This window comes from Lithobates pipiens, unplaced genomic scaffold (genome assembly GCF_037356315.1).
Source record: "Lithobates pipiens isolate NorthernLeopardFrog02 unplaced genomic scaffold, aLitPip1_a1.2 Scaffold_18, whole genome shotgun sequence".
Lineage (NCBI taxonomy): Eukaryota > Metazoa > Chordata > Amphibia > Anura > Ranidae > Lithobates > Lithobates pipiens.
In genome coordinates this window covers 323,858,025-324,002,203 of record NW_027507758.1, presented here as the reverse complement: position 1 = coordinate 324,002,203, position 144,179 = coordinate 323,858,025, and the positions used below count along the sequence as shown (strand labels likewise).

Sequence of the window (144,179 nt, the reverse complement as noted above, 5' to 3'; positions counted from 1 at the left end):
AGCCACCTTTGAGAGGATAAGTGAGTACCCTGTCTTAGGGTGGGACCTACTGCTTGCAGCACCTTGTGACCAAAGGGCTTGGTCTTTGGCTGAGAGAAGATCCAATCTATAGCGCTTCACGAACGTAGAAAACTTGAACCACGTTGCGGCTCTACAGATCTGTTCAGGAGACACACCAGCCCACATTGTCTGCGGAGTTGCCGCTGTCCTGGCTGAGTGTGCTTTAATTCTAACTGGAGGCTTTAATACCCCAACCGCGCAAGTCTGCCCAATGGCTGACCTTAATCATCTGGTTAGCGTACGTCTAAAGGCTTTGGAACCCTTCCTAGCCCCTGGAAGTAACACTAAAGGTAAATCAGACTTCCTGAACTGGCTTTGTGTAACCAAAATAATGAAGGACACGTCCAAGAAGATGTGTTCCTGTTCGCTTACTGGTTTTGAACGAAAAATAGGCAGCATAATCTCTCGGACTCTCTGAGGATTAGAGACTACCATTAGGTAAAAAGGCCAGAATGATCTTAAAAACTGAATGGTCTGGAAAGGGAGTGCCTTAACAGAAAGGGTTTCGAGTTTACTCACTTTCCTTGCCGCAGTGATCGCCACAAAAAACACAGTTTTGAGAGTGATCAACCATAACCAGCCAGATTCCAATTGCTGAAAAAGGTTCCTTTGTGGGAACCTGTAAAACTAATGAGTGACCCCGACTGGGAAGGGGGCGACCAAAGGCTTGGTCTTTGCCTACTTAAGGCTCTAAGAACCTTACTATACCAAGGTCTGATGTTAGATGCCCTTCCAGGAATACGCTAAAAGCGAAAACCTGACTCTTCAATGTTTATGGGGCTAAACCTTTATCTGCCCCTGACTGCAGGAACTCTAGAACGGCTACGAGGCTGTGCACATTGAAGGAGTTCTCTGAGCATCAGCTGTTGAACCGTCTCCATACCTTCAAGAAAATGGTCTGAGTTTCTATTTACCTGCAATTCAGACGAGTGGCTATTAAACAGTCTGAGACCTCTTTGCCCTTCAGCAATTCCTTCTCAGTAGCCAAGCTGCAAGAATCCACCTGGGGACCGCAGACTGGACCCTGGGAGAAGGGACACTCCTAGACCGGGAAAACCCGGGGGGGGGGGGTTCTACTGACAGGCCCTTCAGAATGGAGAACCACGGCCTCCTGGGCCCAAGAGGTGTGATTAGAAAATAGGTAGTAATCTCCACCTGAAAACTTCCCTGACCCTGCAGGAATCAGAACGGGAGGGAAGAAAGCATAGCACTTAGAGAAACCCTAACTCTGTGCTTTAGTGTGTCTGCTCCCGACCTCCCATCTCCCCTGTTCATGGAACAGGAGATGGCTTCCTTTGCGTTTTCCCTTGAGAAAAAGAGAGGTCTATCCAAGGAATCCCCCAACTCTGGGTGATCCATTCGAAGAACCTCCTGCTTGAGAACCTGGTTGCTCTGAGGAAATCTAATATCAGGATTTGCTCTCCTTCAAGACAGATCACTGAAAAGACAGGATTTTATTATTCGGCCCATCTGAGGATGGCCTTCGCTAGGACCCATAAGGATCCGCTCCAGGAGTCCCCGTCCTGTCGACGCAAGCCACTGCCAAGGGATTGTTTCCATGACTCTTACATGAAGTCTCCAGAGAACTCTGAGAGGTCCTGAGAACCAGATCTACTGTTCTCAACTCCCTCCAATTTGAGGATCTCTTAGATTCCTTCCTGTACCAAACAGGAGTCTAGGTGTGTACCCCAACCTAAGCCGTTCGTATCGGTTGTAATCACCCTGGATACTGGGAAACTCCATTCTAGGTCTTATAACAAACGTGCTCCCTTTCCCAAAGGGACCTCTTTACCTGAGTTGGAACCAAAGAGTCCCAAGACCCCTGACTGTGATCCCAAAGCTTCAAGATGAATAGTTTACAGCGGACGGTAACATGACCCCGTCCACTGAACTGCTAGGAGCGTGGCTGTCAGTAAACTCAACCTGCCTAACTGAGTTTTTGACGGTTGCCCTGGAGAAACAACAGTGCTCTGTCTATCTTCTGGATCTTCTCCAAGGAGGGAAGACCTTTTGTTCTGTTGAGCCCAGCACCTACCCCAGGAAGGTGACCCCCTGGTAAGGAATTTAAGTTGGGTTTCTCTAGGTTCAGAGGCCAACCCAGGCTCACTAACAGGTCTTTTGTTACCTGTTGATCCCAAATCGACTGCGTCAGAGAAGGTACAAACCGGAGAAGATCTTCAGGACACACGATCACCGAGACTCCCCTGAGACGCAGGAATGCCAGAACTTCTACCATCACTTTGGTGAAGATAGGAGGAGGAAAGGGATAGCCCAAAAGGGAAGTGCTTTGAACTGAATGTGTAGCACCCCTACAGAAGTTATCACTGCTAGCCTAAGGAAACGCTGGTGGTTCTCTGCAATGGGAATATGCAGGTATGCATCCATACTATCCATGCCCTGAAACAGTTTTGGTGGAAGAGGTGCCCTCACCCAGTGACCAAAACCAACGAAAGCCATCTGTAGGTGACTAAGACACACAGACGTTTCAGGTTCAGGATGAGCCTGAACTTTTTTCCCAAAGGCTTGTGAACCACAAAAATGTGAGAATAGGAGCCCTTTCTATATATCCTGCTGGGACCTGTATTACCACTTCCTGTTCCTCTAACTCCTGAAGAGGAAAGAAGGGCACATTTTGGCAGCTCAGTGACAAGGAGTCTCAAAAGAGGAGAGTTCTGAAAACTCCAAACGGTAACCTCTTACGATGATCCCCAACACAAACTGATTGGAGGTGATCATCTCCCACTGGGGGAGGAAGGCCTCTTTTTTACTGCTCCCCATATTTCTTCTTAAGGGGAAAGGCCTTTTTCTTATCAGCCGTGCGATCTAGCACTGCTTCAAGACCTGGCCCAAACCGCAGTAAACAGTAGCAGTAACAGCAGCCTCCTGTAAAGAGGTTTCCAGAGCTTTGCTTTGGACGCCTTGTCCCCCTGCCATGCCTTGACCCCCTGCCATGTCTTCAGCCTTGAGGCCCTCCAGGCTGAGTTGGTCAGAGCCGAAGATCTTGCATACATTCGCCTGGATTGAATCGAAGCAGCGTATGCCAACACCTTAAGCAGCATGGGAAAGGAGGATAGAAAGTCTCCTCTGCCGTCATTGCTTCATGCATTAATCTGGCTAAGCCGACACTTCATATTATGAGCCACCACTGTGGCCGCTATGGCAGGCTTAGATATTTTCTTAAGAGAAAAAGCCCATGCATCCTTCAAAAGTGAGTCCATCATTTCAAACATAGGGTCTGAAAGTATTCCCATGTCCCTGAGGACAGGTCAGTATGCCTGGACGTCTGAAGAAAGGTAGTCTCTAACCTGGGAGATTCTATTCCAGACAAGAGCTTCCTCTTCCGCCCAAGAAAAAACCTTTGCTTTAATGCACCAGAAAAGAAAGGTTTTCCTTCGGGACCCCGCCATTCCTGATGGCATCGATCAAGACATCATGAACCGGGAACACCCGCTTCCCCCAGGTCCTAGTACATCTGATCGTGGGGTGACAATGCCTTCTTCCTAAAGTGGTGGGAGTCTGAGACGGCACTGTCAACTTCTTCCTCAACTTCCTCTCTGGAACCCTCTAGACTCTCCCTTAACCTGCAGGAGGAACATCCATCGGGTTAGGTGGAACACTCTGCTGTGCTGGTGAAAGAGTGCTCTGGAGCTGAGGCCACTGGAACCTTCACAGAAGCCGCCAGATATGCACCGTGTTCTGCTGCCTGTTTCCTGATGGCGCTCAAACAGGGACCTGAACCCTCTGAGGCCACTGGAACCTTAGGTTAAAGGTCTGACTGAGCTATCCGGTGCTTCAATACACTCTTTACCAAGTGCCTTTGAACCAGGGATTCCCCAAAGAGGCTCTATATGAAGGACGCTCCCTCCTAGAACCAAGGGGAGACTTGCTCATGTCCTTCAGAGACCTAGAGATAAAAGAGCAGCATAAAATCCTAAAAAAAAAGAAACACCAGCACTACTTAAGAGGACCACCGGGAGTGCCCTCCCCTAGGATCAATCTCCATCTGGATCCCAGACGCACTGCCCTTCCCCCCGACCACCTAGGGGGAAAAAACACCAGTGGAGCTACTGGTTGTAAGGTAAGGGAACCCCTCGCCAGGGCTTTTACCTTTGAGTGGCTGGTGCCGTTACTCCTGGAGCTCCCGAAGCCACTGCTTTGGACATTCTCCTGTTGAGGAAGAGTGGTACGAACGTGCCTCCAACAGCTACCTGTGCAACTGTAGAAAGAGAGGCTGCACCAGCCGAACGCTAGGTTCCCCTCCACGTGCCGCGTCCGGAACCGGAAGACGCGGATCCAACGAAGAGGTCCGCCCCCACCGGAATTGACGTCGCCCGCCAACCGGTCCGGCCTCTGGCTCCCAGCCGACTGGATACACAGGGGGGCCTTGGACGTCCTCGTTGCAGCGCCCCACTGGACGAAACGCAGGGATGAACCTCCCCAAAAACTTCCTGCTTTCCCCAAGCGAAGATTGGAGTGCGTATATAGAAAAAGGTCAGTCAAAAGTTCAGCTTCCCCAGCCGACCGGACTGCCTGTTCCGTTAAAACACCCGCGGGTGAACGGACGGATGACCCTGTAAAACTTCCTGCTTTCCCCAAGCGAAGTTTAGGGTGTATAGACAGTACGAACGCTTCAGCTCCCCGCTGATCCGACTGTCAAGGGCCGACCGATAGACGGTCGGGTAACCGAGTGGGGCCGGGGCTCCGCTCGGATAGCTTCAGTCTCACCAACCGAATTCAGCTAAGGTTCCTTAGCGATGTCTCCCCACCGGAGGAAACACCATAACTGAGGAACGAAGGGAGGAGGAGGCTTAAATCATGAAAATGAAGGCGGTGTTTCCTAAGAGGGGAGGAGCCAGTGTCTCTCAAAGGTGGCTGTCCTGAAAGACGATTGGGGAAAAATAAATACATTTTTTTTTGTCATTATTCAATCGCTTGAGGCAAAAAAATAAAATATTCAATGGGCTCAACATGCCACTTATCAATTTCCTTAGGGGGTCTACTTTCCAAAATGGGGTCATTTGGGGGGGTTTTGTACTGCCCTGCCATTTTAGCACCTCAAGAAATGAGATAGGCAGTCGTAAACTAAAAGCTGCGTAAATTCCAGAAAACGTACCTTAGTTTGTAGATGTGACAACTTTTGCGCAAACCAATAAATATACAGTTATTGACTTTTTTTTTTACCAAAGACATGTGGCTGAATACATTTTGGCCTAAATGTATGACTAAAATTGAGTTTATTGGATTTTTCTAATAACAAAAAGTAGAAAATATCATTTTTTTTCAAAATTTGCGGTCTTTTTCCATTTATATCGCAAAAAATAAAAATCGCAGAGGCAATCAAATACCATCAAAAGAAAGCTCTATTTGTGGGAAGAAAAGGACGCAAATTTTGTTTGGGTACAACATTGCATGACCGCGCAATTACCAGTTAAAGCAGCGCAGTGCCAAATTGTAAAAAGACCTCTGGTCATTTACCAGCAAAATGGTCCGGTCTGAAAGTGGTTAAATGGTACTACACTACGGAGTATCCATTTCTTTTGCATATACTGCCACTGAACGTGGTAACGGGGCTAACAAGGATTAACACAGCAGAGGTCCACACATCCATACAGCAGTATAGCTGTAAAAGCGTGACAGCCCCTAGAGGGGACAACCCTCTGGTGAGTGCAATATATATAGGAGAGCAAAGAAAAAAGCACAAGTCACTTTATCCATCTGTTTTGCTAGTTTTTTTTTGGTCGCATATTTTTTGATATACTGGATTTTGGATCAAATAGCACTGTTTTTGGACTTGAATTATCTTTATTTCACAGGATTTATTTACTATTATCAGCATTGATTGTCAAGCTGCATCTATCGCTGCATTATACTATTGTTTCTATTGCACTATTTTAAAGTAGCAATAGTTTATACATTACACGTGCCATTCCTGCAGTTTTGACTACTGGATATACATTTGCATGTTATTGATTATTGTTTACAGATTGATAACTGTTTACACACTTGCAATTTACTACATTGTTGACACATTTTGCACTTTGTTGGTAAAATTGGTTTATGCACAGTTTAATACCAAAATAGGATTCCAGAGCAGCGATACACCCACCTTTAACCTCTCACTTTCAATTATCCAGACTCTACTTCGGTAGTTATCACTGTGGAGACAGCAGCTCTTCATATAACAAGTTGGACATCAGCGCAGAACAATAATATTAATATTTGAAAGGTAAATCTTAGTCTCATGTTGGGACTGGCTGATGCACTTCCACCCGCCATATCCACCAAAAATGCACATAGGTTTTCTGTACTTGCTGCTCCCTTCTACAGAGGCACAGCCACAGAAACATGGCCAGCACCTGGGTTATGACAGCTTCTGCATTCTGGGCACACACAACCTCATGGGACAGCAGGCCGGAATTTTTTTTTTTTTCAATAACTTTTGAAATAAGACAAGAAGACAAGTGTTTGGATAATAATGGCCGCGGTTGTTTATTATTGGTTTCAAAATGTTGTACATAACTCATCAAAACTCATCCAATAAACTTAAAGCTAGCCCAGTCACTACGGCTCAGGCAGCAACACAAAATCCCCAAAAGGGGCATGTAGTACATATCACAACAAAACTCATCCAATAAACTTAAAGCTAACCTAGTCACTACGGCTCAGGTAGCACATATTTGAACACTATGATTAAAATTCTTAATAACTTGTCCCCCTTTGCTGTTATAATTCAGTATTATTATTATTATATATTTTTTATTTTATTATAATTTTTTTTTTTTTTTTTTGCAAAGGTGACTTACCACATAACAACCGCGACAGAATAAATTAACATAACCATACAGAATTAAAAATACAATTAAATACAAATTTATTTTATAGGGAGGGAGGGAGGGGAGAGAACACCACAGCTTTTCTTCTGAGGCGAATGAGCCCCCTCAGCGGAACCTCCTTTTTATAACCCCAAGAAAACTGGTTTAAACCAGTTCTTCCTGGGCTTTTCACATGTCATGAAGAGAGGTCACCTGTACCCCTTCTCAAAACATGTGACTAACAGCTGTTTCCCCGCTGGCCACAGGCTCTGCGGGGGAACTTGAAACAGCTGATCCAGCCGCTCTCCCATGAGGAAAAGGGGGGGCAAGAAACTGCCCTCTTTTTTTTTTTTCAATAACTTTTGAAATAAGACAAGAAGACAAGTGTTTGGATAATAATGGCCGCGGTTGTTTATTATTGGTTTCAAAATGTTGTACATAACTCATCAAAACTCATCCAATAAACTTAAAGCTAGCCCAGTCACTATGGCTCAGGCAGCAACACAAAATCCCCAAAAGGGCAGGAGGACCTAAGGCCAACTGCCCACAGAACCCCAACCCGCGGCCATCTCAACACAGTAACTTAAATTTACATTGAAAATATCCAAGCCAATATCAGACAGATGGATGCCATCCTGTCTGAAAAGGCCAGGGATACCCCCCTCCAGCTAAGTGTGCCTAAAGGATAGCATTCCCAATTTTGATAGTAACTTGGATACTGCCCTATTCACTCTCTTCCTGATTTTCTCAAAAGGACGTACAGAAGGATGAGAAAGCCAACTTATCCTCTGCACAATTTCTGAAAAAAACACTACTGAATTGGGAAATGACAACTGTATCCTCTGTAAATCATCCCTAATCTGAAAAATAAGGTCTAAAGTTTTAAAGTAACCAATATCATTACCACCTAGATGAATAATTAAGATATCCGGAGAGGGAAAATGAAGAAGAAGCTGAGAAATAAAAGAATTTAGGTCCGACCATAACATTCCCCTCTTTCCACACCAAAAAATCTTAAATTTAGACGCATCCAATCCTAAATTACAAGTATAAACTCGCTGCTGAGCTCTCAAATTCGCCCAATAAATGAAGGAGTGTCCAATCATCCACACAATGCGAGTGTTACCTGAAATAAATCATAGCATTGCGTTAGGACGAATATAAAGCAAGTACCTATCTGACTTCCATCTACCAATTCGCTTAATAGATCTAACATCAAAACCCAGTCTAGCGGCCTCTGTTGCTGCTCCGATCCGAAAAGAATGCGACGTCAAATGTTCTTGATCTAAATTTAAGGCCTGTAAACAGCTCCTAAAAACGCATAAGAACTGATATTTAGTAAGGGGTAACCCTGATTCATGAATAAAAAACTTGGAAAACCCCAAAGGCCTAATTGAATAATATTGACGTATTAGAGCCACCGGGCAAATGCTAGTACTCATACACATATCTAAAGTTAACCAATTACCTTTACCTACCTGATCCGTTTTGGATCTGCTAATTAAAATTTTTAATGAACTTTCAAAAATAACAACTTCAGACATGTGTATGTGAACCAGCTCAGATACCCTAAGTGCCGCAAAAAACATGACCGAAAAGGCTGCCCGAAAAAGAACCGATTCAAACTGAGAAAAACAAATTTTATTCGTCACGGAGCAAAGCTGACCCAGCACTAGAGGAGTGATGGGCTTCCTTGAATCAGGCCTAAAATTATTCCTTTTGTAACCTTTTAAAGCTTGTTTTATAGAGAAATACTGCATGCAAGACGGCATGTTATTTAGTTTCAAGAAAAAAGAAATTCCTGACAAAGTTTTATGTATGTATGACCAAGAATAAGTTTGTTCAAACAAAGAACCAAGAAATTTTAATAACAGTATTTCAGACACCGAACCCAACGGTTCACCTAACTTGTTTAAAAATTCTTGATACATAAACCAAGCAGACTGATATCCTGCCCAAGTAGAAGGTGCCAAAGAATTGATAATAGAGACAGAAATGGGCCTTAGATCAGGTCCCATAAATTGATTGGACAGGAGTGTCCCACTTGATCCGCCTCCGGAAATAGCTTGAAAAAACGCTCCATCTGTGAACGAGACAACGCATCCGCCAAATCATTGTCCTTACCTGGTACATGTACAGCCTTCAACCATATATTCAAACTTAAGCATTTAAATATCAGGTATCTCAAAAGGACAATGACTGGCGGAGACTTAGATGTTAAACAATTAATAGCATACATCACTCCTTTATTATCTGTTCCTATCAAAATTCTTTTATTTTGGAAGAAAGCACCCCAAATTTCAAGCGCAACAATGATAGGAAATAGTTCCAAAACGACTATATTTTTAGTGTAACCCTTCATTACCCAAGAGACATGCCAGCGTTCAGCGCACCAATGCTTCTGCCAAATTGCGGCAAAGCCATGTGACCCTGCGGCATCAGTAAAGAGAAGGAAATCAGAATCAAGAATGAAATCTGCCACAAAGCCCTGCCATTGAAATGAGAAAGAAACTGCCACCAAACTAGCAAGTCCTCTTTCATATCACTGGATAAACGCACATGAGAAAAAGGAGACTTTAAACCAGAAATAGCGATGTAAAATCTCCTGGAAAATACCCTACCCACTGGCATGACCCTTGAAGCAAACGCCAGAAGGCCCAAAAGAGACTGTATCTCTTTCAAGCAGGCTTTTTTCTTCCTTACCAGTTTTAACAATAAAGAGCAAATTTTTTCAATTTTTTCTTCAGGTAACCTAAACTCCATTAATTCCGTATCAATAATAATACCTAGAAATTCCAGACAAGTGGAAGGCCATATAGTCTTCTCATGAGCCAATGGGATACCAAAATGGTTGCAAACATCAAAAAATGTCTGTAATAAGTTAGCACAAATAAAAGAATCCTGAGGACCTAAAAATAAAAAATCATCTAGATAATGAATTAAAAATTGAGACCCAGAAACGGCAGAAACTACCCACTCTAAAAATGAAGAGAAAGACTCAAAATAAAAACAAGACAAGGAACAACCCATAGGTAAACATTTGTCAAAATAAAAGTTACCATTAAAGAAAAAACCAAGGGAATTAAAAGATGAAGGATTAATGGGAAGTAACCGAAAAGCTGACTTGACATCCGCTTTAGCTAAAATAGCTCCCTTCCCCAATATTCTCAATTTAACTAAAGCATCTTCAAAAGAAGCATATGAAACTGATGACATGCTCTCATCAATTTGGTCATTAAGGGAATCTCCTTTAGGAAAAGATAAGTGATGAATTAGTCTAAAAGAATTCTTTTCCTTTTTGGGCACTACACCCAAAGGGGAAATCCTGAAATTTTTAAACGGAGGTAAAGAAAAGGGGCCCGCCACCCTTCCTTCTGAGATTTCAAAATTAACCTTATCTAAAACTACCTGGGGAAATTTAGATACCGATTTCAAATTCTTAACTAAAGTACAACCTTGACCCTGAAAGGAAGGCAATAAAAAACCATCCCTAAAACCTTCAATGAGAAGATGTGCTTTCAACTTGTCTGGATACACCTGAAGCCACGGGAGCATTTTTGCTATACTCACTGGTGTGTGTGCTTTTTGAAAAAATTCCCGCTTGCAAATTTGCTTATAGCGATACCCTCACTTAAGAGGGCCGCAAGTTTGGTTTGGGTCCTGAGCACAGCTCCGCCAACCCCCCGGCAATCTGCACTACCCACTTTGGCACAGTTAGTATCTAGCAATACACATTAAATCACTTATACTCTAAATATGTGTGTGTGCGTGGGTGGATAACTCAAGCTCATAGACAATCCTTGAAAGTATATAACTGACTTTACTTATTGTTTTTATAAAAGGAATAACATGAATCAAACATTTGTATTGCAACACATAATCAGGTCCCTGCAGTAACCAGCAATAAAGATAAACAGAGTAATCAGCATAATAAAGTATTGCTATGCAACTCTAGCGCTGCCCTTTTTCAGCTACTTCCCCACATGGGTAAACTAACACCCAGCACTGTCTACCTATGCAGTCAGGCCTGACTGATCTAAATGGAAGTCCAGTAAAACAATATTCGCTAGCAATCTTTCGGTGGTGCACTTGAAGAACAACTTTGTAATCCAAACGTATAATAAAGATAAAGCATCTGTCTTTAAACAGCTCTCACCACCCGGACAAGTCCAAATCCGGTTTCTCTGCCTTTTCGTCTAGGAACAGGAATCCACCGACCTCCCAGTCTTCAATCCTTCTGGTGTACTGCAGCAAGGAATGAGAAAATGTCTCTCAGGTGCAACTAGGCTGGCAGAGAGCTCTTTGGAAAAGAGCACAAGGCCCAGGCTTCAGGCCTTGTGCCTCAGCAGTTCAGCACAGATCTCCTCTTGCTAGGAGAGAGGGGGTGTCCAAGGAGGAAGAACTAGGCCTCTCCCCCTCCTTATATTTCCTCCCCCATAAGTCTCTGGGGCATAACTCAAAGCATCCTGGGAACAAGCGGGGTTCTGGGAACAGTAGTTTTATAGTTCTTAAAGAGACCCCGCTACATGCTGCTGACATTTTTTTGAAACATTTTGTAACTGAGTGCGCTCCAGCACAAAAGGCGCATTCATGCTTGTATTTACATGAATTGGGCCATTTACACTGGCTATCATTGAAGTTGAAACAAATTCCTCTTTTGTAACCGGACATGTGTTGAACTGTTGGTGCTGAAACCGGCCTTGCCACTGTTGGCCTCTGTGGCAGAAAAAGATTCAGCCAAAGGCCCACATCCTTAGCTCCCCAGTGCAATCTGGGATGAACTGATAATTTCTGACGAAATGCTTCATCATAATTAAACCACGCCACTCCACCAAAATTTTTGTATGCCTCAATTATAATATCTAAATGCTGAAATAAACCCGTACTTTTCTCAGGTGATTTTTCACAAAGCACACTTGCAAAAATACAAGATGCTTGCAACCAATTATTGAGGTTTTTTGCTATAGGTCTGCGTCTATCATCATCCTCTTTCTTCTCTGACTTATTAATGAAATCTTTAGCGGAAGGGAGAAGAGACAATATATCCAAAAATTCCCCTCGCCAAATTTTTTCCTTAACAACTGGAGATAAATGATAACCTAACGGAGAAATGTCACAGGGCATGGATTCCTTTAAACAAGTTTCTGGCAAGTTCTGTGACCTAGCATTGCTAAAAGAAATATTATTAAATTGTTCTAAATGAATTGGTAAATCCTGTGTGCCATTAGCATTAACGCCACTAGGTGGCGACCAAACTCCCATAGCTGAAACATCAGAAGTTAAAGCATTATTAATAGCTGGTTGACAAATAGACTTTTGACTGGCTAATTCCTTAGACACCTTTGTTAATAAATCCACAACACTATTCAATAAAACATTAACAGAAGGATCAGTCATACCTGTATTACCTTGTTGTAAAGCAGGCTCACTATCAGGCCCTGCTTCACTGATATTCAGCATTGACGGTTGCCTAGGAGATGCTGAACGCTGAGGAGAGGGAGACCACTCCCTCAGAGAGGTTGCTCCGCCTCCCGTACCGCCTTCGACCCTGCCCACCGCTTCAGTCAATGGAGCTCTTCCGCTCAGCTGGCCGCTCCGCCTACCCGCTCCAAGCCTTCCCCCGCCCACCTGCCCTCTGCTAGTGTCCTGAGAAGGACCAGCTCTTTTATGTACAGCAGGGCGCGTCGGGGTAGGAGAATAGCTCCGGCGGGGGTTGCGCTTTCGTTTCGCCGCCCCATTCGACCGACCTGGGGCGGCGCCTCCTTGTTGACGCGACGTCTCCTCCTCCACACCTTCGGCATCCTCTTCACCCCGCAGCGACATCTCCGTGGCTTCCACCGCTGGCCGCTCTCTTCCTCTCTCCTCCGGACCCGGATAGCTGACAGGCGGTGTAGCTCCCACCGGAGCTTCTTGACACGCTGCGCGGGGTAATTCTAAGCACTGGCGAATCCAGGCTTCTCCGCCGTCCTCTCCCGCCCGCTCTATCAGTCGCCGAAGAAGGCTCATCTTCTGGCCACAGAAGAGGCTGTTTGTTCAGGGAATAATCCCAGAGAGAACACCACAGCTTTTCTTCTGAGGCGAATGAGCCCCCTCAGCGGAACCTCCTTTTTATAACCCCAAGAAAACTGGTTTAAACCAGTTCTTCCCGGGCTTTTCACATGTCATGAAGAGAGGTCACCTGTACCCCTTCTCAAAACATGTGACTAACAGCTGTTTCCCCGCTGGCCACAGGCTCTGCGGGGGAACTTGAAACAGCTGATCCAGCCGCTCTCCCATGAGGAAAAGGGGGGGCAAGAAACTGCCCTCTCCCTTTTCCTGTCATTCCTTCCACATATCTTCAACCCCTTTGACATTTTAGCCCCATGCATATATACAGACACCTGCTTCTGCCAATAGCCAGTGGTGTAACTACGCCTATGCTCCCATTTGTCAGGTTTCCTACCACGGTTCAATATGCCTCATCCTAGAAGATACCCCACTTCATAAGGAAGGTGGGTATCTTCTACCCTATTTGGAGATCAATGTTCCTGTCCTTTGCATTCCCTGGACATAGGCTGGGCATCATTTTTGGGCCAGACTATAAGTTGGCCTCCCTTTGTTTGAGAGATAGTTCTCCATCTAAAGGTTATCCCATATTTATAGATATCCTTGATTTAATTTCAGAGAATTTTTACTCATGATGATTGGCATGAGCTATGAAACGTGCTTTCATTGATGCACAGACAAGTTTGGCTCACCATGAGCAATCGCTTATGAGTGTGTCTATGCATTTGCATTGTTAACCATGTTGTATTCTATTCTGTATAATACCTGTATATTTAAAGCGGAGGTCCACCCTAAAGTGGACCTTCCGCTCATTGGAACCCTCCCCCCCTCCGACGCCACAATTGGCACCTTTCAGGGGAGAGGAGGGTGCAGGTACCTGTATAGTACAGGTATCTGCACCCACTTCCGGCGTAGATTCTGCAGAAGGTACGCCCATTTCCGCAGAATCTACGCCCCTTTCCGAAGGACCCCCGCTGCCTGCTGGGAAACACACGGATCCCAGAGACAGCGGGGACCATCCTTATTGCGCAACGCGACTCGCGCATGCACAGTAGGGAACTGGGAAATGAAGCCGAAAGGCTCCACTTCCTGATTCCCATACCCAAGATGGCGGCGGCAGCACCCGAGAGACGATCGTGAGATCGGCTTCGGGTGCCAACATCGTGGACGCGCTGGGCGGATAAGTGTAATTATTTTATTTTTTTATTTTTAAGTCAGCAGCTGCAGTATTTGTAGCTGCTGCCTTTAAAAAAAAAAAAAAAAAAAAAGGCGGACTCCCACTTTAAAGAAGTGTATGTAAACAAGTGTATCATAGTGTACTGTGTCCTGTATCCCAGACTGACATATTTCATGATGTGATTTGTATTTTATAAATAAATGTAATTAAAGTATTCATTCAGTGACATGCCTCATTTAAAGTCCCATTTCCCTCTCTCTCCAAATGTTGTACAATCCTATAAAGTGCTCTCAGTGCCCTTACCTCATGGGCTTGGGAAAAGCGATCTTATAAAAATCTTATCCCCACGTCCGTGATTGTAGGTCAAACAATGCAGCAATACGATTAGGTATGGGAATCGAATAGTCACTTAAACTCCATAATGGTATCCACATGCAAAATAAATGGGCCTCCAATAGTGCATTACCCAAATGTTATACATTTATTAAATGAAAAATGGCTGCTTACATGTCAGTAGCTAAAAGTAGGCCAGACTGAGTCTGGCCTACTTTTAGCTACTGACATGTAAGCAGGCATTTTTCATTTAATAAAGTGGTGATTCGCATCTGTGTCTGGGCACCGAGGAGAGGGTGAGAACAACACTTACCAGCTCGCACACGTCGGGTCCGCTGTGGCCACAGTCCAAAGTTTGTGCTGTTCAGGAGTGAGGCTTTCTGTGACTTTGATATCTATTTGCTGGCTTTTGAACTGTGAAATGTGAGTGTAAAGGTGAAGTGTTTTTGTGTTTTAATAAATTGATTCATACGGTTTTACAATATTGGAGCACCTTTATTATTTTACATGTGGAATATTTGAATTTGCACAATGGATGATTCTAGCAACGGTTCACTGCTTGCTGTTTGGCTGAAAAGCACTTAAGCCTGATACGAAAGTGCAGGCATTGGGAGTCGGTGAGTGCATTTCTTAAAGAGGAAGTTAAGGGAAAAAATAAAAAACACACCCTGCAAGGCAAAGGCATAATGAGCTAGTATGCATAGCATACTAGCTCATTATGAATAACTTACCTGAGAACGAATCCCCCGAAGCGGTCCGTCTTCCTCTTCGCCGCTGGCATGGATCCCGGAGCGACTTCCGGGTCTCGCGGCTCCAGCGCTGTGATTCGCCGGAGCCGCGATGACGTCACTCCCGCGCATGCGCACGGGAGCCGACACTCGCGGCATATCGCCGTGATCTGCGGCCTGCCCAGTGTGCCTGCGCGCCGTAGACAGCGGTGGCTGTCTTTGGGTAAATATCTTTCTTGGACCTACAGGTAAGCCTTAATCTAGGCTTACCTGTAGGTCAAAGTGGTTTCCACTTTAAGGGAGTGGAATCACTGATCACTTTGGTGTGGTGGATGGAACAAGAAGAGACATTACTTCAAAGGATACTTTTGGACACTCTCATGAACTTTATCTTAATTTTATTTGTTCTGTGACACATTTATTTGGTTCGCTTATCACGGGGTGATACAATTGTTGTTCTCACACATGTTGTTCATACCATTTAATTAAAGAGGAAGTTAAGGCAAAAAAATAAAAAACACACCCTGCAAGGCAAAGGCATAATGAGCTAGTATGCATAGCATAAACGGACTGCACAAAAAAAGCCTGACTGGTGAATGAAAATCATTCTCCACTCTATCCAACACAAAAAAAAAGTTTTGCCTTCAGTTATACTTTAACTATTTTAATCTTTGTAATAAATATAATTGTCGTTTTTAAGGATTATTTTCTCACAATTTGAGTTTATTTAATTGTACTGGAGCAAAGGATGTCTAACAAAGGTAACGGACATATAAAGTGATAGCCTACTGTCATATTTGTTCCTATTTTTTTTTTATGTAAATCAGCAGCCATTTTTAACCACAATTACAGGACTATTCTAATATGTATGTTATTGTATCTAATACTGGCCCTTTAATGGCTTATGTTTACTGTGTGGATACTAATTTGGATTTCCACCATTTTGTGATTTGTTTAATAACAAGGCTTTATGTCCACCATTTTAATATTCTTAGTGTTATTCTTGGTGAACACAAGGTGGCAGTATACAATCAAACATCGTACACTCGCAGACCAGTGATGTTTACTAATGTGAATATGTTAGAGAAAAAGCAGCTGCTGATTTTTGGATATATAGATTATATATATAACTCTATATAGTTAAATATTTCAAAATGTTAATCTTTATGTTATACACCTTTAACAACAGTGCATCATTACTCTCAACTCTGGATGCAGTCTTTAAAGCAAACATGCAGTACAAAAAAAAAAAAGCAAAGTTTACTTACGCACATTATTGCACTGCAGTACCAAACTACGCATGCAGGATGCGATTCCCTTTAAATAGCATCCCAACAAAACGAAGGCAACACACCTTTGTAGCATTGCAATGCACTTCTATGTGTTGCATTCTTAAATATTGTACAGTTTTGGCCATGGCGGTGTGCAGTCCATGGGAAAAAGAATTTTCTGTCCTAATGCGACACATGTTAATGCAATTCAAAAGTTTGAGCCTGCCTTTTATAATTCAGGCCCGATCCCCATAATTAGTAGCAGCTTTAAAAGGTAACATACTAATACTTCAAACAGGATTCAGATGAATGCTGAATACCCAAAATCTGATGGCAAGACATTCTTGCAACTGCGCTTTTTTAATTTAACAAATTGTGCATTATGGATGTATACTTCAAAAATGAGTTAAAGTGGTTGTAAACCCTTACAAACCACTTTGACCTACAGGTAAGCCTAGATTAAGGCTTACCTGTAGGTCCAAGAAATATCTCCTAAACCTATACGGTTTAGGAGATATTTGCCCGAAGACAGGCACCGCTGTCTATGGCGCATGCGCCGTAGACAGCGGCGCGCAGGCACACTGAGCGCGGCATTTCCAACAACGGAGCTGCCGCGCATGTCGGCTCCCGTGCGCATGCGCGGGAGTGACGTCATCGCGGCTCCGCCGAATGACAGCGGCGGAGCTGCGAGATCCCACCGAAAAGATGGATGCGCCGGACTACAGGGGACAGCGGTGACATCGCTGGCTCCTGTGTCAGGTAAGTGACACATAATGGGCTACTATGCGATGCATAGTAGTCCATTATGCTTTGCCTTTGCAGGGAATGAAAGAGGAAGTAAACCCATCAGGGTTTACTTCCTCTTTAACATCTGCATTATCCACATTTCATATTAACCATGTGCTATCCTGCCTAGTTTGTTCTTCAGTTTTAGTGGGAGGACATAATCATTCCCTCACTGTTCTCTATAGGACCTTTTTCCACCTTCAACTGGGATCATCCAGTTATGACATATGCATAGTTACACTGGTCCAGGCTGGATCGATGTACCTATGCTAAAATAATCATACTTGGAATTCAGCTTTAAAGACAAAGAGATTTTGCCAACCAGTGTTTAGTACGCATTCCAAACGCACAAAACGTCTATCAACACGAACCCTACTGCTACCCTTTATTTTTCCAGCGTGAATGCTGTTATAGAGGAAGCTTTTACGTCAGATTCAGGTCCTTGTACAAGATGTAAACAAGTTTATTTTTCTTTATCGTCCATTGTGAGACACAGAAATATAGAAATTCATAGGAACTGAATTATACAATAAGCTAAAAGAAATGTTAAGCCAGCCTTTGTATAATCCCCTGACCTATTGTCACATCTCAATCTTTTTGATAATGTCCAAGGAGGTTGGATGTCTTTTCCTCAGCTCTACTGAGAAAAACGCTAACTATTCTGTAGCACTGACCCCCGAAGGAGCGGCTGATTTAATTGGGCTTACGTTACTTTCTTGGCTTTGTGTATGTCTAGGGGTTTCCCGAGGTAGATGGCCCAAGAACTGTAGAGACTGACGCCAGATCCGCTTAAGGGATTTTTATTTGCAAAGTAGGGTTAGAGGGTTTAGGTAAGAAAGTCCAGATACTCTTGGAACTAAGTCAAATAGAAAAAAAGAGTCTCTCACATTAGGAAATCCAGAGAATAGCCATTCACAGCTGGATCCTCACCCTTATCGAATAGTCCTTCTCTCACCAGGCCTAGCAGCCAACAGGGTGCATAAATCAAACAAAGTCTCTGCCACAGACCTGTTGTAGAACACTTGAATAAAGTCTCCGCCACAGACTTGTTGTAGAACACTTCAATAACTGAAAGATGTAGACAACTCAGAGAACCCTCATATGGTAACAGTATCTTGCAGCCAATCCGGCGATACCATACAAGATTAGATTCTCTTGGGGTCCTTCAACTTAGCCTCCAGACTCCTGCTGAGAATCCAACCTTTGCGTGGCCTTCTCCCAAAAAGTCCTCCCCTGGATGCTTCTATAGTTGCTTTGCCTCTCCACAAACCGAGATGGCACCAGACCACCCTCAAATCCTTCTTTCAGTTACTTTGCCTCGGGCCAGCCAGCCCTGAGACTTGGAGTCGGTGGATCTGCACCCCAGGCCCTGGGGGCTGGTCAGGAGGATCAGGACCAAACAGTCAGAAAGCACTTCTGGACCGGAACCCCAAAGCGCGTGATGTCAGCACCTTAAGTACCCCCTCCCAGAATGCACAGCAAGAGTGACACTCCCGCTGGGCTGGTTCCGAGAGAGAACTGGCACTCAATGCATTTTAGCACTTGCCAGAGATGACAGCGCCACCTATGGTCAAGCAGAACATCATGCAATACAGCCAGACTACTACTGAGACCAAAATTTAGAGTAATTAAACCCAAAACCAAAGTGCGGTTCCAGGAATATTAAATGCCAAAAACACATTTCTTTTCAAGGGAATGTTACGCCAGCCCATTATGTCCAAGTTTTTGCTAGGAGGTTGGATGTCTCTTCCCCATCTCTGCCCTCCCTGCCTACTGTAACCTTGTTATTTCTGGTATCCTGAATCTCTTGTCAGTACCAGCTACCTGGGTTTGTGAGTACCCAAGGCTCAATTCACTTTGAGTTTAGTTGTATTCCACTACAAGGTGCAACATGCCTTTTCAAGGATACCTACTGCATGGGGTAACCTCGGCACATACTCTGCCAATTTTGGATGACCCAAAAAGAACCAACACCTAAAACATAGTCTTACATAAAACAGTGCAGCGCAAAAAAAGCATGTAAACAGTCTGTATATAAAGTCCAAAACAGTAGACAGATCCACATAAGTGAGAATCCTGATAGAAATCCAACCATGCAGGAATCAATATATCAATATGTGAGTAATATCCACCACCAAAGTGAGGGTTGCTTCACTCACCTCAAAGGAATGACCCCTGTGCCTCAGAAGGTCATACTGCGCCTTTTTCCCACTAAACCGGGGAATTGTGTATGTATAGATAGCAACTCGTCTCTGCTGGTGGGTCATTTACCAACATCCAAATGGCATTAATGAAGCATAAAGAAAGGATCTAAGATCTCACTGTATGGTAAGATAGTTCACGCTTTATTTAAATAAGACTTACAAGATTCTCACCGTGTTTGCAGCAAGTAAAAACACAGCCTGAAAAGCTAAAGGAACACACATTCCACTTGGATAGCAGCAGGTGACATCAAAGGCGTCACTCCTCCTCCCATGTGTTCCTTTAGCTATCCCAGCTGTGTTTTTACTTGGTACCAACAGGACGAGGAATCTATTAATCTTGTAAGTATTATTTAAATAAATCGTGAACTATTTTACTATACAGTGAGCACTTAGATCCTTTCTTTGTTTCATTTATGCCATTTGGATGTCGGTAAATCACCCACCAGCAGAGACGAGTGGGTAGGAGGGAAGTTTAAGGAAAAAAAAAATTACATTTAAATGCTCGTCAATGCAGCCTTATCAGTGTGCATCTGCAGCCTTGTCCATCATTGCAGAATGATCAGTGTCATTTTCAGCTTGCCCAGCGCTGTTTGCAGCTTTGCAGTGTCATTTGCAGCTTGGCCAGCGCCGTTTGCAGCCTTGCCCATGTTTAAATTTCCCGCCGCCGAGATAGACCGAGCGCCGCCGAAAAAGACCGAGCCGACTTGCTCGGCTCCGCTCGTAGTCCCGCCTCCCTGCTGTTTCTCTAGCGAGCGCTGCCAAAAAAGACTGAGCCGTCTGTACTGTGTATTCGGCTGGGCTCCGCTCGCAGTCCCGCCCAGTACGGTACTTGCAAACAAACATGAATCTATCCATGGCTGCCGCTGCCACCCCCTATTCAGATGCCCAGCCCCCTTTCGGAGCCAGGTGCCTGAATTACAGAGGCTGGGTAGTTTTTGAAGCACCAGAGCACCCCACCCTCCCCTTACATCAGATGTCAAGAGTCTCCCACTCCCCCTTACATCACAACGCACCCCCTTACCTTGTGTCGCTGCCAGGAAGAAGCTGAGGACAGAGATGGGAAGTAGAAAGTGCAGAGTCTGAAGGAGGCCCAGAGGAGGGCTGGAGTGAGCTGCTGGAGTCTGTTGAATGCAGAGACCAGCAGAGGTGGAGACAAGGGGATGCTGCGGCTGCACAGAGAGGCTCAGGATCTGTAAGAGGAGTTCTGTCCTCCTGTCTGATGCCAACTGCTCAGACAAGGTGGGGGCAGAGACAAGAGAGGAGCCGCAGTTGTAGGCGAGGTGTAAGGGCCACATGAAATGGGCTGCAGTGCCGGATTTGGCCTGCGAACCTTGTGTTTGACACATGGCTTATAGTGAAGGTGCAGCCTGGAAGATGTAAACAAAGTCATTGCTTGGGGCATGCATAGCTATCCTTATGAGGTAAGCAGCTGGGGTAGTGGGGGGCCTTCAGCATAGAAAAAGTTAGGAGGGCTTAAACATGAACTTAAAACCATAACTATAACCCTAAGTTAGCGCTGACTTAAAATGGACCTTGGCTGACAATGAAAGCTCTACTGAAATTCCCACTCTCCACCCCCTTAAGATAAAAAGCAATAAATGTGGCAAAAACTTGTATAGCGATACCCTCACTTAAGAGGGCCGCAAGTTTGGTTTGGGCCCTGAACACAGCTCCGCCAACCCCCCCCCGGCAATCTGCTCTACCCACTCTGGCACAGTTAGTATCTAGCAATACACATTAAATCGCTTATACTTTAAATATGTGTGTGCGTGGGTGGATAACTCAAGCTCATAGACAATCCTTGAAAGTATATAACTGACTTTACTTGTTGTTTTTATAAAAGGAATAACATGAATCAAACATTTGGATTGCAACACATAAGCAGGTCCCTGCAGTAACCAGTAATAAAGATAAACAGAGTAATCAGCATATAAAGTATTTCTATGCAACTCTAGCGCTGCCCTTTTCAGCTACTTCCCCGCATGGGTAAACTAACACCCAGCACTATCTACCTATGCAGTCAGGCCTGACTGATCTAGATGGAAGTCCAGTGAGACAATATTCGCTAGCAATCTTTCGGTGGTGCACTTGAAGAACAACTTTGTAATCCAAACGAATAATAAAGATAAAGTATCTGTCTTTAAACAGCTCTCACCACCCGGACAAGTCCAAGTCTCCTCCACCGTTTCGTTTAGGAACAGGAATCCACCGACCTCCGAGTCTTCAATCCTTCTGGTGTACCGCAGCAAGGATGAGAAATGTCTCTCAGGTGCAGCTAGGCTGGCAGAGGGCTCTTTGGAAAAGAGCACAAGGCCCAGGCTTCAGGCCTTGTGCCTCCAGCAGTCCAGCACAGACTTCCTCTTGCTAGGAGAGGGGGGGGTGTCCAAAGAGAGCGAACTAGGCCTCTCCCCCTCCTTATATTCCCTCCCCCATGAGTCTGTGGGGCATAACTCCAAACATCCTGGGAACCAGCGGGGTTCTGGGAACAGTAGTTTTATAGTCCTTAAAGAGACCCCGCTACACACTCCCCCCACTTAAACTCTTTGGTCCCCAAAGATAAACTTTTAACACATATCCTGTACCAATTTTGAAAGTGCTGGGTATGATGTTGGTACAGGGAATTTCCACCAGAACTCAGAGGTGGGATTCCCTGTCCCACAGGTCACACTGACATGAGTGGCCTGCCTAACTGTGCCAGAAAGTGAGCTGGGGTTGCCCTCCACCAAATGGTCAGTGGAGGGATTAGAGCGTTCAGCACTTCTTCTAGCAGTCACAACAGAGTCCTCAGAGCTCTCCCCCATTTGAGAGTAGGTTAGCTTCTTGGGGGGTCTCATAACTCGATGAGCTCTCTGTTCTCTTGGGACTTCAGGCTCTGGTGCCACAGGCTCTACTTCAGGAACATATTCTGACAGCATCACTGGTTCTGGAACATCGGTTCCTTCCTCTTCTGAGTTAATGCTAGGGATATCTTCCCGGCCGTCAGGCACACCACTAGATGGAATGAACTCTGTAGCTTCTGGGTTCAGTGCCCCATCCTGTGTATCCTCAGTAGGTGGGAGATCTATGGCAGAATTTCCTGAAGTTGATGAAGGCCACAGCCACTCAAGCTCTCCTCTTCCACCTGCACCTCGTTGGGGATCTTGTCCATCTCTAACCCGGGAGGTCTGAGACCGAGTGCTAGGTCCCGGGGTATCCAGAATGGAAACAGATTCAGGTGGATTTCTCACTGGAGGTATTCTGACTGCTTCAGTAAGCGGGAGCAAATGATTCCTGTGCCAAGTCTTCAAGGGCCCCACTTTCCCCTCTGGTTTTAACTTATACACAGGCAATCCAGGTAGCTTTCTGCAAATGACATAGGGCTCCGATCTCCATCTATCAGCAAGCTTGTGCTTCCCAGGGATCCCCAGATTGCGTAGCAGTACACGGTCCCTAGGCTGCAGGTCTTGCACTCGAACCTTCAGATCGAAGTTCCTCTTGTTGCGGGCTCCCCTTTGGTCCGAGGCCGCCTGAGCTCGTTCATGGGCCACTTTCAAATTGTGCCTAAGTCGGTCCACATATCCCTTGTGGGAGGTAGCAGAGGTATGGTCTAGGGAAATGCCAAAGGCCAGATCCACCGGCAATCTTGCTTCTCTCCCAAACATGAGCCGGTAGGGGGAGTAACCCGTCACATCACTTGTGGTGCAGTTGTAAGCGTGCACCAAAGCTGATATGTGTTGGCTCCAGTGTTGCTTCTTCTCTGTCTCTAGAGTTCCAAGCATGTTTAGTAAGGTCCGATTAAACCTCTCAGGTTGGGCATCTCCTTGTGGATGATAAGGTGTAGTCCTGGTCTTCTCTACTCCCAATGAGTCCAGTAGGTTCCGGATCAGACGACTCTCAAAGTCCCTTCCTTGGTCTGAGTGGATTCTCTGTGGTAATCCATAGTGGACAAAGTATTTTTCCATGAGCACCTTGGCCACAGTGGAGGCCTTTTGGTCTTTGGTGGGGAAAGCCTGGGCATAACGGGTGAAATGATCGGTTACCACCAGAACATTTCCCAAACCACTCAAATCGGGTTCGAGGCAGAGAAAGTCAATGCACACCAGATCCATTGGACCCTGACTCTGTAGGTGGCCCATTGGGGCAGCTTGATGGGGTAGAGTCTTCCTCTGGATGCATCGTGCACAAGAACGGCAATATTCCTCCACTTCTGCCCTCATACAGGGCCAATAGAACCGGCTTCTGACAATCTGGAAAGTCCTCTCCGCCCCTAGATGGCCATGCTGGTCATGTAAGGCAATTAGTACCGTCTCTCGGTGCTTCTCTGGGAGAAACAACTGCCACTTATCTTCTGAGTTATCAGAGGGGCCCCTTCGGTAGACCACTCCCTGATGTACTTGTAGCTTATCCAACTCTTTCCTCAGCAGGCGAGCCTCCTTGGAAGGGTGATGTCGAAGTCCCTCTGGATTCTCGTTCTCCAAAGCTTCAAGGACCAATCTCCCCATGGGGTCTTCCAATTGGTCATAGCTCAGCTCCTTTCTAGACAGCTTTGGCAGGAGTTCCTCTGCTAGTTGAGTTACCCCACAGTAGGGTTGAGGGACTCCCACTGCGGTGACTCCTATCTCCTCGTCTCTGGAGCCCCCTCTTGCATGAAACTCAGCACCCTGACAGAGTGCTCGCACTCCTTCCGGTGCTACCTGGGTCCAGTCTTCCCAGTCATTGACCATGACATGAGATCTTCGGGACAGGGCATCTGCATCCCTATTTCCAGCCCCTGGTCTGTACTTTAGACTGAAGTTGAATCCGGATAATGCAGCCAACCATCTGTGTCCGGTTGCATCTAACTTTGCAGTAGTGAAGAGGTAGGTCAGAGGATTGTTATCTGTCTTTACGGTAAACTCCGCCCCATAGAGATAGTCCTTCAGTTTGTCTACTACTAATTTGAGGGCCAAGAACTCCAATTTATGAGTGGGGTAGTTCTTCTCCGAGGGAGTCAGGCTCCGGCTCACATAGGTCACTGGTCATAGCTGCCCTTCATACTCTTGATAGAGCACTCCGCCTAGGCCCTCATGACTGGCATCGACATGTAGCTCATATGGTCTGGTGGGGTCGGCATAGGCCAGGACTGGGGCCGTGGTAAGGCTCCTCTTCAAGGTTCGGAAAGCCTCTTCACACCTTGGGTTCCACTGATCTTGAACCGACTCACCGGCCCTCCTAGGTCCCAAGCCATCCTCTTCTCCTTCAGTCTTGAGCAATTCGTTTAGTGGCTTGGCAATCCGGGCAAACCCATCCACAAATCTTCTATAATAGGAGCAGAACCCCAGGAAAGATCTGAGCTCTGTGACTGTTGTCGGTCTTGGCCAAGAGGTAACTGCCTCCAACTTCTCAGGGTCCGTAGCCACTCCCTTTTCAGACACTATGTGTCCCAGATAGTTCACAGAGGATTGGTAAAACCGGCACTTTTCGGGAGAAAGCTTAAGTCCCTCTTCGCTGAGTCTTCTCAACACCTTCTCCAACCTGGCCTCATGTTCTTCCAAAGTCTTCCCGAAGACAATGACATCGTCCAAGTACACAAGGACTTCTATGAGGTTCATGTCTCCAACGGTCTTCTCCATGAGGCGTTGAAAGGTAGCAGGGGCTCCAGACAGGCCCTGAGGCATTCTGTTGAATTCAAAGAATCCCACTGGGGTTATGAAAGCTGTCTTCTCTCGGTCTTCCTGGTGCATGGGGATTTGGTAGTACCCACTCTTGAGGTCCATTACACTGAACCACTTGGCACCAGACAAACTCTGTAGGGCATCCTCTATTCTCGGTGTGGTATACTGGTCAGGGATGGTCCTCCTGTTGAGAGTCCTGTAGTCGATACAAAGCCTCAACGACCCATTCTTTTTCCTGACCACCACTATGGGGGAGGCATAGGGACTTCTAGACTCCCGAATCACACCAGTCTTCTTCAACTCCGCAAGCTGCTCCCTCAGATCCTCCAGATCAGCTAGAGGGACCCGCCTAACCCTTTCCCTGAAGGGTTTGTCTTCTTGGAGGCGGATTCGGTGGGTGGCACTCCTGGCACATCCCACATCAAACTCATCCTTTGAGAAAATCCTCTCCCATCTAGTCAGCTGGGCCTTGGCTCTCTCCTTCCAGGCTCCAGGTAGGTCCGGGTTCTCCATGGAAAGTTTTTCCCAAACATCCCCTCCTTCACCCGTTCCTTTTACTTCTGACCAGCTGACTGGGGCCGCAGGACTCACCTGCCCCAACAGCATCCTGGCAGGGATCTCTATGGGTCTCTCCGTAGGGTTTCTCACACTCACTGGGACTCTTCCTCGAGCCTTCTTCAGGGCCTTGATTGGAATCACTTCCGGTATCACTTCCAGGCCTGAGTGGTCCTCCCTTGGATCGGATTCCAGCATGACAAAAGGGCCAGGCTGCTCCCAGGTAAGCTTCACCGTGGCCCTGAGGCAGGCTACCTCTCCGGGCTGCAGCACCACTCCTTCTCTCCCAAGTCTCCACACCTATCCTATCCCCTCTCCTGGGGTCTTCTGCTCTAGGACCAACTGTTGGTAGGCTGTCTTCAGAATGGGATGGATATTGGGATCTTGATGGTTTCTCGTCTTCACTAGAGGGGTCAGAAGTCTTCGCACCAGATCCGTATTGGTCCCTATGATGAGGGACATCTTGCTGGCCCCGGGCGGTCTAGGACACACAACTGCCAGGGTGTCAAACACCTCTGTTTTCCCCGCCACAGATGGATCGAAGGTCAGCTTTATGGGCAGGTAACCATCGTAGGGGAAACTCTGAGCTCCCAGGCCCCATATCTCCAGCTCTTCTATCTTCTGTATAGGCAAATGGCTCAAGTGCCTATCATAGAAGTCTCTGTACAACAAAGTCACTTGAGCTCCAGTGTCCAGGAGGGCCTTCGTGTAGACTCCTTCCACCTGGATGGAGACAGTGGGGGACGGGCCGACCAATTCTTCTGGGTAGGGCCGGGTTGAGGCCACCCTCTTCTGGGGACCCGTCTTCATCCAGTTGGTTTTTGACTTTATTCTTTTTCGAGCCTGGTATGCATTGACCCTCCCCACAGTAATGGGAGTACAAACCCGCTGAGGGATGTTATCGTTTCTTATTTGTAGACATTCCTTCTGAGAGGTCTGGTTTTCTCTCTTTCTCTTCCTTCTACTCAGTTTGGAGTTCACTGAAAGGCATGGGCACCGGGTTGACTCCCTCACCGGGGCCCTCTGAAGTTTCCCGCCGGCTGGCGGTTATCTATCTTCTTCTTCTTGGGACTGGAACATCTACTGGCGAAGTGGCCACTGCCCCCGCAGTTGTAGCATAGCATCTCTTCTCGGTCTCGAGTGGGGCTTTGTGTTGGTGTATCTGGAAACAACTCCTTCCTAGGACTTGGTTTCTCGGCTCCCCCTTGACCTTTCGCCATCATATCAGTCAACATCTCCATCACCTGGGACATCTGTAACTTCAAAGTGTCCACCTCCTTATCTCTAGCGGGAGTCATGGCCGGTGTAACTATTGCTACCGGTTGTTTGACGGGCTCGGTGAGATGTTCTTCCCTTTTCTCTTCCAGTAGGGCCTCTTCCTCTCTGATTATTCGGATGAGGTCAGTGTACTCCAGATTCTTCCCATCCTGTCGGGCACGCAGTGTCCATGCAATAGGATCCATGGGTTGAGCTCCCCTCAGTACCTGTTGAGCACGGGCCTCATCTACTTTCCCTGGGCTGATCCCCTTCCTTAGGATCATCCTATGAAGGATTTTATCTAAACGTCCCATGTAGTCTGACAGTTTTTCACCTTTCTTCTGGTAGCAATGCTCTAACTGATAAGCAAGCTCAGAGATTTTCTCTGTCCCACCAAACACATTCTGTAATACATCTAGGTACTCCTGCGCACTACAGTCTGTCTTGCTCATCTTCAGGTTGCGTACGGCCTCTAGAGCAGGCCCCTTTAGACTTTCCACAATCCTCTGCTTCTTTCTGCGCTCTGGAACTTCCCATTCCTCTAGTGCCTGAGTTGCGCTATCTAACCACTCTTCAAATCCCTCTTCTTCCGAAGGTACAGGTTTCCTCCCTGAAAACATCCGGAGTTTTCTGTACCCTGACATCGGGTAATCTGTGGGATCCTTCTTGCACTGGGCCACAATCTCCCCCAGGACAGCACACAGTTCTGCGCTAAGGGTGGCCGGTGCTGATCTGAGACTCTCGGGTGAGGTACGGGCCGCAGCCTGCGGTGATCCCGTTGGCGATGGCTCCTCCTTTGTTGCGTGCGCCAACCTATAGGATCTGTTGTCTTGTGTCCGTACACAGTTGCGCTTGCAAGCCTCCGGCATCCCATCCCAGTATTCCACTAGCGCGTACTGATATGAGATGTCTGGGTCTGATTTTATCTCCATCACCCATGGTTCATGGTCTGGGGACACTGACTTCATTAACTCCTCTACGGTCTCAGTCGACCATTTCTCCCCTGGGAGGCTAATGACCACTGACTGACTTGGGTCGGCCTTAGCCGCTTCACACCACGCTCTGACTCCCTGTGGGTCCATGCCGGTACCTCTGGCGTGTTCACCGCTGTCTCAGAAATCCCGGATTTACGAGCCCCCACGTATAGCGATACCCTCACTTAAGAGGGCCGCAAGTTTGGTTTGGGCCCTGAACACAGCTCCGCCAACCCCCCCAGCAATCTGCTCTACCCACTCTGGCACAGTTAGTATCTAGCAATACACATTAAATCGCTTATACTTTAAATATGTGTGTGTGCATGGGTGGATAACTCAAGCTCATAGACAATCCTTGAAAGTATATAACTGACTTTACTTGTTGTTTTTATAAAAGGAATAACATGAATCAAACATTTGGATTGCAACACATAAGCAGGTCCCTGCAGTAACCAGTAATAAAGATAAACAGAGTAATCAGCATATAAAGTATTTCTATGCAACTCTAGCGCTGCCCTTTTTCAGCTACTTCCCCGCATGGGTAAACTAACACCCAGCACTATCTACCTATGCAGTCAGGCCTGACTGATCTAGATGGAAGTCCAGTGAGACAATATTCGCTAGCAATCTTTCGGTGGTGCACTTGAAGAACAACTTTGTAATCCAAACGAATAATAAAGATAAAGTATCTGTCTTTAAACAGCTCTCACCACCCGGACAAGTCCAAGTCTCCTCCACCGTTTCGTTTAGGAACAGGAATCCACCGACCTCCGAGTCTTCAATCCTTCTGGTGTACCGCAGCAAGGATGAGAAATGTCTCTCAGGTGCAGCTAGGCTGGCAGAGGGCTCTTTGGAAAAGAGCACAAGGCCCAGGCTTCAGGCCTTGTGCCTCCAGCAGTCCAGCACAGACTTCCTCTTCCTAGGAGAGGGGGGGGGGGTGTCCAAAGAGAGCGAACTAGGCCTCTCCCCCTCCTTATATTCCCTCCCCCATGAGTCTGTGGGGCATAACTCCAAACATCCTGGGAACCAGCGGGGTTCTGGGAACAGTAGTTTTATAGTCCTTAAAGAGACCCCGCTACACTTGCATTTTTAGAAAAATGTTTAAAGAACATGCCTCAAACTCCAGCTTCCTTTTATTTCTCTTGGTGTGCAGGTGAAGTCATTGTGCTTTACTGCTGTCCCCTGAGAAAGCTGGATGCTTGAAATCCCACAAGAATTCACCCCAACCCAGTGCAGAAGTACAATCTCGCAGGATTTCTATCAAGCACGTGGCTTTCCATTTAAATTTTTTCCTTTATTTTCAACTAATAATCCACGCTTCCTGTCTTTTCATGTCTTTTCTTTTTTTCTCCACTGTATCCATGGGGGTAGCTTTGTTTTTATGCAGGCTGGACTTTAAACATTGCTGCCTTTTGTTTATCTCCATTAAATGGTTACATGATTACATAGTTAAGGTTGAAAAAAAAGAGGTCTATCCAGTTCAACCTATTTGTGTATGTGTGTGTGATTTGTATTCTCTAACAATGCCATAGCCAAGTACAGTATATTCTGCTTTCTGAGCAAGATCTCTAAATATTTTTTTGATATTGTCAACACTCTCAGCTAGTACCACTTACTGGGAGGGAGTTTTACATTTTTACTGCTTTAACAGTGAAAAACTCTTTCCACTAAGGTTAAACCTCATTTCCTCTAACCTCAGATTGTGGCAGTGTGTCCTCTTCAGAGACCTTAGAGTAAACAGCATATTACAGTTACTGGAATCACCTTTGATATACTGTATGTATATGGTCCATTGTAATCATATCCCCTCTTAAGCGCCTCTTTTCCAGAGTGAATAACTGTAATTTATGTAATCGATCCTAATAGCTGAGCTGCTTCACCTGCCTTACTCATTTTGTTGCCCTTTGCTGAACTCTTTTCAGTTCAACAACCTCTATTTATGAAGATTGGTGGCCAAAACTAAGCTGCATATTCAATATAAGGGCAGAATCAGTGTTTTGTAAAGGGGTAGAATTATTGATTTATCTCTTAAATGTATGCTCTTATTAATGCATGGCAGTATTTTGCTAGTTTCGTTAACTGCTGCTTGACATATCATACTTTTGTGATCTACAGGAACCTCCATGTAGCACACCCCCAAAGATGCCACTGGCTTTGATGGTCCCTTTCCCCCTAGATTAAGTACACACACAACACTCTCGCCAGCTGTAAAAAAAACTGTATAGGGTTGTCTTTTGTATTAGTAGTAGTAAAAGAGAAATCCCAAACTTTAGGAAACAGCCCCCCCAGTCTAGGCTATAACTGGGATTTTGATTATCTCCAAGCAACGTCTCCAGTAAACTGCCCAAAGGGGCAGAGCCCCTCCGAATGGGATAATTTTCTGGCATGGCTAAGTCCAGGATCCAAGACCCCCCCCTCCCCCGCTCTAGGCTTCAGACCATTTATAGGCTCCCCAGCCACCTTCTAGACACACCTTTCCAGGAATTGGCTGGATCCCCATGAATATTTAAGCTGCTCTCCCCATTCTTCCCCTCTCTGTAACTCTAGAATCTTCTAAAATGTAGGAGAAAGCAATCACACCAGCAGCCTTTGAAACACTGAGCAAACTAGAATGGTCAACCCCTGCTAAACTGATTACAGAGCTAAACTAAATTTACTTAATGTAGCACGGCCCCCTTGGGGACTGCTGAGAATTACCTGCACAGCCATGACCAAGTAAACCTTCCAACCCACCTGACACTCTGGATTCAGACATCCTGTTAATACTATAAAGCAAGAATGAAGCAACTCTGTAGTTTAAGTTTCTAAAATGTTTTACTTGAACCAAATAGGAAAATTTATTTCACAAAAAAGAGGAGTAAATCCGCTGAGCTGCGATAACAGCACCAACTCAGCAAACAGACTCCTCCCGAATACACAACAATGTTTAAACAATGAATAATGCTATATACACAAGGATGCACTATATTCAGATCCGTAGTCCCCTCCTAGTGGATGTTTCAGTTAACTACAGAAGAGGCTACACTGAGATAGATGCAATCTAGACAGCCTATGCTATTTTAATGGAAGAGCTAATCTCCTCCGCTGGTGTATATATATTACCTTTTGTACCACCAACCCCTCCATTTAGAATGTAAGTTCTACGAGCAGGGCCCTCCTGTACCTTTTGTATTGTACTGTAATTGTGTTGTCCCCCCCTATACATTGTAAAGCGCTGTGTAAACTGTTGGCGCTATATAAATCGTGTATAATAATAATAATAATATACTTCCTATGAGTAATGGCAGTAGAGTTCCACGTGACAGATCTGTTGTTCTTCACCAGCTAGTTGGAGCTCGTTAACTGTAATACGTTTGGTTGCAGATGAAACAATAGATTCCAAGTGGTGCAGGCCTAAGGCATCTGAGTACAGTGTTCCAGCAATGCAGTAAAGTGTTCTTGGGTAGAGATGTGTGCGCACTGTTTTCTGCAATGGTTGTAGTGAATAGATAAAGATTGAGCAGCTTGCTCTCTCACTAACAACCCAAATCGATCTGCAGTCTTCTAGACAGGAACATGGACAGCAGCACTCCGGCAACAGATCCTCTGTCTTGGCCTTCTGTAGTGACTTTCTGCAGACGTCCACACCAATGCTAGTAACAGGATGTCTGACAGCGGGTAGCAGGACTAGACCTCTCAGGCCCCCTGGTGGAAGTAGCATTCCGTGTAGTAGGCTGCAACCTCTCTCTCTCTGTCACACAGAGAGGTCCATCTTGCATCAGGCCCAGGAGGAAGAGAGTGTGTGCAGGCTTCTAAGCTCCTTTTATCAACCCTCCCAGCAACCTTCAGCCCACTGCAAGGGTCCCTGGGATTTGTAGTATTAGGGTACATGGATGCATAGCAGCAGATTCAAAGAGGACTATACACTCCATAACTCTCTCCGTTGGCACACAGGTATGAGGTCACTGGCTACATGAATAATGATGTGGACAAACAATGTTTAGAACACTGGAAGGTACAAAGCTTTCTGATAACAGTCCATAGAGCTACATCAGTAACGTACATCAACTAATCAGGGCCATATGTGACCACAGGAGGCATACAAGGGTAAAAAATATGTACTACCAAAAGGAGGGGCTGGATCATGCTGCAGCCTGAATGGTTTTCAGCCTAGTGACATTATACCTTTCTATGAGGATCCTGTGCCCCCATGTGGCTGCTTTTGGTAGTAAATATTTTCAACCATTGTATGCCTCCTGTGGTCACATATGGTCCTGATTTGGCTGACGCCATTGGGAACACCTTTTGAATAGGTCAGATTAGATATTCTAGTCACATGGCAGCAAGTATGGGTGCCATGACCTTTTAGCTGGCGGCACATCCCCTGAAGAAGCCTAGTAGCGAAAGATGTTGGCATTCACCACCACACCACCATAATACTGCTATAAATTTAGGGACCATAAGAAATGGGTCATAATTGCACTTAGTTTTATATGGAAATATTGTTTTAATTGAATTACGATTGTATTTTTAATGATCTTTTGCTACTTGCTATGATGCACCTGAAAAGTCCTGTGAAATCCCCTTTCCATTTTTTACCAGGGATGTGGTCCTTTGGTTAAATGACGAGTCACCAAGCTACACATTTATTGCATTTGTGAAAAATACCTTTCAATCGTGTATTAGCATTTAATATTTTATCATAACTAATTTTTGAGCTATAATTTAATGCCAGCTACACTTAGGTTGATGCAATTTCTATGCTGTCTAGTTTGAGGCTCCGTTCCCTCACCATTTCACCCCCCCCCCTTTATTCCCTGGTCCCCCTGTAGATCCTTGCTTTCCATATGGCATATTATTTTCTTATTCCTCTCCCAGATCTTAGTTTAAAAGCTCCCCCAGCTTTCTAACCATTGGTGGATTGATGGAACTAATAGTTTCCACAAAAACGATAAGGTGCTACTTTTTCTATGCTCACATGAACTGGCAAGAACACTGCATTTCTGGCAAGGTCAAAGGGTAATTCCTCCACTTGCTAAAAATGTGCCTAGTCTGCAAATGGAAATTAAAGCCGACCTTTACCCAAAGGTCATGTTGTGCTGCCCTGCCTCCTCCCCCATCCCTCCCTTACAATCCGACATTATTTCATTTGTTTTTTTTTTACAAACTTCTGTATTTCTGCTGTAAAGCAACACTGCAGGGTTTCTCACCTAGGAGAGAATTCTGTGTTTTTTTTTCTGCCCACCCTCTGCACATATGCAGAACTTCAGGTCTCGAGAGAGCCCTGTAGCACATGTGCGCATGTGTTGGTTTCCCCGATCACCTGTGCACATTCAGGGTATGTTTATAGATGGTTATTAACGTAGTCCCAAACCAAAAAGTCTTTACATGTGCATAAAAAAATCACCCAAGTGTGCACAGATGTACCACTTAGCTTTACCAGGACCCGTAGGCCAAGCAGAGTCCATTGGCACATCTGCACACGCACCATAATGGCGGTGATGGAGGGGCTGGCAAAGCCACATGAAAGGCAAGCTTAAGTTCAGTTTTAATGCAGGATTCTTAAGCTGAACTTTATAAAAATATGTTTTTGGGTTTTGAGACATTTGAAGACATGTTGCTCTCCACAGTATATTTGGGTAAGTACAAAATGCAGACAGACTGAATGGAAACAAAGCATTGTTTGCAGTTGCCTGAACCTGAAACAAACATGGTACAGATGGTTACAGGTTACATTCGCAAGGCTACTTGTTGCCTTTCGACCTTGAAGTGAAACTAAAGGCTAATCTATTTTTGAAGTTTTGGATAGAGTAGAGATGGAGTAGAACAGCTGTCAGTTTTTATATTGATGTCTGTGCCCCCATTAGTGAGATTTACCCTCTCTATTTGTCCTATTTACCTTGATCATCAAACTTGAGAGTAAAAGAAAATCCCACATTTTAGGTTGATATCAGAACACTCATAGAAGGGAAATCTTCCAATGGGGACACACCAGGATTTCTTCACTTGGGAGAGATTTCCTCTCATGCTCTCTTTTAGCTATGGGTCAGGAAGTTGAAGGAAATCTCCACAATGGGTCAAAAAAACTGAGGGGGGTGTTATAACCCTCCCTTACTCTATCCAAAATGGAAAAAAAAGTTTTGCTTTTAGTTACACTTTAAAGCGGAGTTCCAGTCCCCCAAACACTTTTTTTTAAAGCCTGCTCTGTATTTGTCCAAACATGTACATGTCATACAACATGTCATATGTGTTGCACTTTTACTTTCTTTAAAATAGTTTTTACTTACAGATCTCAGGCACAGGCAGGTTCCATTTTAGCAGCTGGCTACCCAGCATGCACCTCACAATCTTGCGAATGCGCAGTATTGCCTCTGCGCAGCTCTCCTTCTTCCTGACGCCAACGTGAGATTTCGGCAGTAGACAATTCGCAAGAGCTCCTGGGATACATGATGCCATTATCCCAGGAACCCTTTGCAAATTGCCTAGTGATGTTATCTCCTAGATGGGGAATGCAGGAAGTGAAGGAGAAAAAATATTCTAAAAGGTATTTACATTTAGAAAAAAAAAGCACGCATTTGCATTGGTAAAAGAATGCGCCAGGGGGATTCCATAAAGTCCATAAAATTTGTGGAATTCTGCTTTAATAAAAGATCAAAAGCATTTCAAAAATACAGTTAACATTTAAAGATAAACCTTTGAAACAATGTAAACTTTAATTGACAAAATAGTACAAAAACAACACAAAAAAACATTCAAAAACATTTTTATCATTATAAAATGATACATTTAATGTAGCAACTAGAAGTACAGGTAGGCTTTCATTGCTTCCCATTCTTCATGGCTTTCCTTGTACTTTCTCCCAGCTATTCAAGGAGTTTTGGCCAGAATAGAAGGAGGGATAGTGTTTTAGGGATGACAAACTTAGTATTGGTCTGTCAGCAATGAAAGCAACATAACCATCTGGTAGATAATACGCAGATGTGAAAAGGGCTAACTTTTTTTAACTAAGTATAAATAATAGGCTTTAGATATTAGACAACATCAAATGAAACGTGTATGTATACATGCAACAGTCAGTAAAATATATATTTGCTATTTACTTGCATATTCTTTATGTATTTAAAATAACACAGTCAGTTCTGATCCGATCTTCTTTAAGGTGAAACGCCAGCCAAAAGTTTTTAAACAGACTATAGTAGGGTTAGAATCTTTATCATGTTTTTGTTATTGGCTGTGTTGCCATAGGAAGATTTTATTTCACTTCCTCCTGCAGGCACTGTGGCAGGAAGTGAACACAATTTCCCAAATGTGTCATGGTTTCTGACATGGTTTTTTATATCCGTCACTACTGTCAATGATGGAGAGATTTCTACTCGCTTGCTGATTTGTGGGGAACAGACAGCATTCAAAACCACAGAGAGGTTCTAATCATTCCCTTAAAGGTCTTGGCTGGAGTTCCAGTTTAATAAGATAACAACATTTACTAAATAAATATCTAATTTTAATAGTATATTTATATATTTTCAAGTAAAATAAATCCCATGCGGGGCCTAGGGTTTTTAATGGCCCTTGTGACTCCTACTACAACTCTCTGTATACTTCTTAAAGTGATTGTAAAGGCTTGTTTTTAAAAAAAATAACAAACATGCCATACTTATCTCCAATGTGCAGTTTCTTTTGCACAAAGTGGCCCCGATCCTCCTCTACTGGGGTCCCCTGGCGGCGCTATCAGCTCCTCCCTGCATCATATAACCCCCTAGGAGAAGTGGGCTCCCAGGGGGTTATTTAGCGGGCACGCTCCCGAGTCCAGCATTTGTGTACATAGACGCAGAATGCAGAACTCGGCCCCGGTGCCCGGGGGGCTGGGGGGCCAGTCATTGATAGAATTTTTTTCACCTTAATGCAGAAAAAACACGAGGGTTTACAACCCCTTTAACCAGCAGGGATCACTAAATGTATCTACAGTCGTGCATGCAATGCATACTAGCACATTATGCCATTGTCTTACAGGGTTAAATAAAAATTTAGTTTACTACCGCTTTAATGTCTTAGACACACCCCTTTGCAGACACTGCTGCTCACAGTGGGAGAATGTTAGCAACAGAGGCAGTGCTGTCAATCCAGAGAACAGCAGGCAAGAGTAGGACTGGTCAGGTTCTAATTAACAAACTGCTGGCTTGTCAAAAAGCAGTGACAATGCCTGATAGCCACGTCCCCTGCAACCTGTATCCATCCCACTGTAGTGCAAGCCAGAACTGCCTACATGAGTGGCAGCTCTGCCCTGAACGCAGGAGCAGTGCTGCATTGTTTTCATGTCATCACAGGAAGCTGCATTAGGTGGATTTCACTGGAAGGCTCAACAGGTATTTATGGGAATGACTAAGGCTGGGTTCACACTAGTCCAGTGCGAATTGCAGCTCTGGTTTCCCTGCGAAGATAAAAATGATTTATCCAGTTCCTTTCTGTCTGTTGTAGCTGTGGATCAGCTGACCAGGGAGATAGAGGAAGTGTAGGAGGAGGGGGAGAGAATTCTTGTTGACAACGGAACACACCTGCGAATCAGATACGTTCCCATGGAAGATTATGTGCCTGCAATTCACACTGCACTGCCTAGAAAACACACACTTTTTTGTGTAATGTGGAGTGCGGTTATGTTCACATAACCAGACCCATTGAAATGAACATGTTTTCAAATGTTCTGTGAATAAGATGTGGTGTAAGCCGCATTCAATTCACATATGTGTGAGCCCAGCCCAAAGCTGGGTACACACTGCAAAAATTTTTCGTTCAACCCAGCGGGTTAAACTAAAATAATGAGGCGAGGCCTTGCAGCTTTCACATGTGATTGCAAATGTGTGCTAACTAAACCCCTGTTTTTAGCAGGCGGTTAATTTGGTTAGTTAGCAGACTGGTTGGTGAGTTGAGCTATGGAATTGTTTATGTCTTACATATGTATGCCCTTCATGTGCTCCTTACTGTGAAGGCCAGTTATGGGTGTGGGTGGTGCCCAGTTTTTTGTTACTGTTCATATATATAGTCCGGGGACACACTGGGCACCTTCGCTGTCATTGTGCTCTTGCTGGGTGTCCAGTGTGCTCCTGTTCCTTTAAGTGGGCTTGGGCAGCCTCCAGCAGGCTCACCTGTCCCACATCTATCCATTCCATGCATGTGCTTCCGCTGTGGAGACACTTATAAATTTGTAGTGTTAGGACTGCAAGCAACACAGGGTTTGCAAATGTGTGCTAGCTAAACCCCTGCTTTTAACAGACGGTTAGACAGGTTAATTTGATGGGTCAGCAGACTGGTTGGTGAGTTGAGCTATGGAATTGTTTTTGTCTTACATAAACTAAAATAAAACCTGACAGATCACTGTACCAATACAAGCAATGTTGGTGTGGCACTCTCCCCTCTGTGTACTAATGTCTTCTGACAGGGGGATTTCCCCACCAGAATACACTGATCAGCTCTCGCAGCCATTAGCTACAAGCACTGATTGGATGCTGATTTTCCAGGATGTCCGTTTCACAAAAGCCGGTGGTTAGATAAACTGCTATACACACTGACCGAAAGTGTGTACCCAACTTTAGACAAAACTGTAATGCCCCGTACACACGATCAGATTTTCTGACAACAAATGTTGGATGTGAGCTTGTTGGCGGAAATTCCGACTGTGTGTATGCTCCATCGAAAATTTGTTGTCGGACTTTCCGCCAACAAATGTTGGCTAGCAGGTTCTCAAATTTTCTGCCAACAAATTTTGTTGTCAGACTTTCCTTGTGTGTACACAAGTCTGTCACACAAAAGTCCATGCATGCTCGAAATCAATGCTAACCAAACACAACATTAGCAGAAGGAGCCCAAATGGTGGCACATGACTATTGAACTTGCTTTTTATTAGCTCGCCATACGTCTTGTACGTCACTACGTTCGTAATTGTTGGCCAACATTTGTGTGACCATGTGTATGCAAGACAAGTTTGAGCCAACAACCTTTGAACAAAAATCCACAGTTTTGTTGTCGCAAAGACCGATAATGTGTACGGGGCATAAGTGTAGGTGCACATAAAGTTAGGTCTTCTACATTAAATGCCTTCATTGCGGAGTCTTCTTCCAGCCCATTCCACTTTATTGCAACCCCCCCCCCCCCCAAGATCTGCCAATCTATTTTCCATTGTTCTATTGAAATGTACATACAGTATACTGCAAATATTTTCAGCTCTGCTCTGGATGTATAAGTGCTGCACAAAAAATAAATTGCATACATTTTATTAAAACTGAAGTGTGGCAAAGAATGAATTAGGGCATTAGCTATAGCAGTGATGGTGAACCTTGGCACCCCAAATGTTTTGGAACTACATTTCCCATGATGCTCATGCACTCTGCAGTGTAGATGAGTATCCTGGGAATTGTAGTTCCAAAACATCTGGAGTGCCAAGGTTCGCCATCACTGAGCTATAGCTAGGTAGTAAGGTAGCTGTAATGATGTGTGCTCCAGTGGTGGTTTCCTGAAAAATTGTACTTTTGGTGGTGATGGTGATGTAACCGCCGAAGTTCTGATGGTGGAATTGATAGCTGGAGCACAGTGATCAAAGCAGGTCACTTGCCTTGTAATCTTTTAAAAGAATACAAAGCATTCTGTGATTATGGTTAGGTTATGTGAGATTGTTCATGCTCCCCTTGTCCGATCATAGAAAGCCTTGTATCCTTTGCAAAGAATACAAGATGTTATCAGTTTCAGTGCTTATTAAAGTTTTTGTCTACACTTCAGTTTTAAGCTTCTTCCTAATAAAAATAAGTTATGTTTGAAAAGCTTGTAGAAATTCTGAGTGACCTTGTTATAGTCTATATCGACTTACATACATTTCATGCGATTGTAGGCTATTGCTCAGAATCATTAGATGTTGGCTGTAAGTGAGATGTACTTTCCTGATCATTGATATGGTGATGGTTCTTACAGTCACACTGTGATGTAGTCAGTCTCTGCGCATATTTTTTCAAACAGCATTTTGAAAAATATTTAAAGATGAGGTATATCAGCTCGGTGATATTAAGTATAATACAGAGTCCTGAAGTAAGTACTACAAAATAGAGGAAAATCTTTTTCTCTGTAGGTTTGGAGATGTAACAGTCAACGAGATTGGGGCAAGGTTCCATATCACACTTCACCATCCGTGGAACACTAAATCCACCATATAACTTATAGAAAAGTATCAGGAAACCAAACTCAAACACTGTTTTAAATAGAAGACTGATGACATATGTACACCATAAGCCACCATCCATGCTTCCTGGGTTCTCGTAGAGCTTTTTGTTGTGCCTCTTCTCTCTGCTTTCCCGATATGCCACATGGAGAACCACAAGAAGTGAGGGTGTAGACACCATTATTAGCTGAAGAGCCCACAGTCTGACTTGTGAGATGGGGTAGAAGTAATCGAAGCAGACATTTTCACACCCCGGCTGTCGGATGTTGCATTCAAACTCCTTTTGCTCATCTTTCCAAACATTTTCTGCAGCAACCACATACACCAGAAGTCGAAATATGAAGACAACTGACAGCCAGACCCTTCCAATACTAGTTGAGTATTTGGTGACACCGCTTAAAATGTCTCTTAAAAAAGACCAGCTCATGTCTTTGCACGGACGATGTCTGTAAAATAAAAGAGAAATATGTTTAACAGAAATCCTCAAAATTGAGCTTTTAGCATAGTTGGTTGTACTTTTAGCTTTGTTATTTAAATTACCTTTCTTCCCATCAACCCCTCAGAATATATTAATTACCTCCAAGATCATTGATGGTCCAGTGGGTGCAGTCCAGTCACCACTGCACTTGTTTCTCTGCAGTCTTCCACTCAAAGAAGTCCTCAACTTGGAGAAGAATCTCCATTTATACCTATAAACAGGTCATCCACCATTGGAATGCATGGTACACATCTTCTCTATAGGAATGAATAAAGATTCTCCTGCATGTGCACAAAAAAACAGACTTCTGCAGTAGGATCCCAATGAGCCTCAAAGTGAAGATTTTGGAGTAGTGTGGAAAATAAGTATTGAACATGTCACCCTTTTTCTAGGTAAATATAATTTTCACCACATGTTGGTGACAACCCATGCAATTCATACATATAAAGAAACAAATAAGTTCAGCAATTAAGTTATGTGTAATAAAAATGGAATAGGGGGGGGGGGGGGGGTGTTGGGTATTGGCGCCAAAATACAAAAAACTATTTGTTGATTGTATACCAATACTGCACCTAAAATTAGTGAAAAATGAATAACAATGCAAAAATAAATATGTAAAGGACGCAAAGGAAACAACTCAAAAATTAATAATAGACAATTTGTATCTGATTAATAAAGTGCACAATAAAATAAACCATCAAACATGTCCATAAAAATCATATGTGAACAAATCTTCTTGTGAATTCTACTCTGTGGCCGAAGCGATCTGGTGAGCGCATTTTGTTTTCGCTTCGGGTGAAGCACTTTAAGCAAGTTTACTGAAGCACATGTGCACTTTATTTTTCATGGTGCTGGAGCATACACAAGAAGATTTGTTCACATATGATTATGGACATTTTTAAGGTTTATTTTATTGTACACTTTATTAATCAGATACACATTGTATATTATAATTGTTTTAATTGTTTCCTTTGCATCCTTTACATATTTATTTTTAATAAAATGGAATGACAAAGGGAAAAGGTATTGAACACATGAAGAAAATTAGGTGCAATAAGGCATGGCAAGCCAAAACACTAGCTGAAATCTATCAGTAATTAGAAAGCAATCCTGCCCCTTCTCAGTGCAAATTAATATCAGCTGGTTCAGTTCCAACTGATGGACTGTAAAATGGTGTCTTTTTACCAAAGATACACACAAGAAACATTTCATGATGGGTAAAAGCAAAGAGATCTCTCAGAACCGTTGCAATCTTATTGTTGCAAAACATACTGATGGCTTTGGTTACAGAAGGATTTCTAAACTCCTGATTGTTCCAGTGAGCACCGTTGGGGCCATAATCCGAAAGGGGAAAGAACATAATTTCACCATAAACCGGCCACGACCAGGTGCTCCTCACAAAATTTCTAGCATAGGAGTGAAAAGAATTATCAGAGTTGTCCAAGATTCAAGGACCACTTGTGGAGAGCTTCAGAAAGACCTGCAATTAGCAGGTACAATTGTTTCAAAGAAAACAACAAGTAATGCACTCAATTGCCATGGCCTGCATGCAAACTCACCACGCAAGACTCCATTGCTGAAGAAAAAGTGCTTTGAAGCTCGTTTAAAGTTTGCTATACATTTACACAAGCCTGTGAAATAGTGGGAGAATATATTCTGGTCAGATAAGACCAAAATTGAACTCTTTGAATGCCATAATGCACACCATGTTTGAAGGTCAAATGGCAGTGTACATTACCCCAAAAACAACATATCAACAGTGAAGTTTGGAGGTGGGAACATCATGGTGTGGGGCTGTTTTTCATCATACGGTACTGGCAAATTTCATGCCATTGAAGGAAGGCTGAGTGGAAAAATGTACGAAGGCATTCATGATAAATATCTGCTGCCATCTGCCAGGATGATAAAGATGAAATGAAGGTGGAAATTTCAATTTCAAGACAATGATCACCTGACTTTAAGCCAATAGAAAATCTATGGAAAGAACTGAAGATCAGAGTTCATAGAAGAGGCCCATGGAACTTTCAAGATTTGAAGACTGTTTGTGTGGAAGAATGGGCTAAAATTACACCTGAGCAATGCATGCTACTAGTTTTTCCATACAGGAGGCATCTTGAGGCTGTCTTTACCCACAAAGGATTTTGTACGAAGTATTAAATCAATTTCAGTTGGTATATTCAATACTTTTTTCCTGTGTCATTCCTGTGTCATTCCATTTTATTACAAACAACTTAAAGTAATTTCTGAACTTATTTGTTTTCTTTGTATGTGTGGATTGCATGGGTTGTTACCGACATGTGGTGAAAATGTCATGTCAATAGCACCTTCAGAAATATATTTACCTAGAAAAATGGCGACATGTTCAATACTTATTTTACCAAGTGTAGGTAACCTATAGCAGCCAATTAAAGTGGTTGTAAACCCTTACAACCAACTTTGACCTACAGGTAAGCCTAGATTAAGGCTTACCTGTAGGTCCAAGAGATATCTCCTAAACCTATACAGTTTAGGAGATATTTACCCAAAGACAGCCACCGCTGTCTACGGCGCATGCGCCATAGACAGCGGCGTGCAGGCGCACTGGGCAGGCCGCAGATCGCGGCAGTATGCCGCGAGTGTCGGCTATGGATACTAGCTCATTATGCCTTTGCCTTACAGGGTGTGCTTTAAAAAAATAAATAAAATTGCCTTTACTTCCTCTTTAAATGTCAGTTTGCTGGAGTATGATCAGCTAAAATGTCTTTGAGTTCCGGTTTCTATGAGTTACTACACTATGCACATCACTGCTTTGCTCTGCTGTATTTAAAAAACACCCAGTTGGTTCTTATATTTACTGGAGGCAGAAGTCTGGAAGGCTTAAAACACAAAGCAGCTCAAAAAGCGCTAACTGGGCTTGTGAGTCTGATATTTCTTTATTTAAAGCATTTGTTACCCCAACGCTTCATATTTCTGTGCCTGCTGTACCATGTAGTTATATGAGAAAGTATCCTGTTCTTTTTGTATTGCTTCCTTTATGTGAAATCCCTGGTGTTCCTGTCAGTCATCTTGCTTTCCTAATAAATACTGACCACCCCAAGCAGGATAGCACAGCGTGATCAGTTCTCTAGCTATGCTGGGAACTCAGCCTGCTCTCCTCCAATGACCAGACTTGTCCTGACACGCCTCCGCTGCACAGCTATTAATTGACAAGCTCAGTGTGCTGCTGCTTCTCCTCCCCCAGCTCTTATGCAGCTGAGAACAGAGGGAAGATGATCACTTATAAAAAAGGGAAAAAAAGGTATTTATAATCTTTTTTTATATCTATACAAAAATGTTTTGCCTTTCATTTCTATTTTAAATGGAATGTTTTTTTTTTTTACAAGGTGATTGTTTACATTCACTTTAAGGGACCTTCTGCTGTTAAGTTATGTATGGGAGTGCAGTGGTGCATGCAGGGGCACAACTGAGTTGGAATAGGCTTACTAGGGAAACTACTGCTGAGCTAAGAATGAGGGATATCTTCAGATTAAAGCTGCTGTTAAACATGCATTTGCAAGAGCATTAAATAAGGGATGGGGATCCGGACAGTCCCAGGTAAAAGGACATATTTTAAACACTGTGGTGCTGAAGATCACACGTATAGGGTGTATACTCTATATTATCTATTTCAGAACTTTGTTTCCATAATTAACTTTTTGCTAAAACAGCATAAAAATTTAGATTTTTAGTTTTGCCAGTTTGGAGAAATGCTTTGGAGTCAATAAAGGAAGGTGAAATTACAGTAAGTTTTAAAATTAAAGAAAAAACGCATATTTAAAAAAAAAAACTTTCCACACCTGCTGAATAAATATAAATAAAATAAAAAAAGAGTCAATTTTTTTTTTCACGCAAATCTCAGAGCTTCTTTAAAATTTTGCCGATGGTGAAATCAGTCGCTTTTCTGCAAAATCAATTTCTCCCATATCACTCTGCTAACAGCTGATAACAGTAAAATACAAAAGAATAAGGCTCAAATATTTATTCATTTACCTTCCTCTTCTGGAGTTTTTAAATCTTTCTTTTTTTCTGTGTTATCGGGTCAGGAAAATCAGCTATTTTGTACTATTTCAGAAGTTGCATTTAAAAATATCAGCTGCTAAAGAGAAACTGAAAATAGCTGGAAAGAATTAATTAAATAACTCCGAATTTTCTTTTGCAATATTTCTTTGGCAATAACGCATTCCTTAGCATATACGGTAACTATAACAAGAAATTGATCTGCAAGTTATGATAGTGTTTACTGACCTACTGCTGGTATTTTACATTCAGGATTCACATGGCTGATATCTTTACTGTTCCATGGTTACCCCTACCCAGTGTAGCGAGTCGTTCTTTTGTTTTTACACTGTCATGTATGTAAAGGTTAGGTTCACATTATTGAAACTTGTGTTGTGCCTATTCATTTTAATGGGCTTCCCTACCTGTAGAAAGGAAAGAAAAGAAATCCCTGACTTTTTTTAAAAAAAGTGCGACAGCGATGCGCATTGTGCTTGCGACGCAGTGCAATTTGATGCGAGCAAAAATGTGCTGCGCTTGTTGATGCAAGAGTAGCACATTTGCCTGTGGATCAGGAAAGCACGTGTGTTCCTGACTCGCAAAAATGTAATCCTAGCCTATCAGTATTTGCATTGATAAATTTCTCACTTACTATATATATTGTTTACCCTTGTTATTAGAAGAAAGCTGTTTCTTGGTTTTCTGTGTGTATATTATACAAAGTGTAGTAGGAGTTTTTGGACTGTAGCATAATACCATACAGCATACTTTTATTTAGAAGCTATATTGTATGCAATCTTATAGTGTAATATGTCTAAATATTCTTGTACACTTCCTTAAAATGGACAATATAGAAATAATTTTAAAAAATTTTACTTTACAAAAAGGAAATAACACAGCTGTTTTGCTTTATGCTGTCACTATTTCTTTGACTTGTGCTTCATTTGAGTGTAGGGTTTATTCAAAATAGCAATATAAAGAGCAATGATCACATGCATGGTAGGAGAACCAAGAACAGTCAGGCAGATTTCATATTACAGAATAAAAAACAAAACAAAAAAAACAAAACAATATATATATATATATATATATATATATATATATATATATATATATATATATATATATATATATATATATATACACACACTTGTATACTGTATACATGTTGTATATTTTAACTACTATGAGTCTCTGCATTTGCCTTTTGAAATAACCCCATAAGTAACCAGTGGATGCATAAACATGGATATATTCAATAATGGTCTGTACACACGATCTGAAAATCCGATGAAAAATACAGCTTTCGAAACAATCGTACAATCTGATCCTTAGTACACAGGTTTCGAGAGCCGATCACAACAGTTCACTCAATATTATCCAATCAGTCAAACGCAAAAAATTTTCTCGTACGATAACTGTTGGTACCATTTTCGTTTAATCAGTACAGTTGTTGTCCGAAAATACAATAGAAATACATTACAACACATGACATCACTTCCGATTTTTTTTATTCTGTCGTACGAGAATTTTTGGCACTTTAGTAACCTCTCTATTTCTGATATGCGACTAGCAAGAAACAGGCGATCTGCTGTCCGATTTTTTGGATCGTGTGTATGGGACATAAGGCAGGGGACAATGTAAAATGAGCAAATAAGTAATCTGATCAGAATTCATCTTTTACTGATCTGACTATAATAAAACTGAAGTTTATGCCCCATACACATGGTCGGATTTTCCGTGGGAAAATGTGCTATCGGATTATGTTGTCAGAAAATCCGACAGTGTGTGGGCTCCATCTGACTTTTTCCGTCGGATTTTCCGACGCACAAAGTATGAGAGCAGGGTCTAAAATTTTCCCACAACAAAATCCGATCGCGTAAATTCCGATCGTGGGTAGACAATTCCGATGGACAAAGTGCCACACATGCTCAGAATAAACTAAGAGACTAAAGCTATTGGCTACTGGCCCGTTTATAGTCCCAACCTACGTGTTTGAAGTCACCTCATTCAGAACCATTGGATTTTCCGACAACTTTGTGTGACCGTATGTATGCAACACAAGTTTCGGCCAAAATCCGTCGAAAAAAAGCGAATGTCTGACCTTGTGTATGGGGCATTAGTATCCATGATTTGCGACAGTTCACCCATCATCTTTGCTCCTTCCAATACATCTGTATAACCCCCATACAATACTTAAACACTGTCAGCCTTCATTTGGATATATACTGAGGAACCCAGAGGCAATAGAAATATATATATTTGATGCATATATTGCAAATAAAAAGACTCACTATACAAAAAACTGATCTGATGTTCTGGAAATTGTTATCCAGTTTTCAACTTTGATAAGGTATAGATAACAAATGCAGCGCTACTCATTCATCGATGTGAATAAGCCTGATAATGGCACACTATAATGACTCATCCGTAAAAAAAATTGCTCCTCATTTCTCATTCCCTAATCAGTAAAAGCTGAGTAATGCAAGTAATACACAACGGCATCACTTACAGAAGAAATGAACATGCCCATGGGTACGGCTCACTGCATGGAGACCTACCTATTTATGTACATTCTGTATCCTATCATATTCAGCTACATGAAAAATATCTACAAAAAGCCAACTAAGGTTCAGTAAATTGCACCTACCTGTAGTGCGACTGAAGACGTAAAGCCTAGAGCATCTAGATGCTGCATTAAATATTCATTCTGATGCCTGTTCCTCTGCGCAGTTTCCTTGTGTGTGTTACAGAGCAACCAGTATCTAAGGCGAGTCGAACAAGTGTAACCTGATCATTTGTTTTGTGTATTAGTCAGAGAGAGAAACACCTCTGTTTAGTATGAAAGCATAGAAGAAAGGATTCTGGATCATCATCAATATCCTAGCTTGCATGTGTATTGTATAAATAAGAGCTCTGCATACAGTGAACTTAGTTCATGTGTACAGCAATATACACATCCACTCACCGGCCACTTTATTAGGTACACCTGTTCAATTGCTTGTCAGCCAATCACATGGCAGCAACTCGATGCATTTAGGCATCTAAACGTGATGAAGACGACTTGCTGAAGTTCAAACTGAACATCAAAATGGGGAAGAAAGGGGATTTAAGTGACTTTGAATGTGGCATGCTTTTTGGTGCCAAACCGGCTGGTCTGAGTATTTCAAAAACTGCTGATTTACTGGGAGGTTTATGCACAACCATCTCTAGCCGCTTGCCACCCGCCCACTGTCAATTGATGGAGGGACGTTGCGGCTCTCATTTTGGGAGGACGTCATATGAAGGCGCCCCAGAACAGCCGCTATCATAGGGGCGAGCGGCGACCTTGGCCACACCGTGTTGCTAGGACATGGCGTGACCCGATCTCTGTAAAAAGACATGGCTCTTTAACCATTTGATTGGCTGTCATAGCTGGTCACATGTAAATATGGAAGTGCTGTGAATCGGCTCTCTTCGCCTCACACTGATAGTGTTTGGCGAGGAGTGCCGATCAGCAGCGTGTCCTCGCAGAGGAGACCTGGGCAGGTCATCAGTGCCATGATTACAGGAAGACCCCAGCAGTGCCCATCAGCGCCACCAATCAGTGCCACCAACCTGTGCCCATAAGTGCCACTAATCAGTGTTCATAAGTGATGCCAGTCAGTGCCTGCTCATCAGTGCTGCCCAGCAATGTCCATCAGTGCTGCCTATCCGTGCCGCCTATCGGTGCCCACCAGTGCTGCCCATCAGTGCCTACCACTGCCGCCTATCAGTGCCCACCAGTGCCACCTATCATTGCCCATCAGTGCGGCACATCAGTGCCACCTAATCAGTGCAGCCTATCAGTGCAGTCTCATCAGCACACATCAGTGAAGGAGAAAAATTACTTATTTACAAAATTTACTGACAGAAAATAAGAAAAACGTTTCTTTTCAAAATTTTTGGTCTTTTTTCGTAAAAAATAAAAATCCCATCAGTGATTAAATACCACTAAAATAAAGCTCTATTTGTGTGAAGATAAAAAAATGTATTTGGGTACAGTATTGCATGACCATGCAATTGTCATTCAAAGTGCGACAGCACTGAAAGCTAAAAAATGGCCTGGGCAGGAAGGGGGTGAAAGTGCCCAGTATTGAAGTGGCTAGGGCAGTGTTGGTGAACCTTGGCACCCCATATGTTTTATGACTACATTTCCCATGATGCTCATGCACTCTGCAGTGTAGTTGAGCATCATGGGAAATGTAGTTCCAAAACATCTGGGGTGCCAAGGTTCGCATCACTGGTCTAGGGTGTCTTCCCGACGTACTTTCGGCTGACTTCCGACGGACTTTCCGAACAAACGGACTTGGCCACACACAATCACACCAAAGTCCGATGGATTCGAACATGATGATGTACCACCGGACTAGAATAAGGAAGTTCATAGCCAGTAGCTAATAACTGCCCTAGCGTTGGACTAGCATACAGATGAATGGATTTTTCTACAGGACTCGAGTTCATCAGAAAGATTTGAAACATGTTCTAAATCTAAAGTCCATCTGATTTTTCGACAGCAAAGGTCCGATGAAGCCCACATATGGTCGATTGTCCGACAGATTCGTTCCGTCGGACCTTTGCTGTCGAAAAGTCCGGCCGTGTATACACGGCATTAGTACCAATTGAGCGTTGTTTATATGCCACAGCCTACCTGACCATATCCATCCCTTTATGACTACAGTGTACACATCTTCTTTGGCTACTTCCAGCAGGATAATGCACCATGTCACAAAGCTAAATCATCTCACCACTGGTTTCTTGAACATGACAATGAGTTCACTGTACTCCAATGGCCTTCACAGTCACCAGACCTCAATCCTATAGAGCACCTTTGGGGTGTGGTGGAACGGGTGGATAGCAGCATGGATGTGCAGCCGACAAATCTGCAGCAACTGCATGGTGCTATCATATCAATATGGACCAAAGTCTCAGAGGAATGTTTCTAACACCTTGTTAATTAAGACAAAAGGGGGTCCAACCCGGTACTAGCAAGGTGTACCTAATAAAGTGGCCAGTGAGTGTGTATGTTTATATATATATATATATATATATATATATATATATATATATATCTATATCTATAGATATAGATATATATCATCAACATTCGCGAAGTATACTAATTTATCAAAGGCTGCGTGTGGTTTAAATGCCTAGGAGGTAGGTAATTTACTTTAAAGTAAGAGTAATGGCAATTTTTTTTATTTTTTTGGTGACTGAAACATCAATGATATTAAATAGTCTAAAACAGTCTTCAAAAGATGTGGAGTTCTATGTTGTAGATTTATAGTGCATGTTGTAATTTGCAGTATGACAGAATCAGATCACATTTAATATAGGGATAGTGCTACCAATATAGATTATAGGTGATAAGTCTTTGTATGTTTTGGCCCCAAGTATCAGGAAAACATTTTCTGGACCCCCACCATTTACATTTTTTTTTTGGAAACTCCAAAATGTAATTCTCAATACAACCCCAATAAAGTGTATGTAAACCCAAAATCCAGGCCTCACTGTATATAGTTTTCTTAAGAAAATATATTTTAATTTACCTGGGGATCCTGATGACATCATATCAACGAAGCACGTTGGGCCAAGCTTCCAGTTTTGTAATATCCAGTCAGTGGAATGCAGGAGCGTTCCAGGGAGTGTATATGTCTGACTGCTTTTATTTTACAAGCCTATATATTGTATATAGTAGAATTTTTAAGCTTTTTAAAGAACTCAATAAATGGTATTACACTACCTTCTACTGCCTTCCCAATTTTCTTGCATATATGACAAGGAGGAGGAAAGTCAACACGTCCGCTGCATTGCTGATCGGGTTTATATTATCTACAGACCCACGCAATCATTGCTGGATTCCTGGGACTACAGGTTGCCGTCGCGCAGCATACAACTGGCAGCAGAAATTCAAGGGAACCTGTGTAAGGACACCCTGCCTCACAGGACCCATGTATTGGCCAGATTGGTGAACAGGCAGAAGCCCATCTAATCTCTGACACTTTACCTAAAGACACTGCATGCAGACACCTTTACAGCTGACCAGTTGGAGGGTCTTTGCTGGGGAAAGTACAACATCTATTACATTCAGCCTCATTGGCTTGCTACTGAAGGAAATGAATAGAAACCGCCTGGTGCACATTGGCGCACAGGCGCGTGCTGGCACACGGACACGTGCTGGTGCACATGGGCACGCTTGCAGGCAACTGCGGATGCCCGTGCACGCTTATGTCTACCACCCTCAGGCGAACGGTCAAACAGAGAGGACGAACCAGACCCTGGTCTCTGATCTGCCTGCCTGCTGGTACGTGACAGCTACTTACTACACAGTAACATCTCTGGGTCCCACCATAGCTAGCTGAAGATCAAGGATACCCATACTTCAAGGACCTAATTTCATCAAAGAGACTCTGCTCATGATGCTTTGGCAGATTACAACCACCTTATAGATATATGACCATTTATTAAAGGGTAAGTCCTACACAAACCATATTGTTTACTTCATATTTCCCATTACATCAGGGCCCAGGGGGAGTGAACTGACTAAAAGTATTCTCTTCCCCCTTTTGTTTCTGGGGTCATAAATCTGTTACAACCTGTTTATTATAATCATTTGACTTATTGCTATTTCATTGTGTGTTCTGGTGATCTCATTTTACTCAAATATGGTTCAAATTGGGTTATGCCTATAACTTATATAGTCCTGTTGACTTAACCTCCCAGTAAAGCGTTGACTTGCAATTTTTACTAATTATTAGTGTCTTTTGCATTTTATATTTGCTTGAAGAATGTCAGAACCCAGAGTGTCAGAGGTGTCGGGGCACGAGCAAAGTCAGCGCACTCAATGGAGGACAAGCAACTTCCAGCACCCTTGCTGGGGTAGTGCTACATAAATATTGGACTTTTTTTGTTTTTGTCTTAATTGAAAAATGAGGAAGGTGTGTTATAATGTTTGGTCACATTTTTTCATTATTATAAACAACTTGAAGTATGATATTGACATCTAGGTTAAATCAGTAACAACATTTATGAGGAAGGGGAGGTGTATTATAGCACATCATACTGGTTAATGAAAATATATATAAAACATTGGTTTTTATATGTACATTTCGCAATTGAAATAAGGTATATTGAAGTTAATGATATGTTAAAGTAAGAGGAAGGTGCAATATATTACATATATTGATTTAAGATTTTGTAAGAGCTTTTGGGAAAGGTGCACCGTAGCGCCATACCATAAACAATATTTTCTTTAAAGGTGTTTTAGTTCCTCATAGTTTTCTGGAGTTTTATACCGGTAAGATGTAAGTTTGTTCACTGAAGGTCATTTTATAAAGGAACGATGTTCATGTTTGAAGGTAATATAGGAAAATGTACAGTATTCTAACGATGCACTTTCCTGAATAGTCTATAGTGTTATTTTTTTTTTGCCTGGAGCGTCCAAGGTTTCATGTGAAGGACCATTTTTGTCTTGCAACTTCCCCTACACAGTGTTTATCTCTAAGGGATTTTCTAGCGTACTATGCTTGTATTAGACTATAATTAAAGCCAAAACATATGTTTCTTAGGAACAGATTAAAATCACAGTAATTTTTTTTTCATATCTGTGTTCTGTTCAAGATATCTCTCTTCACTTTCTGTTGTGTAGAAACAACAGGAAGTGAGAGATTTTTTTCAATGTGAGGAAAATCCCCTCTAATGCAGGCCATACAGGTTTCGAATTCCAAAAATATTTCTTTCACACATTTTGTGCATTTTGTAATATGATGGTGCTACCACTGATTTCGAAATTCAACCAACCAAGCCTTCAATTTCACCTCATGTTGCTACAGAAAATACCTTTTTTGAATCTCCTTTTCTTTCCAGGTCACAGCTCATGCTCATTTCTTTTTCGATTATATTTCTTTCCCGATTTTCTCATCATTAATTAGAAATAAATTTGTTTTTAACAATATGCTCGATCACTCAAATTCGATGGCCAAAAAAAATAATTTGTTGTGTGCGGCCCATTAATGGTGCAAAATTCAACTGAAAATGTTTAATTACTATTTTCAAAAGAAAATTTGTTTGGAATTCGATCCATGCATGGCAGTCATTAGACAATTCTCACAGGAAGTGTCCCTATTGAAAGATGACCCTTTTTCCTGTTCTGGTGGCAACTGAAAAATGTGGAATTAACCACACTTTCAGTCTTGGTGACATTGGTGATCAGAATGATTAGAAAGAGCTAATCTCCTTGACTGGGACACATACACCAGCATAATTCTTACAGTGGTTCTATCCCCTCACCACTCTCTTCAAGTCTAAAAAAAAAGTTTTGCCTTTAGTTATGCTTTAAACTTAGAAATGCTTAGGACACAACACAGTGTGATTGCTGGGATACACTGTGTACAGAAACCCATTCAAAATCCACCTCAACACAAGACAAAAGTAGGTCCTACACCATTTTTTAAGTGCAGCACAATACCCAGAGCAGATATGCAGTATCTGTGCCTTGTGGTATGTTATAAGGGAGTGCATTGCAGCACACCGCTATACAGGTGGGGTTTTGATTTCAGGTTGACTTCAGTTAAGCCTAGCTGAGGCTGGTAAAGGGTGAGATGCTTCCAGTTGCTCCTTTTCTCTTCCTCTTGCTCCCTCTCTCCCCTGGCATTCCTTCTGTCCAAGGACAGAGCCCCCCAGCACAGGGGTCCTCTTCAGACAACTGGACCCTGGACTATGCTCTCCTGACTGCCAGGCTTCTGAGTATTATGGGTTATTCCCTCCATCTACTGAGCCTTGCCTCCTCAGGGAGCGGTGGGAACTCCACAAATGTTCAGGCTGCAGTCTCTGCACTTCCACCCACTAGATTCTACAACTATCCAAAGAGTTATAGAAAACAGGGGGAGGTAACAGGACCACAGCCCTTGAGGCTCTGCACAGTCAAAACCACAAATTACCCCTGCTCCTCTGCATATGGAGCAGCCAAACTAAATTCACCTACACTTAGTAACACTGAGGCCACGTACACACGGGCGGACTGTTCGCCCAACTTAGTCCGCTGAACAGTGTTTCGGTGGACAGTCCGCCCGTGTGTGGGCTTTCAGCGGACAGTTTCAGCGAACAGTCTGCTGAACAAAGTTTTTCGGAAATTCCGAAAAACTGTCCGCTGAAACTTGGTTTCAGCGAACAGTCCCCTTGTGTGTAGGCTTGTTCGTCAAACTAAGTTCCGCGCATGCTCAGAAAGGATTTACACGCCGAAAGGTGTAATGCAGTGTATAGGGCGTCGTATTTTCCGTCCCGTCGTACGTGCCGTTCACGTCATCGCGCACGGTTTCAGCAAACTGTTCGTTCGTCGTGTGTGGGCAAGTCCGTCCATGCTAATTTTGAGCGGACTGTTTGCTGAAACTGTTTGACGGACAAAGTTGAGCGAACAGTCCCCGCGTGTGTACGTGGCCTGAGGGTGCTACATTTGTAAAGGGCTTAAAACAAACCTATCATGAACTCAATTTACCTTAGCTTTTATATGTAACACAGTCCTAGGTAAGTTGCTAGGATGTTAGGTAAATGTAGTCCTTTTTGGCTCCTCTGTAATCATTGGAGCAGTTGTTGATTTCTTTAGGCTGTTGCTGGATAGCACAGTGTACAGGTTTAATTGCTCTCCCTTGCCATTTAGAAAGTTCAGGAACATAGAAGTGGAGCAAGGCAAATGAGCAGCATGAATATTTATGGTGCTGCGGCCAATTCCTGGGGAGGTGTGCCCAGAAGATGGCTGAGAAGCACATGAATAGTCTAAGCTATAACAGCAGTGTCTTCCTCTTAAAGGGATTCCACCTGTTTAGTTAGAGGTGGCTATCCTCTGCTTCCAGATATTCTGCTGTTTCAAGCTGCTGTTCAGGCTGGGCAGAGCAGTGGACCTACATCTGAATGTATATCTGACACACTGAGATTTCCCCTGAGGATCCTGTCCCACTGGAAGGAACCTGGAGGAAGCTGAATGGGAACAGCTGCTCCCCTAGCCTATGAGTACTAGCTTTCATATGAGCTTATTTAAAGAGGAAGTAAACCCTGACGAGTTTACTTCCTCTTTCATTCCCTGCAAAGGCAAAGCATAATGGACTACTATGCATCGCATAGTAGTCCATTATGTGTCACTTACCTGACACAGGAGCCAGCGAAGTCTCCGCTGTTCCCTGTAGTCTGGTGCATCCATCTTCTCGGTGGGGTCTCGCAGCTCCGCCGCTGTCATTCGGCGAAGCCGCGATGACGTCACTCCCGCGCATGCGCACGGGAGCCGACACGCGCAGCATCTCCATCGTTGACGGTGCCACGCTCAGTGCGTCTGCGCGCCGCTGTAGACAGCTGTGCCTGTCTTCGGGTAAATATCTCCTAAACCGTATAGGTTCAGGAGATATTTCTTGGACCTACAGGTAAGCCTTAATCTAGGCTTACCTGTAGGTCAAAGTGTGTTGTAAGGGTTTACAACCACTTTAAATTTTAAAGTGGTTAAAAATCCACTGACAGGCAGACTTTCTATAACAGAAGAGACCCCAGAGGTCTCTTCTGTCATAAAATGTTCCCCCCGCCTGTCAGTGGGTAATGTGATTTAAGCTGCACACGCAGCTCAGACCACATTTATGGGAGTGATGTCATCTCGGTCTGGCCAATTAAGCGACCAAAAAAACACAAAACCCAGAAGGAAGACAGGGTGAAGATGGAAGCATCGGGGACCAGAGAGAACCCTGATAGTACATCACTGAAAGGCTCTGTTAGTAAGTTAGTAGTAGTAGTAAGTCTGTTATAATGTTCTAGTATGCAGTGGGGACTGTTTCTTTTATTTTGCTCTGCAGGCTTTATTACCACTTTAACTTTTTATTTTAAAGGTATGGACACTCCCAGTTCACTGAAATCTTTCTGGATCGTGTAATGAAGGACAGTATTATGCTGAAATACATGGAATTTATGAGAAAAGAATGTTAATGTATAGCCACTGTTCATTCTCTTTATTGTTTTACAGTTAGTGAAATGAAGGAAATTCCCCAGGTTTTTAGAAATGTCTTTCTATTTGAAGAAAATGTTGTGTTGTTTTTAGTAAAGAAATTACACAAAAAAAATACTTTACTGCTCCAATCAGCCACTATTTTTGATCTACTTGTTTTGTGCACAAGCATTTTGTAGCTAAATTCATTTTATAGTTATATCCAATTTCCTAAGGGTCCATTTGGTACCAAAAACTACCATTGCTGAACTTCTAGAGGTTTTTTTTGCCACCTTTGATCATAATGATATTATTTTATGGCTGCTTTATAAATAGTTCTTTAGCTGTACTAAGTTAAAGTGTGAACATTGACATATCCCTGGTGACACACAAACAACAGTTTGCAGTCACAAGACAATAGTAGGGTTTTACTAGTTTGTCAGGTGAGTACTTTGTTGCCAGTAAATCAAATGATTTTAACAGAGATGTTCTAGATACATGAGATATGCACTTAAAGGCTAAGGTTTAACTATGACAGATGCAACTTGACTCTGTAATGGCATCAACTAACTAACAAAAGGTAAAAGGGCCCTTGTGCACACGCTATGCCTGTAACCCCTATGGCGTGAAAATATTTGTTTCTCTAGTGAATGCCTGAACGTGGTTGAAAGCACCTGGAGCCTGATATTCAATGTTGGCTGGCTCAGGCGCAGGTCCGTTCCCACTCCCCGATGTGGGGTACAGGCACAGCAACATGTCCTCTTAGCTCCTCTCTATTGGCTCCTGTCCTGCAAGTCTGCACCAGTCATTGTCTTCCCTGGACTGCAGCAATCAAGCTCAGTTTGCCTGGGAAAACAGAGAAGTTACTCCTCCAGGTGCAAAGATTTGTGGGAATTGAAGTTCACAATCTGTTAGTAGTGTACCTTTAAGAACTACAATTCCCATAGTCCATAGTGCCTGCACAGTGAGTCCTCTCTGATACTGATAGTGGCCCTCTTTCTCCTGTCCTCTGATAGGATCCAATCTGACTGCCAGGGATAGGGGAGAGCAGAGGAGTTATCAGGAAATCACCAAAGCCTGCTCTACACAGATCCCTGGGGTGGAAGAAGAGTAAGGAATCAGCACAAGGGATGGTACTTACATTGAATTAGAATTGTCCTGGCTTCTCCCCTGTGTTTCCCTGGATATGGCTTAGACAGAACAGTGTTTCACACATGGTGGACATGCCCGAAAGTCAAACATTTTTGGAGTCGCATTTATAACATTATATATTCCCTGACCCAGGTGAATCTTGCTAAATCTCCCCAGTATGCATTGCAGGGAGTCACCGGGACATTTGAGGAAACTTAAATCAATTATATTCACGGCGGCTAGGATAGCAATTGCTATAACTCACCTACGATCTCCCTTGACCTGGTAAAAAACGAGATATCCTGGATAATGGCCGATGAACGCCTTTCAGCCATATTACTTGACAAACAGGCTTATTTTGGTAAAGTATGGAAGCCCTGGATTGATTATCGGATGTCTTATGAAGTATTCTCAGTTAGCCATACTTGGATATGATAGGGTGCACTCGTTCTCTCATTTTATTCTTCCCCCCTTCCCTTTCTCTTCTCATCTTTCTTCTTTCTGGGTCTCCCCCTTTTTCCTCCTTTTTTGGTTTTTCTTACTGCAAACTCTTCCCCTTATATGTTCCCTTTCATCTGCCAGTGAGCTACACAATAAAAGACCCTATCCTATAAGTGATGTGTGGGAGAGGATGTGAACGACTTGTGATGGTCGTTACAGTCTTCGGTTACACCCTCTCAGCCCCATTGGGTTCAGCACTCATGCGGGCCTATGTGATGAATTACTGGTCTTCTCATCCCGTTTTCCCTCTCACTCTCCAAATTGCATTTACAGGAGAGATAGGGATTGTGGGTACAGGTATACCTCTTTGCCTTTTTACCCTATTGTTGAATATTCATGATAGCTCATTGAGCAAAGTTGTATAAGAGGTGTGCTCATCTAAATATATTCATAGGCTACATCTGTACTATTTTTTTTAGCTTACATGTATTGTTATTATATGTTGGCATATTTCCTTTTCTGTTTGACAATGTTGGAAACATGTAATCCTTTTCAAATTTTCAATAAAAATAAATGGAAAATAATTAGAATTGTCTCTTGTGCTGGTGGCTGCTCACTTCATTTAAATCTTCAGTCTTCTGCCCCCTTCCATCCCACATACCCCTGCAGCTGTAATCTTCCAATCTTGCAGGGGTTAATATGAGCTGCTGGACCTGTCATAGGCACTTGTCAAGAGTGACATCTATGCCGGTCCTTTCCCCCCTTCCTCCATTCATAAAAGTTGTGCTATAGCTTCCCACAATGCAAAGCACCCTTATTGGGAGGTGGACTTTTTTAGTCATCTGCCCCTCCTCCATTCATGAAGTGCTGTTCATTGCTTGAAGATATAGCACAACTTATATAGTTGGAGGGGGGTGGAAAGTGGGGCATAGTCTGCGCTCTTGGTGAATGGCTGTAACAGGTCCAGAAGCTCTTTTTACCCCTACAATACCAGAAGATTACATCTCTGGGGATATGGGGAGAGGGCAGAGGATTGAAAAATTGAATGAAGAGAGCAGCCACCAGCATGAGGGACACTTCTCATTTAATTGTAAGTACCATGTGTCGATTTCTGTTTTTGCTGTTGGCTCCATTTAGGCTTTAAAACTACCAAAATCCACTGTAAGTTCATCTTCCTCATTAAAGAATTTTGCCAAAATGGCCAAATTTCTTTAAAGTCCTAATTTTCACAAAATAGTCAAATATGTCTATCCCTGCTGTTTTAGTAAAAAAGTTAATTAGGGAGGCAATTAAATCAAAATGAATTAACCGTAAGCTTTAACTTCGAAGTAGAACTCCTGGAAATGTTTTTTTGTTTTCATTAAGTCTTCCTAATTGCGGCAATAGTGCCCCAAATAGGGCCAATCTACTCTTACACTCGCCACACTCCAACACTTTCCCAAACTTCCTACTTTGTCCAGCGCTGGCAGTTCATTTCAGGGCAGAAAGACACTGTCATTCTGGTAATTTCCTATGAGTCCAGCCTAGCGTTTGTATGCCTCCTAGTGAGGAGTGTCACAAGTGCAGGCTGGACTTAGAGTACACCAGAACTAAGCTGTGGTCATACATTATTACCTGAGTGCTGTTCAGTTCTGGAAGAACACTTGCCCTCCTGCCACTGCCACAAGAAGGAGAAGAGTCAGGGATGATGTCACAGGAATGACAAGATGTCAGGAGCATCTAATGCTCCTGCTCCTCATTCCAGCATCCGGGTTTTGGCAATGGCACTCTCCTGGTCTGTCTGTCCACATGCAGGGTGATTAATGTGGTCAGTCTCTGTGTGGAAAGCAAACCTGTTATAAGCCAGAGAAACACTCACTTGCATGCTTGTGCTAGAGAGTGATACGTGTGTAATTCCTGATCAAGTGCCCTGTCTGTCTGCCCTACTCTGCTGGATTGGATCTCCCTGTGTATGACCTTGGACCAGATTTTGGACTATTCCCTGAACTCAGCCTGCCTTTTACTGGACTGTCGTAGAACCATGCTGCCTGTCTGCCAACCGCAGGTACCTGTTTGCTTTGGTCAATTTGCGCCTGCCTTGGCATGGTAGCCAGGCACGATAGTATTGTGTATAAGACCTGGGGGCAATCAATTACCGGTATGCCTGCTTGCTTTGTGGGAAAGGGGGCTGCTATAGGCAAAGAACACAGTAGCCAGCTATAGTATCTTAACACCTACGTTGGGGTAAACGTGACACAAGAAGACTTAAAGTGGTTGTAAACCCTTTTATATACACAGTGATGTGGTTGGCCACAGGAGACCCAGGAATAGGTGGTGTTGGAGATCCCCTGTAGAGCCTCTCCACCACAAACATAGGCAGCAGAGCAGGTCTGTCAGACCTAATAAGGTGGAAAGAAATGTTTCTGCAAATTCAGCATGCAGCGACCCTTTCCTCACCCTCTGGCAGAACTAGCACCCACAGGTTGTTTCGCCGGAGGCGGTTTTCAGTGTCAATCACCTTTTCCTGCAGTGCCTTTACTTGCCACTGTAGAGCCCTGAGTTCAGTAGAGTCCTCTCACAGTGTGTTTTCAGCCTGGGAGATGCATTCCTCCACTTCTGTGAGGTAGGAACTGAATGTATCCATATCATGGCAGATCAAACTGACAACTAAAGTGAGGTGGTCGATCTTGGCCATGAGCGATTCCTTGCATGAGTTTATGGCCGATATAATGTCAGTACTGGTTGGGCCATCTGGTCCCTCCAAACCGAGAGCAGGTGCAGCAGTTTGAGTGCTTTCTGACATGGCTGCTGGTGTGTGCCTCGTAGTCAAGACTGCCCGCTGTGGGAGAGGAGCGGGAGGGGCCCTGAATAGAGCTCCCGGAGTGAGCCTTAATAGGGGACGTCCGAGTCGCCAGTGACCGCGGGGAGGATCGGCAGTTGGACCGGGCAAATGACATCAAAGGAGAGTGCCCATAGGAAGAGAGAAAGATGTGAAAAGCGGAGCTCTGGTAATATGTGGCTAACCTCAGTCACATCCCTGCCATGCCCATTTGGTACCAAAGTAAAAAAGAGTATTAAGCATAGTTTAATCGTTTATTAAAAGCTAGCTGTGTAGGGGCTAACCCTGGGGTCTTCAACTAATTATTCCTAATTTTTTTTAATTTGATAAGACAACCCCTCTGCTATTACACCAATTTTTCACGCATCATTTACCATCTGTTTCCACTTATTGTGAGTGAGGGAGGCTAATGAGATCCAATTAAGTATAGCTGCTATAAATAATAAGTGAGTAATAGCCATATTTGTATGTGGAGTATACTGCTCTTCATCCAACCAAACCTGTACACACAATTTTGGGTCAGGTTGCAAATTGATGGAAAAAAAATGTATAAATGGTGTCCAGAATAAGTTTCCAATATCAAAAAGGTTTTGGGCATTTCCAAAGCATACAGTATGAATCATTGTACCTGTGTCTATTTCACATCTATTTTACATATTTCTTTTTCCCAAAGCTTCCTACCATTAAGAGTCACACTATTCATATAATGCTGTAGCAGGACTTTGTCTCCCCCCTTTAAATACAGAAGTTATCAGTTGATCATGGAGGGAATCGTTAAGGACAACATGCTGGATTTACTGTAGATCGTGCTAAGATTGCATTGGGGAATTGCCATTATTAGGCATCCAAAATTCTTCCCTTTAGCTTTTGGAAGTCTTTAAGGACTTGGCCATTGCATAATAATGCAATATAAACTAGGTCATGTGTATTCCAGGTATCAAAGCCCTGTAATTTTAAATGTTCAGGATAATTAAAGAGTATGTATTGCATATTCCTGATATGTGCCTGTTGCACCAGGGACTTGTATGAAAAAGTATCCTGTTCTCTTTGTACTGCTTCCTTTATGTGAATTCCCTAGTGTTTCTGCCAGTCCCTCTGTCTTCTAATAAATACTGACCACACTAAGCAGGAGAAGACAGCATGGTCAGTTCTTTAGCTATGCTGGCAATTTAGCCTACTCTCCTCCAATGATCAGACTTGTCCTTACAAGCTTCCCCTCGTACAGCCTTTCACTGGGAAGATCGATGTACTGCTGTTTCTCCTCCCACAGCTCTTATGCAGCTGAGAACAGAGGGAATGTATTTATAGTATGTGTGTGTATTTATATACAATGTGTGTGTGTATGTATATATATATATATATATATATATATATATATATATATATATATATATATATATATATATCTTTAATTTTAAAGAAGGACTTCAAAATCCTTCTATTTTAAACTGTGTGGGTTGTTTTTTTACAAGGTGATTGTTTACAATCACTTTAAAGTTATGGATATACATGGTATAATTGATATACCCAAGATATTCAAGATGAGTTTTAACGTCTAAATCCACCAGATAAATATTACTTAACCGCTTCCTGCTGTTGAACAAACGATGCCTTATGTGTGTATTTCACAATCACCCTTTACTATGCAAGTATTGTTTTTAATATACTATTGAGGTTTCTTTGTCAGGTTAGCACATCATGAATGAGAACAGAAAGTACCTAAGGAGCCAACTAACATAATTCACCTTATAAAATATTTATAAAGCCATTCAATTTGCAGTATGACTTGATACTGTAAAGCTTCTTTAATTAACAAAAAGGTGTTGTCAGCCTAAAATAGAAACACCCCAGGCAGGCAACATATAGTAAAACATTTATTAATAATGTGAATCATATGCAGGAAAAGAAACAGTTTAACTACTACACAATATAGGTGTCTCTACATTTGCAGCTTTTTGAAAAACTTTCATTAGATCCTTTTGTCAGTTGTTCATATATACAGATGGCTGTACAGAGCAACATTACTGTTTTTATGATGTTTTCTTGGTAGAGAACATGGGTCTCCACAGTACAGCCTGCGAACCACATTTGGCCTACTAAAGCCCCATACACACTATCAGTTTTTCTGTTGAGTTTTTCCTTCAGATTTACCAAAACCATATAATATGAGGTCAAACCTTAGGAGTTTCAATATGTATGCAAATAGGGCAGGCCCTTGCACTACATGGTTTTGATAAACCTGAAGGAAAAACTCAGCAGAAAAACTGATAGTGTGTATGGGGCTTAAGACATTTTTACTAGCCTGCAGCTTAAGTCCTCAGACTCACTAAAGGGACATTCTCTGCTCAAGCTCTGCTGGGTTGCGGTACCTGTGCTGCTTTCTCTCCCCCGGGAGTATGCAGCGCAGGTCCCGCAACCCGACAAAGCCCACAGCTCCCAGTGCGGCACTCTGTTGTTGGTTATTAGAATCGTTGGCATCCTAGTACTAATAAAGTACCTCAGTGCAGACCTGCTGGACCACCCATCTCCTGTCCCGTTATTAACATCAGAGTCCTTTATTGCTGTAATTTCACATACAGTGTGCTTGTGTAACAGTAGGGCAGAAGATGGGAGGTGCAGCAGATCTACACTAAAGCCAGGCCAACATTAAAAGCACACTGTACAGTGGTAAAAGTCTCTGATGTAAATGGGAAATGTGAAGTGGACACAAATGTGGGGGAGGGTGATGTTTATACAAATGTGTCTAGGGGTGGTGTAGGGGGATAGGGTGGGCGGGGCAGGCTGTGAGTGGGACAAAAATATGCAGGAGGCTCTGAATGGGACATAAATGAGTGGGGGCTCTGATAAGGGACACAAATGTTCAGGGGGGTTCTGACGGGGGCAGAAATGAAGGGGGGACTTTAAGAGGGCCATGATGTGCGGGGGGGGGGGTGCACCGATGAGGACAAAAATGTGCAGGGAGAGGGGGACTTTGAGGGGGACACAAATAGGCAGGGGGTCTTGTGTGGTACTTGTGGATGAGCCTTCATATTGATTTTAACATGTTGCTTCAATAAATAAATATATATTTACTGTTACATTTTTTTGAGTTGGTAACAAACAATAGCAATATAGCTGAACAGTAGACAAATATATCTCAAATAGGTCAAAGGTATAATAATGACTGGGAATCAAAATCAATAGAACCATATGGTATTATTTGGCTGCTTTCAGAAGACACAAGACAAGTAACCCCAAGAGCAGAGGCAAACACTCTAACAATCGACATATCACAAAAAAGCAGACACTGTAATCGATTGACCACCTGTCTATTTGAATTTGGCTCTATGAGTCCAGGCAGGAGGAGAGCAGAGGAATGATACTCTCTTACATCAGACCTCTCCCTTTTGTCCCCTGACACCACACGCCCCCAAACCATAAACACTGTACCTAATTCAGTGATCAATAGCGTAACTCCCAAGCTAGAGTACCCCACTCATGAACCACATATATTGATCCCCAGGAATGTGTGTGCATGCCCGTATGGCACTAATAACTTCAGTTCCTTGGAAGAAGAAAGCCTTGAATCTTCGGCTAGCCACTTTATTTGGTGCACTTAGAAATTCTGTTTGATAGGAGTGATGCAAAGTCTACTGTGCAACTCCTGGAGCAGAAAGAACAATTTTACTGCCTGGGACCTGATGAATGCAGCACAGTGTTCTTTAATATAGGTAACCACAGGCAACATTGCCTGCATGCAGTGTCTCTGTAAAAGGGGCAAGTGCCCGCTCACCAATCCTGCGATTGAGGCCCAAACGAAGTGTCCCCAGAGCATGCTGGGGTGTGCAGTTCTGTTTCCATAGAATGCTATTGGGCTGTTTGTGTTAGAGAGTAGGGACTGTGTCCCACAAACTTTTATTGCTCCTGCAGCTTTGCAGCTGAAGGGAGAACGGTGGATGGCTTGTGTGAGTACTGCTCACATACAGAAATCTTCATTGAGGAGAGGGAGGGGGGAATTCCCCCCACAGCTACTGACAGGCACACTCTCCCTTGTAAGAGCTGATCCGTGCCTATGTCAACCTGGCGGTGGCTGGTGGGAAGTGCGGGGCAGCGGAGTACCTGCTAGATATATATAGTATATATTTTGTACAGGACACCAGGCTTCTGAAATGGAGATACTGTATTTTCCCCATTTTTTGGGTTGTGGTGTTGTGGTTCCTTTAATGGAATGACTTGTGTGCATTTTTTAGTAGTCCAGGGATCTCACCTATTGTTTTTTCTGCACTGTAGCCATTATATTTATTATTTTTTTGCATCATTTTTTTGCATGGGTTTTGTGTATATATATATTTTTTGATGGTTTCTATTGCATCAAGTCTTTTTGCATGTATTGCACCTTAGCACTATTTGCACTTTGAGGATACTTTATTATTTTTTTATATTTTTTAATGGCGTTGGATCCTTTAGTATTTCGTGAGATAAGGATTTATAGCTTGCATTTTATTGGACACAATAGAGTGTTTATGTGGACACTATTTAGACCCTTCCTGCAAGAAGGATACACTAAACACGTATAGCTATTGGTCCATTGGAATCTTGCACTTTTTATCTTAATTTTTCACATTTAACCACTCATACTGGAAGGGACATTTATGTAGTTTACGCCCACCTTAGGTGTAATATGTTTTGAGCGCACCACAGTTGAGGGGTGTATACATAGGAGGTAGGTGGGAAGCAAGAACATAGTAGGATCAAAGGGGTTTTTCTGATAGGGATTTTGTCTACATATAAGATATTGATTTGAACCTCCTTCCTTTTTTCTTCTTATTTTTTGTTGCTATCTCCTTTATATTACTATAGAGTATATATGATTGGTACGTGGGGTGTGGATAAGCTAATTCCACTGTTTATACACTGGCACGAGTATTGAGAAATTTAACCAGGGTACTATACTATAGATAAACAAGCCATTCTGCTATAGGTAGCGCCACAAACCCTATAATAACATTATAAATAACTAAATAGCCATAGCTCCCTAACAGGGGCTGAGGAGCCAGAGGGTGGCTGCAACCTAAAAATATTTTTCCTAAAGCGCGGCTATTATATATATATTTTCTATGTTTTATTTCTAGGTCCATCTGACTTTTGGGGAAAAAAAGTCCACTGGAGCCCATACACGATCGTAATATCCAAAGGATTCATTCCGTTGGACCTAGTCCGTCGTAAAAGTCAGTCGCGTCTACGCGGCATTATGGTGTAAATCTAGGCTTGAAGTGGTTGTAAGCCCGATTCAACAAATTTGACCTGGGCACAAATATCTGTAGTGTTTTCTTATCTCTCTCCAAAGCCCTAAGTCCTGTCAAAGGGTAAAAGAGTAGTGGTGCGCGGTACTATGATGAAGAATCTAGTTAAAACAGGTTTAATATATTCAATAGGTACTCAAAAGATTAGATGATAAATGTAATGTCGTCTCCACTACAGGTAATAAATGGAACGTAGAAAAAGAAAAGACAATATATGTATATAAAATATATATATATATATATATATATATATATATATATATATATATATATATATATATATATATATATATAGTGAGGGACCCTCACTCCTATGCGTAGTAGTATTTTGAGTGGTAAACAAGTGGATAAGAAAAACAATAAAAAAAAAAAATAAGACTGGTGATCCCAATGCGATTTTTTTTAAAAAGGTAGCAAAGTTGCATAAAGTGGCAGTGTTGAATATAAAGAAGGTCCGTGAAAATAACTACTACTGCATTTTAAAGTGACTAAAATACTATACATAAAGTAGTGGACGAAATAAAAAAATATATAAAGTGAATCACCATGCGATTTGTTAAAAATGACGAAAAACTCATACAAAGTGCTAGTGCTGAACAATGAATAGATCTGAAAAAAATATCTGCTAAACCAAAGTATATGTGTAACAGTGTACAAAAACAATCATTAGCTGGATAAGGCAAAAGATGTAAATAATGCTTGCCTTGTGACTAAAGAAATCGCATATGGTGTTAAAGCCAAGGGAGGGTTAAGCAGAGTGACTCTGTGCGGGTGTCTTATACCATAGACTTAAATATCGGTGCAGTGCACTAAATTGAATCATAGAACCAAAAAAAATTAAATCAAATTGTTGAATCAAAGCAAAAAACGCATAAACAATCCAAGTGTTGGTGGGAGGGAAACAACCCTCTGGGAATAGTCCAAAACAAAAGAAAAAAGGTGCACAGTATTTGAAACTATAAAAGAACAACAATTGAACAATAGTCCTAGTTAAAATTGTCCATTCAGCTTGTGCAACAACAGGTGGCGATTAGCCCAAAATCGCATGTAACAAGACAATCGCCTGCAGTGCTGGTGCTTAAAATATATGTGCACTATAAGGTAGAGATTTAAACGGTGATAATGGTGATGGTGGATATCACCCACGTGGTCCTGTGTGATCAGAATATGGGTGTCCCCTTACCTTACAGCTGTAAGGTAACAGCATATGATATATGTGTCCTCAGGGTTCCTGGTGGTCCTTATCCCTCGAGGTCCTATTCACATATCCCCGGGTCCTGGCGTCTCCTGCCTACTGTGCCGTATTGGGCTCTTTAAGTGGTCCCTCAGCGGTACTTCAGCGTGGGGGGGGGGAAGTGGTGGTATACCTCGGCGGTTTTATGCAAGGGGTTAAACAGATAAGGAGGAAGGGAGCCCCATAGTATAGTATTTTTTAACAGTATTGAAGTTTATTTATAAAAACAGCTTTAGTACTCACAAACAGACAGAGTTTTTGTATGGTGTATAAACGAGCCTCGAGCTCGATTGCGTCACTTCCGGTAGCGTCCCGACGCTTGTTCGTCACGGTCACGTGACTTCATCAGGGGATGTCTAGTGCTCAGGGAAGTGTCTTTAAATAGAGACATTAATTGCTTGTTTGGCGGCCATTTTGGGGGAGACCCGGAAGTATCCCGGCGGCCATTTTGCGGTGTATCAGGTCACCAGAAGTGTGCGGGCGGCCATTTTTTGGTGGTCACACCGGGTTTGTTGTATTATTGGCGGGAAATAAACATGTGGCCATTTTTTTGGAGGTATCTCAAACGGATTTGCATATGGATGTCACCGCCCAACTTAAGCAACAACATATTCATTCATAGAGAAGGGAGAGGCAGGCGGAGTTAATCAGAGTATGCAAACCGGATGAGTAATCTGGCCTTGTGGTGGAGATACTTGATCCTCTATTTAAAAATAAAAATAGTTAACGAAGATCTGGATTAATTGGATAATGGTAACCATAGTAATAAGTCTAGGACTCTGTAAAACGGGGCACTAATGGTTAATTATATATGCAGTGGAAAGTGGGCAAATATCCAAATGATGTATAGAATTGTATACTGGAATTATCTATCTATAAAAATTACTATTTAATTCTATATTTATTTACATATAATAAAGATTACTATTTAATTATATATTTATTTCATATGGAGAAGAGAATGACAATAATTAAAATGAGCAAATTTAAATAATAAGTGGTAAGATCTTACTAATGAGCAAAGTTAATATAGCAAGATCCGAATAAAAATTTAAATTAAAATTAAAATCAAAATTTAAAATTAATTAGAATATTCTAAAATTAATTAGTATAAAAAATCAGCATAAAAAAATTATATCGGATACAATGTATTAAAAATCAGAAAAAAGGGGGGAGAACGAAAAAACGAAGGGAAAAAAATTCCCATTACTGCCGGAAATGACGTTAAGAGCGGGGTTATTCAAACATATTCAAACATATTCAGAGTATTTTAAACACAAATACTAAAAATCCATAAGACGGTGCATACATATGTGTGAGCCCATCCATATATAAATGTGTCATATAAACATGCGACTATTGCGATTTGGTGACTCAGGTGATCATATTGCATGCAGACAATCAGAGTATATGGTGTTGGCTATTTTGGAAGAGTGGTTATAGTGCACCAAGGATCTAATGTGTGGGGAGGTAAGTATATGGACTATAAAAAATATATATAAAATGGTCTAAAAATTATATGTAGAGAAGAGTTGACAGAGGTTTTGAAAAAAGGTTAAAAGTCGCTAATGAAGCAATTCAAGTCGAATTCCACGTTTAGTCCCTTTGGCGAGAAAGTGTCTAGTGTGAAAATCCATTTGGACTCGATTTGGCTGAGGGTTCTTACTCTATGACCCCCTCTCCAATGTTTAACATAGGGCTCGATTCCCCAGAATTTGAGTTGGGAGGGGTCTTTCTTGTGGTTTTAACGCAAAATGCCTAGATACGCTGTGCTTGTCGAATCCCTTCAGTATGTTCTTTACGTGTTCTTTAATGCGTACCTTGAGTGGTCTCTTGGTACGGCCTATGTACTGAAGGCCACAGCTGCATTCCAATGCGTATACCACTCCAATCGTGTTGCAGCAAATGAACTCTTTGATGTCATAGCTATTTCCTGTGCTGGTTGAAGTAAACTCTTTTCTCTTTTCATTAGGACGCTTTGTCTTAGTACATGCGTAGCATCGTTTGCAGGGGAAGAATCCTTTCCCTGTAAAAAAGGAAAAACCCCTACTTGGTGGATCTGGTATATTCTTTACCAGTTTATCCCTGATGGTTGGGGCTCGCCTGTACACAAATTTTGGGCGAGTGGGCAAAATATCTTTGAGGCATGTGTCCGCGTGTAGTATCTCCCAATTGCGTTTGATAATTTTTTCAACTTGTTTGAACTGCACATTAGTCCTGTGTCTTTCTGCTGGCATGATAACTTCTGACAAATTCTCAGACACGAGAGATAAAAGCAGATGAAAATGTGTGTCGGGTAGGTTGTTTCAAATAGATTAGCAGAGAGCTGGTCTATTCACAGCACAGTTCTGCATGTTTCTTTTTTCCTCTGTCTATGTGGAGAGGGGGAAGGGTTGTGTCTTTCCAATCAGCTGTCACTCAGTGTATATCCAGACTACCCTCCCACTGCTGAAAGAGGAAGTAAAAATTCTAACATAATGTGCACTTTCTAAAGAAGACAGCAGATATATATGTACAACTTATGTAAGGAGATTTGTTTCATCTCTGTGTATCATCTAAGGCTGTTCACTTCATTGGGTATAGGAGAGGGTTTACATCCACTTTAACCACTTGCCAACAAGCCACTGTATATATACTGCGGCAGGCCGGCTCTTCTGCGCAAACCGACTAACTGGTAGGTCGTTCCGTGCATGTTAAACTGGGGGCGTGCACTGCCGGCAGACCGCACAATTGCTGCACGCCGCGGGAGTGCACCCGCAGGTCTCGTGAACTTGATGTCCCCCGGCCACCCGCGGTCGCGGTGGGGAGAGGCAAGACAGGGATCTGTCACTGTAAACAAGGCAGATCCCCATTCTGTCAGGGGACAACTCTGGCAGACCAGCCTCCTCAAAGTTAGAACGCACCCAGGAAACACAGTTAACCCATTGATAGTCCCCTAGTGTTAACTCCTTTCCTGCCAGTGCCATTTATACATTGATCAGAGCATTTTTATATTGCTAATTAATGCAATAATGTCACTGGTCCCCAAAAAGTGTCAATTAGGGTCAGATTTGTCCGTCGCAATGTTGCAGTCCTGCTAAAAATCACAGATCGCTAGTAACGAACATTAAAAAAAATAAAAGTCCATAAATCTATCCCCTATTTCGTATACGCTATAACCTTTGTGCAAGCCAATTATTATACGCTTATTGTGATTTTTTTTTTAACAAAATAGTGTAGCAGAATACATATTGACCTGAACTAATGAATACATTTTTTTTATTTATTTTCGTTTGGGTACAGCATCGCACGACCGCGCAATTGTCAGAGACGCAGTGCCGTATCGCAAAAAAGGGCCTGGTCATTAAGGGGGTAAAACCTTCCAGGGCTGAAGTGGTTAAACAAAATATTAGATGAGCTGACTTGGTCCAAACACCATGACAATTACCGTCTTATGCACACAGTGAGAGGCTGAAAATATTTGTATAAAATTCAAATGCACAAAAGCATGGGCATTTACATGCGTAATGCCCATGAAGTATTACGGCCATAGAAGTATTCACTTCTATTCTATTCTATTCACTTCTATGGCTGGCTGTACACAGAATTTGCTGATGTGGGAAAACACCGGGCATTTTAGCTAGGCATATTTTCAGCCTTGCAGAGTCTGTGTGGCTTATAGATCACATATATGATCATAAATATGTTAAGCTTTCTATATCGTGCACAACAAAAGCACATATTTCTCAGAATCATGCACTTGAGGCGGTCAAAGTTTACGCCTTTTATTTTATCATGCTGAATGCATATTATACAAACTTTTATTTTGAATGTTCTGGGCTCCTACCTGCTTGTAACTTTTATATCATAAAAAACAGAAAACTTATCTTTGTTTTTAATGAGGTTGCCTATATAATGCAGAAATCTGCCATCTACTACTGACCATTCTGTGTAGCATCAGAAAAGTAGTCCTGCTCTCATTAGGGTACATGTACACAGACAACTGCAGTGTGATTCTGATAAACCGATGGTTGAGCTTTGGCTGGGCCTGCTGTACATCCATCATGGCTCACGTAAGAAATGATTCATGTATTTCAAAACTGTTGATGCAATAAATATTTCCCTACTTAGACATGCAACATTCAGGTGAAGTAAGATTTCACCTACTGCACTTTAACCACTTCAGCGCCGAAAGGATTTGCCCCCTTCGTAACCAGAGCATTTTTTGCAAAACGGCACTGCGTCGATTTATCTGACAATTGCGTGGTCGTGCAACATTGTACCCAAACAAAATTTACGTCTTTTCTCCCCCACAAAAAGAGCTTTCTTTTGGTAGTATTTGATCTCCTCTGCGGTTTTTATGTTTTGCGCTATAAACAAAAAAAGACCAACAATTTTGAATAAAAAGCTATATTTTTTACTTTTTGCTATAATAAATATCCCCAAAAAATATATAAAAAAACATTTCTTCCACAGTTTAGGCCGATATGTATTCTTCTACATATTTTTGGTAAAATAAATCGCAATAAGTGTATATTGATTGGTTTGCGCAAAAGTTGCTACAAAATAGATTATGGCATTTTTATTATTATTTTTTTTTTTTACTAGTAATGGCGGTGGTCTGCGATTTTTATCGGGACTGCGACATTATGGCGGACAGATCGGAAACTTTTGACACTATTTTGGGACCAGTGACATTTATACATCGATCAGAGCTACAAATAGCCACTGATTACTGTATAAATGACACTGGCAGGAAAGGGATTAAACCCTAGGGGGCGATCAAGGGGTTAAGTGTGTTACCTGGATGTGTTCTAACTGTTGTGGGGATGGGCTCACTAGAACATGACAGAGATCACTGCTCCCGATGACAGGGAGCAGTAGATCCCTGTCATGTTGTTAGGCAGAACAGGAAAATGCCTTGATAACATAGGCATCTTCCCGTTCTGCCTCTCCTCGCCGCAACATCAAATTTGCGGGACCCACGGGCAAGCTCCCACAGAGGGCGTGTACCCGCTAGGCGGCAAATTCAAAGGGGTGTACAGGTACTCCCTTTTGCCTGCCTGTGACATTTTGCCGATGTAAATCGGCGTGCGGCGGTCGGCAAGTGGTTAAAGCAGGCATTTTCCTGGATCCTCAAAAATGCGCCACAAAATTTTGAGAAACATCTTAGTGGGACCAGTGACATTTATACATGGATCAGAGCTACAAATAGCCACTGATTACTGTATAAAAAAAGCTTACAGAGTGCGTGAAAAAAAAGGGCCATTTATTAAAAAATTAATTACAGAACTGGATAAAAATGAACAACACCCATCCGGTAAGTCCATAAACTAATCCCCAAAAAAACAAAGCATAGTAACAAGACATAGTGACTCAAAAACCTGACATGTTTCGGACCAAAGTCCTTCTACTGGGGCTTCTACTGGGGCACTACTGGTTACTGTCTGCCTCAATGAACAGTCCAGGGGTTTTCTTTTTCTTTTTGGGATGGGGTTAGGGAATTGAGTGGGATACTCAAAACTATGTACAAATAAATGGACACTTATCTTCTACAGAATAATGAGCCCATAGCAAACTTAAAGTGGATGTAAACCCTCACATGTACCCAGTGAAGTGACCTGCCTCAGATGATACACAGAGATGAAACAAATCTTTCTACATATGTTTTACATGCATATCTGCTGTCTCCAGCTTGTATACTGTTTAGAAAGTGAACGTCCTGTTAGAATTTTCTCTTCCTGATTCACTTGTGGGTGTGGATTCTTGTCATACACTGGGAGACAGCTGATTGGAGGAAAGGCACACACCCCCTCTCCACATAGGCAGAAAAAGGAAGAAACAAAGCAGAGCTATGCTAAGAATAGACCAGCTCTCTGCTAATCTATTTATAGCACCCACTCTGACACAAAATTAGGCCTGGTTTTATCACAGTTGACAGAGATCTTGTCAGAAGCTAATAACAGAAAAACGGAGCAGGAGAAAGCCACGGGACTCGGGGCTTGCAAAAGAAAGAAAGTAAGCACTACATACAAATGTGCCTAGTTCAAATTTAATGAATTGTGTTTACATCCACTTTAAGCATAGTAATCAACCTCTGGTGAAAAGCCCATGCAAAATCCTTTCACTGGGAATTAAATATTCTAGACTCTCCAGGACACAATCTTTCTCTCCAGTCTGTGCTCACAAATGTCCTTAGAAAATTGGTTGCTGCCTTCCAATATACGTACCAAACTTTCTCCCTGTGATACTAAGACTAGATGCTCAGATTATGGTCCCTCAGTCAGCTTTCTGCAGCTTCCAGCAATGCAGGCCTCCAGATGGCCCACCTAAGGCATCGGCCCCCTGCAGGCACATGACAGGATGGTCTAAGGGGGCAAGCAGCCCCCCCTTAGGCTGTGATCTCCTTGTAAGAAAAAAGACCCACTGATCTCTGTCCCAAAGTATTTATACAGGCTCCCCACTACCATCTGGGCAATTGTCCTGAGAAATTGGCCAGGACTGTATGGATATTTAGCTGCTGATTAGACTCTTCCTGCCCACTAATTTCCAGATCTTTCTGGACAAGTTGGGGGAAGCGGTCAATCCTGCAACTACTGGAACCTAAAACAAAACAATCAATACAGCCACACTGATTACAGTGAGGTAAACTAAATTTGCCTAACAATGAAAAGCAGTTTCACTGGGTACAGTGAACCAGAACTAACTACATTTACCTAATCCTAGCACCTATCTAGGAGGGTGCTACATTAGTAAATTAATTACTATTTAATTTAATATAGAATTAGTAGAATTGCCTGAAGAAGAGATTTGAGTGTAAGAGGGGAAGGTCCACTTTAACTCCAGTAAGCAAATATGCGGCCTCTCGGCGGGTGGGCCTTGACGCCAAGATGTTGCATATTTGTATACCAGATTGTGAATACAGCTGTACCAAGAGTGCTTTCCCGACACAGTTACCAGCTACTTGTGGTCAGAAGATCATAAACCCCGCCCCCACCTCATCTGAAACCCCTTAAAGGGCCAGGACGTACCGTTGCCAAGGGGATAATGAATATCCTTCAGTTTACCAGTTGTTGCAAACAGCATTTGCATAGGTTTTCTAAACTTAGAAAATGAGACCATTCCATGTCACTACACAGAGTAGTCAGTAGCAAATTGTGGGTTTACATTTATCTGGAAATCCTCTAAGAATCTGACCTTCCAGTCATACAATAATGGGGAACAACGTAATTGTGCTGCTCATATCTAACAATTGCATTAAAGTCTTGTTTTCTTTTCATTAAAAATACCAAACATGCCATACTTACCTCACCTGCTCTGTGTAATGGTTTTGCCCAAATCCTCTTTTTTTTTCCGGCTCACTCTTCGTGCTCCTGGCCCCTCCGTCCTACTGAGTGCCCCCACAGCAAGCAGCTTGCCTTGGGGGCACCCGAGCCGCTGCTCAGACATGGAGCTGCGACCCGGTCCGCCCCCTTTCTCTCCTCATTGACTGGCTGCCTTTGATTGACATCAGCAGGGCCAATGGCACCACGCTGTTGTCTCAGCCAATGAGGAGGGGAATCCCAGGAATTCTGAGACACTTCTGCAACATCGCTGGATCTAGATGAACCTCAGTTAGTGTTAGGGGGGAATTAAGGTGGCTGCTGCACGCAGAAGGATTTTTATCATAATACATAGAAAGAATGCATAAAGGTGAATAGCCTTCTGCCTTTACAACTCCTTTATTATAGCAATAAACATAGTTTTAGTGTTATAAATTGTAAGACTTTTTATGACTTTAAAATCATTCCTTTCAGCATAAGCATAGACTCCATAAGCTAAACAAGACAAATATATAAATAGAACAGCTGTTTAAACATGCATCTACTTTTCAAAGGCATGAACAGGTGTGTAATACTCAACCATGGAAACAGAACCATCCCATGATATTCTTCTATGCAAATTGTGAAAGACAGAAGCTGCCAAATGCATATGGTTTTCGTACAAAATCCTTTTTAGCACTGTTATTTCTGCCTGTAAAACCAAGGCAAATAATATGTAAACCGAACTACGCCAACTACTCCACAAATAACATGTAAATTATTATCCTTGTGTGCAGATCTCACTTTTTTTTATATATATAGCTCAGAAAAATACACGGGATCAGGGCAGTATTCACAGTCGTCCTGCAGAAAAGATACTAAAGGTCCTGCAGTCACTGCTGTTATTTCAGAATTGTTATTAACTATACTATACAGTGGATGTAAAAAGTCTACACACCCCTGTTAAAATGTCAGGTTTCTGTGATGTAAAAAAATGACACAAAGATAAATCATTTCAGAACTTTTTCACCTTTAATGTGACCTATAAACTGTACAACTCCATATTGAACAACAAACTGAAATCTTTTTAGGTGGAGGGAAGTAAAAATAAAAAAATAAAATAATATAGTTGCATAAGTGTGCACACCCTTACACTAATACTTTGTTGAAGCACCTTTTGATTTTATTACAGCACTCAGTCTTTTTGGGTATGAGTCTATCAGCATAGCACATCTTGACTTGGAAATATTTGCCCACTCTTCTTTGCAAAAACACTCCAAATCCGTCAGATTACAAGGGCATCTCCTGTGCCCATTTTCAATGGGATTCTGGTCTGGGCTCTGGCTGGACCTGAATCCCCAGACGCAAGTAGAGGAGAGCCGATCGGCAGCTCTCCTGACAGGGGGGTGTGTGCTGATTGTTTATCTGATGCCCACACTGGACCTCCAGGGAAGCCACCAGGACTACCAGGGAAGCCCCCAACATGCGGATGGTCAGGTACATCCCCCATGGCCATCCACATGTGCCCAATGTGCCCAGTCTGTGCCCAATCTGTGCCAATCAGTGCCCACAAATGGGCACTGACTGGCACCTCTAAGTAACACATGATTTGAGTAATGCCAATTAATGCCACCCATCAGTGTCATCAGTGCCACCTATCAGTGCCCATCCCTGCCTATCAGTGCCCACCTATCAGTGCCCATCACTGCCAATCCATACCACCTATCAGTGCCACCCATAAGTACCCACCAATGCGACCCATAAGTACCCATCAGTGCCGCCTATGAGCGCCCATCAGTGGCACCTATGTGTGCCCATCAGTGCGGCATACCAGTGCCACCTATCAGTGCCCATCATTGCCACCTTATCGGCGCCACCTCATCGGTGCCCATCAGTGCCACCTTATCAGTGCCCGTCAGTGCAGCCGTATCAGTGCCCGTTATTGAAGAAGAAAATGTACTTATTTACAAAAAAATTTACAGAAACAAAGAAAAACTTGTTTTTTTTTCAAAATTTTCGGTCTTTTCTTATTTGTTGCGCAAAAAATCGCAGAGGTGATCAAATACCACCAAAAGAAAGCTCTATTTGTGGGAACAAAATGATAACAAATTTGTTTGGGTACAGTGCAGCATGGCAGCGCAATTGTTATTCAAATTGCGACAGCGCTGAAAGCTGAAAATTGGCTTGGGCGGAAAGGTGTCTAATGCCACGTACACACGACCGGACTTTGACAGCAAAGGTCCAACAGATTGAATCCTTCGGGAAATTTGATCGTGTGTGGGCTCCATCGGACCTTTGCTGTCCAGAAATCTGATGGACTTTAGAAATAAAACATATTTCAAATTTTTCCACCGGACCCAGTTCCTATGGAGAAATCCGCTTGCCGGTATGCTAGTCCAACGGACGAAAAAAACGACACTAGGGCAGCTATTGGCTACTGGCTATGAACTTCCTTATTCTAGTCCGGTCGTGTGTAATAGGAAATGTACAGCACAGTGTAAAGAATGAAATGGTGTGTAATAGGAAATGAACAGCACAGTGTGCTGAATGAGGCAGACTGGAATATGAAACATACAGAACAGCTTTCAAAATGATGTGGTGAGAATTAGGAAATGTACAGTACAGGGCACAGAATTCCCTTTTGGGCTGCCTACCTTCGCCCACCATTCTTTGGGCCACATGCTGCTTTTCTCTTATTATCCTGTGGTGCGCTGCAAGAACTTTTACAAGCACCTTTTTTTGGTGTGTTTTAATGCGTTAGGCAATCCATTTAAAAGAATGCAAAAAATGCAAGACATTAATTCCCTGGGACTATTGCACTTCAGTTGTATGCAAGGCCCCCATAGGGTCTGCTGTGTGACTAGGAAAACCGTGCATCCAGTTTTGTAGAACAGCTTCAGTGGATGCTGAGAGTAGAAGAATGGGCACATTTTTTCTTTTCATTTGCAGATGATACCAGAACTTTGTCCTGAACTACAGACAGTAAAGGACATCTTACCGCAAAGAATGGTAATGGCTAAAATGCACGTTGGTGTGCTGCGGTGCTATTTATTCTGAATGGCATTCCGGTACACCTTACCAGTGCAACATACAGCGATACACTATCTTGGGTTGCTATGCTCTGTGCTACTGAATATGCTGCATGTACATTTTTTGTCCATGTTGGTGCATTAAGAAAAGGAAGCGCCCTGACAACGTCATTACGACGAAACGTACATCGAGGCGCATTCCGGTCACATCGTTTTGGTCCAAATGCTTGGTTCTCGAGATCCAGGGGGTGGAACGCACGCCAATTCAAGCAGCGGAAGAGGCACAGCTAGGTTCCAGTAGGTTTGTCTGGACCGGACCAGACCAGAACCCAGAACCACGTGACTTCGGCACCTTAAGTACCCCTTCCCGGATTATGCAGTGAGACAAACGCGGCCACTGATTGGTTCCAAGATAGAGATTGGTACCCAATGCGTCCAACCAGACTGCATTCTATAGCCTCCCACAGGTGTACAACCCCACCTAGGACCAGGCAGAACTTCTAGACAGCCCAGCCAAATGGATGCCAAAGTACAATTTAGCACAATTAGTCACAAAACTCATTACAGTTTTGAGCAAAAACTAAATTTAAACATATAGCGCATACTCGTTAGGAGTACAGGCGCTACACATCTATTACCCAAAGACAACCTCTGGATGTAACTCTGAGCAAGTGTACTCAACTTCTTTGGTCGACCATGTCGAGGCCTGTTCTGAATGGAACCTGTCCTGTTAAACCACTGTATAGTCTTGGCCACCGTGCTGCAGCTCATTTTCAGGGTCTTGACAATCTTCTTATAGCCTAGGCCATTTTTATGTAGAGCAACACTTCTTTTTTTCAGATCTCTGATCAGGTTTACAATTACTTTAATATGGATGTTACATGACTGCAGCTCCCTGGCTAAGTCTTGGTAATTAGTGAGCACAGAGTGTCTGCTAGGGCGTCTAATTCCTACCCACACGCACACACCAACACTTTCAGTGCTGTGTAGGTGCTCTATGACACCCAGGGCTGATGTTAGAAATCACTGGGCCCCATACAGCCTACCTGGAAGCCTGTATTCATTAAAAATACACAAAAATCATTATTAGCAGATGCAAACATAGCAGGGAACCCGTGTGAATTAATCCTTTAAAAAAAAAAAAGTATAATTAAAAAAAAATGTTTACATTTTTAAAATGATTTTATTTTTGCACTTTTAAAAAATTATTTATTACAATGTTTTTTTACAGGATAGGGAAGCCGGCAGTGCCATGGGAGGGTGGGGGCGCAGCACAGTGACAGGGGGGCACATGGGGGGGATTAGAAGTGGGCAGAACTGGGAGGGGGATCAGTACGGGGGAAGCACAATTACAGGATTCATACCCTGTGTCTGTGTCTCCCCCTGCAGCAGCTGAAACTCAGCGGGAGGGAGAGAAACCTGCTTTCAGCTGCTGCAGAGAGGATCACAGGGCATCTTTCTGTAATTGCCCCTCTGCCTGACCACATCGATTCCTCCTGCTGTTCGGGTCCACTGCAGGAGGACTGCTGCTGCCCCCCGCAATCAGCTGCCATCATTTATGTCTCCTCCTGTTTTTGTTTTTTTACATATTATTATTATTAATCATATTTAATTTAGAGATTACTTCTAAAAGTACATTTGACAAATAAAGGAGCATGAGATAAGCAGTGTTAAAAAAAAAAAAACGCCCCTGGTTTCAACTACACACAGTACATCACTGGGAGTGGATATAAATACAGGGCACTAAACATCATCAAACACAATTTCCAGTCCCCGAGGAGCTGCAGTTCACACTCCACCCAGCAGGTGTCTCCATAACGAAAATACAGACAAGGAAAAAGCTACAATAGAAATTCTCGTGTAATATTGAATGTCCTTGCGAGGAAGGAACAACTTCCTGAGACTATGTTGCTGTGCAGTCTTGCTGTGTGATGTAGGGAGCCTGAGCTGTCTTTTTCTCAGGTGGGGAATGTATATACGGGCTGTGTAATTGATATAGAGAGCCTGCGCTCTCTTGTCCCCTCCTCTGTGCCTATGTATGGAAAGGCTGTGTGATCCCATCTGCTCTCTGTAATGTATACACAGGGGTCACATTGCAGGGAGAGGGACACGCTGGGATTTTACTCATTAACTGGCATAATATGTACTGTTTACATCAATTTAAACCATTCCAGAATGTCTATGCTCACTAGTAATCCCAAAAACATAAATGTATTCTATTGCAGTCTACTAATCTTTACAGTAAAGCATTTCCTGTCTTAGGGTGTCCCCAATCTGGATGACAGGAAGTGTGTTCTATAGAGACAGTAGAATTGTCAGTCTGGAGGGTAATGTTACATGCACTAGCAGACTTAGATGAACATGACTAACACATTACAACTGAACTCCAGCTAACACTTTTTGCACCGTGACTAAACCTACTGATGTAACTGTTAGATCAGATTTAAGACATTTCATGCTGCTTGTGCCCTCACATTGTCACACCATCAAATGTCTGGTGTCATAACCGATCACATGTACAGCAACATGGCACCTGTAGAGTAAGGATGAGCTCAGGCGTGTTCGCATACTCCACGTGCAGAGCCTGCCAGGAAGTTGGCGCAGCGCTGCGCTAATCACAGGCAGAGAGACATTGCCCGATCTCTGCAGCCGCACATCGGGGCAATGTCTCGCTGCCTGTGGATTAGCGCAGAGCTGTGCTGACTTCCTGGGGGCCTCTGCACGTGGACCATGCGAACACACCTGAGCTCATCCCTACTGCAGAGCAAACTAAGCAAAGGGCAAGGGGCCTTTGGCATATGTGAAGCTATGGGCATATGTGTATTTTCTGCATGGAACATGGGTTTTTGCTGGCAGGGCTAGCAGAGGTCTACAGTTCTTCTTTTATTCCAATGAATGCTTATACTATACGTGTTTATGCAGGCACAGCTGTATGTATGGGCTCATTGATTGCTATAGTTCTGCGTTTATATGCTGCGCGCATCTAAACACATCATTTTTTTTCTGCCCGTGAGAATGTGCCCTAACATGGGAGCTTCTTTGGCTGTGAAGGATAGGAGGGTATAGTGGTACTTTAAAGTAGAGTTCAGCAAAATGTGAAAAGTCAGTAGCTACACATACTGCAGTCGCTGCCTTTTAATATTAGGACACTTACCTGTCCTGTAATCCAGCGACGCCGGCCCCCCAGCCGATCTTTCCATTGGCTCTCTGGTGCTGCCGCCGTAGCCATTATCTGTTAGGGAAACCTTGCGGCTTCACAGCTGGTTAACTACTGCGCATGCGCGAAGCACGCTGTGCTTTCTGAATGTCCCAGAGGCAGGGGAAAGAGGAGGTGGGGGGGGGGGCAAACTTCCAAGTGATCTTGCTACGGTGAGATCTCTCGCTCAGGTACCTGTCACATGTGGGGAAAGCTGCGTCCAATTCGAATATATGTGAACCTGGCCTTTAGTGTAACATTAGTTGGAAAGAGTTAGAGCCTCTCTGATTGTCACCAGAACAGGAAATTAGATCTTTTCACAATCTGATCTACTTGTGCTGCTTTGTACATGATGGCAAGAGACCGATCCCATGGAGAATAGGGATGAGCGCCGGCGTGTTCGCATACTCCACGTGCAGAGCCCACCAGGAAGTCAGAACTGCGCTAATCACAGGCAGTGAGACATTGTCCAATCTCTGCAGCCGCACATCGGGGCAATGTCTCGCTGCCTGTGATTAGCGCAGCTCTGCGCCGACTTCCTGGTGGGCTCTGCACGTGGAGTATTCAAACACGCCGGACCTCATCCTTAATAGAGAAGAGGAGCCGAGGTATAAGGTAAGCAAAAATGTGTTTTTTTTTTTTTTCTTTTTAATAGTGCCCTGGACAAAAACAAGCATTTAATCCCTGTAAAGCAGAGTTTAGATTTAAAGAATGGCCACAAATGAAAGTTTTAAATGTCTATTATTATTGTTATACAGGATTTATAAAGCGCTAACAGTTTGAGCAGGGCTTTTGCAACGTTAGGGCACACAGTACAGTTACAATACAATTCAATGCAGGAGTAATCGGAGGGCCCAGCTTGTTAGAGCTTGCAGTCAAAGCACCATGTTATTCTTTTCTGGACAATAAGCTTGCCTGTAACAATGTGAAGTCTGTGGGTTGCTGCAAGGGGTTACTATTGTGCTGCTAAAACATTAAAAACCTCACATACAGCTAAACATTTAATTTTCTAGACATTGCTTGCTCATTTTAACACAGAGTTCTTGTTTGTTTTTAATACTAGATCGCAGTTTAGCTGATAAAATGTCTTCATCTCCCTCGGAGCCCTCAGACATTAAAAATGATACACCTAAAGAGAAGGATTATCGGACCCCTGGATTCAGAGGTGTAAAGACGACCAGTCTGTTCCGAGCTGTCAACCCTGAGCTTTTCATCAAACCAGTAAGCACTGAATTAATAATTATAACTTTATAGGTAATTCTTTTGTCATGGCTAAACAATCAGAATTATTTTAGAGGTGGAAATCTTTCTTTTGGGCGATCTGTGCCTGGTTCACACTAATCTGATTTCTGATGTGACTTGGGTTGTACAGAATAGTATGACAATGGAAACCCCATTCACATCAATGCAACGCAACTGCAATGTGACTTTGGGATACCGGTGCTACTTTGGTGTGACACAGCATGATTGTATGTTCCATAGACTTCAATGGAAATGCAACCAAATCGCAACTACATGCAGTATTTATGCGATTACGTGCATTGTTTTTTTTGCCAATTAGTCTCCTCCCCCCAGCAACATTTGCTTTTGCCAGGCTAAGAACATTGCAAAAAGAGGCAAGAGAGCTGACATTGAAAATGAGGAGCTGATATGCCAGATCCGTGAATGCCCCAATCTGTACGACACCCGTGTCCCATTTCATAAGGACCACTACAAGCGTCAAAGTGCCTGGGTGGACATTTCCTGCATTTATTATGCGTGGGACACTTATTCAGCTTCAGAAGAGTAAAGAAACGTAAGGTATTTTTTTTCCCATTGATATGCTATATATGTTGTAGCTGTATTTGTCTACATTAGCAGGCTACAAAGTATGTAAACAGTCAGGCCAAGACGTGAATAATGTACCTGTTTACTGAAGTCTGCATTGCAATTCCCGGCTATTCAGTAGCTATCATGTAGCCGGAGAAGGCGGCACATCCCTAATCTTGGTAAAGAGCAGGGGCTCTTTACCCATGTGATCAGCTGTGTCCAATCACATCTGATCACATGTAAACAAGGAAATGCCAGTTATCGGCTTTCCTCTCCTCACACTGACAGCCTGTGAGAAGAGGGGAGCCGATCAGCGGCATTTCCTCACAGGGGAGACCTGTACAGATAATCGGGGCACTGATTATCAGTACAGCCCCAACAGTGCCCATCAGTGATTCCAGTGAGTGCTGCCTTTCAGTCACTGCAGTCTCATCAGCGCACATCTGTGGAGGAGAAAAATTACCTATTTACAAAATTTTCTAATAGAAACTAGGAAAAACTTAGATTTTTTTTTTTTTTGTTTTTTTTGTTTTTTTAGCAAGAAATAAAAAAAGCCAGTGGTGATTAAATACCACCAAAAGGAAGCTATTTGTAGGGGGAAAAAATGATAAAAAAAATTTATTTTTAATTACAGAGTTGCATGACTGTGCAATTGTCATTCAAAGTGTGACAACAGCTGAAAATTGGCCTGGGCAAGAAGGGGGTGAAAATTCCCAGTATTGAAGCAGGTAAAGGGGTCTAAGCCTTTAAAATTAAAGGCCACAGAAAAAAACTTCTGTACTGCAGCTGCCCCGCAGACCCCCCCTTACCTGAGCCAATCCAATCCAGTGAGGTGCATGAGCGCAACCACTCCTGTCGCTGTCTCTCTCTTCATTGGACAGATTGATAGCAGTGGGAGTGATTGGCCCCCACTACTGTCAATCAAATCTAGTGACACATGAGTGGGGGGTGGGGGGTCGGGCAGAGCAGAGTCCTGCTATCTTTGTCAATAAACGCGCCAGCAGGCCTCAGAAGTGAGTGCACACAGGTGCCCTTAGGGAAAGTACAGGTTCCAGGACACTGCTCTGTACACGGCCATCCTGGGACAGCTTAGTAAAAAGCGTGACTGGCCCAGCAAATATGGGACAGTTGGCAAGTATGATGTAATGCAAGACAATCATGGGGCCCCCATGCACTTGAGGCCCTGGACAGGGCCCAGGGTTGCTCATGCATTAAGACAGGCCTGTCACTAATAGTACAAAGGAGAAACATTTTATTTATTTTTTATATATGAAGAATTCGCTGCCACTAGCTTCTGGCTTGATGATCCAGATGTGTCCATCCTTCCGCAAATCCTACAGTGTATGGCTATGCAGGTGTCACAGATGATGTAGTTCACTGTTGATTTCCCAACCATAAACTCATATTGCAGACTAGCAAACGAATGACTGGTGGCTATGTACCTAAAAGAGAAAAAAAAATGATTTCTGTTTGTTTTTCCTTTGCGACATAGGTGTATGAGGAACGGATACAGACCCCTCCAAAAGCTCAGAGAGGAGTGGAGCTGCTGCCACTACACAATATAAATATATATACACACACACACACACACACACACACTACAAAAGGTGTGAAGAAATGTTGGAAAGGAAGAATACTTTCAAAAATATATATTTTAATTGTTTGTTTTTATCAATTTATAAATTGGAAAGTGAGTAAATTTTTCAGTCAGATTGTGGTGGAACTCTGGCTCTCGCCCTCCACTCACCACTGTCAACAGACAGCTTTCCTCTCATCGGCTTTCACAGATCTCTACCTGCCCTGAACTCACGGCGAGGACAAGAAAAGTGCAGTGTGGTTATAGGTGGGATGTGGCATCACATGGTAAGCTGCACTGCGATCCTCATCTGTGCCAGGGTGCAGAGATACCAACCATTGAGCTCCCTGCAAGTGAGAGGTAGAGTCACCCACACTGCTGCGAGGTACTACAGCCGGGCTGGGTAGGTGAGATGCGAGGAAGCTTTTTGGGGAGTGTGGTGGGGAATGAGGGCTTTTCATGGGTGGGGGAGAGTAATGCAAAGGTCAGAGCTGAGGCGAGGTGGAAGTGAGATGTGGACAACCTGTGAAAAATAGCTGAACCCTGCACCCTTTTCAACCCTTCAAACCAGCATCAATACTTACACGTGCACAAAGTCGGGGATTTTGTAGGATTAGAATCTGGTGTATGATTAACCAAATATGCCAAGCGGGTGCTAATGATCAACAATTTCATATGTAGGTTGAAACACAATCATCAACTGAAAGAGAAACAGTGTAGGGAGCTTAAAACTGGGTGAGGAATAGCCAAACTGCTACTGAGGCTGTGGAAGACAGTTTCATTTCACAGGTCATACACTATGGCAAAACTGAGCCCAGCAACAAGACACAAGGTAGTTACACTGCATCAGCAAGGTCTCTCCCAGGAATAAATTTCAAAGCAGACTGGGGTTTCAAGAAGTGCTGTTCAAGCTTTTTTGAAGAAGCACAAAGAAATGAGTCAATGTTGAGGACCATAGATGCAGTGGTTGGCCCAGATGAGACACATCATGCTTGCTTGCCTTCGACAGCGGAAGATGTCCAGCAGTGCCATCGGCACAGAACTGGAGGAAACTAGTGGGACCCAAGCACACCCATCTACTGTCCAGAGAAGTATGGCTAAAAGTGGCCTTCTTGGAAGAATTGCAGCCAAAAAATCCATACCTCTGACATGGAAACAAAGCCAAGCAACTCAACCATGCACAAAAACATAGAAACTGAGGTGCATTAAACATGGCAGCAAGTGCTCTAGGACAACATTTTAAATATTTGGCTGTAGCAGGTGGCAGTTTGTTCCCTGAACGGGTGGAGGGCAGTACAATAATGAGTGTCTGCAGGAAACAGTGAAAGCATAGTGGAGGTTCCTTGCAAGTTTGGGGCTGCATTTCTGCAAATAGAGTTGGGGATTTGGTCAGGATCAATGGTGCCCTCAATGCTGAGAAATGCAGGCAGATACTTATCCATCATGCCATACCATTAGGAAGATGTGTGATTGGCATAAAGATCAAAGAGTCCTGGAAGTGATGGTTTGGCCCCTACAGAACCCTGATACAACATCATCGTGTCTGTCTGGGATTACATTGACAGAAGGATTTGAGGCAGCCAACGCCCTCAGCAGATCTGTAATTCGTTCTCTGTGATGTTTGGAACAACCTAGTTGTCGAGTTCCTTCATACTGTGCAAGTGTACCTAGAAGAATTGATGCTGTTTGAAGGCAAAGGGTGACCATACTAAATATTTATTTGATTTGGATTTCTCTTCTGTTTATTTACTTTCCATTTTGGCAATAGATAAAAATAACGTTTTAATACTTCTATTTCTGAAAGCATTTTTTCACACCTACCTAAAATGTGTGTGTGCGCACCCAGGAACTGGACTATTTAAGACCAGTACTAGAAATGAGAAGGTAAGCTAGCATCTCATATTTTATGGTCTTACAATATGGCACAGTGTAATAATGTTGTATTACTAATAAACTAAAACTATTTTTGCATTTGCAGTATACAATCAAGTACTGAGGATGCCCATGTTTCTGAGGATGAAGAGGAGAAACCTGTTGCTGGACATGACCATGGTGATGCCGGGGACACAGAATTATCAGCTACTACTAGTACGCAGCATTCCATCATGCCATTGCCATAAGAGAAGTCAGAAGTGGGTTCCAGTCCTGTGGTTAAGCCTAGGGCAATACAACCCAGGTGGCCTGCAAGAGGGAATGATGGCCCTAAAAGTTCTGACTGGTTCCTGGACATTGTTAATGTTATTTCTGAGAATTTTGATTGTCACCAGTATGAGCAAACAACATTTCCCCTAAAATCCACATGAATAACACCACGTTTTCTGCCAGAAAACACTCTTCCTCACTTCACCTGCAGACACAATTGTTCAACATTTATTTGGCTGTGGGGAGTCTATGGTGGAGCTGTCCCAACACTGTTGTCTGTCATTTTGATTAAAGGTCTCTGGACTGGCCCGCGACATGTGCGCTGCCTATCTGTAATTTGACACACTTGCCACTTACTACTGCATTTAGTACCATCACGCTAGCATCCTATACCTATAAAATTAAAGGGCCCGGTTTGACTTGAACACCCCTTGTATATTTGAAAATGCATCACCTCTGATTTACTGATGGCCTATCTAATTTCTTGAGGCCCTAAAATGGCAGGACAGTACAAATACCCCCCAAATGACCCATTTTGGAAAGTAGACAGTCCAAGGTATTTAATAAGAGGTATGGCAAATTTTTGTTTTGTTTCTTTGTAATTTTTTTTGTCACAATTTTTTGGAAAATTCAGAATTTCCTAAAAAATAAATAAATCTAAATGTTGTCCTGTCATCAGTGCAGTACAGAAGCATCATATGGTGTGGCGGTGATAAGGGATACTGAGTGGTGGCAGAATGTTAAAAAAAAAAAAAAATGTATTCAATATTTTAAACCTTTTATTTTTTAAACATTTTTCCTGTTACTATTTTTTATTTTTATACTGTCATCAGAGTAGCTCAGTGTCACCATAGTGACATTGTACAACTATGGGGGGTGATTACGTTTTTTTTTTTTCAATGTTAATGCTTATAACAGTGATGATCATTGTTATAAACCATAGTTTTAACTGTCATGAATTGCTTTCATTTATGACGGCTTGCTTACTATTGTGATGCTGTGATTGGCTACAGCTAGGTACAGTATGAAAATCGCATCAAAAAAGTACCATGTCGCGCTGAAATCACACTGAAAATCATGTGAAATAACATATGCACTAATGTGAACCTAGCCTTGGGCTTCATAGGGGAGATCTCCTCCAATTTCTACCTACTTGGCAGTTTCAGGGTGGGCTTTGAGGGCTCTGGGATGTCAGGTGGACTTGGATTTCCACAGCAAAAGTTTTGATCCATGACATTTCTGAAATGTGGCTCAGGCCACTGATAGACCTCATGACTGTGTGAAAACTACTCCCACAAAGCTAATATGTGTGACGTGGATGGATGCTAGAGCGTTTTCTTCCTGTTAGGAAATTTGCTTTCTTGCAGAGAGTTTACCCGATGCCAAACAAGCAGCTGAAATTTCACCTATTCAATGGCCTATGCTGGTGGAATTTTTTTATAATACTCTTCCTCACACATGAGATGGAAGATTATGTGCCCGCTAAGAAGACGTGGACCACAAAGTAATCTAGCTTATTTCCAATTGCTGAAAATTCTCTCACTTTTTACGTTAAGCCTAGAAGCTGACACTTGTTCACTACTGAACCTTAAGTCTAGTACACATGGGCCAAATGTCGACTGGTTCAATAAAAAAAAAAACGCCTTCCTTCGCCCTGTGTGTATGGTAGCTGGTCATTCGGTTGGTTTCTGTCGGAGGAGCATGCTGGAAAACCAGCAGCTGACTGGAGTGTTCTGGCATCGGGCCTGTCCCCCTGTCAGAACACAATAGAACAGCAGGGGAGATTGACGCACTAACATCGGATTGTTAGTACAGCCACCCTGACCGGAGCTGCCAGTTGTTTGTTCTTTCTTTCTCTATAACCCGCTGGATTGAACGAAAAAAAAAGTGGTGTGTACTAGGCTTATTTTTCTTTCTTTCCTGTGGAGATCTTCAGTCAACAGCCAGGATGTATGACATGCTGGATAATATATATCCAGTAGTCACCCCAACCTGGGCAGTGAGTGCATGCAGACCTTTAGCTACACCCTTGGTCTGCTGCGACAGCCTCATCCTGGACTTTGTGATACAATGTTTCCCTGGTCAACAGCCCCCCCCACCTTGGTGGCAGGTGGTTCTGTCTCGGGAGTGATACCCGATATCACACACTGGGAGGGTAAATATCCCCCTTCCCCCTCCTGTTTAGCGCAGGTGGTTAGCTATGAGTACTCCATGGGTTGTTCATCCCAGCGGGGTCTGCCCCCCCAAGGCATAATGGCCTATGTCTATGCCCTCCCTGCTACACTTGCCCCCTTCTCCCCCCTCTGTAGGTTTGCTGTGGACTTTGGGCACCTTGCTCTGCCCCCACCTCCCATGTGATAGGAGCTGGCTGATCCTTGCTAGGACACCTCCGCTCCCCTGGGATGTTGCAGCCCTTCCCTGACAGCTCTGAGGTGTATTGGCGTGCGGATGGCAGTGCCTCTCTGCCACCCGAGTTGGTTCTTCTGACCCCCCCTTCCCTCTAGGTATGGGGTGGCTTCTCTTGTTAGAGGCCTTCACTGGGTGTTCCTTATGTCTGCAGTGGTCCGTGGGTTGGCACGTGGAGGCTGGTCACTATTCCTGTGCCGGTGCCGTCTTGGAGTCGCTCATTTTGAAGAAGACTTTTTTTTTTTTCTTTACAGATGACCATTTTGGAGAAGCCTTTTTTGGGCAGCCATTTTGGTGCAGCCTCACGGCCAGCAGCTATCTTAGAGTGGCCTTGGCTGGCGAAGCCGTGTGCCCTTTTTGTCCGACCCTGTTTCTTTAGTATGGCTGACTTATACAGTACATGCTGGTGGTAGTGGGACTTGGTCCATGTCTCTCTGACTCCCCCCTGCAGGTGTTTGCACCATTCAGACGGGCTACAGCCAGGGAGGTTTCGGTCACCTCACTGGCCATCATGTTCCACTGAGGGGTTCTTCTTCAGATGTGGATCCCCTACCTCTAGGTTAAACAAAGGCATCCTGATGGCCTCCTCTGCACTATTTCTCGATGGATCAGGCAAAAGGTTTTCCAGCCTTATTCCATTAAGTGTCAGGCTCCAATATTCCCCATTATGGCACACTGTACAAGAGCGATTAGTGCCTCTTTGTCATTCTGCCACCAGGGATCTGTGACTCAAGTTTGCAAAGCAGCTACCTGGTCGTCTGTGCACACCTTTTAATACGTTTTACAAAGTTGTTTTGGTATCCTCAGAAGGTTTTGTAAGCAGCTATATAAGGTTACTTGTTCCTCCTTCTGAGGGGTTCTTGGGTGGTGTTACATGTTTTTATCTGGTTCCATACTTCTCAGTGAGGCACTGCTTTAGGACGTTTCTGTGGTCAAGAATATAGAAGAGCTGACTTCAGCCGATACAAATGATTGTTCTGTTTATTGTTTCTTGTGATATAGATACTATATATAATTATGTAATTTTTCAATTATTTTCTTCCTTGTTCAGCCACAATTTTTTTATACTCCTGAAGAAGCGTGAATGCACGCGCAACATGTTGAGTCAATAACATCATGATTTTACCGTTCTGCTGATTTTAACTTTACTCTTGGATTCCTTTCATATGATGGAATGACGAATATGCACATCCCAAGTTTCCTTGTAGTTATTTGGTTGTATATGGTAGCGGCAAGCTTTGAGAATATTCTTATATATTAATTGTGGGAATTTTAAAGGAATTGTGAATTTTGTATATTTTATATGTTTTTTTCTAATAAATATTTTCGAAAAAACAAATTTTGTAATACTGTGCCTAAAAAGTCCACAGTCCCTTGTGCTTTCTTTTTTCTATACGAATCAATAGGATGTGGCAGTTTTTCTTCATCTGTTTGTATCCCCAGTACCACTCTGTGTTTATGATACACTGAAATTAATTTATTCATAGAAGAGCTGGCGTCATCCGAAGGCCCCACCCCTTATGACATCACCGCCTGGGGCATGATGGTGGTGACGTCATAAGGGGCGGGCCGCCGGATAGCGTCACCTGGTGACCCCGCCTCATGCCGATAGAATGTGGAGAAGACGTGGCAAAAGAGTGAGATGACCAGGGAGAAGAGCCGGAGAAGGCAAGAAGACATCAGTGGGGAAGAACCGGTAGAGGCAGAAGACGTCAGCGGAGGAGGCAGTAGAGCCGCAGAATGGAAAATAAATTGGAAGAGATGCCGGAGCTGCCTTAATCAATTACTTTAAAAACCTGTGTACTGCATTTTATTTTTTTAGGTGAATGGGTAGGGGTACAGTGTACCACATGCACATTCATATAGCGTGGGGGGCTGGGATCTGGGGGGCCCCCTGCCTGCAGACACCGACAACCAATGGCTAGGGTTGTCGGGAAGAGGCCCTTTTCCTCATCACCATGATGGCATGGTGCTTTGGGGTGGGGGTGCAGGGCCCCCCTGCCCCAGAGCACCCACCCCCCATGTTGAGGGCATGTGGACTGGTATGGTTCATGAGGGGGGGTGCACTTGCTTGTCCCCACCCCCTTTCCTGGCCTGCCGGGCTGTGTGCTCGGATATGGGTCTGGTATGGATTTGGGGGGGGGGGTCCCCCCATGCCTCTTTCGGCGTAGGGAGTTCCCCTTCAAAATCATTGGAGCACAAATCACATGCCAAAGTTGGTTCAGTTAAGACGGTGATCCGACTTCAGTTATATTCAATGGGCTGAACTAGGATCAAAGTGTTACCAAAGTAGTGCAGGGAGCATTTTCAAAGTTGGACCTACTTGTGTCGGACCAGTTAAGACCGCTCTCATAGGGAAACATTGATTTTCACATGTCGGGCTGCTTGTCGTACAAGTGTGAACCGTGCCTGGGTTTTTTTTATTATATAAACAAAAAATACCTAAAATTTTGTAAAACAAAAATGTTTTTCTTAGTTTTGGTTATAAAATTTGTACAAATAGGGCAACATTTATTTTGCTACATTTCTTTGTCAAAAATAACCCAAATTGGTGTATATTATTTAGTCTGTGTAAAAGGTATAGTCTATAATCTATGGTATGTATATTTGAAAGTTGATCATTCCTGATGTACTCATTTCTTGAGGCCCTAGAAGTGACAAGACAGTATGAATACCCACCAGACGACCCCTTTTTAGAAAGTAGAGAGTACAAGGCATTTAGCAAGAGGCAGGGTGAGTTTTTTAAGTTGTGCATTTTTGCAAAATTATGAAATGAAGTAAAATTTTACATTATATATATATATAATTTTTATATATATACCGTATATACTCGAGTATAAGCCGAGATTTTCAGCCTCTTTTTTGAGGCTGAAAGTGCCCCCCTCGGCTTATACTCGAGTCATCGCTGTCTGCCCACTCGATCAGCGTGTCGAGCAGACAGACAGCGGCCATTCTATGATTCAAAAGCCGCGCCTCCGGCTCCGCCTTCGCCTGTGATAGGCGGAACACTGAATTTCCCAGCAGCCTGTGTTCCGCCTATCACGGGCATCCGCTCATCCTCGTACTACGGACGAGGATGATACGACGTCCGTGATAGGCGGAACACAGGCTGCTGGGAAATTCAGTGTTCCGCCTATCACAGGCGAAGAAGGAGGCGCGGCTTTTGAATTTTACAATGGCCGCCGACGAAGAGGGCACGGGACGGAGGCAAGGCAAGGCACGGCACGGGACGGGACGAAGGCAAGGCACGACACGGGACGGAGGCTCGGGACAAAGGCTCGGGACACAGGTAGGCTGGACACACACACACACACACACACACACACACACACACACGGATGGAGACACACACACACGGATGGATGGATGGATGGAGACACACACACACACAGGGATGGATGGATGGATGGATGGAGACACACACACACAGGGATGGATGGATGGATGGATGGAGACACACACACACAGGGATGGATGGATGGATGGATGGAGACACACACACACAGGGATGGATGGATGGATGGACACACACACACACAGGGATGGATGGACGGACACACAGGGATGGACGGACACACAGGGATGGACGGACACACAGGGATGGACGGACACACACACAGGGATGGACAGGCATGTCTCACCCTCGGCTTATACACGAGTCAATAAGTTTGCCAGTTTTTTTGGGGGTAAATTGGGGGCCTCGGCTTATATTCGGGTCGGCCTATACTCGAGTATATACGGTATATATATATATATATATATATATATATATATATATATACACATATCGTCACCAGCACAGTACAGGAAGGTGATCAGAATATTTTTTTTTCACACACTATGATTGTCCATTAGACCCCTTCCACATGGGGCGGATCCATTTAGCTGAGTCCTCCAGCTCAGCGGGAGATCGCTCCGTTGATCTCCGATGAGCTGGTGGATGACAGGTCAGTCTTTGCACACTGAGCAGGGAGGGGCCTGTCAGAGCCCCGCTAATTCCTATGGAGAGATCGGACATAAACAGACAGCATGTCCATTTTCATTAGATCTCATCCAGTCCGATCCACCTGATGGATGGCTGAATCGCATATGTCCAATTTTAGCGGATCGGATGGCAGGCAGGTGTCAGCGGACACATCTCCGCTGACATCCGCCTGTCCATAGGAGTCAATGGATGGCCCACCCGGATCCACCTGAAAAACAGACAGGCGGATCCAAGTGGGCTTGTCATGTGAAAGGGGCCTTACAGTGATGACTACTGTATAAACAACAATGTGACCAATCGCAGGTATCACAATAGTACACAATGGCTATGAATGAAAGCAATTGTGTACAACTGACGTGATCACAGGGATCACATAGTACTAGGGCCATGCACAGTGCACAGTGGCCTGGTACAATGGTATATATGTCCGGTGAGCACAATGGGTCACAGCCCCAGGGGCCGTGCAGTGGCGCATGAGTGAGAGGATGTTACGACGTCCACCCAAGATAGCGGACCACCTGCCTGGCCTTATTATTACAGTAGGCTGGGTGAGGAGTGGTTAATGCATTCTGCTATAGGCTGTGTACACAGAAGTATGATGTATCTAAAAGCTGCTCTCTAAGCATCACTTCTTCAGTTTAATGAATTTCATCAATAGTATTCACTAAACATTGATTTTTATTTATTTTACAGAACAAACCAGTAATGGCATTTGGACTATTTACAATAACAATGTGTGTTGCCTATATTGCCTATTTACATGCGACAGAGGAAAATAAAAAGGACTTGTATGAAGCAATTGACAGTGAAGGAAACCGATACACAAGAAGAAAGACTTCAAGATGGGATTGAACTGTCAATGCTTTTTTTTCTGACTACTGAACCAAGCTCAAATGACTGCCACAGAACAAAAGAAATATAACTGAAGAATAACTACAAGAAAAGGAACGTCTTAACAATTTTCACTCTACATTGAGCAACTCTTTCTGTTAGCAGGCAGAGCTATTAGCTACTAATAAAAACAGCCCCGATCTAATGTATGTTTTATTTCCTTTTTAGAATACACTATACCATTGTATATTTATCAATGAGAGCTGTGTGGTAGTAATGACAATTGACATTAGGTATATTCTAGAAATGAATAGGCAAGCTTAGTCTAAATATGAATGCGGCTATGACCAATGATTCCCTACAAACTTCAACTAAGCTCATACTCAATAAAGAAATTAGTAACTTCTGCATTGCAGTGGTGCAGTTGAACTCACCTAGAGAAATACATGTTGTAAACTGGATGTTTTATTAACAGCATAAAAGCTAGTGGGGTGATAAAATACACGAATATTCTCAGAAAACTGAAATATAACTATGTTTAACAACTTGTCGCCCATACTACATCCTATGATGTTGTGTGCTTTGTGGTGTAATATCTGAATGATGCCTGACACCAAAGACATCGCTCAAATATCAGCATTTTCAGCCGGCGATTCCCTGCACCATAAGAACGATCATAGCGGCTGTTCCGCCGCTTGATCGTTCTTACCCCCCTCCCGCCACCCTCCGGTGCTTGTACCAACTCACTGCTTCCACCGGTGAGTCGGTCACAGGATCCGCCGGCCCCCGGATGATACCATAGAGATTTCCGGTGGACCAGATTGTCCCCGGAGTCTCTGTGATCGTTCGGAAGACCAGGCGCGATGTTATGACGTCATGCCCGGTCTCTGCATTCAAATTAACGGCCCCTTTTTGGCTGGGAAGCCAGGATCGTTTTGTTTATTTTATTGATATTAGGCTTCCCAGCCTAGAGGTGAGATATGGGGTCTTATTGACCCCATATCTCACTGTAAATAGGTCCGATCATGCCATATTCCTTTTACAAGTTTACGTAAGTCCCGCCCACATATGAAAACGGTGTTCAAACCACACATGTGAGGTATTACTGCGAACGTTAAAGCGAGAGCAATAATTCTAGCCCTAGACCTCCTCTGTAAACCAAAACATGTAACCAGTAAAAAAAATTAAAACGTCGCCTATGGGGATTTTTAAATACCAACGTTTGGCGCCATTCCACGAGCGTGTGCAATTTTTTTCAAGCGTGACATGTTGGGTATCTATTTACTCGGCGTATCTTCCGCTTTCACATTATGCAAAAAAATTGCGCTAACTTTACTGTTTTTTTGTTTTTAAAGCATGAAACTTTTTTTTTTTTTTTCTGAAAAAACGTGTTCGAAAAATTGCTGCACAAATACCGTGCGAGATAAAAAGTTGCAATGACCACCATTGTATTCTCTAGGGTCTTTGCTAAAAAAAACTATGTCTCACCTAATGGAAGCTTCTCATGGAGAAATGCTGAAAATGCTAGTTTTCTGGCTGTCTTGCTAATACCCTGGCTTCAAAACATTTTAAGGCAAGGACCTGAAATATATGCAAATCAAGAGGTATAATTTTACAACTAACAGTTTTCAGAAGGAAATTTACATTTGAGAAATGCTATATTAACCTCTTGCTGCCTGTCAAAGGAGTTATGGTGCGGCTCTCGTTCTGGGAGGATGCGGACGTCATATGACGACGCCCCAGAATGGGCGCTATTGTGTGCCCGCAGGGGGCATGCAGCACGTTGATCGTGGCCGTGCCATGTCCTAGCAAGACGGCGCAACCCTGATCTCTGTATAGAGCCATGGCTCTTTAACCATGTGATCATCTGTGTCCAATCACAGCCGGTCCCATGTAAATACGGAAGTGCTGTGAATCGGCTCTCCTTGCCTCACAATGACAGAGTGTGTGGTGATGAGTGCCAATCAGCGGCATCTCCACGCAGAGGAGACCTGGGCAGGTAATCAGGGTAGTGATCATCAGTGCCCGGATTACAGAAAAGCACCAGCAGTGCCACCAATCAGTGCCCACAAGTGATGCCAATTAGTGACTACTTGTGCTGCCTATCACTGCCCATCAGTGCCCACTACTGCCACCTATCAGTGCCCACCATTGCGGCATATTAGTGCCTCCTCATTCGTTAAACCTAATCAGTGCCCATAAGTGCCGCCCTCAACAGTGTCCATCAGCGCACATCAGTGAAGGAGAAAAATTACTAATTTACTGACGGCAAATAAGAAAAACGTTTTTTTTTCAAAACTTTCAGTCTTTTTTTTTTTTTTTTTATAAAAATCCCAGCAGTGATTAAATACCACCAGAAGAAAGCTCTATTTGTGTGAAGAAAAAGATAAAAAAAATTATTAAGATCACCTAGCTCCTAGAACCTTGGCACCCCAGACCTTTTGGAACTACATTGCCCATGATGCTCAACTACATTGCAGAGTGCATGAGCATCATGGGAAATGTTGTTCCAAAACATCTTCGGTACCAAAGTTTGCCATCACTGACCTAGCTCTTTCCTCCCCTGCCTTTCTGTTTCTGTCCTGTCTCTTTTATTCATTGTATTTGTTCCTTCAATCATGGAGGTTCAGCATCACATGTGGGCGCTACCTAGGGCAGTCTGCATGTAAATACAGCCTGCCTAGATATGCCTTGCAGAACCTTGACTGCCTCCTGGTATATATAATATAACATAAAAGAAAAGAGATGTGGCTTCTAAACTTCTTTGAGGACCTATTCAGACTTGCTCCTTTAAAAAATGTCATGTATGATGAAACATGTAGGGTGGTGCTAGGTACTGACGCCATCAGGCCCCATGTGACCCAGGTACATGGGTGTTCGCTTTGTTTTTTAAGCTTGTTGGTTATTTTAAATGTGTTTTTGCGGTGGATGTGTGTTTAAGCCTGGTTTATCTTGAGCAATAAAGGCTTTTTTATCGACTTTATTACACTATTGGAGTTTTTCCCATTTTTTGCACTCACAGCCCTCCTGGCCAATGAGTGACATTTCCAGATTGGAAGTCCGGTCCTTCCACCTTTGATCATCACAGAGACGTGAGGCTACGGAGTCACAGGAGACCCATCCATCCCTGCAGAGGGCTATATCTGCTTGCGATTAAGACCTCGCTATTTAGGGGGTCCACCGTCTCTGGTAAGGGCATTGATATACGAATTGGGACTCACTTCCAACTGGGGATCTCTTCCATACTTCTTTCTCCCCCTCCTCTCTTCTTCGGTGAAGGTGGATGAACCTTGGATGTTTGTTTTTCTCATCGGACTTGCTTCCTTCCATCAGTGCTTTTTTCCATTATATATGGACTCAATGTTTTCCTTCCACCAAGTGTTTGTTTGATTTTTGCATGGACTCAGATCACTGCTTTTTCTTATTTTTTATTTGATTCATAATTTTATCATTCTCTTTAAACGTCGTTTTCATTATGAGTGTTTATATCACAAGCGCAACTTATGTTTTTTATGATTGTTTTTCACCCTAGAAATATTTGATGGATTTTTGTTGCAGCTATTTCTTAGTTTTTTCTCTCTACCATGATATTCACCCCCTTACACTTTCTATTCAGACTGCATTGTGGCAACAGGTGTGTCAATGCATGTTACTTGCGTTGCGGTGCATTTTGTTACAAATTTTGTACCACTTCCAATTTTCAGGACATTTTGGTGTGTTGGCAGCCTATTAAATTTTTTAGGCTTCCTTAGTGGAACACACATTAACTCACCACAAAAGTAATTGGGCCCTTAAAGAAACTGTCAAGAACACACCCAAATGAGTGGGGCAAATGGCTGCAGTTGTATGAGGCTGGGTTCAACATAGGTGCAAATCTTTCTTACCTCTAGGGTTCAGGTTTACAGATTTGATGTAATAAAAGAAGCATTTGTTACCAATCCTACCCAAGGTTATAACATATAAAATATGGCATTAAATGGAACAGGTAAATTAATATTTTCCAATAAATTATCCAAATAGGTCAAATAAAACTTACAGCATTAATTGTCAATATAGATTGAATATAAAGGGACATGTACTTGCAGTTCTAGGTGCAACACAACTTTATTATACGGTGTCTTTCAGGTCGGTGACATGATTGTAACAGTCTATATGACTGTTGTGGCTGATTATAACAACATTACATTGATACATACTACAAAGTATAAGGCAGTATTCACACGGGTGGTTTAGCAGTGGCAGGAATTTTGTAATTTCTGACACTGCTTTGAGCAGCTAGCTCCTGCTGCTGCAGTTAGCTCTGGGCCAAATTGCCCATGCAAATGCTGCCTAAGTATGCTTTTCATTCAACTTTGCTGCTCACTTAACTAAAAATAATTATATTTTTAATATTATAATACAGGATTTATGGAACCCCAAAAGTTTGGGCAGTGCTTTACAAACTAAAATGAGAACGTACAGTTACAATGCAATTCAAGACGGTGGGGGGGGGGGCTGCTCTTTAAGGCTGGGTTCACTCATGTGTGGTGCGAATTGCATCTACGGTTTCCCTGCGAAGATAAAAATGATTAATTCAGCGTTCCCATTGAAGATTATGTGCCTGCAATTCGCACCGCACTGCCTAGAAAACGCACAAGTATTTTGTGCAATGCGGAGTGCGGATGGAATGCACATATGTGAACCAGACCCACTGAAAAGTTGTTCTGCAAATTGGATGCTGTACAAGTCGCATCCAATTCGCATATGTGTGAACCCAGCCTCAAGCTTACAATCTAAAGGAAAGGGGTGGGATGAGCTATGGTGGAATTAGTCGTTAGAAAGTTAAATTTAGTTGCTAGCTAGAGGTGGCATAAGCTACTCTAAAAAGATGAGTTTTCAGGGATCGCCTGAAGGCACATAACAGGACATAGTCGTATAGGTTGTGGTAGGGAGTATCAGAGCATGGGAGAGGCTTTCGAGAAGTCCTAAAGGTGAGCATTGGGAGGAGGTGACCTCAGAAGGAGCAGAATGGACAGTTTGGATGATATTTTGAGATGAGGTAGGTGATTTAGTTGAGCAAAATCCTATTATTTAAAAAACAGAGACAAATTAAGAGCCCTTTCACACTGATGCCCTTTGCTGCAATAGAATGCACTGTTGCAATACAACAAAAGCACATCAAAAATTTTCCCCTTTACGCAACTCCTCCACTGTAACTTTTCAGGTCGCTGAGTTTTTCCATTTTAAGTCAAAGAAAATGCACCGAGTGTGCTGATTTCCCCACCCCTTACTCCCCTCACATTCACAGTGCAGTCCAAGCTGAGTTCCTGGCTGTCCCGCCCAGGCTTCTTGGCAGTATCATGTATGTGTAGTAGGGCTGAGGAAATTCATTTTTTTGATCGATCAAAATTCTTTTGATTGGCAGGCTGCCTGCCCTGGGGCCTCTTTGGGCCAAGCTGTGGCTGCAGCACTCTGCTCCCTCCTCCACTATATCTCATACACAGTCTGCGGGCATCTCCCGCTGTGTCTCTGAGCTGAGTCTGAAAACTTTGGCCGCGCTGTGAGAAAAGTCCCACCTTCCTCCTAGATCAGCTTCTGTGATAGACGCAGTGTTCTGTCTATCACACAAGCTGATCTAGGAGGAGGGCGGGACTTTTCTCACAGCGTGGCCAAAGTTTTCACACTCAGCTCGGAGACGCACAGCGGGAGATGCACGCAGACTGTGTAATACAGGCACTGACTACAGTGAGGCTGCAAATATGGGCACGGTGAGACTGCATTATGGGCACAGTGAGGCTGCGATTATAGACACGGCGAGGCTGCGATTATAGGCATGGTGAGACAGCATTGTGGGCACGGTGAGACTGCATATGGGAACGGCGAAGCTGCGATTATGGGCACGCTGAGATAATGGACACGGTGAGTTTATGACGTGTGACGTCCTAGCCATGCCCCGCTGTGTCCGGCTTCAGCCGTTGCCATACCGGTGCTAAGTCAGCTAAAAGTAGTTGGATCTGTATGTGCGTTATAATCTAAATTAGTCGATTAATCGATTAAAAAAAAAACGATTAATCGAACACGAAAATTTGAATCAGTAACAGCCTAATGTGTAGCTATCCACTGGTTGTTAAAGACTCCAGCAGGTGCCACCTCCTGAACAACCAGCTCAGGTTTCAGCTCCTAACAATTAGCCACCAGCTGCAAAAATGCATTTAAACTGAATGTGCGATGGATTCAATTTTAATCAACGCATTTAAAAATGCGACATGCGTTTTTAACACTCACATAAAAAATACTGAAACTAGAAAATTTGCATTGCAACCAGATGACCAATATTTTCAGAAGGAGGTCAGCAATGGCTGCCTACATATTACACCCATCAATCATCAATAGCTGTGTAAATTCCAGTATATATACCACAGTTTGTAGATGCTATAACTTTCACACAAGCTATACTCATATACAAGATTGGAATAATTTTGATGGTTCAACCTCAAGCAACACCTAACAAAGATGGCACCTCATCCCTGAAAGTTTGAAACATGAATCAAAGGACAGGAAGGGAAATTAGGGATTTTTGCGGTGCTAATTAACAAAATACAATTAATTGAAGTACAAAGTCAATAGTACAAAAATTTATTAAGTTTGAGCTTAAAATCAGTAGCAATATATGCTTAAAAGATTCAGAATAATGCAATACAGTGGTTGTTCTCGTCAAGCACACATAGTCCCGACATGTTTCGCATTAGATTGCTTCTTCAGGGGATGTGTGAAAGTTTGAACAAGATCTAAACCGAAAATACAAAGTACAAAATAATAATGAGGTATGTCACAACATTCGTAAATGCAGAAATAGAGGGGAAGGGGAAAGGGGGAGGGGAAACAACAAACACACACACATCAAACCCACCTTTAACCACTACGTTGGTGGTAAAGTAGTGGGATTGTCCACCTCGGGGGTTAACCACAGCAGTGCTGAATCGCAGGGGGCTAAAAAGCCAACCCAAGAAAACTGATAAAAAAAGGAATATATAGTATGACCAAATTTGAAATTTCGGGATGATTTAAAGTTCTTTGAGTACCTAGCTTAATTTCAAGGTTGCTAAAATAAAACAGCCTTTTGGGGGTGAAGGACCCTCTAAAGTATAAAAATTTAGAAAAAATAATACAAGGATGTATTTTGGTTTCAAATGTATTACTTACGTAGGTTGGATAATTGTAAGCAGTGGGGACGCTCGCATTTTGAGAAGAAATCTTTTTGAAAAATCAGGGAGACACACCTGCATAGAAATACCAGCTGGGTGGCCAATCAAGGAAAAAAAACAAAAACAAAACGAAGATAAGAAAAATTAAAATTGAAAAATAAATAAAAAAAAAAAAAAAAAAAAAGTATCTCAAAAGAGTGGTGTGTACATCATAAACTGAATGTTATACAGACACCAACCCTCAGGCATATAGATATACCCAGAGAGTTAAACATTCGCATCCCAAGGCATAGAATTCAAAGCCAGGGAGTTAATGCAAGCATATAAAAAGGGACATAGACAGTAGCCTAGGTCCAAAGGGTTGAAACACCAGCAGAGAGATACATGAACGTTTTCAAATGAAAAAAAAAAAAAAAAAAAAAAGACCGATCGAATAAATGTTTAAGAATATAACAATAAGCTTACCGAAAAGTACAGAGTCTGAACGATCAAGCGTCACCCTTGGCTGCAACCCGCAACGGAATGACGATATTACGAAGGCTTTTTATATGCCCCGCCATCAAGCCGGCGTCTGACGTAGTCGGCCTGATGCGGACAAAAGGAGCGCTATTGCGCATGCTCACCAATGGGACGAGACTGAATAGGCCTACAAGCCCCATAATGCCTCAGGCATGTGGGCGGAGGAAAGAGGGGAACGATCGATGCCATCGTAGAAAACGAAGGCATAAACGAACGCGGCCATCAATCTGACCGCCCGGTCAGGCGTAGAGGCAAAAAACGATGGAAAAGATGGTCGGAACAGAATGGCAGAAGAAATAGCCAATCCTTCCGACCAATGTAGGGGGAGCGTCGCAGCGCTGAAAAGGGGCAATGGCACACAAGGCGCCTGTGCCCCCGGGTGTCCGTGCGAACAGCACTGATGGGGAAACCGTAGAGGTGGACCATTCGGGTGGGAAATCCTAAAAAGGGAAGGACAAAAAAATAATTCTCTAAAAACTGCACATAACAAAACATAATAATATCGTAAACATATAGACATATACATAATGTATTTTTATACTCAAAACAAATCAATACAGACAAATTTCAAATAATACAATAGAACAATGAAAAAATAAATAAATAAATAAAAATAAAAAAGAAGGGATGGGGGGGGGGAAAGGGAGGGAGGGAGAGGGGAGGGAGGGAAAAGGGGAAGGAGGGGAAAGGGAAATGGGAACCCAACCAGGTTCCCTCTCAGAAGAGCGGTCAGCAAGATTGAAAGGCCAGAAAAGGTTTCTATATCATAAAAAAGGTTTGAAGCTTAAGTTTTCATTGAAGCCAGGTGGAATTGTAGCCCTTAGGTTGAAAATCCATTCAGCTTCATGTTGAAGTAAGATATTATCCACACTGCCCCCTCTCACATCAAGGGGGATATGTTCAAGTGCGGAAAAGGTGATAAATTTGGGATTGAAGGCATGGAAGAGGCCAACATGTCGACTGATGGCCGTCTCCATTTTCTTCTTGATAATGGGTTTGATATGGTCCTTGATTCGAATACAAAATTGTCGCTTTGTTTTACCTACATAAAACCCGCCACAAAGGCAACGGGCCAGATATATAACGCCCTGTGTTTGGCAAGTGACTCGATGTTTAATGGAGTGCCATTTGCCATTTGGCAGTTTAAGTTTGGTATGTGAATTGACATAACAACAAACCTCACAATGGCCACAAGGAAAAGTGCCACTGGTTACTTTTCTAGTGTCCAACTTTGGTTGTTCGAAGTGGCTATGCACTAATTTATCTTTGAGAGAGGGAACTCTTTTAAAGGTAACTTCGGGAAAGTTTTTAATATGTTTTTTGGTAATAGGGTCAGCTAGAAGGAGTGGCCAAAACTTGTGTAAAATTTCTTTGAACTTACGATGCTGATTGGAATAGCGAGTAATAATTCTAACTGAATCATTTGTATTAGGACGTCGGGTTGAAAAAATAAGTGAAGTTCTAGTTTTAGGTTTTACACGGTTATAGGCTCGTTTCAAGCATTTATGACTGTATCCTCTTTTTCTCAATCTTTGGTAAAGGTCATCAGCTGCTATATTAAAATCTGAATTTTTGCTACAATTTCGCTTTAAACGCAAATATTGGCTATAGGGAATACTGTTAATCAAAGAAATTGGGTGAAAGCTAGTAGCGTGTAAAACCGTGTTACCGGCAGATGGTTTCCTAAATAAGAGAGAGTTGAGTCTACCTTCACTATCCACCGAGATAGTTATGTCTAAAAAATTAACTATTGACTGACTATGTTGCATAGTAAATTTCAAATTGAAATTGTTAATAGAAATCAATTGAAAGAAAGTTTTTAATTCTGTTTCCGTACCTGCCCAAAAGAAAAGAACATCATCGATATAACGAAACCATGAAATAATTTTATCCAAGAACGGTGACAAATCTTCTCTAGAGAAAGTTTCCTTTTCCCACCCCCCCAGGTACAGGTTTGCATACGATGGGGCACATTTAGTCCCCATCGCAACTCCCTGTACCTGGAGGTAGTGGGTGGAGTCAAAAACAAAGACATTATGCTTAAGAATATATTCAAGAAGGTCCACAACAAAAGAACTATATTGTAAGAAAGAGGAACCTCTTTCAGAAAGAAACCTGCGTACAACTTCAACTCCCTTGTCATGGGGAATTGTGTTGTAGAGGCTTTCGATATCCAGGGCAACCAACCATGAGTTGGGAGGGAGAGACAGTCCCTCAATCATTCTTAACAAATCGATGGTGTCTTTAACATATGAAGATAGAGAGATGACGTGTGGACTTAGATAGCTGTCAACTAATGCGCTCGCATTTTCAGTTAAACAGGAACATCCGGAAATGATAGGACGTCCTGGGGGATTTGTTTGAGACTTATGAATTTTCGGTAGTGCGTAAAAAGTTGGAATCTTTGGATCCTTGATGTTTAGAAATTTCCATGTGTTGAGGTCAATGACCCCTTGTTGATATGCCTTAAAAATGAGATTCAAATAGATATTTCGATAATTTAGAATGACAGTTTTAGAAATAGGACGATACCAATTTCTATTGGACAGTATATTTCGACACATGGAGGTGTATTGTGCAACTTCCATGATCACCAAATTTCCGCCCTTGTCTGCGGGCTTAATAATTAGATTTGTATTTTTTTGTAAGGATTTAATAGCTGCTCTATGTTGTAGCGAAAGATTGTTAGATAAAGGTGAATGAAACGACAATTTCTCAATCTCTATAGTTGTTTGCTGTATAAACGCCCAAATGTTTGGGTTTGCATTGAGTAGAGGAAATGCTCTAGATTTGCATTTAAAGGATGGAGGGGGGGGGAAGGAAACACCTGGGACTGACAGACTAGGAGTGGAAATTGCTTCCGAGTCGGCACAGGCGCCTTGTGTGCCATTGCCCCTTTTCAGCGCTGCGACGCTCCCCCTACATTGGTCGGAAGGATTGGCTATTTCTTCTGCCATTCTGTTCCGACCATCTTTTCCATCGTTTTTTGCCTCTACGCCTGACCGGGCGGTCAGATTGATGGCCGCGTTCGTTTATGCCTTCGTTTTCTACGATGGCATCGATCGTTCCCCTCTTTCCTCCGCCCACATGCCTGAGGCATTATGGGGCTTGTAGGCCTATTCAGTCTCGTCCCATTGGTGAGCATGCGCAATAGCGCTCCTTTTGTCCGCATCAGGCCGACTACGTCAGACGCCGGCTTGATGGCGGGGCATATAAAAAGCCTTCGTAATATCGTCATTCCGTTGCGGGTTGCAGCCAAGGGTGACGCTTGATCGTTCAGACTCTGTACTTTTCGGTAAGCTTATTGTTATATTCTTAAACATTTATTCGATCGGTCTTTTTTTTTTTTTTTTTTTCATTTGAAAACGTTCATGTATCTCTCTGCTGGTGTTTCAACCCTTTGGACCTAGGCTACTGTCTATGTCCCTTTTTATATGCTTGCATTAACTCCCTGGCTTTGAATTCTATGCCTTGGGATGCGAATGTTTAACTCTCTGGGTATATCTATATGCCTGAGGGTTGGTGTCTGTATAACATTCAGTTTATGATGTACACACCACTCTTTTGAGATACTTTTTTTTTTTTTTTTTTTTTTATTTATTTTTCAATTTTAATTTTTCTTATCTTCGTTTTGTTTTTTTGTTTTTTTCCTTGATTGGCCACCCAGCTGGTATTTCTATGCAGGTGTGTCTCCCTGATTTTTCAAAAAGATTTCTTCTCAAAATGCGAGCGTCCCCACTGCTTACAATTATCCAACCTACGTAAGTAATACATTTGAAACCAAAATACATCCTTGTATTATTTTTTCTCAATTTTTATACTTTAGAGGGTCCTTCACCCCCAAAAGGCTGTTTTATTTTAGCAACCTTGAAATTAAGCTAGGTACTCAAAGAACTTTAAATCATCCCGAAATTTCAAATTTGGTCATACTATATATTCCTTTTTTTATCAGTTTTCTTGGGTTGGCTTTTTAGCCCCCTGCGATTCAGCACTGCTGTGGTTAACCCCCGAGGTGGACAATCCCACTACTTTACCACCAACGTAGTGGTTAAAGGTGGGTTTGATGTGTGTGTGTTTGTTGTTTCCCCTCCCCCTTTCCCCTTCCCCTCTATTTCTGCATTTACGAATGTTGTGACATACCTCATTATTATTTTGTACTTTGTATTTTCGGTTTAGATCTTGTTCAAACTTTCACACATCCCCTGAAGAAGCAATCTAATGCGAAACATGTCGGGACTATGTGTGCTTGACGAGAACAACCACTGTATTGCATTATTCTGAATCTTTTAAGCATATATTGCTACTGATTTTAAGCTCAAACTTAATAAATTTTTGTACTATTGACTTTGTACTTCAATTAATTGTATTTTGTTAATTAGCACCGCAAAAATCCCTAATTTCCCTTCCTGTCCTTTGATTCATGTTTCATACTCATATACAGTTATTGAGATTTTTTTTTTTTTCTTTTTTTTTACAAAAGATGTACATTTTGGCCTGAATTTATGAAGAAATTTGATTTTTTTTTTTTTGATTTTTTTATTGGATATGTTTTATAACAAGAAGTAGAAAATATTGTTTTCTTTTTCAATATTTCTTGTCTTTTTTTGTTTATCCCCTTGCTGCCGAGCGTACGCAGATGTGCTTCCGGGGGTTATACTGGGATGATGCCCGCACCTGCAGGCATCATCCCGGTACCGTTTTTTAGAGTGGGCGATTGGCTTTCCAGCCATAACAACCGATGCGGATAAAAGCTGCTCGGCTGTTATGCCGGAGGAGTGGGACGCTCTTACCAGTGCTCCTGTTCAATCGGGAGCACCGATGCACGATCTGATTCCTCCAGCGGCTGGGGAAGGACTGGAATGAAGCCGTAATCGGTAGTCATGACGTCACTTCCCGTTTACTTGGCTGCCAATAGCGCCGGATTTAAAAATATATACAGTATTCAGAATCGCCGAAAACGGCGATCTGAATACATTGAAGTATAAAGGAGGGATCGGGGGTCTTTTAGACCCCCGATCCCTCCATAAAGAGTGCCTGTCACCACCTATTACTGTCACAGGGGATGTTTACATTCCTTGTTACAGCAATAAAAGTGATCGAAATTTTTAATTTTTTTTTTTTTTAAACAATTTATTAATTTTAAAATAAATAAAAAAATTAAAAAAAAAGTTTTAAAGTGCCCACCGTCCCCGCGAGCTCGCGAAGCAAAGAAAATGCATACGGAAGTCGCGCCCGCATATGTAAACGGTGTTCAAATCACACATGTGAGGTATCGCCGCAATCGTCAGAGTGAGAGCAATAATTCTAGCACTAGACCACCTCTGTAACTCTAACCTGGTAACCGGAAATTTTTTTTAAAGCGTCGCCTATTGAGATTTTTAGGTACCGTAGTATGTCGTCATTCCACGAGTGCGTGCAATTATAAAGTGTGACATGTTTGGTATCTATTTACTCGGCATAACATTATCTTTCACATTATGCAAAAAAATTGGGCTAATTTTACTGTTTCCTTTTTTTTTAATTCATGAAAGTGTCCCTTTTCCCAAAAAGTTGCGTTTAAAACACCGCTGCGCAAATACCGTGTGACATAAAATATTGCAACAATCGCCATTTTATTCTCTAGAGTCTCTGCTAAAATAAAAAAAAAAAATATATATATATATATATATATATAATGTTTGGGGTTCCAAGTAATTTTCTAGCAAAAATATGGATTTTAACTTGTAAACACCAAATGCCAAAAATAAGCTTAGTCATGAAAGGGTTAAAAAAAAACCCAGTGGTGATCAAATACCACCAACAGAAAGCTCTATTTGTGTGAACAAAAATTATATAAATTTCATTTGCGTACAGTGTTGCATGTCCAAGCAATTGCCAGTTAAAGTAGCGTAGTGCTGAATCGCATAAAATGGCATGGTCATGAAGGAGGTAAAAATCTTCCAGAGGTCAAGTGGCTAAGCTTTTTGGCTGTTGTCAAAGACATACACAGATACTGATTTAACCCACGCTACAATACTCTTAATCTGTAATATTTCCTATGTACGAATATACTGTATATACAGTATAAGGTTATTATATTCAGTAAGTCATACTGTATTATTTAAAGAGAATAAGTTAACCCTGTCCCACTTGCATCCTCAGTTTACAGTGTAAAATTCTTAATATCGCCTTTATATATATGGAATAAACGCCAAATAAAAGATATAAACAATTTTTAATGATGTGTTGTTTTTCATTCTTGTTGTCTTTGTCCTTATACTAATAGCAAATTATTATAATTTTTTTCGATTGACACAAACATGTTTTGCCTCTTTTTTTTTTAATTACTGCGCATATTGTTTTTGTTGTAAGCAAGTGGATGCATCTGAGCAAATGATGTTACTGTGGAAACAGGTTTTTCAATACGCAGGTGATCTGTTATTGAAGGATAATAAAGGGACGCACTTTCAGCATTACGTAGAAGCTATAAAATACACTCTTCCCATTCAGCTTCTTTACTTTGAAACACAGAGAAAAAAGGACTGTTTGCCTTTATTATTTACCCTGTGCAGAAATGAACACGTTGAGCGGTAATGGCGCTGTCTAAAAGCAAGCATATTCTGAAAAAACGAAGAGGCGAAGACCATCATTGGTAAGACAAGAATGTTCTATGCCTATATGTACCAAAATAAACCATCACCTTCTTTATAATAGAAAGAGCACCCACAGATAAATGCACATAGGCTGCTGTAGTTACTGATTTTTGTACTTTGCAGGTTTGAAAGATACAGTCATTGGTTGCCATTTAGGCTCCATGCACACTGGAGCTCATAAACGGCCGCTTTTTGGAGTTTGGACATTTTTTTATTTTTTTTTAACAGCCCATGAACTCCATTCTGTTATCCTATGTGTCCATGCACACATGGACTTTTTTTTAGCTTTTATCAGCAGTGGAGTTTATGGGCTGTTCTCTGAACGCCATAAAATCATGTTCAAAGTGGCACTTTTCTGACCACAAAAAAGCCGGTAAACGCTCGTTAATTAGCATTTGGCGTTCTGTTTTTTCAATGCATTGTGGGAGTTTTGGAGTGTCCTCTGTGTATTTTTATTAAAAACGCCCATAAACATTAATGCTAAAAAACACGCATAAACGCTAGTAATAAACGCAAGTTTTTCAACCAGCGCTTTTGCCAATCTAGCGTCCAGAAAAAGCTTTTTTGAGCTCCAGTGAGCATGGAGCAGTGTTCACTGTATTGAAAGCAGCTAAAAAGCATCTACAGATTAATAAGGTAATGCCTGAATTTTGAGTTTACTCAATAAAGTAGTAAAAAGAACAACAATAGTGTACAGAGTGTAGCAAATCTTAGTACCCAAGCAGATTTAAGCTCAGTTAAAGTGACACTAAACTGGGGTTTAAAAAAAATTCTATTCAAGTATGTATTCTTAACTCCTAAAATGTATCCTCTATTACTCTCAGCTTCCTCCAAATCTCCAATTCCTTTTTTTGTTGCTGTCATCCAACTTTCTGTTAGAGGGTGGACCCACTGTATGTAGGAACGTAGCCACCTTCTCTCGCTTGCTCCCAAGATGGACACGGTCGGAGATTTTGCCAACCAAATCCGTCGGATTTAGTCCGACGGATTGTGTCCGAAACTGTTGCATACACACGGTCGGGCCAAGTTTGGGAAAAATCCGATCTTTCAGAATGTGATGGCGTAATTTTGTTACGATGGGACTACATTCAAGCTAGTAGCCAATAGCTTTGATGTAGGAATTTGATCTGAGCATGCCTGGCACTTGGTCCGATCAAAATGCTCTACACATGATCGGATTAGGTCCGTCCGGCCCAGTTGGTCGGCAAATATTTCCAACATGTTGGAAAATTGGGTCGGATGGAGATTCGGACAGAATCAATCCGATGCATACCACACACAGTCGGATTATCTGACGACACGGTCCGATAGGACACATTCCGACAGATTCTCCGACCGTATGTACAAGGGCTAAGGATTATGGGATTTGTAGTGTGCACAGAACTTTGTACATGAACGCAACTAACGTGTACTACTCGTTTTAAACAAATGGAAGTGTGAGCGGGGAGAGAGAAGGATTACAGAAATATATTACAGTGTTTGTGTATGAATTACTTTTGGAAAATAACAATACAGTTTGGTGTCACTTTAACCACTTCGCACCCGTGCTATAGCCAAAAGGCGGCTACAGCGCGGACGCTAACTGCTGGGAGGACATCCTCCTGTTTACTTCCCCTCTGCGTGCCGCCGCAGGCGCGCATCGGGGAAGTTCTGTGTTGTCTGTGTCCCTTGGACACAACCAGTCACAGATCGTGCTAATTGACCAATCACAGCGGCCATTTAGCACACGATCGGCGTGTCCAATGCGAGGTGATCTCATATGTAAATATATGAGATCATCGCCGGCTCTCCCTCCTCACACAGAGACAGCGTGTGAGGAGGGAGAGATGAACGGCTGCAGCGTCCGTGAGAAGTAAGAACACACACACACACAGTGAAACACACACACACATGCCCACCTGTCCCCAGTGCCACCTATCAGTGCCATGTGTCCCCAGGGCCACCTATCGGTGCCATGTACCACCTGTCCCCAGAGCCACCTGTCAGTGTCATGTGTCATCAGTGCCATCTGTCATCAGTGCCACATATTAGTGCCATCTGTCATCAGTGCCACGTATCAGTGCCATCTGCTATCAGTGCCACGTGTCATTGTCCTGGTGCTCCAGGACCTTCAAAAGTGTAATAGGTAGTCAACAAGTTAGATGTGTAATTTATGCTCCTAGAACACGTGATGGTGCTTCCTGCATGTCGGGCCTCTCTAAGTGGCCATGCTGTGAAAAAGTCCCACACATGTGGTATTGTAATACTCAGGAGGAGTAGCAGAATGTATTTTGGGGTGTCATTTGTGGTATACACATGCCAAGTGAGAGAAATAACCTATTACAATGACAATTTTGTGAAGAAAAAAAAATCCAAAAATCTTCATTTTGCAAAGAATTGTGGGAAAAAATTACAAAACCAAAAACCTCACTATGCCTCTTATTAAATACCTTGGAATGTCTACTTTCCAAAAAGGGGTCATTTGGGGGGTATTTGTACTTTCCTGGCTTGTTCGAGTCGCAAGAAATAGGATAGGCCACCAGTACATCAGGTGTGATCCATTTAGACTCTCTAACTTTCACAAAGACCAAATAATATCCACTAATTTGGGTTATTTGTACCAAAGATATGTAGCAGTATTAATTGTGGCCAAAATTCATGAAAAAAAAAATAATAATTTGCAAAATTTTATCACAGAAACAAAGAAAAATGCTTTTTTTTTTTCAAAATTTTCGGTCTTTTTTTAATTTATAGCGCAAAAAATAAAAATCCCAGAGGTGATCAAATACCACCAAATGAAAGGTCTATTTGTATGGAAAAAAAGGACAAACAATTAATTTGGGTACAGTGTTACATGACTGAGTAATTGTCATTCAAAGTGTGAGAACACCAAAAGCTGAAAATTGGTCTGGGCAGGAGGGGGGTTTAAGTGCCCAGTAGGCAAGTGGTTAAGAAATTAATTCTCGTTTCCTAAATGTTACTGTACTTTGCACAGCTTCGTAACATTGCTGGTTCCAGTAAATTTTTATCAATTAAAAGATTTCAAAAATGGATACTGGAAGTATACGCATAGATGGTTCTAAAACTGAGATATTGCCAGTGTTGGACCAAAAAACTAGCAAGCAACATGTTGTATGTCAAATGTTCTGTTACTTTTTTCAAATATATTGATTCTTTAGTTCAGATGTATAAGGCCCCTTTCACACTATCGGACCGTTCAGGTCAGCCTGTCAGTTTTGATGACGGACCTGAACAGGTGCTCCATGCTGGTCTATGGCACAACGGATGTTAGCAGTGACATATCCGCTGACATCCGACCCGGTTCGATCCACGAAAAGCAGATGGATGGCCCTATGTCCGGATCCGTCGCTGGCGGATCGGATCGGGTGAGCTCTCTCCATAGAGAGGGACCTGTCATCCGCCAGCTCAGCGGAGATCAACGGAGAGATCTCCCGCTGGGCCGGTGGACTCCGTGGAAGCGGATCCGTCCTCGTGGGAATAAGGCCTTAGTGAGGTACTTGTCACATTAACCTCCCTAGCGGTAATCCCGAGTCTGGCTCGGGTTGGGATTTTCATTACAATAGCGGTAACCCCGAGCCAGACTCGGGTTTGCACCGCTCGATGCAGGGGAGGACACAGGGATCGTTACTTACCTTGTCCCCTGGATCCAGCGATGTCCGCCGCGCTGTGTGATCGAGCCGTCCTGCGCTTGATTCACAGTGCCGGATGCCGCCGAGCTCCGTTCCCTGCGACGTTACGACGCACGGGAGCGGAGAACGGCGGCAAATTCAAAAAAGTAAAAACACACAAAACACACACAGCACTGTAATCTTACAGATTACAGTGCTGTAGTAAAAAATACACACCCCCTTTGTCCCTAGTGGTTTGTGCAATGCCCTACATGCACTTATATTATAAATACAGTTTTTTACTGCTTGGAATTTGGAGATTGTCCATAGCAACCAAAACATGTCCCCTTTTCAGTTTTTTTTGGATTTGATTACATTATTGAATAATTTTTATTATTCTTTATTATATTATAAACTTTATCATACCCGGGATGTCCGCTAGACTCTGGTTTGAAGAGATTTCAGAGCGTTATTCCTAAGAATTACAGGACTACAAAATAAAAGCCAGATTTCCATGCAAAATAATTGTACCGCTTTCAGCACCTTATTCCAGACTGAATCATACTGCCAGGGAGGTTAAAGCAGCTGGGACATAAGAATATCCATGTGTTCAACTGCAAAAGTATTTGTGCTGGTGTACAATGTGTAGAGGCAGTGAGAGGCAATGTGATGCGTTATTATGACATATTGCACTTTTGTTTTTGCTTTCAATTTTTTAAAAGTACCACAAACTGACACTTCATTCTATTCTATGCACCGCATCATGTTGTGACACAGTGCAATCTGTCACATAAATATGCAACACCTTTGCGATCTTAAAGTGGAACTTCACCCTAAACATGAAGTTCTGCTTTTAAGAATCCTCCGACCCACTCCTCTAACATATTGGAGGTTTATTTTTTTGGGAGGAGCAGGTACTTTGTTTTTGGCAGTTTCCCGCTCACGCTTCTGCTGAAAAATCACCTCGGAAGTTCCGCTAGAAGTTGTCCCCCCTCTTCTCCCTGCCGCAACCTCTGGGAACACGTTATAGGTCCCAAGAGGCTGCAGGACCATTCACAAAGCATTTCCAACTACAAGCGCAGTGGAAAACTAGCTGTGAAGCTGTTAAGAGTCACAGCTGGATTCCCCACACTAGACATGCTGGTGCCAGGGACCCGAAAACCAGTGAAGAACTGGCCTGCGTGAGGACGGCGCTGGATTCCTAGGCAGCAACTACACTATTTCTAGCTGCTGACTTTTATTTTTTTTCTAGAGACTGAAGAACCTCTTTAAGCGATGCACTGCAACACACCTCAATGCAGCGTTATAGTGAGAACAGGGCATAGAAACCAATTGTGCTGGATTATTGATTTGATCTTGAAAGAACATTACAATGAAGCCAATCATTCTCTTCGTTCCTCCCAAGACCTCCTGCTCTCTCGTTCCCTTGTCACCTCCTCCCATGCTCACCTCCAGGACTTCTCCCGAGCCTCTCTCATACTTTGGAATTCCCTCCCCCAATCTGCCTGACTACAGTGCCTCATAAAAAAGCATTCATACCCCTTGAAATTTTCCACATTTTGTCATGTTAGAACTAGATCATGTTAATGTATTTTATTGATATTTGATGTGTTTGACCAACACAAAGTGGCACATAATTATGAAGTGGAAGGAAAAAGATGAATGGTTTTCAATTTTTTTTACAAATAAATATGCAAAAAGTGTGGCATGCATTTGTAATTAGCCCCCTTTATACTGATACCTATAACTAAAATCTAGTGGAACCAGTTGCCTTCAGAAGTCACCTAAATAGTAAATAGAGTCCACCAGTTGTTCTGTGAAGCCCTCAGAGGTTTGTTAGAGAACCTTAATGAACAAACAGCATCATGAAGCCCAAGGAACACACCAGACGGGTCAGGGCTAAAGTTGTGGGGAAGTTTAAAGTAGAGTTAGGTTATAAAAATATATCCCAAGCTTTGAACATCTCACAGAGCACTGTTCAATCCATCATCCGAAAATGGAAAGAGTATGGCACAACTGCAAACATACCAAGACATGCCCATCAACCTAAATTGGTCAAGGAGAGCATTAATCAGAGAAGCAGCCAACAGGGTCATGGTAACTCTGGAGGAGCTGCAGAGATCCACAGCTTAGGTGGGAGAATCTGTCCACAGGACAACTATTAGTCGTGCACTCTACAAATCTCCATGGAAGAGTGGCAAGAAGAAAACCATTGTTGAAAGAAGCCATAAGAAGTCCCATTTGCAGTTTGCGTGAAGCCATGTGGGGGACACAGCAAACATGTGGAAGAAGGTGCTCTGGTCAGATGAGACCAAAATGTAACTTTTTGTCCTAAAAGCAAAATGTTATATGTGGCGGAAAACTAACACTGCACATCACCCTTAACACACCATCCCCACCGTGAAACATGGTGGTGGCAGCATCATGTTGTAGGGATGCTTTTCTTCAGCAGGGACAGGAAAGCTGGTCAGAGTTGATGGGAATATGGATGGAGCCTAATACAGGGCAATCTTAGAAGAAAACCTGTTAGAGTCTGCAAAAGGCTTGGAGACTGGGGCAGAGGTTCACCTTCCAGTAGAACAACGCACCTCAACATACAGTCAGAGCTACAATGAAATGGTTTAGATCAAAGCATATTCATGTGTTAGAATGGCCCAGTCAAAGTCAAGACCTAAATACAACTGAGAATCTGTGGCAATGTCAGGGCTGGGCTTAGCCCTTCCTTCTCAGAGCTCTTTGCTCAGCTGTTGGTTAATTGCCAGCACTCTTCATTCCACAGTGACTCACTGGTCTTAATTTCCTGCTTGTCAGCTAGCTCTGCTAGCTATTTAAACTGCATGGATCAGATCTTCTGTGCCTTCACTTTGGTCAACATATCCGGACTCTCTCTGTTGTGTTTTCCTGTGAAAGACTTTTGCTTAGCTGACTTCCCTTCTGGTTCCTGATCCTGTTTTCTGCACCCGACTTAGCTGATCTCTGGACTCCTGTTTCTCTGACTTGTTTTGACCATTTTATTAAATTTATTTTAAAAAGAAGGTGCTACTGATTTCTAAGGTCCCACGATATTTGCGCAAATGTTTATCAAAACAATATTTTTTCTAAAAATCCATTAAACAATTATTAGCAGATAAAAAACAGCGAATTTTACAAAATTCCTGCTAAATCCCTACTAAATATAAAAGCTTAACCTGTATGGAGTTAATAAATAGCAAAAAAAAAATTTATTTTTACCTTTCACCTTTTTGCAAAATGGTGAAAATTGAAAATATCCAAAAATACAACTTTTAGAATTTATAAAAGACCCCCCAAACCATATATTTTCTGAAAGCACATGGCCAGTAGAATAAAAAGAAGGTGCTACTGATTTTTAAGGCAGTGTGATATTTGCGCAAATGGTTATTAAATCAATATTTTCGCTAAAAATACTATATATATTGTGACATTGGGGTGATTAGCTCAATTGGTAGATGCATGTTTTTAGTCCACATCAGTCAGGCGTGTATGGTTAAGGGCCTGGTAGCCCACGTTTATTAGAAGAAAACAAAATATTAGTCCATCCAGTAATCCCACGCAGGGGTCCAAGCTTAAATTAAATACAGCAAAATCAGAACGAAAATGCTAGCCCACCTGGCTACTCTTCAGCAGTACAGCTGCTATAGGTACTTGCCCCGTCCAACAAACTGCTTGGACGCACACAGCTTCCAACCCTTCGACACACAGCACACGGCTCCTTGGACGCACACAGCTTCAAGTCCTTCACACAGCTTTGGACATGCACAGCTTCAAGCAGCAAGCTGCTCACACACCCACCCATCCAACACAAATCCCCTCGTTATATGGGCTGTGTGCAGCTGGGCACACACCCTGTTCGGTCCCCGGCATTAACCGGGGGCCCGCATGGGACAGGGCAGAGGGCTCTTTGCCTGTGCATTTTCTCTCCTTTCTCTCAGCAGGGCTATTGGTGCAATATCCCTTAGCAACAAGCCGTCATTGGAGGAATTTGGCGGGCTGTTTCTTCGCTCCTATGACTGCTTATATAAGCCGGACGCTACCTCAGCTTCACAGCCACCTGAAGAGGACCAGTTTGCGCTCAGGTGTACAGTTAGAATGGAGTCTCTCCTTCGTCAGCTTCTGGAAAAAGCAGAAAGCTCGGGCGGTGAGGAGTGGCTGAGGCACTGCTTAGCTGAAGACCCTCCTGCTTTTTCTTCTCTCCCTGCCTGTTTGACGCCCATGCCGAACATTATGGAGGAACACAGGAATTCTCCTTCAGCTGGCAACTCCCGCACACCTGTAGGAAAAGGAAAGAAGCAGAAAAAGTCGGCAGCCCCTGCTGTTCCTTATTCTAAGGAAGATTCTTTCACCTCTACTTCTCGTTCCAGGTATCTTAAAGATGCTGCAACTTTATCCTCCTCATCCTCCATTCCAGAAACCAGCGCTGCAGCTCCTTTGGGACAGAATGCTGTGTCAGATATCCCGCCTGGTGAGAATCCTGTTTCTTCTTTACCTGACTTAATTGTTATCCTTAATTCTTTAGCAAATGCTTTTACTAGCCTGTCAGAAGGGGAACAAGGATCTCCCTCTCCCTCTCTCATTGCCAGGGCTCTGTTTGCAAGCGCTGGCAGTTCTTTTCAGAATAGACAGCAATTAAACAATGTTTCAGTTCAAACAACTATCCCTGTACAGGAGGCACTGCCTTCTGGTACCTTACAAGGGGCACATTTATTTGGTGCAGCTCAGGAGACACAGCCTGCTGGTGCTCCTATTAATACTTTGTCAGGTGTACAGTCTTCTGGTACTTTTTCCTATAATTTGCAGCCAGGTGCACAGTATTCTGGTGCAGTGTCAGGTGCTCAGTATTCTGGAGCGATATTACAAAATCCTGTTAATCATTTGAATATCAGTACTGCTCCCCCTATTGGTGTAAGGGAAGATGTGCAGCCTTTGCTTGCTTCAGGTGCACAAAATATTGGTGCTTATCAAGATGGTACTGGATTGCAGCAGTCAGTCACTGCGGATGCTTTAAAGGTTGGCCCTGTCTGGAACGCTATGCGTTCGCAGGGTAATGTTACTATTCCTATGGAGAAACAGTTTAACCCTTTAAGAACTCAGAGCATTTTAGTGAATACTGGTGGTCTTTTACAGCCTAGTTCTTGTAATAATACACCTTGTCAAGTAGCAGAAGCTTGTATGAAAGAGGCGCTTCCGTGCGAAATCTCCCCGTTAGGTTTCCACTTGTCTTCCTCAGTTAAGGAGAAAATTTGGAGAGGAGAATTTGTTGATTTATTATCCCTCCTGCCTTCTTCTAAAGAATTTCTTTCTAAATTAGATAAGAAATCAGAGGAGCGTTCAGAAGAAGATAGAAGGAGAGCAGTACCTAGAACATTCCAGAATTGGCTGCAAGCATTCTGTATTTTCGCTTCAGTTATGGGTGAAAAATTTCCAGAAAAATGTTCTGGGCTATTTCAACATCTAGACATTGTTGCTGAGGCCTTTAGGCATTTCGGGGGTATTTCATGGTTTCATTATGATGAGAATTTCAGGCAGAAGCTGGCGGTACACCCTTCCCTACGTTGGGGTGTGAAAGACGTTGGCCTTTGGTTAAATCTGATGTTGCCTCCAAAACCGCAGGTGCAATTCAAAGCACCCAACTCTACTAATAATTCATTTCGCAAAGGTTTCTGCTTTGCATTCAATGAAGGACAATGCAGATTTCTGGCCAACTGTAGATACAAGCACGAGTGCTCATATTGTACAGGGTCACACCCGGCTTGTAGATGTTATCGAAAGGCCTCTGCCATGTCAGGTCAGCCTCAATCCAGGGATGGGTTTTCAAAAGGCACAGACAACTGTGAAATTGTCAAACATGCTTCCTTGGCTAGAAATGTATCCGAACACCAGGATGGCGGAGCTGCTTTATAACGGCTTCAAGCATGGTTTTTTAGTCCCTGGTTTTTCTGGGTCTGGTTGTAAGTTAGTGGACAATTTGCGTTCGGTCTTTTCACACCCAGAGGTTGTTAGGGTTAAAATTGAGAAAGAACTAACAGAGGGCAGGATTGCGGGTCCGTTCTTCTCACCCCCTTTCTCCAACTTCAGAATTTCTCCATTGGGCGTAGTTCCCAAAAAAGAGCCAGGCTCTTTTCGCCTAATACATCATTTGTCATACCCTGCTGGCGAGTCTCTTAATGATGAGGTTGCTGATTTCGATGCTTCAGTTACGTATGCTTCTTTCGATGAGGCTTTGGTTCTCCTTGAGCATTTTGGAAGGAATTCATTAATGGCCAAGGCGGATATTAAGTCTGCATTTCGTTTACTTCCAGTACACCCGCAAGGCTTTAGTTCTCTAGGTTTTCATTTTAACGGAAATTTTTATTTTGATAAATGTATGCCAATGGGCTTCTCCTTATCTTGTTTTTACTTTGAGGCTTTTTCTTCTTTTCTTCAATGGGTAGTGTCTGTGGTGCATCCCGGTGTTGGTTATATTCATTATCTAGATGATTTTCTTTTCATAGGTCCACCTGAATGTTCTGTTTGCTCTGATTCTTTGTCAGCCTTCTTTGATATTTGTGAAAATTTTGGCATTCCCCTTGCCCAGGAGAAGACAGTGTTTCCATCTACTAGTCTGGAATTTTTGGGCATTGTCATTGATTCAAATGCCATGGAATTCAGATTGCCTCCATCAAAGCTTTTCAAGATTAGGTCGCTAATATCCTCTTTTATATCTAGACGGAGAGTTCTGCTTAAAGATGTCCAATCTCTATTAGGCTTGTTTGCTTTCGCTGCAAGAGTAATTCCGGTAGCTAGGATTTTTTCTCGCCGTTTTGCTAGGGCTACAAAGGATTTAAAAAATCCTTTTTCTCATGTTACCATGTCAAAAGCCATTAAAGATGATTTAAAGGTATGGGATGAGTTCTTGTTAGGTTTTAATGGATCAACGGTATGGCAGAAAGAATTTATAGACGATTTTGAATTAGGCCTTTTTACCGACGCTTCAGGTTCTATAGGCTTTGGTGCCTTCCTGGCAGGTCATTGGTGTGCTTCAAAGTGGCACACATCTTGGAGGATTCCTGAGATTGCGCGTAACCTAGTCTTGTTAGAATTATTCCCAGTAGTGGTGGCGGTAGTTATTTGGTGTGATTTGTTTAAAAATCGGAGAGTTTTAATTCACACGGATAATAAAGGTGTCCTATTCGCGATTAATTGTTTATCTTCTAAGTCTGATTTTGTAATCAAATTGCTTCGTTTCTTAGTTCTCCATTGTATGAAATATAATATTTGGCTTAAGGCTAAACATTTACCAGGTGTAAGCAATAGCATTGCAGACTCGTTATCTCGTCTTCAGTTTTCCAGGTTCCACGAATTGGCTCCGGAGGCAGACCCAATTGGCTCCCAATGCCCGGAATTCCTCTGGGGCTTGATTTGGGATTAATCTCCGCCAACTTAAAGAACTCCGTTTCACTGAGAACATGGGAGGACTATCTGCGAGCATGGTCGAGATGGGATAGTTTCTGCTCTACATACAATTTAAGTATTGCCAGTTGTAATGCTTACACAGCTCTGTCTTTTGTTACTTTTTTAATCCATTCTAACCTTAGTGCAGCTTCTATACATAAAATTTTGGCCGGGGTTTCCTTCTTTCTAAAATTTTTTGACCTTCCGGCCTTGTCTTCTTTCTATACAGTACGTCAGGTATTGAAGGGTTTTAGGCGTTCCCATTTGGTTAGAGATGGTAGGAGACCCATTTCTATTGATCTTTTGGTTAAATTAATTCAGACTTTGCCTTCAGTATGCTATTCCCCTTATGAAATTTTATTATTTAACGCAGCTTTTTCTTTGGCATTTTTTGGCGCTTTACGGGTGGGTGAGTTTTCCGCCTCAAATAAGTCTTCATGCGCTATCCTGTTAGATAGTGATGTGTTTGTTTATTCAGATTCTATCACTATATGCATCAGAAGATCAAAAACCGATCAGGTTGGTAAGGGACGCATGATTAAGTTGGGTCGGGCAGGGTATATTCCTATCTGCCCGGTCCGAAATAATTTAAATTTTATCGCCTTTAGACCTTTCGTTCACGGGTCATTCTTTATTCACAATGACCTGTCTCCTCTTACTCGTTATCAATTTTCTTCTGTCCTTTCTTCTTGTCTAAAAACCCTTGGTTTGTCGGGCTTTTATTTCTCATCTCACTCCTTCAGAATAGGGGCTGCCACTGCTGCTAACTCTATGGGTTTTTTCTTCTGAGGAGGTTCAGAGGTTGGGTCGTTGGGACAGTGTTAGATATAAGTCTTACATTCGACCTGAGTTAGTTACTAATTAAGTTTCTTTTCAGATTTTCCTAGGTTCAAGGTCTGGATTATAGGCCATTCATTTATTCATTGGGCCTACAAAAGAGCCGAAGCACGGAATTTCGAAAAGACTTTGGGTTTTAAGGTTCATGCTTTGCAAATCTTTTGGCATGGTGTTAGGGGGTTACGTTGGAAAGATGTAAGAAATGAATTAATTTATTTAAATAATGTTTGGCCCAGCCCGGATCTATTAATAATCCACGCTGGGGCAAATGATATTGGTAAAGTTAAAACTTGGAATCTTTTATGTGAGATGAAACAGGATCTCTTTTCGTTTAAGGTCCTTTTTCCATCCGCAATTATCGCTTTTTCTGAGATGATTCCTAGGTTACTTTGGTCCCCCTCTAGCAATTTATTTTATCTAGACAAGATTCGTAGACGCTTAAATAGGACCATTCATAATTTTTTGGTTTCTTCCAATAACTTATCCTATCGCCACGTTGAGTTGGAAGGTTTTATCTCAGGTCTCTATAGATCAGACTTGGTACATTTGTCGGACATAGGTCTGGACATTTTCAATGTAGGTTTGCAGAATATGATAGAGAAAGCCACGGTGTTGGGGGGGCCTCAGCGTTTTGTTTCACAATTGGCTTCGGCCGGTGGGGTTCGTCTTCCAGTATAAGTCTGGAAGGACATGGTGATTGAGATCTGGTATTGGATCATTTTGTTAATTTTGAAATTTAATTCTATGCTGAAAGCTGATTTTTTAGTTAATGTGAATGTAGCTAATTTGGGTTACCCCTTGAATAAACACCGTGGCCATTTATGACCAAATATACTGTGTGTCAGTTTCATTTATTTATTATTAGCTACTCTGTACTGTCCCATGTTCGGTCCCCGGCATTAACCGGGGGCCCGCATGGGACAGGGCAGAGGGCTCTTTGCCTGTGCATTTTCTCTCCTTTCTCTCAGCAGGGCTATTGGTGCAATATCCCTTAGCAACAAGCCGTCATTGGAGGAATTTGGCGGGCTGTTTCTTCGCTCCTATGACTGCTTATATAAGCCGGACGCTACCTCAGCTTCACAGCCACCTGAAGAGGACCAGTTTGCGCTCCCACCCCCCCCTCCCTATTTTTATGATTGTTTAGTCACGGTGATATTCAGTGGGGGTTCGTCTTCCAGTATAAGTCTGGAAGGACATGGTGATTGAGATCTGGTATTGGATCATTTTGTTAATTTTGAAATTTAATTCTATGCTGAAAGCTGATTTTTTAGTTAATGTGAATGTAGCTAATTTGGGTTACCCCTTGAATAAACACCGTGGCCATTTATGACCAAATATACTGTGTGTCAGTTTCATTTATTTATTATTAGCTACTCTGTACTGTCCCATGCTCGCTAGCCTCAAGACCCGGACACAGGGTTGGAGATCCCGTCCCACCCATAACTCTCAGGGATCTCCAAACTACAGAATCCCATCTGGAGCTAGCAAAACCTGGAGAAAACTGACAGAGCAGTTTTCTCCATTTAAACTCTACACTCTGTAGTCCTGCAGTCCGCAGATATGCAAACTCTGTGTCTCCTTTACCTCTAATTTCATAGGGACAGAGCCTCGCTCTGTCACAATATATATATATATATATATATATATATATATATATATATATATATATATAATGTTTGTGTAAATATTTTGAAAACCATGTATCATTTTCCTTCCACTTCACAATTATATGCCAATTTGTGTTGGTTTATCAGATAAAATCCCAATAAAATACATTTACGTTTTTGGTTGTAACATGACAAAATTTGGAAAATTTCAAGGGGTATGAATAATTTTTCAAAGCACTGTATCACCAACTTTATCCACTTTTAGGCGATCCCTGAAAACCCTTCTCTTCACAGAAGCCTATCCTGCCCCCACCCGACAGCTATACTTTTATTTTCTCCATCAGCTCATCCCCCACAGCTATTACCTTTTGTATCACTTGACCCTCCCTCCTTGATTATAAGCTCTAACGAGCAGGGCCCTCTGATTCCTCCTGTATTGAATTGTAACTGTACTGTCTGCCTTCATGTTGTAAAGCGCTGTGCAAACTGTTGACGCTATATAAATCCTGTATATTAATAATAATAATAATAATAACAATGAAGCTTTGTTAAATTGTTTACAAAAGATAGAAAAAATGAATTAACTCCATTTGAAATGAAAACTTTACATAAAAGACTCTATAGAGAAAATACTGTATTAATGTAATGTACCCAATATCAACTTAAAGTACATAAACCATAGTCATCAGGTTCACATCACAGTTTGTCTCTTAAAGGCTCATCTTCTTTGAGCTGTCAGTTCGTAAACAAAATGTTGTTGCAATCTTCATACGTGTAATGCAATGTACAGTAGTGATGGTCTTCTCCATCTAGCAGCCACGTGCACATTACTTTTACTATTAGTTACTATTACTATTAGTTAAATGTTATCCCACTAGAGAGTGCACACAAGAAACCTCCAGAAACCTTTGAGGGGGACCCCAAGCTCTTGACCGTCTAGGGACCTCCACACAGTTTAATTCAGCACTTTAAGGCTCAGTTCATATACTGTATATGCGAATCGGATGCGTTTTGAACTTCATAACATGTAAACCGGCAGGCTTCTCAAAGCAGCTAGTTCATTAAAATGTGGGGGGTGCTGCAGTGTGGTTTAAGACTCAGTTCACACAAATACTGCCACAGTCTGAGTGCAGGAGTCCACTGCTGTTCTGTTCACCGGTTCAGGTGCGATTAAGGTGCAAATTTTTACCTGAAACCGCACCTGAACCAGACCCAAAACCGCACCACGGCCACCCTACACATGTGTGAATGGGCTGCATTATTAATATTATTATTATACAGGATTTATGTAGCGCCAACAGTTTTCGCAGCTCTTTACAACATTAGGGCAGACTGTACAGTTACAATACAATTCAATACATAATCAGAGGGCCCTGTTCAAAGGAGCTTACAATCTAAGCAGAAGGGTCAAGTGATACAAAAAAAATAACTGTGGGCTGATGAAGAAAATGAAAGTACAGTTGTTAGGTGGAGGCAGGATAGGCTTCTCTAAAGAGAGAAATTTTCAGGGATCACCTAAAAGTGGATAGAGTTGGAGATAATCAGACAGATTGAGGTAGGGAATTCCAGAGGATGGGAGAGGCTCGGGAGAAGTCCTGGAGGGCGGGTATGGGAGGAGGTGATGAGGGAGCTATAGTGCAGGAGGTCTTGGGAGGAACAAAGAGGACAATTTGGTTGGTATTTAGAGACTAGGTTAGTGATGCATTGAGGAGGCAGCTCGTTCACATGTTATGCGAATCGGATGCCATTCAAAACTCATTGATTCGTATATATGTGAACCAAGCCTTATGGAAAAGTTTTAGCTTAACTTATCTGATTTAGGTAATTATTTTTTTTTACTAATTTTATAAGTGGAATATACTCAGTCCTTGTTTGTATTTAACTAGAAAGGACCACAAAAGGACATATGAAAGGATGAGCTGATAGTCGACAAGAACAGAGATGACATTTCAACAGTTCCAATTAATCTGCGATTTTTATTACCTTTTAAACAAAGTAAGTATATAAACTTGCTTCTTCATGTAAATGAAAGGAATGTTTAAAGTGGTACTAAATGAGAATGGAGAAAGGGGCGGTGGGACTTTAAATGAAGCACATAGGTATACAAAAATAATTTAATAATGAAAATAATATCAATAATTTGGTACATAATAGTAATCATGATGCATAATGGAATCAATGCAGTTAATATATATATATATATATATATATATATATATATATATATATATATATATATATATATATACACAAATTTACATGTAAAAACAAAGTATCACATAGGGTAAACAATTGATATTGCATAATGCACATATGAAGAGTATGATAAGTAGAAACATGGCATTAAACAGCTCTAAGCATTTCATGTATTGATCCCATCTTCAGGAGCATGCACGTGACTTGGAATATGTAATATATGATAGTAGAAATGTCTGCATGGTCTGACCCTGCCAAGGAAAGCAACATGGCACCACCTTGCCGGCGCTGTTTGTCCACCTAGCAACTGGTCTCTGAGGGATGTTTTGGCACAAATATTGGACGGCCTGTCCATGCGATTGTTAGTGCCTCCCTCCCCTAGTTTATGCCTTATGACTTTGGTGGGCGTGTGGTGGCTGTGTCCTTATAGGCCCCATTCACGAGTGGCTGATTCACCCTGGTGGTTCTATTTACTATTTAATAAATAGTACATTTTAGTGAATTTTAAAAGCAGCGGCAAGCCTGCTCACATACATTTGATAATCTGACAGAAGACCGCTGCTTTTAAAAGTAAACATCAAAACAGTGTCACAAACCTCTAAATACTGTATTTCACGATATAAGTTCAGTTTAGTGGTAAAAAAAGTGTGAAATGCAAGATTTCAGTGGGTGTAAAAAGATGTCCTCTTGGTGACTTCAGACTGTAGACTTACTGTGACTGAGAGCGGCTGTACCAAGATGGCCGTGATGGAACGTCACTTCCGTTACACAAATTTCACGGGTTTGCCTAATCTGATGGAACACCTGCTGCTTTCAGCAATTTAGGTGTGCAATTCAAGGGATCCAATGAAAAGATTTGCAGGATGCAGTGCTCAGGCCTTGGTGGCCAATCAGCGGCCATGAACACCATTACATTAGTGAGGGAAACAGGTTATTAATTCTGTGTAAGCACTGAAAATCTCTGACAAAAGCTTATGTTGGTTTTAGACCCACATCTCCAACAGACGAACAGAACAAGTCCCTAAAAGTGCATCACCTTCAAACACTGTTTATTGATAACTAAAAGCAAATTATATACTGACAAACAAATTGAGTTAGCAGGCATGTCAAAGAGCCACTACTGCCAGATCTGGAAACCTTGATCTATAGCACAAGAACAAGCCCTCAAGGCCCAATATGGCTTACGAGTTTTGAAGGGTAACCGCTCTTTCTTAGGCCACCTCCGAGGAAGAAGAGGTCTCTCTCAAAACGTATAAGCCATATTGGATGTTGTGGGCTTCTTCCTGTGCTATAGATCAACAAAGATTACCTGTGCTATAGATCAACAAAGATTACAAATCATTGATATGCCTGCTAACTCAAGCTCAAGTTTGCTTGTGAGTATATTATTTGCTTGTGTTTAACCACTTCCCACCCGGCCGATGCATATATACGGCCGGGTGGGAGCCGTCTACTCCTGATAGGACGTTCAGGAACGTCATTCAGGAGTAGCGGGATCGCGCGCGCGCGCGCCCGCGCATCGGCGCGATCCCGATGTGCTCGTGTCACCCGGACACGGCACATCTCAGATCGGCAGGAGGGCTCTGTGATTGGCCCTCCTGATCACATGACGGCCGTGTCCAATCACGGCCGTCATGTGATGTAAACAAACAGCCGGTTGCTAGGCAATCGGCTCTCCTCTCCTCACACGGAAGTCACCGCTGAGGAGAGGAGAGCAGAACGCTGCAGCCGGCTGATGATCAGTGAGTATGGGCTGCTTTTTACAGCTTTTTACTCACTGATCATCAGTGTAGTGTAAACACACAACACACCACACAGTACAAACACAGTCCCCACATATGTCCCCAAAACACACATGTCCCCAAAACATACATGTCCCCAAATAATAAAAACACATGTCCCTAATAATAAAAACATGTCCCCCACATATGTCCCACTAAAATCACATGTCCCAATGATTATCTGCACACATATGTACGTGATCACCTGCACACATATGTACATGATCATTTGCGTACATACTGTATGTCCGTGATCACACAAACCAATTATTATACACTTAACGGAATTTTTTTTACCAAAAACATGTAGCAGAATACATTTTGGCTTAAATTTATGACAAAATTTGATTTTATTGGATTTCTTTTCAAATAGAAAAAAGAAAATATTGTTTTTTTTCCAAATTTCCGCTATTTTTGCGCTTATATCGCAAAAAAAAAAAAAAAACGGAGTCGTGAATAAATAACACCAAAATAAAGCTCTATTTGTGCGAACAAAATGATAACAATTTCATTTGGGTACAGTGTAGCATGACCGCGCAATTGTCACTGAAAGCGCTAGAGCGCTGAAAGCTGAAAATTGGGCTGCGAAGGAAGGGGGTGAAAGTGCCCTGTATTGTAGTGGTTAACAATACGCAGTATAGAAAGATAATGCACTAGGCTGGTGAGCCCTTATGAAGGGACACCCACAGTCCTAAGAGGGTGGCAAGGCATGGTAGCGCCATAGTCACAATCAGAAGAATGGAAACCTCTCAGTCTCACATTTGGGCACAGGAAGTTGTGAGTAGGGGGTAAGCTTTCACTTTGCCCTTTATATGTTCTTTAATTTTCTTAAATTAAACTGAATATCAACTGTGTGAGGACTGCCAAATTACAAAACAATGCACAGAACACTATCTTATTACTTACGGTACTGTACCCTGAGTACGTACTTAAACGTAAACATTTTAAATGTATCATGTTGTATAAAAGTGAATATTCTTGGTATTCCAGGCTGCCCATTGGCAATATGAGATTTTAGATCGGCTTTCTATTAAAGATGCCTTGTGGAATGAGACACCTGTGAAGGAAAGCAGCAGAAGTCAAATGGTATATATTAGCCTTCTATGGAGAAGACAGAACCATGCTCTTTTATCTCAAGTTTCACCACACAATCCAGAGGACTGGCTAGAACTTGCCAAACTTTCTAGCCTACTTCCAGAAGGCTTAAGGAAAAAAGGGATGCACTTGTCATATAGGTATGTTTGTGAGAATACAACAGTTGTTTTGTAAAGAGAAAAATAATAAGCAATTTTATTTACTTTCTTTCATAAATCTTCAGACAAGTTTTATTTATGAGCAAACACACAATTTTAACTATTTTCCTGCTTTTTTCCTCTTGCTGTATAATATATATATATATATATATATATATATATATCTACAAGCATTTCTGTTCCCCTCCTAATAGGTGTCTTCTGCTGTGGAATATTTTGACAAGCAAATCCGGACAAGTCCATCAAAGTGACTTACAGCAACTTATATCTTGGAAGAACACTATTTCCAAAGACCCTGCCCTAGAGATAACTTCTTTAGATCATAGTACATATGATTTCTCAGTATTTCCAGCGAAAACTCTTTGTGGCCTGAAAACTTTACCACATGCTGGGGTTCTACAAGCTGCCCCTGTGGAACATTTAAGAAATAATGAACCTAGTCAGTCTATACATGATTTAACAAATCCATGGCTGAGCTTACCACTTGCCAACTTTTCTAAAGGACCCCGTCAAAATGTTAAAATGGAATATGGTGCCAAGCAAGCTATAAATACATTTGGTCATGCTACAAAACCGATATCTGACAATAACGAACCTCATTTTAAGTCCATTGGCATCCAGGCCATTGTTTGCAAGCCTATAGGAACTCAAAAATCCTGTGGAATCCAGACTGACAGTTGCAAGTCCCTCAGTACCACAGATGAGAAAATAGAACATTACCCAAAAAAAGAGGACATCTTTCACAGCTTAACTAAACATTTTTGTAAAATAGGTGACCATTCAAGAACTGTTTGGAACCGTGGCCATTGTGAGCACTCCAATTGCAATCAGTAAGTGTTATTTACAAATGTAACCACTATTCGCTCACACCAGAGCAAATTTATTAATTAGCATAGGTGTGCTTCGACATACACTATGGAGGCTGTACTGTTTTTATAGTTTATCTAATTTTCTTAATCAGATTAATAGACTGGGAAGAAGAAGTCCTCTTCAATATTGAGGAGCTGCTTGGACGTGCTGAAGCTATACTTCAGGTGTAGTACCAGCATGTCTTGCTTTTCATGTTTCACATGATCACATTTGCCTAAGGACAAACTAAGATCTGATATATTCAAATATCATGCCTATACCCTATCCTTTATATATAATTAAAGGGGATTAAGCAACTTCCTGTTTTCGCTTCTAAAGGATTCTGTCTCCAGCAGTAATTTAGCTGTTCAGTGAGATAATATAACCACCACACACATTGATCTCTTCTGAGTATCCAGGCCCAAGCAGAAACATTGTTTAATCTCTAGTGATACACTACTGTGTGATACAAAGCTCACTTTTTAATATCCATGTCATCATTGGAATGTACACACAGCTTACTTCCCAGTATCCATGGCACATGTTAGATGTATGCCACAATACATGCAACTCACTTCCTATCATCCTTGTCACTAGTTAGGTGTGCACTCCAGCACACAACTCACTTACCAGTATCCATGTCACCAGTGAGATCTGCACTCCAGCACACATCTTACTGCCAGTATCTATTTCAGTAGTGAGGTCTGCATTACAGCACACACGGTTTACTCCCCAGTATCTATTTCAACAGTGACATCCATACTCCAGCACACACACCTCACTCCCCAGTTTCCATGTTACTAAGGAATGCCCCTTTCAGTACGCGTAACTCACTTGCCAATATTTACTCAAGTAGTATTATGCGCTTTAAACCTTTGCACCCATGCACTGCAGTTAGTCACTGACTGCTCCTGCACCCAAACAATTCACCACAGACCATCACTAATCTAATAGTACCACAAACCTTTGAAATATGTACGCTGTGCTATAACACTACATTCCTCAGACTGCTGAACTCTAAATGAATGCAGTTCAAATCGCTCTCTGATTGGATGAGACGGAGAGGCAGAGACATTACAATCTCCATTTTGGCCAATCAGAGAATGTTTTGCAACCACTGAGAAATAGCAAAGCGTTCTCTGAATGGCATCCATGCCAAGCGAGCAAACTCCTGTGTTCAGTAAGCAGCAGGGCAGCTGCTTGGCACAGGAACCGAAAGCAAGCGCACATTACTATAACAGCAATTCCTACTACAATGATTTCCAGCTTCCAGGGGAATCCCACAGGTATGATACATACATACATACATCGGTCCAAGCTGGGCCACTGAAACTGTATAAAAATACCCATGCCTGAAATTCAACGTTAACCACTTGATGACCATGGACATACTGGTACGTTGCTGCTGGACTTCAAGTGGTTATAGCGGGATGATGCCTGCAGCTATTGTTTTTTAGAGCCAACGGTCAGTTTTCTTGTAAAAGCAATCCTAGCAGCTAACTAGCCACTGGATTGCTTTTACAAACGGCAGGAGGGGGGACTTCCACGGCTTTACAGCTTTATCATGCTCTCCCGTCCCACCAAGAGACCCGAGCAACCAGCCAGCGAAAGTGGAAGCTGGAGCAGCTCTGATCACCTCTATGGTATAGGAATAAGCATTCATCACTTCCAGTTTCTCCAGATGTAAACCACCACAGCACCATTTTTAAAACGTGAAAGCATCCAATCACAACGATTTTGGTGTGATCAAATACTTTTAAAGGCAGGGGAGACATCTGAGGTCTAATAGACCCCATATCTCTCCACAAAGAGTACCTCTCACTGCCTCTTGCTATCACAGGGGATATTTATATTCCCTGTGATAACAGTAAAAGTGTTTAATAAATAAAGCATCAGTGTAAAAAAATAAAAATAAATTAGTTACATTTTTTTTTAAGTGCCCCCATCCCCTGTGCTTGCGCAGAAAGGCAAACGCACAAGTCAATCTTCATAGTAGGTGAGGTTGAAGAAAGACACAAGTCCATCAAGTCCAACCTATGTGTGTGATCTTGCACAGACGCAAACACCGATCATCCCACACATGTGAGGTATCACCGTGATCGTCAGATCATGGACAGTAGTTCTAGCAACAGACATCCTGTATAAAGTGGTAACCTGTAAAGGCTTTTAAAAAGTTGCCCATGGATAGCAAAATGTACGTCATGTGTCACGGTTGCTTAGGCATGGGCAATTTTAAAGCATGGCATGTTTGGTATCTATTTACTCAGCGTAACATCATCTTTTAAATTTTACCTAACTAATGGGTATTATATTGTGTTTTTGTGCATTAAAATTCAACAAAACGTATTTTTTCCAAACAAATTACATTTGAAAAACCGCTGCACATATACCATGTGACATAAAAAATTGCAAAACCCACCAATTTATTCTCCAGAGCCTCTGCTTTAAAAAAAATAGATAATGTTTGGGGGTTCTAAAAAAATTTCTAGCAAAAAAATACTGATTGTTACATGTAAACAAAAAGTGTCAGAAAAGGCAAAAATTGCAAACATGGCCTGCTAGGGGTACTTGGGGACAGGATTGAGAACCACTGCACTACACCAATGTTTTCATGAAAAACTGAAAGCTATGTTCACTGTGTGTATCTCAAGGCTTTTTTAAGTTTGACTGAGATATGCCTTTCAGCTTGGTAGCATCATCTAGCATGGTCTATAATTTCTTCTCTCTGCTTTTTCTTAAAGTGTCGCTAAACCCACATCATAAAAAACTCTCAATAAATGTTGTATTACGTGCTGTTCCCACTTACTTTGAGATTTGTTTTCTGTATTGTGGCAAAAACCTGGTTGATCCTGCTGTTATCTGTCTCCACCTTCTGTCCATGCCAATTCAGCTAGGGATTTTGCAGCTGTGTTGGCAACTCTGCACATGCTCAGTTTTCAGTCACTTTCTATGCTGTGCATTTCCTCCATATCACATCTGAGCAGCCCATGTGATTATAAAGTCACACATGTGGGCGTATACACAGTGAAAAATTACAGCCCACTCCCTCCCTCATTCTACATGCCCTCTAACCAGCTAAAAAAAATGGGAGCAGGATATTACACATAGATTAATGGAGGCTTCACCTCCCTCTTTTTCTAAGACACAGGCTGGAGGGACGGGACACCCGCCCACACTATGGTTTTTCCACAAAATAATAAAGATTTCATATTAAATATATATTTGTAGGCTGTTTTTTTTATTTTGAACATGTAACGAGCAGCAGAGGACTAGAAGCCCCTCCTGCTTATGTTTCCCTGCAGACTGGCTGGAAAATAGCTTCATATGACATAATATGACAGCTGTATATTGATTAGGAAAAAAGTACTTAAAAGTTTTTGTCCTTATTAAAATAATTACAGTGCCATCATCCATATACAGAAAGAAAAAAGGCAATGTGAATTAAACAGCGTGTGTTTAGTATCACGTTAAGTAAAAGGCATAAATACAGGAAAGATTGTATCACTGTGCACCCCTCCCAATAACCTGTTCAAGCAATGGGCTTAGATATGTTTGCTTATAGAACTAGTGCATTATTACATGTACGGTTTATTTCGGTTTAATTATAGTAATAACATAATTGCTCTTTTTATTACTTAGGAGGAGGAAGATGTACTTAATCAAAAAAAGTCTAACAACTTAGAAAATGACCAGCAACACCTGCCTGGATACTCTCAAAATGTACGCCAAATGTTTATTCATACTAACATATAATGTGCCATGTTTATGAAGTGTAATCTAGGGCAGTAGGAAAGCTCATACCTGCAGATAGGTAAGACAGGTGAATATGTTAGTTGGCTGCCTACTGAATGACACCTTACCTTACCTTGCCCCCAACACTTTGAGGTGTTTACATGTATTTTCCTGTGGGGCTCCTGCAGTGGACACAAGTGCAATATAACTGAATAGGGGAGAAAAGACAGCTCATCAGTTAAAACATATTTGTACCTTAAAGTGTTTGTAAAGTCTACATGTTTTTTTTTACCTTAATGCATTCCTTCCATTAAGATAAAAAAACACTCCAGTACTTCTTTCTCCCTTTTCTCTAATCACTTACCTGACAATTCTCTAGATCCAGCACAGGCCCACCAGCAGCCCCTGCTCTCCTTTTCCTGGATTCACAGGCTTCTTTGAAAGCAGTGTGAGCCATAGGCTTCCGCTGCTGTCAGTCAAACCCTGTGAGGAAGGAGCAGAGCCAAGCCATGCTGTGTGTGTCTGCGAACACACAAAGCCTGACTCAGGATCAACCCCGCACAGGTGTCCCCATAGTACAAGGCTGGCTATGGGGACACTCAAAAGAGTGGAGGAGCAGAAAGCGCTTGCAGGGGGCTGCCAAAGAGGAGGTAAGAAGTCGCTCTGTGCAATATCGTTGCACAGGACAGGTAAGTATACCATGTTCTTATTTTAGTAAAAAACACAAATTAAGATAATTTTAAGATAAAATATCTTGCCATAATCATACAGACATTCACTAGTCAGTTTTGGATGGGAGCCCACCTGAATGAATGGTTAGGTCTTTTTTAGGTCTTGGAGGGAATTGAACCCAGGACTCCAAGTTCAAACCCACATCTCTACTTTTAAAATTAGGCATAACTTTACCAAGGGAGTAATATATTAAACATACAGTATGTGTTCTACTTATTTCTTTCGTAATGCCAGGTCTACATGTGTTAAATATAGCTCAACCCTTTTGCATACCTTTTAGCATTCCTGGTATATTTCTTTTGCATAATTTATTTTGACATAACCTGATTGGCATCTTTCCTTCTGCCAAAGGTCGTTATGACTCTTACGATCTCATTAGCATCTATATTAACCTGTAATGTAATACCAAAATAGCTCTATATATTTTGTGTGTAGCTTTTTGTAGCAATAAGGTGGTGGCCAGACATGCGCGATCTACTTGCCACAAGATCACTTTTTAAAGTGGAATTCAATTAAAAAAACTAACAGGTAGTATTTTTATGGAAGAAAATACCCTATTGGTCTCCCTGCCTGTCAGTGTTTGTTCACTCCTAGCCACACATGTGCAGCTCAGCATACATTTATGGCACTGCTCTGTGCCGTGATGATGTAAGTTGCAAGTGACATCATCATTGCTCAGTCAACCAAGCAGCTGAAGAGTCTGGACCCAGAAGGACAATAGGGGAAGGATAGCAGCACCCATGACTAATGGAGGCCTCAGAAAGGGCAAATGCCGGAGGGGATCACTAGCCAAGTAAGTTTGCCATAATATACCATTATGCTGTGTATATTAATACATTATGGCTTAAAGCTCCATTCTTTTTAGGGGATAATACCACTTTAAATTTTGGTGCAATAATAAATAAGCAAGAACAATAAAACCTTGGATTGGGAGCATCATTTTGTTTCGGAAACATGCTTGTAATCCAAAGCACTTGTATATCAAAGCGAATTTCCCCATAAGAAATAATGGAAACTCAGATGATTCCTTCCATAACCATTTTTTCATAAGTCCTTCAGTTTATATTCCATACAAAAAGATTATAGCAATGTGATGGGTTGTGTAACCATAAAATGTCCATCCACAAATTGCAGCCTTCACAAAAGGATTAGAAGCAAAATCCATCAGGAGCTACAGAGTATAAAAGAGGAGAGGGGCACCTCTAAGTGTAGCAATATGGTTACATTTAATGAAGGTACAACATTTAGCAACTCACATGGTTGATGATTAAAAACAGGCACATGTAAGTATGCAGGCATCCGGGGTAAAGCTGTCCACATAGACCATTCTCCTCACTGACGGCTCTCAGCGATGTCAGTCTGCAATTGTGTCCGGGAAGACTTTCCTGCAGTAGAGCGATCTGAAATTAAGGCTTGAAGTACTCATGGAGCGCAGTATGGAAGGGATGACGTCAAACGCGCTGCGGAGGATAGTCTATATGGACCACCCCAGATGCCTGCATACTTAGATGTGCCTGTTTTATTCATCAACCATGAGTTGCTACAGTAGATGTTGTACCTTCATTAAATGTAACCATATTGCTACATTTAGAGGCACCTTTCTTCTCTCTTATACTTATTTGTGACGTGACGCTACTTGTATATCAAGACATCGCTTATTTATCAAGTCATTATTGATAAAAAATGAATTTGCTTGTCTTGCAAACCACTCTCAGACTAAGTTACTCTCAATCCAAGGTTGTACTGTATACAAACCTTTTATTTCAAGGGAGACAACAGCAACAGACTAAAAGATACAGTATCTAACTTGAACAACCAATTGCTTCCATGAGGATTCTACAGTCCCTCATGTTTTGCTTTGTGTCTTTTAAGATCACTGTGCGGTGAAGCAAGGATGCATAAAAAAAAACCCTCTGTAGTATACTAATGTGCTTTACACAAGAATGCTGCACACGCACAAATCATGTACAATTTTAGGAAAACAATACACATCATACAGAGTATGCATATAATATACACATGCACAAGCTATTGTTTCTAGCATGACAGCGTATGCAACAGGGATACACTAAACAATTACTTAACTTGGGTTGTAATCCTCACACTAAAGTCCTTTGTTCCCTCCCCCCCTACTTCTTGCTAATAGCACTTCCTGCTCCACGAGCTCCATGAAACCAGGCAAACTAGTTAATTATCATATGAATGGAGGAAGCCTAAATGGTAGCTAAAATGTGTTATTTCATATATTTATGCTGTAAAAATCACCAAAATAGCCACAGCAACACATTCCACCTCTTGATTTTTGTAGCATAATATTGGAACAATTGGAAACTTAGCAATTCTCAGCAGCTCTTAAAGCCTTTGTCCAAAAAAAGGTGAAATACCCCCCCCCCCCCATATTGTAAATGGGAGTAAAAAAATAATTTTGACCCCCCCCCCTGGACAAGCTACAATGTTCTTTGAAGCAGGTTTAGCAATGTCCTTGGCAGTCCGTATAACATAGATGGAAAGGACATTCAAGAGAAAAGTTATTTGTCCTCCAGACCATATGGAAATGCTCAGATGAAAGTCCAATCCAATTCAGTCATCATTAGGGAATCATCTGCATCTTCCCCTCAGGTTCCCATCTCTTCTTCTGGTCTGCCTCATCTTATCTGGCTTGGTCATCTGCTCTGCCTGCTCCACCTCTCAAGGACAAAGCAGATTATATGTTCCTTCCAGCTGTGTCAAAACATATAGCTAACTGCTTACATTTCCCTATCTGCCCATTTCTGACTGCAAGACCATTGTAGGGTGCCAACTGTTGCCTTGTAACGTTTTCACAGAGAGGCATAGATTTCCAGTGAAAATAATAAATCTGTATCTCTCTTCATGCTGTCCTGGAAACACAAGCCTGCTGCTAGTTAGTCTTTACAGCATGGCACTCTCTAAGCAATGTGCCCCAGTCTATGACAACAAAAACACTCAATTTGACTGAACCTAATGTTCCTAGCCATTTGCTTCCACCTCTTAAGCAAAGCTGGTGTAAGAATCCCATCTATTTCTACTCTAGGAACCCCCTCCGTAAGTAAGTCCCTATTTGTCTCCTCGAGATCATAGGCCTTGCCTCCCTTTTGCCTGATTCAACTCAGCCATCGCTATTTGAGTTGATCAGATTCAGTTTCCTGCCTATGTGAAGTTACAGTGGCACATGTCCTACCTATAGGCTTTGACCCTTTGTCCTTTTTTAGGGGATCATTAGACATGTTCATAAGGGCTGCACCCCGCTTATTCAAATCTTCAGCTTTGCCTGCAGTAGTTTTGCCCTACTTTTTAAATTCCTTGCCTTGCTTAAAGTGTCTTATAAACACTTGGTAGCCACTACAAGCTGCTCTTTAACCACTTCAATACAGGGCACTTATACGCCTTCCTGCCCAGACCAATTTTCAGCTTTCAGCGCTCTCACATTTTGAATGACAATTGCGCTGTCATACAAGGCTGTACCCAAACACAATTTTTACAATTTTTTTTACAAATAGAGCTTTCTTTTGGTGGTATTTGATCACCTCTGGGGTTTTCATTTTTTGCGTTACAAATAAAAAAGAACGGAAATTTTGAAAAAAAAAGTTTTCTACGTTTTCTACGTTTCCATCAAAACTTTGTAAATAAGTATGAAACATAAATCAAAGGACAGGAAGGGAAATTAGGGATTTTCGCGGTGCTGATTAACAAAGTACAATTAAGTAAAGTACAAAATTTGTAGTACAAAAATTTATTACGTTTGAAGTTAAAATCAGTGGCAATATATGCTTAAAAGATTCGGAGTAATGACATACTGTGGTTGTTCTCGTCAAGCACACATAGTCCCGACATGTTTCGCATTGGATTGCTTCTTCAGGGGATGTGTGAATGTTTGAACAAAATCTAGACCAAAAATACAAAAATAATAATAGAATATATCACAAAATTCATAAGTGCAGAAAGAGGGAAAAAAAAAACAAAAAAAAAAAAACATCATCCCCCTCCCTCTTCCCCCCCCCCTTTTTTTTTTTTTCCTTTCTTCCATTGTTTTATTTGAAATTTGTCTGTATTGATTTGTTTGTTAATAATGAGTATAATAATACATCATGTATATGTTTATATGTTTATGATATTATTATGTTTATGATATTATTATGTGCAGCTTTTAGAGAAATAATTCTTTGCCCTCCCCCTTTATGATTCCCCACCCGAATGGTCCACCTCCTCGGTTTCACCATCAGTGCTGTTCGCACGGACGCCCGGGGGCATAGGCGCCTTGTGTGCCACTGCCCCTCTTTAGCGCTGCGACGCTCCCCTTACATCGGTCGGAAGGATTGGCCATTTTTTGCCATCCTTTTCCGACCCTCTTTTTCCATCGTTTTTGCCTCTACGCCTGATTGGGCGGTCGGTTTGGTGGCCACGTTCGTCTATGCCGTCGCCCTTTACGAAGGCATCGTTCGTTCCCCTCTTTCCCCCGCCCACATGCTTGAGGCATTATGGGACTTGTAGGCTTACTCAGTCTCGTCCCATTGGTGAGCATGCGCAATAGCGCTCCTTTTGTCCGCATCAGGCCGACTACGTCAGACGCCGGGTTGATGGCGGGGCATATAAAAAGCCTTCGTAATACCGTCATTCCTTTGCGGGTCGCAGCCAAGGGTGACGCTTGATCCTCCAGACTTTGTACTTCTGGGTAAACTTACTGTTATATCTTTCTATATTTACTTTAATCTATCGTTTTTTTCATTTGCAAACGTTTACTTTTCTTTCTGATTGTTTTTCAACCCTTTAGACCTGGGCTACTGTCCATGTTTCTTTTTGTATGTCTGCATTGACTCCCTGGCTTGGAATTCTATGCTTTGGGATGCTAATGTGTAATTCTTAGTGTATGTCTATATGCTTGAGTGTTTGTGTTTTTATAACACTCAGTTTGTGATGTACACACCACCCTTTTGAGATATACTTTCTTATCTATCCTAACCTTTCTAATCTTCGTTTTGTTTTTTCTTTGATTGGCCACCCAGCTGGTACTTCTGTGCAGGTGTGTCTCCCTGAGTGCTCAAAAAGATTTTTTTCAAAATACGAGCGTCCCCATTTCTTACAACTATCCAACCTATGTAAGTAATACATTTGAAATTAAAATATATCTGTGTACTACCTTTCTCAATTTCTATACTTTAGAGGGTTTTTCACCCCTAAAAGGCTGTCTTATTTTAGCAACCTTAAAATTAAGTCATGTATTAAAGAACTTTAAATTATCCCAAAATTTCAAATTTCGTTTTTTACTACCTACCTTTTTGTTATCAGTTTCCTTGGGTTGGCTTTTTAGCCCCCTGCGATTCAGCACTGCTGCAGTTAACCCCCGAGGTGGACAATTCCCCTACTTTACCATCAACGTAGTGGTTGAAGGTGGGTTTGATGTGTGTCTGTGTTTTTTTTTTTTTTTTTTTTTTTTTTTTTCCCTCTTTCTGCACTTATGAATTTTGTGATATATTCTATTATTATTTTTGTATTTTTGGTCTAGATTTTGTTCAAACATTCAAACATCCCCTGAAGAAGCAATCCAATGCGAAACATGTCGGGACTATGTGTGCTTGACGAGAACAACCACTGTATTGCATTACTCTGAATCTTTTAAGCATATATTGCCACTGATTTAACTTCAAACTTAATAAATTTTTGTACTACAAATTTTGTACTTTACTTAATTGTACTTTGTTAATCAGCACCGCGAAAATCCCTAATTTCCCTTCCTGTCCTTTGATTTATGTTTCAAATTTTCAGGGATGAGGTGCCATCTTTGTTAGGTGTTGTGTGAGGCTGAACCATCAAAATTATTCCAATTTTGTAAATAAGTATGTTTTCTCCTTCACGGATGGACACTGATGAGGCTGCACTGACGGCACTGATGAAGCAGTACTGATTAGCACTGATGATGTGGCATTGATGAGGTGGCAATTATACGCGCCACTGATGGGCACTGATAGGTAGCACTGATGGGCACTCATAGGCAGCACTGATAGGTGACACTGGAGGGCACATATAGATGGCACTGATGGGCAGCACCGATAGATGGCTTTGATAGGCGGCAATGCTCAGAGGCGCTGGGAGGCATCACTGATGGGCACAGAGTGCAATCCCTATGGGGCAATGATTGCCATCCCTGGTGGACTCTAGTGGGCTTACCTGGTGGTCATGGGTGGGCATCCTTGCTTGCCATGGATGGGAATTCCTGGTGGACATGGGTGGGCATCCTTGGGGGGGCTGCACTGATAATCAATCAGCGCAGACCCCCCTGTCAGGAGAGCAGCTGATCGCCTCTCCTTCACTCTCGTCTGTCAGCGCAAGTAGAGGAAAAACCAATACACAGCTTTTCCTGTTTACACTGTGATTGGACACAGCTGATCACATGGTAAAGAGCCTCCATCAGAGGCTTTTTTCCTCAATTGGAGATGCGGTGTGTCAGACTGACACACCACCGATCGCCGCGATCTGGCCCCCCACAGGCACGTTAGTGCGGCTTATCCTGCTGGATGTCATATGACGCCCAGTCAGGATAACTGAACCACTTGCCGACCTACCAAGTTCCCTGCCAACAGACATCCATGAATTGTCTCTGGCCTAGGTAAACAGGTGGCACACTACCTCCTGGACACCAGAAACCTCTGTAGCCTTGCTTTTACTAAACAGCTTAAACAGCATTTTTCCTAGCACAAGCAACTGGAAACACTACAGAAAACAGGTCTGCTTCAATTGAAATTTAGTGCAAATCCCAAACAAGCCCCCTATTGTTTTGATATGTGTCTTTTAAGGCAGTAAAGCAAGAAGCAAGCCTAGAAATAAAAACTCTGTAGTATATTAATGTGCTTTACTAAACAAGAATGCTGTACTTACACAAACTTTATTTATGATAAAATTAATGAATTTATTTATTTTTGTCTTAATTAGAGCACAGGAGTGGATCAAAGATACGCTTTCCTAGACAAAAAAAGATGCTTGGATTCAGCTCATCCAGATACTACCAAAGAATACAATGAAGACTTAAAAATGAAAAAACAAAAGCATCTGTGTAACATCATGCGGGAACTGGAAGAAGTATATACCATTGAGGAGTGCATTATGGAGGAAAACCAAAAGATAAGGGAATTCCATGAACTGATGCAAAGGGAGCTTATTGACGAACAGCAGACTTTTTATAAACAAGTGAAAGAAAAAGTTTCCTTTTTGAAGTCACTTGAAAGAGAGGTACATCAGGTAGAAAACCTGGAGAAAAATTTGGCAAGGGAGGATGCAAATAAGCACAAACAAAAAAAGCAAATGGACAAAAAAAAAAAAAAAAATACTGCCAGAGCATAGTCAAGGAGAACATAAAATTGCATACAGAGTCATAGTGCCGCCATTTAAAAAAAGCAGAACCTGAACTTGCTACAACTAAGCTTGTAAATAATAATAAAAGCGTATATATCTATGAGCCTGTCTATAAACCAGACTAATATGGGAGAGCTGGGCTTAGTTGCTATGCCTGGCTAAGACTTTTTCTGAACTAGTAATATGGCGGCATACAGACTACAGAATAGTCCCATACATCTGTGAAAACATGCCCACACTATCCAGTAGTATCAGGCATAATCTAAGGAATATTACTTCACGTATGGTGCTTAGATAATTCCTGCAACCAATAGGTGTTTTCTTTTATATCTACAGTAATACATGCAAATTTCAGCATATTATTTTCAAACCATAAAAACGTAGGTGTCATTATACAGTGATGTGATATACAGTATATGTCAAACATAATGGAATTTGTTTTTGGTATTTGTAGCTTTTGAATTGTCCTAGCCTCTCTGCCTCACTTCTCTGGTTCTGTTTTTCTTTAGTTACACTTTAATTTTAAAAAAGTACCTTCATTTGCACTCTCTTTAAAGTGGTTGTAAACCCTTACAAACCACTTTGACCTACATGTAAGCCTAGATTAAGGTTTACCTGTAGGTCCAAGAAACATCTCCTAAACCTACACGGTTTAGGAGATATTTACAAAAAGACAGGCACCGCTGTCTACGGCGCATGCGCCATAGACAGCAGCGTGCAGGCGCACTATTGCCGTTAGCAGCATGACCCTGCTAATGGCGATATGCCGTTAGTGGCGGCTCCCGGGCGCATGTGCCGGAGTGACGTCATTGCTGCTCCAGCGCTGTGAGTGGCCGGAGCAGCGATACCCGGAAGTAGATGGACGATCCGTGCTACAGGGGACAGCGGTGACATCGCTGGCTCCTGTGTCAGGTAAGTGACACATAATGGGCTACTATGCAATGCATAGTAGCCCATTATGCTTTACCTTTGCAGGGAGACAATGAAGAAGTAATCCCATCAGGGTTTACTTCCTCTTTAAACTGTCGTTCACACCGGTGCAATTTGTCATGTGATTTGACAGTTCCAAATCGCATGACAAGTCAAACCTTATTGTTGGCAATGGAACTGTTCATATTGCCACAACTTGCTGATTTCATTGCAACTTGCATAGACTTCTGTTAAATTAAGTCACAAGCCGCAATGAAATCAGCAGTGCATAGCACACTAATGTGCGGCTTTGAAATCGTGCCGCACCGGTGTGAAGCAGGGCTAAATTCCTTCTTGCTGCTGTAATCTGACTTTCTGTTGGAGGTTAGCTATGCTCATTTGCCAGTGTCCCACCACTGTATTTAGGATGAGATGGACTATGGGATTTGTAGTGTGCATATAGCTGTGTACAAGACCGCAACCAACGTGCACTGTTCATTCCAAACAAACAAAAGCAGAAATGAAGAAGTTTGGGAACTTACGGAGGACATTACAAAGTGGCAGAAAAACACAGTAAATACAGTTTCACAAAAAATAGATTACAGGGCCATTAAAGTAGTGGATGTGTATGGATTATTTTGGAGAATAAGAATATAGCTCTGTGAATCTGTAAACCCAACATTTTATATTCCTGATGTGCCTGCTGTACCATGTATTTGTATGAAAGTGTATCCTTTTGTTTGTGCTTTTGTTTTGCTGCCCTTATGTGAAATCGTTGGTGTCCCTGACAGTCTCTCTGCTTTCCTATTAAAAACTGGTCAAACTAGACACGAGAGCACAACGTGGTCAGTTCTCTAGCTATGCTGAAAGCTCCACCTGCTCTCCTTCAATGATTAGACTTGTCCTGATCATCCCCCAGCCCCTCTCACAGCCATTTACTGGGAAGATCAGTGTGCTGCTGTTTTTCCTTCCCCAGCTCTTATGCAGCTGAGAAGAGAGGGAATGTCATCACTTAAAAAAAGGGGGACTTTTTTTTTATATTATTTTTTTTATATGTATACACAAATGTTTTGCCTTTCATTTCTATTTTAAACTGAATGAGTACTTTTACAAGATGAGGGTTTACATATACTTTAAGCTCCCTTTCCACCATTTTGCAGAAGAAACAAAGAGAAGATGACCAACTTTTTCACAGTGAGTGATAGCATGAAAATCTGTACTCATGTTTAACCTATTATAAATGTTCAGTGCCTGGAGCAGGACCAGCATTAGTTTCTGAGAACTAAACAGCTATAGCAGGTACTGATACCTGTCAATATAGGTTACAAAATACAGTATTCACTTAATCCTGAAATCACATTGTTGTGGTGCATTGTTGCATGCACGTTAAGGTGTGTTAGGGAAATACACCAATAGGCACTACAGTTTCATATTGTTTATAAAGTAAAAAAGGTTTTGTTGAATTCTTTCTCATATTGAACTCTAATGCCGCATACACACGACCAGATTTTCCAGCAGAAAAGGTCAGGCGGAATCATTTCATTGGATATTCCGATCATGTGTGGGCTGCATCGGACTTTTTCTTTCGAAAATTCTGACAGACCTAGAAATAGAACATGTTTTAAATCTTTGTGACTGAATCAATTTCTATCAAGAAAACTGTTCGTCTGTATGCTGTTCCGATGAACCAAAAACGACGCAAGGGCAGCTATTGGCTACTGGCTGTTGAACTTCCTTTTTCTACTCCCGTCGTACGTGTTGTATGTCCCTGCGTTCTAGACGAACGGACTTTGGTGTGATCGTGTGTAAGTTAAAACGTAAAACACTGCACTATCTTTAACAAACAAGCCGCTAACACACTAAAAGTGGATATTTTAGTTCAAACAATATATAGGAAAAAGTGTTGCGCTAAACAATGAAAATAAATGTATGCAGATCGAAAACAGTATCTGTCCCAAATATGGCCTGTGTAAATACAGAATTTTTCGACCTACTACACAAATAATAATTATACCATTTCTATTGTGCATATATATAAGAATACATATAAATAATAAAAAATGTGCAGAAATTAAAGTCCTCTAGTGAGTTTTGATACAATGTTTGCAAAAGGGACCATCAATAGCCCCCCTTAGTATGGTGGAAAGTGAAAATATCTTCCGAATTGTCCGATATACAGTGTATACACCCTTATGTGAACAGATGTAGGCTTACCGAACGCCTATGGCTCAAACGAACATATGCCCGAAGGGTCAAGAGAGCTTTGGTTCGACGGTTGTGGAGCCCTCAAGCCAACACACAGTGGAGCATGGAACTGGATGATGTAAAACTCCTTCAAGGCCAAGTCACCCGAAACCAATATCTTTCGATCAATGAACAGGTCACACTCCCCAGGAAGAACCTCCAATCATCCCAGATCAGGGACTGGATCCAGGACAATCGTCCCCAGGGAATAGGCAGTGTGTGGAGAGATCCGATGAGGAAGGCACAAAGTTGGGAGAACTAGTGAAGAAAGTCCAGCATCCTCCGCACAAATCATGATCGTGTGTAGGCAAGTCCATTTCAGTGGAACTCCGTTGCAACTCCGTCGGAAAAACCGTCAGAGTTTATTCTGACAGAAAAACCCGGTCAATTGTATGCAGCATAAGGAGCGTTCTGTGCGGAAACGCATGGTAATTGCACCTTTTTATTATCTTATCTTATTATGTGCAGAGTATCAAATACAATTAGGAAGGAAATCAAAACGGTTATTAAAGCTTGCTCATATCCTTATAATTTATCACCACATATTCTGTTTTGTTGCTGAATAAGTTCAATTCTACACTACCCACACTATCCAACATCTCTTATGCCTCATACACACGATCAAACAATCCGGTGGAAAAGTCCGGCGGACTCAAGTCCGCCAGACAATCCCCCCGTGTGTGGGCTCCGGCGGACTTTATTTACCCAAAAGTCCGGCGGACTAAGAAAGTATTTTTGCACTCCAATCTGTCCGCCAGACTCGCATTTCGGCGGACAATCCGGCCGTGTGTGTGCCAGTCCGCCGTACTTTTGAAATGAACAGACTTTTTCCGCCCAGAGAAAAGTCCGCTCATTTTGAGCGCGTCTCTCCAGGTAGCCGGGGCCAGCGAAGGAGGCGTCACTGGCCCGTCACCTGGTATGGACTTAAAGGGGAATCCCTACGTCGAAAAATCGGCGTGGGGGTCCCCCTTAGGTCCACATCAGACCCTTATCCGTGCACGCTACCCGGCCTGCCAGAAAAGGGGGTGGGGATGAGCGAGTGCCCCCCCTCCTGAGCCGTACCAGGCCGCGTGCCCTCAACATGGGGGGGTGCCTTGTCCCCATGTTGATGAGGACAAGGGCCTCTTCCCGACAACCCTGGCCGTTGGTTGTCTGCGGGCGAGGGGCTTGTCGGAATCCGGGAGCCCCTTTTAATAAGGGGGCCCCCGGATACCGGCCCCCCACCCTATGTGAATGAGTATGGGGTACAATGTACCCCTACCCATTTACCTGTGAAAAAAAGTAAAAATAAAACACAACACACAAGGGTTAAATTAGTTTATTGCACAGCTCTGGGGGTCTTCTGTCTGTCTTCCATTCTTTAGAGCGGACGGTCGGCTTTATTGTAATATCAAGCGATGTGGCTCAGCAGCCCCTTGGCTGTTATTACAAGCAGCGGGAGGGGACGTCCCCCCTCCCGCCGCCTTCCTCTGCTCGCACGGGCTCTCCCATCCCACTGGGAGGCCTGAGCAACCAGTCGGCACATATGCCGGCTGGCTGAAGATCTGAACAGAGCCGATGCTTTGTTCGGGTCTCCGATCTAGTAACCCAGAAGCGTTGTCATGACATCACTTCCCATATTACTGACATCTTAAAGGCGCCAGTTTAAAAAAATATTAAGTATTCAAAAATGCCAATCAATAACATTTTAAATACTTCAGAGGAGGGTTTTGGGGTCTTATAGACCCCCGATTCTTTCATAAACTGTACCTGTCACTGCCTATTACTGTCACAAGGGATGTTTACGTTCCTTGTGACAGCAATAACAGTGATAAAAAAAAAAAAGTGTAACATTTTCTTTTTAAATATAATATCAGGTATCGGCTTGAGAGGTGGCCAGAGTATCATATCGGCACAAAAAAACAATATCAGTCGATTCCTAACTTAAACTAAGCTTTTAACTGAACGAATACTAACTAATACACATAGCAGGGTCGATATAAATCAGCGGCGTAGGGGATTTCCCTTAAAATCCCTACCGGACCTAAGGGCCTGGTATGCCCCCGAGAGGCATGCAGGCTTCATGAGTGAGGTGACATTATCGCCGCTCTCTCGCTCTTGCTACTATAGGAAAATTACATTTTCCTATTGCAGCCAGCGCAAGAACCAGTGCAACGGGATCTCGCTGGTTAGAGAAGCCAGGGCTCGAGTCCTGCGGGAACGCATGGGAACGGCGTTCCCGTACTATTTCCACAACGGGAACGCCGTTCCCATTAGCAGCCGGAGGAGCCTGCTGCTCGTGCGTAGCCCGCCGCTCCTCTGCCGCCCGAGTCAGTGACTGGTTGCTAGGCTAGGGCCGCTCCGCGTCTAGCAACCGGTCACATGACATCGGCCGTACACGCGGGCACGCACTGGAGTCAGTGCGCATGCGCCCTCCAGCGCAGCCAGCGGCAGACACACGCCGCTGGCATACGGACTGTCTCCTCCCTCCCCTCTACCCAGTTCTATCCCGAGCGAGAAGACTAGTAAACCAGGTTAGTCACTCAATACTCTGCAATACTCTGCATTACCCCGCAAATACTCTGCATTACCCCGCCAATACTCTGCATTACCCCTCCGCCAATACTCTAAATTACTCTGCCAATACTCTGCATTACTCTGCATTACTCCGCCCATACTCTGCATTACTCCGCCCATACTCTGCATTACTCCGCTCATACTCTGCATTACTCCGCCCATACTCTGCATTACTCAGCCCATACTCTGCATTACTCCGCCCATACTCTGCATTACTCCGCCCATACTCTGCATTACTCCGCCAATACTCTGCATTACTCTACCAATACTCTGCATTACTCTACCAATACTCTGCATTACTCTACCAATACTCTGCATTACTCCACCAATACTCCGCCAATACTCTGCATTACTCCACCAATACTCTGCATTACTCTACCAATACTCTGCATTACTCCACCAATACTCCGCCAATACTCTGCATTACTCCGCCAATACTCTGCATTACTCTACCAATACTCTGCATTACTCCACCAATACTCCGCCAATACTCTGCATTACTCCACCAATACTCTGCATTACTCTACCAATACTCTGCATTACTCCACCAATACTCCGCCAATACTCTGCATTACTCCGCCAATACTCTGCATTACTCCACCAATACTCTGCATTACTCTACCAATACTCTGCATTACTCCACCAATACTCTGCATTACTCCACCAATACTCTGCATTACTCCACCAATACTCCGCCAATACTCTGTATTACTCCACCAATACTCTGCATTACTCTACCAATACTCTGCATTACTCTACCAATACTCTGCATTACTCCACCAATACTCTGCCAATACTCTGCATTACTCCACCAATACTCCGCCAATACTCTGCATTACTCCACCAATACTCCGCCAATACTCTGCATTACCCCGCCAATACTCTGCATTACCCAATACTCTGCAATACCCCGCCAATACTCTGCATTACTCCGCCAATACTCTGCATTACTCCAACAATACTCTGCATTACTCCAACAATACTCTGCATTACTCCAACAATACTCCGCCAATACTCTGCATTACTCCACCAATACTCTGCATTACTCCACCAATACTCTGCTATACCCTGCCAATACTCTG

At 42.5% G+C, this 144,179-nt stretch overlaps 3 protein-coding genes across 4 annotated transcripts; 2 read left to right on the top strand and 1 right to left on the bottom strand.

Moving 5' to 3' along the window:
- Nucleotides 1-34,429: 34,429 nt before the first annotated feature.
- Nucleotides 34,430-46,351, bottom strand: GJB7 (gap junction protein beta 7). The gene is made up of 2 exons (XM_077487285.1): nt 46,157-46,351; nt 34,430-39,460 (listed from the first exon to the last, which is right to left on the bottom strand). The coding sequence occupies exon 2, from the start codon at nt 39,439-39,441 to the stop codon at nt 38,692-38,694; it is 750 nt and encodes a 249-aa protein (XP_077343411.1). The 5' UTR covers nt 39,442-39,460; nt 46,157-46,351; the 3' UTR covers nt 34,430-38,691.
- Nucleotides 46,352-77,507: 31,156 nt separating this feature from the next.
- SMIM8 (small integral membrane protein 8) lies at nt 77,508-91,849 on the top strand. Its single transcript, XM_077487284.1, has 3 exons — nt 77,508-77,661; nt 79,959-80,116; nt 91,507-91,849. The coding sequence occupies exons 2-3, from the start codon at nt 79,979-79,981 to the stop codon at nt 91,663-91,665; spliced, it is 297 nt and encodes a 98-aa protein (XP_077343410.1). The 5' UTR covers nt 77,508-77,661; nt 79,959-79,978; the 3' UTR covers nt 91,666-91,849.
- Nucleotides 91,850-105,796: 13,947 nt separating this feature from the next.
- LOC143988034 (uncharacterized) lies at nt 105,797-139,125 on the top strand. Of its 2 annotated transcripts, XM_077487282.1 has the most exons (7): nt 105,797-105,978; nt 121,367-121,475; nt 124,448-124,692; nt 124,905-125,540; nt 125,672-125,744; nt 129,199-129,279; nt 136,969-139,125. In XM_077487282.1, the coding sequence occupies exons 2-7, from the start codon at nt 121,422-121,424 to the stop codon at nt 137,374-137,376; spliced, it is 1,497 nt and encodes a 498-aa protein (XP_077343408.1). In that variant the 5' UTR covers nt 105,797-105,978; nt 121,367-121,421; the 3' UTR covers nt 137,377-139,125. The 2 variants fall into 2 exon arrangements, with proteins under 2 accessions (XP_077343408.1, XP_077343409.1); XM_077487283.1 differs by lacking the exon at nt 121,367-121,475.
- The last annotated feature ends 5,054 nt before the right edge of the window (nt 139,126-144,179 follow it).

Excerpts from the sequence above, each read along its gene's own strand:
- LOC143988034 (XM_077487282.1), top strand. The coding sequence starts at position 121,422 with ATGACATTTCAACAGTTCCAATTAATCTGCGATTTTTATTACCTTTTA. Across the intron at positions 121,476-124,447 it reads TTTATTACCTTTTAAACAAA|GCTGCCCATTGGCAATATGA; the intron begins GTAAGTATATAA and ends TTGGTATTCCAG. Across the intron at positions 124,693-124,904 it reads GGGATGCACTTGTCATATAG|GTGTCTTCTGCTGTGGAATA; the intron begins GTATGTTTGTGA and ends CCCTCCTAATAG.
- SMIM8 (XM_077487284.1), top strand. The coding sequence starts at position 79,979 with ATGTCTTCATCTCCCTCGGAGCCCTCAGACATTAAAAATGATACACCT. Across the intron at positions 80,117-91,506 it reads CTGAGCTTTTCATCAAACCA|AACAAACCAGTAATGGCATT; the intron begins GTAAGCACTGAA and ends TTTATTTTACAG.
- GJB7 (XM_077487285.1), bottom strand. The coding sequence starts at position 39,441 with ATGAGCTGGTCTTTTTTAAGAGACATTTTAAGCGGTGTCACCAAATAC.